Source organism: Heteronotia binoei, unplaced genomic scaffold, assembly GCF_032191835.1.
Source record: "Heteronotia binoei isolate CCM8104 ecotype False Entrance Well unplaced genomic scaffold, APGP_CSIRO_Hbin_v1 ptg000860l, whole genome shotgun sequence".
In the NCBI taxonomy this organism is placed as follows: domain Eukaryota; kingdom Metazoa; phylum Chordata; class Lepidosauria; order Squamata; family Gekkonidae; genus Heteronotia; species Heteronotia binoei.
The window spans coordinates 782,349-912,876 of record NW_026800113.1 but is presented as its reverse complement, the minus strand read 5'-3'; the positions used below and the strand labels follow the sequence as shown (position 1 = coordinate 912,876).

Genomic DNA, 130,528 nt, shown 5'->3' with positions numbered 1-130,528 from the left:
GTATGAGGTCATGTGATGCCCATTTCTTTGCCTTGCACAGTGGGATGGAATTGTCTGGCCTCACTGATGGACTTCCTGAAGGCGCCTGGGTTTTTTGGCCCCTGTGTGACACAGAGTGTTGGACTGGAGGGGCCACTGGCCTGATCCAACATGGCCTCTTTTATGTTTTTATGTCTGTGACAGTGATGCTGTGTATTCTTGGTGCTTGGGGGGCACAGTGGGAGGGTTTCTTGAGTTATGGCCCTGCTAGTGGACCTCTTGATGGCACTTCGGTTTTTTGGCCACTGTGTGACACAGAGTGGCCAAAAAACCGAAGTGTTGGACTGGATGGGCCATTGGCCTGATCCAACAGGGCTTCTCTTATGTTCATATGTCTGGGGCAAGAAATGCTCTGTCTTCTTGGTGCTTGGGAGGGATAACAGTGTGAGGACTTCTAGTGTCCTGGCCCCACTGGTGGACCTCCTGATGGCACCTGGTTTTTGGGCCACTGTGTGACACAGAGTGTTGGACAGGATGGGCCATTGGCCTGATCCAATATGGCTTCTCTTATGTTCTTATGTGACACAGAGTGTGGGCTGGAGGGGCCATTGGCCTGATCCAACATGGCTTCTCTTATGTTCTTATGTGACACAGAGTGTTGGACTGGAGGGGCCATTGTCCTGATCCAACAGGGCTACTCTTATGTTCTTATGTGACACAGAGTGTTGGACTGAAGGGGCCATTGGCCTGATCCAACAGGACTTCTCTTATGTTCTTAAGTGACACAGAGTGTTGGACTGGAGGGGCCACTGGCCTGATCCAACATGGCTTCTCTTATGTTCTTATGTGACACAGAGTGTTGGACTGGAGGGGCCATTGTCCTGATCCAACAGGGCTACTCTTATGTTCTTATGTGACACAGAGTGTTGGACTGAAGGGGCCATTGGCCTGATCCAACAGGACTTCTCTTATGTTCTTATGTGACACAGAGTGTTGGACTGAAGGGGCCATTGGCCTGATCCAACAGGGCTTCTCTTATGTTCTTATGTGACACAGAGTGTTGGACTGGAGGGGCCACTGGCCTGATCCAACAGGGTTACTCTTATGTTCTTATGTGACACAGAGTGTTGGACTGAAGGGGCCATTGGCCTGATCCAACAGGACTTCTCTTATGTTCTTATGTGACACAGAGTGTTGGACTGAAGGGGCCATTGGCCTGATCCAACAGGGCTTCTCTTATGTTCTTATGTGACACAGAGTGTTGGACTGGAGGGGCCACTGGCCTGATCCAACAGGGCTTCTCTTATGTTCTTATGTGACACAGAGTGTTGGACTGGAGGGGCCACTGGCCTGATCCAACAGGGCTTCTCTTATGTTCTTATGTGACACAGAGTGTTGGACTGGATGGGCCACTGGCCTGATCCAACATGGCTTCTCTTATGTTCTTATGTGACACAGAGTGTTGGACTGGAGGGGCCATTGGCCTGATCCAACAGGGCTTCTCTTATGTTCTTATGTGACACAGAGTGTTGGACTGAAGGGGCCATTGGCCTGATCCAACAGGGCTTCTCTTATGTTCTTATGTGACACAGAGTGTTGGACTGGAGGGGCCACTGGCCTGATCCAACAGGGCTACTCTTATGTTCTTATGTGACACAGAGTGTTGGACTGAAGGGGCCATTGGCCTGATCCAACAGGACTTCTCTTATGTTCTTATGTGACACAGAGTGTTGGACTGGAGGGGCCACTGGCCTGATCCAACAGGGCTTCTCTTATGTTCTTATGTGACACAGAGTGTTGGACTGGAGGGGCCACTGGCCTGATCCAACAGGGCTTCTCTTATGTTCTTATGTGACACAGAGTGTTGGACTGGAGGGGCCACTGGCCTGATCCATCAGGGCTTCTCTTATGTTCTTATGTGACACAGAGTGTTGGACTGGAGGGGCCACTGGCCTGTTCCAACAGGGCTTCTCTTATGTTCTTATGTGACACAGAGTGTTGGACTGGAGGGGCCACTGGCCTGATCCAACAGGGCTTCTCTTATGTGACACAGAGTGTTGGACTGGAGGGGCCACTGGCCTGATCCAACAGGGCTTCTCTTATGTTCTTATGTGACACAGAGTGTTGGACTGGAGGGGGCCACTGGCCTGATCCAACAGGCTTCTCTCATGTTCTTATGTGACACAGAGTGTTGGACTGGAGGGGCCACAGGCCTGATCCAACAGGGCTTCTCTTATGTTCTTATGTGACACAGAGTGTTGGACTGGAGGGGCCACTGGCCTGTTCCAACAGGGCTTCTCTTATGTTCTTATGTGACACAGAGTGTTGGACTGGAGGGGCCGTTGGCCTGATCCAACAGGGCTTCTCTTCTGTTCTTATGTGACACAGAGTGTTGGACTGGAGGGGCCACTGGCCTGATCCATCAGGGCTTCTCTTATGTTCTTCTGTGACACAGAGTGTTGGACTGGAGCGGCCATTGGCCAGATCCAACATGGCTTCTCTGATGTTCTTATGTGACACAGAGTGTTGGACTGGAGCGGCCATTGGCCAGATCCAACAGGGTTTCTCTTATGTTCTTATGTCTCTCTTGCTCTTCGTTGAAGGCGCTTCAGAAGATGAGACTATGTGAGCAGTGCAGTTTAACTGAACATATATATGAACATATGAAGCTGCCTTATGCTGAATCAGATCCTCCTTGGTCCATCAAAGTCAGTATTGCCTTCTCAGACTGGCAGCGGCTCTCCAGGGTCTCCAGCTGAGGTTTTCCACACCTATTTACCTGAACCCTTTTTAGTTGGAGATGCCGGGGACTGAACCTGGGACCTTCTGCTTGCCAAGCAGATGCTCTGCCACTGAGCACCGTCCCTCCCCAAACTGCTGAACAGCATGGGTAAATTAATCCTTTCTAGCCTACGTTCACCCCCTGGGCTACCTGCTTCAGAGATTGGCTGCTTTCTGGGAATGTCTTAGCTCTTTGGCTTTTTGCCCAGAAGCCTGCTTTCCAGCAAACTCTCCTCCTTTGCTTCCTCGATATGAGCAGCGGAATAAAGTCCATCAAGTGGTCGCCACGCTTGTTCCATTCACGGGTCAGAATAAAAGTGCACACACCGTGTTTATCTGTAGGAGGCAGGTGGTGACATATGCGTAGCATTCAAACAGACAAGCTATGCAAATTACTTGGTGTCTTCATGCTGTAAAGCCAGGGTGCCCAAACTAGTGGCTCTTTCACACGTATTGTGTGGCTCTCAAAGTTCCCACTGCCCTGGTGGCCAGCTTGGAGAAGGCGTTTCTCCCTTTAAATCACTTTTCCAAGCCAAGCCAGCCGGCAGCTTGGAGAATGATTTAAAGTTAAAATTGCTTTCTTTCCATTCCTCCCTCCCCCATCTATTTGCTTTCTTTCCAGCTTTCCAGTTTGGTGTAGTGGTTAAGTGTGCGGACTCTTATCTGGGAGAACCGGGTTTGATTCCCCACTCTTCCACTTGCACCTGCTGGAATGGCCTTGGGTCAGCCATAGCCCTGGCAGAGGTTGTCCTTGAAAGGGCAGCTGCTGTGAGAGCCCTCTCCAGCCCCACCCACCTCACAGGGTGTCTGTTGTGGGGGAGGAAGGGAAAGGAGATTGTGAGCTGCTCTGAGATTCTTTGGAGTGGAGGGTGGGATATAAATCCAGTATCTTCATCTACCTCACAGGGTGTCTGTTTTGGGGGAGGAAGGGAAAGGAGATTGTGAGCCGCTCTGAGACTCTTCGGAGTGGAGGGCGGGATATAAATCCAGTATCTTCATCTACCTCACAGGGTGTCTGTTGTGGGGGAGGAAGGGAAAGGAGATTGTGAGCCGCTCTGAGACTCTTCGGAGTGGAGGGCGGGATATAAATCCAGTATCTTCATCTACCTCACAGGGTGTCTGTTGTGGGGGGGGGGAAGGGAAAGGAGATTGTGAGCCGCTCTGAGACTCTTTGGAGTGGAGGGCGGGATATAAATCCAATATCTTCATCTACCTCACAGGGTGTCTGCTGAGGGGAGGAAGGTAAAGGAGATTGTGAGCCGCTCTGAGACTCTTTGGAGTGGAGGGCGGGATATAAATCCAATATCTTCATCTACCTCACAGAGTGTCTGTTGTGGGGGAGGAAGGGAAAGGAGATTGTGAGCCGCTCTGAGACTCTTTGGAGTGGAGGGCGGGATATAAATCCAATATCTTCATCTACCTCACAGGGTGTCTGTTGTGAGGGAGGAAGGGAAAGGAGATTGTGGGCCACTCTGAGACTCTTCGGAGTGGAGGGCGGGATATCAATCCAATATCTTCATCTACCTCACAGGGTGTCTGTTGTGGGGGAGGAAGGGAAAGGAGATTGTGAGCGCTCTGAGACTCTTCGGAGTGGAGGGCGGGATATAAATCCAATATCTTCATCTACCTCACAGGGTGTCTGTTGTGAGGGAGGAAGGGAAAGGAGATTGTGAGCCACTCTGAGACTCTTCGGAGTGCAGAGCGGGATATAGGTCCAATATCTTCATCTACCTCACAGGGTGTCTGTTGTAGGGGGGAAAGGAAAAGAGATTGTGAGCTGCTCTGAGACTCTTCGAAGTGGAGGGTGGGATATAAATCCAATATCATCATCATCTTCTTTCCTTCCTTTCCGTCTTGAGGCTATCAAACATCTGATGCTCCTGTCTTGCGATTCTCAAATATCATGTTTCTTCTGCGTGGCTCTTAAGATAAGCAAGTTTGGCCACCCCTTTTATAAAGAGCTGGGGAGGGGGCACAGTTCATGCAAGGTAGCGTCTCTCCTGTCTCTTATTTGCTTGAATAATCAGTTGCTTGAGATTTTACTGAATGGGATGGGCCCTCGCCTTTGCCAAGGGGACTGATTAGATGCTGAGATTGCGAAGCCGTGGGGTAAAAGTCGTATCTTTTCCAGGAATCTGAAACGCGAACAGCATGGATTTGACCCGATAAAGAATTTGACGTCTGTGCTGCAAAATTATGCGCACTGCAAGATATATCTAATCCTGCTATGTACAGTAAAGTTAAGAGTCCAGTGGCACCTTTAAGACCAACAAAGTTGTATTCAAGGTGTGAGCTTGTAGAAGTGTGCATGCACATGGAAGTCCCTACCTTGAATAAAGAAGAAGACTGAAGAAGGCTGCAGATTTATAACCCGCCCTTCTCTCTGAATCGGAGACTGAGAGCGGCTTACAATCTCCGATATCTTCTCCCCCCGCAACAGACACCCTGTGAGGTGGGTGGGGCTGAGAGGGCTCTCCCAGCAGCTGCCCTTTCAAGGACAACCTCTGCCAGAGCTATGGCTGACCCAAGGCCATTCCAGCAGCTGCAAGTGGAGGAGTGGGGAATCAAACCCGGTTCTCCCAGATAAAACTCCGTTGGTCTTAAAGGTGCCACTGGACTCAAAGTCAATTCTGCTGCTTCAGACCAACCGGCTGCCCGCCAGTGTTTCCTCTAAGCTATAGCATCTTGTGAGCAAAAATTCTACTTTGTGAGCTACCGGCAGGCCGTAAATTCAGCAGGAGCTCACAGGAGCACAGCTCCTGAACCTTTCTGACAGGCCCCCACTCCTCCCCACCTACCTGCCCTGTCCTTTGAATAGGAGGTGCAGCTGCATAACAATCCCTGGATTAGGAGAGCAGGCAGCCAGCCAATCACCAGGGGCTTTGCCACACCCCCAGCAGCCCTCATGAACCCCTGGAGAAGCCCACCCCACCCCATCTCCACTTACGTGCTTTTGGGTGGTGGGTGGCTTCCTGGCCATTTGACTGAGCAAGTGGGGGGGTGGCCAAAGAGAGCCCCAGGTGAGTGAGGCCTGCTTGGGCATGCTGGATCTCTAGCCACCCCAAGTAGAAGAAGAAGAAGAAGATAGTGGATTTATATCCCGCCCTCCACTCCGAAGAGTCTCAGAGCGGCTCACAATCTCTTTTACCTCCCCCCCCCCACAACAGACACACTGTGAGGTAGATGAAGATATTGGATTTATATCCCGCCCTCCACTCCAAAGAGTCTCAGAGCGGCTCACAATCTCCTTTCTCTTCCTCCCCCACAACAGACACCCTGTGAGGTAGATGAAGATATTGGATTTATATCCCGCCCTCCACTCCAAAGAGTCTCAGAACGGCTCACAATCTCCTTTCCCTTCCTCCCCCACAACAGACACCTTGTGAGGTAGATGAAGATATTGGATTTATATCCCGCCCTCCACTCCGAAGAGTCTCAGAGTGGCTCACAATCTCCTTTCCCTTCCTCCCCCACAACAGACACCCTGTGAGGTGGGTGGGGCTGGAAAGGGCTCTCACAGCAGCTGCCCTTTCAAGGACAACCTCTGCCAGAGCTCTGGCTGACCCAAGGCCATTCCAGCAGGTGCAAGTGGAGGAGTGGGGAATCCAACCCAGTTCTCCCAGATAAGAGAGCTCTGGCTGACCCAAGGCCATTCCAACAGCTGCAAGTGGAGGAGAGGGGAATCAAACCCGGTTCTCCCAGTTAAGAGAGCTCTGGCTGACCCAAGGCCATTCCAACAGCTGCAAGTGGAGGAGGGGGGAATCAAACCCGGTTCTCCCAGATAAGAGTCTGCACACTTAACCACTACACCAAACTGGCTCGGGGCTCTCCTTTCTTGTCTCAGGTTGCTTTTGGGTGGTTGGGGGGGGGCAGCAAATGCTAATGAGTTATGAGCTCCACCACCTATTTTTCTACAAAACGACCCCCCCCCCCCCCGGCTACTGGCATTAAAGTTGTGAGCTGCTGCATCAATTACTGGGCTCTGGGGTCCTCCTTCCTGAGCTAAGCCAAAAATGTGTGAGGTGGAGGCTAAAAATCTGTGAGCCGGCTCGCGCTCACTCAGCTGAGAGGAGACGCTGCTGCCCACCTGGATCTGCCTTCTACCGTATGTGCAGGGTTCTTTTTCTTTTCTTTTTAAAAGTATATATTCTTCCATTTTTATTCAAACAGAAAATATACTGTGACTTTAATGGAGCCGCAGGTCGCTGAATTCTGGGTGCGTCTTAGTCCATGGCAGTGCTGGATTAAACCCTGGGGAGGCCCCTAGGTGGTCAAAATCTTGGGGGGGGCCCTCACAAATGATCCCTAACCCTAAAAGCGTGGGGCGCATAGGCCAGTGCCTACTCCCCGTGGCCCCCACTGACACCTTTCCTGGCTTCCTCAAAGTGATTTTAGAAAGTGGGTGGGACTTTTGCCCAGTGAGGCTTTTGATTGGCTGTGGGGAGATTACATCGCCTGTGCAGATGTATTAAAATGTCGCTTTGGCAGCGGCTGCCACCGCCGCACAAAAAACCTTCACCGCGTGACTGATGGGACGCCGTGGCTGCCATTTTATGCTGGCTCCACCTCCCCCAGCAGCCATTTTGTGGCCTCGCCCATCGCACTGTGTCAGAGTTCCAAACATGCCCACGGGCTCAGAAAGCTTGGGGAGCCCTGACTTAGCTCTGTTGACAAATTGGGGAGCGCGGGGGGGGGGGGGTGAGGGAGAAGAGTGAGAGCTGAAACCGTGAATATGCATAATGAGCATAACGAGGCTTCATTGTTTCGTGCTCAGTCTAGCATGCCGCTCTCAAAATCATTATATAGGCATTAGCGGAAAGATTTTTTAACTGAAATAGCGCAGAAAGGGAACTTCCCTCCGGCCGCTGTTCCGTACGCCTTAGGAGCTTGCTAGCGAAAGTGGAGTGACACGATTAACATTGAGCTTGCTGTTTGGGCATTCCAGCTGGTCCACAATGTGCCAGGTAGACAGATCCCTAGCATTAGCTGCGGGGAAGAATCTTCAGGTATTGGAGCCTATCTCTTTGTTGTCTGTGCACAGGATATGTATTTATTTCATTTGCAGTCTGCCCTTCTCGATGAGACTAAAGGGAGATTACGCGGTGTAGGCTGAGACCTTTAATAAGCAATGTAATAGGATTTGCATCACAGCAACTGGTAATACTTGTGAGAACGTGGTCTCTCTGTTTGTGCTTTGCTCATCTTCCGGTGTTTGCTGCTTCTGTCTGTTGGGATGGTTTTCTCTACGGTAGCCCTGGAGTCATGAGGAGGTATTGACGTATTCCAGGTTTAGGGCCTTCACCTTTCTAAAGTATACTTCAGATGTTTTTGTCTTTTGCTAGATGTGTTCCTTACCGCCTCTTTCAGATCATCTTAGTGAGATTTCAGATTGTGTCTGGCTTCAGCTTCCAAAACTGTTGAAACGTAGAGCTTGAAGGGGATCCCAAGGGTAATCTAGTCTTCGTTGTTTAGTTACACAGTCGAGTCCGACTCTTTGCAACTCCGTGGACCAAGTCACACCAGGCCCTCTTGTCTTCCGCCATCCTCCGAAGTCTGCTCAAATTCGTGTTAGTTACATCAGTAACACTGCTCAGCCATCTCCTCTTTTGCCTTCTGTCTTTCCCAGCATCAGGATCTTCTCCAGGGAGTGCTCCCTTCCGATTGGGTGGCCAAAGTATTTGAGCTTCAGCTTCAGCATCTGATCTTCCAGGGAACAGGCTGGGTTGATTCCCCTGAGGACTGACTGATTGGATCTTCTTGCAGTCCAAAAGACTCTCAAGAGTCTTCTCCAGTGAGGGCTCCCTTCTCGTTTGGTGGCCAAAGTATTTGCGTTTCAGCTTCAGCATCTGACCTTCCAGGGAACAGTCTGGGTTGATTTCCCTTAGGACTGACTGATTGGATCTTCTTGCAGTCCAAGGGAATCTCAAGAGTCTTCTCCAGCACCACAGCTCGAAAGCATCTAGTCTTCTGCGCTTGGCCTTCCTTATGGTCCAACTCTCACAGCCATACATTACTAATGGGAATACCATCGCTTTGACTATAAGGACTTTTGTTGGCAGGGTGATGTCTCTACTTTTTATTATACTGCTCAGGTTCGCCATAGCTGTCCTCCCAAGGAGCAAACGTCTTTTAATTTCATGGCTACAGTCGCCATCTGCAGTGATCTTGGATCTCAGAAATGTGAAGTCTGTCACTACTTCCATGTCTTCCCCTTCTATTTGCCATGGTGTGATGGGGCTGGATGCCAAGATCTTCGTTTTTTTGATGTGGAGTTCCAAGCCTACTTTTGTGCTCTCCTCTTTCACGCTCAACAAGAGGTTCTTTAGGTCATCCTCACTTTCTGCCATTAGAGCAGTATCATCTGCATATCTGAGGTTGTTGATGTTTTTCCCGGCAATCTTAATTCCGGTTTGTGCTTCATCCAGGCCGGCATTCCACATGTGTACTTTGCATACAAATTAAATAAGCAGGGTGACAATATGCATCCTTATCGAACTCCTTTTCCTATTTTAAACCAATCAGTTGTTCCATATCCCGTTCTGACAGTTGCTTCTGGACCCTTACTTACACAGGTTTCTCAAGAGACACGTGAGGTGGTCTAACCCCCCTGTATAACTCAGGAAATTCACACACACACACATACGACCCCTGCTCTGTTCCAAGAGAAAGGCACCTGGGCGAATCTGACTTGAAGGAAAATTCCTTCCTGGCCCCAAAATGGTGATCAGCATTACCCTGAGCATGTAAGAAAAAGTCAGGAGAGCTGAGCATTTACACATCCTTTTCTCCCTTCCCTCTCGTGATCTATCTAAATTCATAGTGAGATTTCCCATTTTCTGAATAAGCAATTCTGCAGAGAAAGTAGACTTTCTCTGTAGTAGATTGCTGCTAATTCTGCAGAGAAAGTAGACTTCTTCAGTCTTTTCAAATGATCTGCCCTGTCTCTTTCAGGGAAATGTCACCTGGGCTTGCCTCCCTTCTCCCCAGGTGTTGTTTTAGGATGTCCTCTTCCCTTTTCGCTTGCTTTGCTCCTGCATTGTCTGGAACAGGGCAGACTATATTCTTTGAGGTTGCCTGGTCCTTTTTATTTATCCGTTTATACAATTTTTTGTCTACATCTCAGCCTAATGGCTCTGAGGCAACTTGCAAGTAAAAGTCTTCGATGAAGGTGTTTCCACTAAAAAGTTGTTTTAAAAATAGAGCATCCCCTGCAAATTTCACTACTTGCCGAAATGCTCCTTATCGTTTGAATGACAACTAAAGCAATCGGATGTAGAAACACAGAGCTGGAAGGGGCTTCAGGGGTCATCTAGTACAACCCTCCGCACAGTGTAGGACGGGGGTGTCAAATTCATTTGTTATGAGGGCCGGATCTGACATAAATGAGACCTTGTTGGGCCGGGCCATGTCAGGTTGGGCCGGGCCATGTGTGTACCTATTTAAGATTAGGTAGCAGAGATATAAACTTTATAAAGAACACAGGCAAAAATATATATTTTTAAAAACTTAAAACGTTAGCACTCATTGGTCTTAAAGATGCTTTCTTTGTATTTCTCCCATGAGATCCAGGGAACTGGGCAAAGGCAGCTCTGGCTCTTTCCTTTCTTCCCCAGGAGACTGGAGTGGGAAGGAGTCTCAGCCAATAGAAGGAAGAGAGGCCTGGCTCAGTAGTTCTGCTGTGCAATTGAGAGAGCCTGGCAAAGCAAGCTGTTTCTCCTCCCCTTCCTCCCCAAGGGAGGAGCCTCAGCCAATGGAGAAAATAGACGCTTTGCTCTGTAGCTCCCGTGCAGTGGAGCAAGCCTGGCAACGCAAGCTGTGATGCAGAAGGAAGAAAGGAGAGAGCGAGAAGGAAGCTGATGACAGCCAGTTGCCCGGGGACCTGATAGAAGCCCTCCAGAAGCCTGATTCGGCCCCTGAACTGCAAGTTTGACACCCCTGGTAGGAAATTCAAAACCACCTTTCCTTGTGACCCCTGCTCTAGTCCTGGAAGAAGGCAAAAAACCTCCAGGATCCCTGGGCCAGTCTGGCCTGGAGGAAGTGTTCCTGAACCTAAGTGGCAGTTGACACTGCCCTTGGCATGTTGGAAAGGGCCACGAGAGCCAAACCTGGCCTCACCCTTTCCTGCCCTCACTCTCACAATCTTCCTCTTCTAACCTTAGATGAGCACAATCAGGCAGCTGCAGGAAAGTCTTCCCATGGTTTTGGTGCTGGCGGAGAAAAGGCCCTAAGTTTGGTGTAGTAGTTAAGTTCTCTTATCTGGGAGAACTGGGTTTGATTCCCCACTCCTCCACTTGCAGCTGCTGGAATGGCCTTGGGTCAGCCAGAGCTCTCTTATCTGGGAGAACCGGGTTGGATTCCCCACTCCTCCCCTTGCAGCTGCTGGAATGGCCTTGGGTCAGCCAGAGCTCTCTTATCTGGGAGAACCGGATTTGATTCCCCACTCCTCCCCTTGCAGCTGCTGGAATGGCCTTGGGTCAGCCAGAGCTCTCTTATCTGGGAGAACCGGATTTGATTCCCCCCTCCTCCACTTGCAGCTGCTGGAATGGCCTTGGGTCAGCCAGAGCTCTCTTATCTGGGAGAACCAGGTTTGATTCCCCACTCCTCCACTTGCAGCTGCTGGAATGGCCTTGGGTCAGCCAGAGCTCTCTTATCTGGGAGAACCGGGTTTGATTCCCCACTCCTCCACTTGCAGCTGCTGGAATGGCCTTGGGTCAGCCAGAGCTCTCTTCTCTGGGAGAACCATGTTTAATTCCCCACTCCACTGGCAGCTGCTGGAATGGCCTTGGGTCAGCCAGAGCTCTCTTATCTGGGAGAATCTGGTTTGATCTTCTTCGTGGTCTCTATGCAGTCACACACATGGGTCTTGCCGCAGGCAACGGATCCATACCTCGGAGCTCCAATAGCTCGTTTATAACGTCTTTTGGCGCGCTTTCCTCCCGCCCTGGGGAGCAGGCAGCGACTGCGCATGCCTGGAGCGGGGGGAGAGCGCCCATTCCACTCAGTTTCTTTCCTACCGCCGCCCGGACAACACCCTCCTCGCTGCGTTCCTCCTTAGCTCGTTCGTACCTCATCCTTCGTCTTCTTTTCGCTAGTCTTTCTCTCTTCTCACCGTTTTCATATTCTCTTTCGTCCTGCAAAAGTTTAAAAAAAAAAAAAAAAACCCGCCTTCTGCGCTATCTTTCCCCTTTTCTCCCTTCCCTCCCCTCCCTTGTCCGGAGCGCATGGAAGGGAAAGTTACCTTCAAAAAGTGTACGCGCTGTGGGACCAAAATCCCTTCGTCAGACGGCCACAGCCACTGCCTTTTTTGTTTGGGCGAAGCTCATCGCGTCGACTCCTGCCCGCACTGTGCGAACTTTGGCAAGCAGGCCCGTAAAAACCGGGCAGCCAGGCTCCGGAGTTTCCTTATTGAATTGTCCCTGAGGGCTATGCCCGCGTCGGACTCGCCGCCTCCCCAACAACAAACGGGAGCTTCGGCCTCTACGGACGTGTCTCTCTCTAAGCAGAAGCACAAGTCCGAGAAAAAATCTTCGAAGCACGCCGAGCCCGGCCATAAGGCTTCGAAAAAATCGCGCCATCTCGAATCCTCGGACTCGGCGCCCAAAAAATCTCGCCCTTCCGGATCAGCTGATTCGGCTCCGAGGAAACTCCACCACTCGCACTCGGCACCTAAGAAGCCTCGGGCCCCAGTCTCAACGTCTATGGATCCCTCGGCTTCAACGCAGCCCGCACTTCCGCTTGAACTGTCGACTCCGTCAGACGTCATTACCGACATGCCACAGCTGACTCCTCACTCATCTACAGCAGTAGAGGTTATACCAGTCCACTCTCGTTCACCTTCAGTGCACAGCGTGGTTCCTACCGACTTCTTGCAGCCTGACCTGACTACTGACCTGACTACTGCTTCGACTCAGGCCCATCTTAAGCCTCCGCTTCGGATCGGATCCTTCCGGGACATCGGGATTTCTCCCCTGTATAAGGATTCGGCCACTCAGGCGTCCAATGAAGGCTGCCCTCGTTCACCTGTTCATCGAGTCCACTCCGGGTCCTCCCCTCTTAGAGGCCGTTCCAGATCGCCACGTCGGCGCCGAGACTCCGACTCTCCGGGGTATTACCAACACTACTATGCCCCTTCAAGGTACGACCGCCAGTTCTCTCGGTCTCCTTCTCCTAGACGCCGACCGTACCGCCATCCTTCTCGGTCCCCATCCGTGGAGGGTTCAGGTTATTCAATGTACTTTGCTATTCAGTACAGAGATTCTCCCAGACCCCGTGATCGACTCCGTGATTCCCACCGACGACTTCGGGATTCCCCACGACACCGGGATTCCCCGCGACCCCGCGATCTCGAGCGTTTTCCGGAATCACCTAGACTCCGTGATCGGTACTACCCATGGGCCCGTGATCAAGATCGGACCCGAGAACCTGATCGGACCCGAGAACCTGATTATTCTCGCTATTCCCCCCGACTCCGTGAGCGACTACGGGAATGTGTACAGCAATCTCGGGACCACTACCAGCTAGAAGGTGCTAGGCCGCGCACTCCGTCAGCCTCTACTTCGATTGCTCCCCCACTCTCTACCCAGACGGACCAACGCGATCAGGTTGTGAAGCCTAAGACCACCCCGTCGGACCCGGTCCCGCCTCCACCTTCCGGTGACGACTCCCGCTCCGACGCCGACTCCGTAGCTTCATCTGACTCCGACGACCATCCGGATTCGGTAGTCTCGGATTCGACGCCACAGCCCAGGCTCTCTCCATCTGATGCCTCCAAGGCCTACCTCCATCTCATTACTACTATGGCTGAAGCCTTAAACATTACCCTTCCTTCGGACTCGCCTAAGGTCTCGGACGTGGTCCACGACCTTGTACAAACGGACTTCCCACCTGGTTCATTACTTCCTATGTTGCCGGTGCACCTCGAGGGCCTCCGTGAAACCTGGGAGAAACCTGCTTCAATTCCACCTACCTCTAAGCGCTTGGACTCGCTTTATAGAGTCCATGCTCCCGAAGCTAAATTTCTGGCCTCCCATCCAGCACCCAACTCTATTATTGTGCACTCAGCCACCAAAGCCAAGCCCTCTAGACATCCGACACCTCCAGACAGAGAGGGCAGAAAACTGGACACTCTGGCCAGGAAAATGTTCAACCTTGCTTCAACAAATTCTAAGCTGAACAATTATCTAGCCTACTTTTCGGCTTACATCTTCAACTTGGCCAACCAATTCACACCTCTTATTCCTTCCCTTCCGGAACCCTCTCAACGGGTGGCCTCTGGACTGGTATCAGAGCTGTCTAGGGTGTCGAAGCAACAAATAAATACCATTCGCCACGCTGTCTCCTGCTCTTCAAGGGTTTTTGCGTCCTCTGTTGCTCTACGCCGTCATGCCTGGCTGAGGTCCACCAACTTACAACCGGACATTAAGCAAAAGATCGAGGACCTCCCCTTTGATGGCCTGGGTCTCTTCCACGCTTCCACCGATGAGGTCCTCACCTCCGTGGATGACGGGCGCAAACGTGCAAAACGTTTGGGAGTCTCTCAACCGTTTTCACAACAACCCAATCGTGCAAAACCCTGGAGACCATCATTCCAGAGGCGCCAACGGTCACCTAGGCGCAATGACTTCTGGAAAAGGAAGAGTGGACAGCAGAAGCCTCAGTTCCAACAAAGGCCTCGGTCACAGCAGCCCAAAAAGTCCTCCCTCCCTCCTAAGCAGTCTCTTTGACTTTCCTTACACCCTACCAGAGCTCCGCACCCGTCTCTCACCATTCCTTCCCACTTGGAACTCGATAACAACCGACTCCTGGGTGCTGACCATCGTGCGCCTAGGTTACGCAATCGAGTTCATTTCTCCACCTCACCACCACTACTTCATAGCTACTCCCCCGTCTTCTCTCCTACATCAGGAGATCCTGGACTTACTTCACAAGAACGCCATAGAGCCCGTCCCCCCCCTACACCGAGGGACAGGTTTCTATTCAAGATATTTCCTAGTTCCCAAGAGGGATGGAGGCAGGCGTCCCATTCTGGATCTGAGGAAGCTCAACAAACACATTCAATACAGGAAGTTCAGAATGATCTCCCTGCAGTCTATCTTGCCCCTCATCCCCAGGGGGTCCTGGATGGCTTCTCTAGATCTTCAGGACGCTTACTTCCATGTGACCATCCGACCTCAACATCGGAAGTATCTGCGGTTCGCCATGGGCCCGGACCACTACCAATATGTGTCCCTACCATTCGGCCTATCCACGGCGCCTCGCGTCTTTACCAAGTGCATGGCAGTGGTGGCAGCTGCGCTTCGCATCCGGAACATCCCAGTCTTCCCATACATCGACGACTGGCTTCTGGTGGCCCCAACACAACAACAGTTGGAGCACAACCTCAACGCAGCTCTCACTCTCCTGACTTCCCTGGGCCTTCGTGTGAATGCATCAAAATCACACCTCACACCTACCCAAGACCTCAAGTTTATAGGCGCCCTTCTATGCACCTCCATACATCGTGTCTTTCTCCCCGAGGATCGCGCATAGACTATTATCGACCTAGCCGGGTCAGTGCGACAACAACCCTGTCAGTCTGCGTTCACAATCCAGCGCCTGCTGGGCCTTATGGCCGCAACAACATCTGTCCTCCGCTTTGCCAGACTACGGATGCGACAACTGCAAATCTGGTTTGTGCGAGCCTACCACCCTCAGACACAGCCACAAAGCGTTTTGCTGACTGTTCCACGGAGAGCGCTTCTATCCCTCACGTGGTGGACTGTTCCCAACAATCTCCTCGAGGGCAAGCCGTTTTTACCGACTTCACCCACGGCCACAGTCACTACAGATGCCTCCAAGTGGGGTTGGGGAGCCCACCTAGAGGACAAAACTGTCAGAGGACTTTGGACACCCTCCGAGAGAGCCATGCATATAAACTGCTTAGAACTGATTGCGGTACACAGAGCCCTCCAATCCTTTCTCCCTCTGATAGGAGGTCGGCACGTTCAGATCTCCACGGACAATATGGCAACAGTTTACTACATAAACAAGCAAGGGGGCACCAGATCCCTCCGTCTCTGCCGTATAGCCGTGATGCTCTGGGAATGGTGTGTCAAGCACAACATATACATGACTGCCATTCATCTCCCGGGTGTGGAGAATACTCTGGCCGACTCCCTCAGCAGGTTCCGCATAGACGACCACGAATGGTCCATCAATCCGACCTACCTTCGGCGTATCTTCCGTTGCTTCGGAACACCCAAGGTGGACGTCTTTGCATCCAAGGACAATGCCAAATGCCCTCAATTTTACTCCAGGAGGAGCAACGACGCCTTCCTACACAACTGGACGGGTCCCCTTCACTATTTCTTCCCACCAACCCCCCTTCTGACACGGGTGCTGGTCAAAATAGCTCGGGATGGCACAGACTGCATCCTCATTGCGCCATGGTGGCCTCGGCAACCGTGGTTCACGAGGCTTCTTCAACTGTCCCGCCACACTTACCGCCGACTCCCTCCTGTGGGCGACCTTCTCTCTCAGGCCAGCGGCCAGATTCTGCACCACAACCCTCGAGTCCTGGCCCTGGTAGCCTGGAGAATACATCCTCCTATCTCTCCGCAGAGGTAGCCAATATTATCCTCAACGCGAGGAAGCCTTCCACGAGACTTTCCTATCAGCGAAAATGGAAGCGCTTCTGTTCTTTTGTGACATCTAATCATTTGCAGCCGGAAACGGCACCCATGAACCTGATCCTGGACTATCTGCTTTCCCTACGAAAATCAGGACTTTGTTATTCCTCCTTGAAAGTTCACCTTTCTGCAATTTCTGCTTTCCACAACCCGGTTGATGGCAAGACTGTGTTCTCCCATCCTTTATCTAAGTCCCTTCTTAAGGGCATGTTGCACCTCTACCCACCCGTTAAGCCCTTTGTTCCGACGTGGAGTTTATCGTTAGTCCTCTCCTGCCTGATGAGGGCCCCCTTTGAACCCATGGCCACCATAGACCTCAACCTTCTTTCCTGGAAGACAGCATTACTGGTAGCCCTTACCTCAGGTAAACGGGCAAGTGACTTATGCGCCTTCCGTTACGATCCTCCATACACCATTTTCCACAGGGACAAAGTGGTTCTGCGACCGGACCCTGCGTTCCTGCCTAAAGTTGTCTCCCAGTTCCACTTATCAACTTCAACTTCTCTACCAACGTTTTTCTCCAACCCATCCGACCAGGGACAACGAGCCCTGCATTCCTTGGACGTCAGGAGGGCTTTATCCTTCTACCTTGATCGTACACAACCTTTCCGTAAGGACCCTAACCTATGTGTGGCCTACGGGAACCCACACAAGGGTCTTAAAATTTCTACCCAAAGACTGTCTAAATGGGTAGTCAGTGCCATCAGGTTGTGCTACGAACTGGCTAAACAGCCTCTGCCCGAAGGCCTTAAGGCCCACTCTACTAGAGCGGTCTCGACCTCTTCGGCCTTTCTGCAAGGCGTCTCGCTGGAGGACATTTGTGCGGCTGCATCCTGGTCCTCCCCATCCACGTTCGTCTCTCATTATGCGCTAGACGTTCGTGCGAGACGTGACGCCTCCTTCGGCCAAGCGGTCCTCAGATCCATCTTCCACTGAAGTCAGGGTGAGTGCATCCGCTTCCATCTTGACGTTGCATTCCATGTTGTTTAATATGCTGTCATTGCATCTGTTTGCTTTATGTGACTAACTTTCTTCTTTACCAGCACCCTCCTCCAGGTCATCTAGCTGGCTAGTCACCCATGTGTGGGACTGCACAGAGACCACGAAGAAGATAAACAGGTTGCTTACCTGTAACTGATGATCTTCGAGTGGCCATCTGTGCAGTCACACACGCCCACCCAGCCTTCCCCGCTGCTGGCCTCCTGTAATTGTTGCTTAACCTTGGATAGTGTCAGTGCCAACGGGGCACCATGTTTGATTCCCCACTCCACTGGCAGCTGCTGGAATGGCCTTGGGTCAGCCAGAGCTCTCTTATCTGGGAGAATCTGGTTTGATTCCCCACTCCTCCACTTGCAGCTGCTAGAATGGCCTTGGGCCAAGCAGAGCTCTCTTCTCTGGGAGAACCAGGTTTGATTCCCCACTCCACTGGCAGCTGCTGGAATGGCCTTGGGTCAGCCAGAGCTCTCTTATCTGGGAGAACCGGGTTTGATTCCCCACTCCTCCACTTGCAGCTGCTGGATGGCCTTGGGTCAGCCAGAGCTCTCTTATCTCGGAGAGCCGGGTTTGACTCCCCACGCCTCCACTTGCACCTGCTGGAATGGCCTTGGGTCAGCCTTAGCTCTTGCAGAGTTGTCCTTGAAAGGGCAGCTTCTGGGAGAGCTCTCTCAGCCCCACCCACCTCATAGAGTGTTTGTCGTGGGGAAGAAAAGTAAAGGAGATTGTAAGCCGCTCTGAGAATTTTTGAGATTCAGAGTGGAGGGCGAGGTATAAATCCAGTATCCTCCTCCTCACCCCACCTCTGAATGTGCAGGTACCCGAAAAAAGGATTTCTAAGGAAGAGGATCCAGATTGTCTGGCACATTTGTTTCGGACTTCAACGATCACAGCCAGCCATTCAAATTGTGACCAAATTCAAATGGACAGCCCTTGTAGAGCTTGTGAAACGGAGACAATCTTGGCCATTATTGCCCATCGCCAGCTTTGCAGGGACGATGGCTCAGTGGTAGAGCATCTGCTTGGTAAGCAGAAGGTCCCAGGTTCAATCCCTGGAATCTCCAAGTAAAAAGGGTCCAGGCAAGTAAGCGTGAAGAACCTCAGCTTGAGACCCTGGAGAGCCATGAATGGGGCTGTGGCTCAGTGGTAGAGCATCTGCTTTGGTGAGCAGAAGCTCCCCGGTTCAATCCCCGGCATCTGCAACTAAAAAGGGTCCAGGCAAGTAGGAGCGAAAAACCTCAGCTTGAGACCCTGGAGAGCCGCTGCCAGTCTCAGTAGACAATACTGACTTAGATGGACCCAGGGGGTCTGATTCAGTAGAGGGCAGCTTCAGATGTTCATATATGCAGCTGCATTTGGCCCGAGCTGCTGAATCCAGACAGTTTTGAAAGACAGTCCAGTGTGCTGCACTCTTGCCTAGCTGTGATGAGGGCATGAATAGCTGAAGGCATATCATGATTAGAGGCTCGCGTTCCTGGGTTGAAATGCAAAAACGCTGTTGAGAAACTGCCCCGTCTAGTAGCCGTGTGTTAATTTGAAACCCGGAGTCACTTTCCCGACTCATCGGTTGCAGAGGGAAGGTTTCGAAGGGCAGGTTTTCACGGGGTGTGGGGTTTGTTTGCACAGAAGCTGTAATTAAAAACAGCCGCCACATCAACTGGAACTGATTTTCTCCTGACGCTTGCATGGGTGTACTGTACAAGGAGTCATTCACCCATTGCCCTTCCTGTCTTAGAAGAAGAAGACGATATTGGATTTATATCCTGCCTTCCACTCCGAAGAGTCTCAGAGCGGCTCACAATCCCTTTACCCCCCCCAACCCCCCCCCTCACATCTACCTGTGAGGTAGATGAAGATATTGGATTTATATCCTGCCCTCCACTCTGAAGAGTCTCAGCGGCTGACAATCTCCTTTACCGTTCTCCCTCACAACAGACGCCCTGTGAGGTGGGTGGGGCCGAGAGGGCTCTCACAGCAGCTGCCCTTTTAAGGACAGAGACTCAGAGTGGCTTACAATCTCCTATATCTCCCCCCACAACAGACACCCTGTGAGGTGGGTGGGACTGAGAGCTCTCCTAGAAGCTGCCCTTTCTAGGACAACTCCTGTGATAGCTATGGCTAGTCCAAGGCCATTCCATCAGCTGCAAGTGGAAGAGGAAGACTGCAGATTTATTCCCCACCCTATACTCTTATTCAGAGACTCAGAGCAGCTTACAATCTCCTGTATCTTCTCCTCCCCAACAGAAACCCTGTGAGGTGGCTGGGGCTGGAGAGGGCTCTCACAGCAGCTGCCCTTTCAAGGACAACCTCTGCCAGAGCTATGGCTGACCCAAGGCCATTCCAGCAGGTGCAAGTGGGGGAGTGGGGAATCAAACCCGGTTCTCCCAGATAAGAGTCTGTGCTCTTCACCACTACACCAAACTGGCTCTCACAGCAGCTGCCCTTTCAGGGACAACCTCTGCCTGAGCTGTGGCTGACCCAAGGCCATTCCAGCAGCTGCAAGCAGAGGAGTGGGGAATCAAACCCGGTTCTCCCAGGTAAGAGTCTGCACACTTAACCACTACACCAAACTGGCTCTCCTTAGAGCTTTGGCATGTCTAGTGTTAAATAATAAGAAAAATATTACCTGCATCCGAGTGCTCGATTTTAGAAGGAGACATCATATGCTCTTGGCAAGAGAGCTTTTGGTATGTGGATATTGCTGTCTGGTATCGCTGAAGCTTGCATACAGAAATGCAGGGGTTCTTTTCACTAACCAAAGCATACTGACCCTCCGGTAGTCCACAAACCTGGCATTGAGTACCGCGTAAGCAATCTGCCCAGATTGTAAAATGCCTGTTGAAGAGGGTGGATGTGTTTGGACCAAGTTTGCTTAACGTAAGAGCCACATAGACTAAATGTCAGATGTTTGAGAACTGCAAGACTAGGCTAGATGGGGTGGAAGAGAGGTGGGAAGAAAGCAACTTTAGAAGCATTATCCAAGCCACCGGCTGACTTGGCTGGGAGAAGCGATTTAAAAGATGCCTTCTCCAAGCCGGCTGATGGGATGGCGAGGGCTTCGAGAGCCACACAATATGCGTGGGCCGCTTCTGGTTCGGGCCATGTGATTGGATTCTTCAGGGCAAGCCTTGTAAGTGATTTCACCAGCAGCATGTCAGCAAGTGACCAGGGTGGATAAAAATCAATGATCTTTAAAATTTAAATCGGGTTTTTAAAATTTAAATCGGATTGTTTAAATGCTTTTTGAGGAAAATATCTTGAGAGGTTATTCCATCGTGAAATAAGGATTAGTTTTTAATTCTGACGCATAAGGCTGTATAGTCATGCAATGTTTAAATTTTTTACTAATAAATTCTATTAATCCATTCACAATGTCATGCTCTTCCAGAGGTTTCTGTAAGATTATTGGGCAGTTTCTCTGTCTACAAGATACTATCACAGAACACAGATGCTTGGCTTTGCAGTTCTCAAAACTGTAATTTGTGTCTGCAGATTTCACATGCCTCTTCCGCACAGCAAAAATGTTATAAAATGAACAGAGCTGAGAAGAAGACCATCTCATTGTTCTACAAACCTATGTACACAGAATCAACCCCTTGAGTTTCAGAAAGTTCAATGAATAGAAAAAGATTGCTTGGAGTGGAATAGATCTGCACAAGAAGAAACATTAGGGACGGACGGTGGCTCAGGGGCAGAGCATCTGCTTGGGAAGCAGAAGGTCCCAGGTTCAATCCCCGGCATCTCCAAAAAAGGGTCCAGGCAAATAGGCGTGAAAAACCTCAGCTGGAGACCCTGGAGAGCCGCTGCCAGTCTGAGAAGACAAGACTGACTTTGATGGACCGAGGGTCTGGTTCAGTATAAGGCAGCTTCATATGTTCATAAACTTAATTGCAAGGAGGGAGGGACAAGCAGTAAAAACGGAAGTGAAACTTTTTGAGCAGAATACTCCAGAAGACTTTGGCTCTTTTGTTGTGTATAACCCGAGGTTTATCGCATTATTCTTTCCCGGGAGGAGAAAACCTATAATGGCAGCAGGCCGTAAAAGAGACCCAGTTTGGAAACGTTTTAATGAAGTTCATCTAAATTGTGACTATTAAGGCTATACCAGCAAAAATGAGTCTTTATGTAGAAAACTATTATTTAAATCGTCGTACTGACTAGTGATTTAAATCGTTACTTAAATCCATTCGATTTAAATCAAATCCACCCTGCAAGTGACAGAAAGGGAAGTAGAGGCGAGGTGTGTGTGTGGGGTGGTGGTGTCTGGTAACAGTTGTGATGGTGCTTGGAAACCAGGTTAGTAGGCTGTGCTCCTCTCCAGAGGCCGCAGACCCACCTGGCGTCTTATTTGTGCTCTGGCAGCCGGCAACTGTGGGAGAGCTTTCACAAATGATACTTCCTGAAAGCGCTTAAAAGCAGTTGTGTCCACCACCCCCCTTCCCTGCAGCCAGGGGCGTGTTATATGGAACTTGGCAGGGCTTTATGGAAAACATAATGTAGGAAGATGTATATTTGCGGTTTGCAGAACAGTCCCCATGGCGCAGAGCGGTAAAGCTGCAGTACTGTGGTCTGAACTCTCTGCTCATGACCTGAGTTCGATCCCAGCAGAAGCTGGATTCAGGTTGCCGGCTCAGTTTGACTCAGCCTTCCATCCTTCCGAGGTCGGTTAAAGGAGTCCCCAGCTTGCTGGGGGGGGGGGGGGGGCGGGGAAGTGTAGATGACTGGGGAAGGCAACGGCAAACCACCCCGTAAAAAGCCTGCCGTGAAAACACTGTGAATGCAACGTCACCCCAGAGTTGGAAACGACTGGTGCTTGCACAGGGGACCTTTCCTTTCCCCTGGATTTTGGATATTTAATTGGTGCGGTGCGGTGGATGCATGCTTTCCTTAAAGCTGCCAGAATTAGAGTGCTAAAAAGGAAACTCTGAATTTGCATACAATCTTTATTTAAAATATTTGTTACCCATCTTTCTCTCTTGTGGAACTCAAGATAGCTTTTTTGGGGGGAGGGGGGAACTGTCAAATCATACCTGACTTATGGCAACAGAAGGACAGAGTTGGTTTCCATGGCCTGCCCCCACATCACAACCCTGGTATTAGGGGAGGGACGGTGGCTCAGTGGCAGAGCATCTGCTTGGTAAGCCGAAGGTCCCAGGTTCAATCCCCGGCATCTCCAGCTAAAAAGGGTCTAGGCAAGTAGGCATGAAGAACCTCAGCTTGAGACCCTGGAGAGCCGCTGCCAGTCTGAGTAGACAATGCTGACTTTGATGGACCCAGTGGGGGAGGGACGGTGGCTCAGTGGAAGAGCATCTGCTTGGTAAGCTGAAGGTCCCAGGATCAATCCTCGGCATCTCCAACTAAAAAGGGTCCAGGCAAGTAGGTATGAAAAATCTCAGCTTGAGACCCTGGAGAGCCACTGCCAGTCTGAGTAGACAATACTGACTTTGATGGACCCAGGGGGGTCTGATTCAGTAGAAGGCAGCTTCGTATGCAGGGGAGGGATGGTGGCTCAGTGGTTGAGCATCTGCTTGGTAAGCAGAAGGCCCCAGGTTCAATCCCCGGCATCTCCAACTCAAAAGGGTCCAGGCAAGTAGGCGTGAAAAAATCTCAGCTTGAGACCCTGGAGAGCCGCTGCCAGTGAGTAGACTCTGATGGACTGAGGGTCTGATTCAGTAGACGGCAGCTTTGTATGTAGGGGAGGGATGGTGGCTCAGTGGTTGAGCATCTGCTTGGTAAGCAAAGGTCCTGAGTTCAGTCTCTGGCATCTCCAACTAAAAAGGATCCAGGCAAGTAGGCGTGAAAAACCTCAGCTGGAGACCCTGGAGAGCCGCTGCCAGGCTGAGTAGACAAGACTGACTTTGATGGACCCAGGTGGACTGATTCAGTAGAAGGCAGCTTCAGATGTTCATGAATAAGGAACTGGGAATAAGGAACCAACTTCAGCCTCCTTTTAAGGGGAGGGACGGTGGCTCAGTGGTAGAGCATCTGCTTGGGAAACAGAAGGTCCCAGGTTCAATCCCCGGCAACTCCAACTAAAAAGGGTCCAGGCAAGTAGGCATGAAAAACCTCAGCTCGAGACCCTGGAGAAAGAGCCGCTGCCAGTCTGAGTAGACAAGACTGGCTTTGATGGACCCAGGTGGACTGATTCAGTAGAAGGCAGCTTCAGATGTTCATGAATAAGGAACTGGGAATAAGGAACCAACTTCAGCCTCCTTTTAAGGGGAGGGACGGTGGCTCAGTGGTAGAGCATCTGCTTGGGAAACAGAAGGTCCCAGGTTCAATCCCCGGCAACTCCAGCTAAGAACGGTCCAGGCAAGTAGGCATGAAAAACCTCAGCTCGAGACCCTGGAGAAAGAGCCGCTGCCAGTCTGAGTAGACAAGACTGGCTTTGATGGACCCAGGAGGGTCTGATTCAGAAGAAGGCAGCTTCATAGGTTCATATATTTCTTGGTGACCTCTCATCCAAATACTTACCCAGGCTGACTCTGGTTAGCTTCTGAGATCATGAACATATGAAGCTGCCTTATACTGAATCAGACCCTCCGTCCATCAAAGTCAGTATTGTCTTCTCAGACTGGCAGCGGCTCTCCAGGGTCTCAAGCTGAGGTTTTTCACACCTCTTTGCCTGGACCCTTTTTTTGGAGATGCCGGGGATTGAACCTGGGACCTTCTGCTTCCCAAGCAGATGCTCTACCACTGAGCCACAGCCCCATTCATGGCTCTCCAGGGTCTCCAGCTGAGGTTTTTCACGCCTACTTGCCTGGACCCTTTTTTGTTGGAGATGCCAGGGATTGAACCTGGAACTTTCTGCTTCCCAAGCAGATGCTCTACCACTGAGCCACAGCCCCATTCATGGCTCTCCAGGGTCTCAAGCTGAGGTTCTTCACGTCTACTTGCCTGGACCCTTTTTAGTTGGAGATGCCGGGGATTGAACCTGGAACCTTCTGCTTACCAAGCAGATGCTCTACCACTGAGCCACAGCCCCATTCATGGCTCTCCAGGGTCTCCAGCTGAGGTTTTCCACGCCTACTTGCCTGGACCCTTTTTGGTTGGAGATGCCAGGGATTGAACCTGCGACCTTCTGCTTCCCAAGCAGATGCTCTACCACTGAGCCACCGTCCCTCCCCAGATTTGATGAGACTGGGATAGCTTGGGCCATCCAAGTCAGGGGAAAAGACATACAGATGTGATTTGCCATTGCCCACTTCTGCACGAGGACCCTGGGCTTCCGTGGAGTTCTCCCATCCAAATACTAATCAGGGCCACCCTGTCGAGATTGGGCTAATGTGGGCCTCCTTAAAGGCTGAAGGCGGCTTGCAATACAAGTAAAACATTATAAAAACATAAACCAGTTCTTTAATTCTTCAACAGTGTTAGAATGCCCGAGGGAGATAAGATTTCCTTGCTGAAGCAAAGTGCCAGACGTGGAACTGATCTTTTTACCCATAATTTATTCTGACCAAAGTGACGTTAGGAGTGGTAGCTCCTGAAAGCCGTAAGAAATTCGTTTAAGGGGCCGCAAAGCTCCTTGTCAATAGGAACGGATTAAGGGAATGCCTGAAGCTACGACATAAAAGCACCCAGAGGGCACCCGACATTGCCATGCAGGGAATTCTGGCACGCCATCTTTGGAAACTTCTCATTTTTGAACCTTTAGCAAGGGCTCTCTGCGTACTTGCAAGCTGGATCTGCAGGTGGATACGTATATATGTAGACACACACACACATGGAGATTTTTCAACAGAGGCTAGAGGGCCATCTGACAGCAATGAAGATCCTGTGAATTTAGGGGGAGGCGTTTGTGAGTTTCCTGCATTGGGCAGGGGGTTGGACTAGATGACCCTGGAGGTGCCTTTCAACCCTGTGCTTCTACGATTCTATGATTAGAAAGAACTTCCTGACCATTAGAGCGATTCCTCAGTGGAACAGGCTTCCTTGGGAGGTCGTGGGCTCTCCTTCCTTGGAGGTTTTTCAACAGAGGCTAGATGACCATCTGACAGCAGTGAAGATCCTGTGAATTTAGGGGGAGGTGTTTGTGAGTTTCCTGCATTGTGCAGGGAGTTGGACTAGATGACCCTGGAGGTCCCTTCCAACTCTATGATATGACAGCCCTGTGGCACAATACTGCTTTCCGAGCTCTCTGCTCATGACCTGAGTTTGATCCTGGCGGAAGCCGGGTTCAGGTAGCCAGCTCCAGGTTGACTCAGCCTTCCATCCTTCCAAGGTCGGTAAAATGAGTCCCCAGCTTGCTGGGGGGAAAGTGGAGACGACTGGGGAAGGCCATGGCAAACCACCCCGTAAAAAGTCTGCCATGAAAATGTCGTGATGCGACGTCATCCCAGAGTCGGAAACAACTGGTGCTTTTTTTACCCTTTTAAACATATATACGGTCATAGTTCCTTTATAGCTTGAACCTGAAAGTTTTCACATGAACAAAAGAAGGCAGAGTACCTCCTGTTTAGAAAATATTCAGACTAACGTGCTTCGCTTTTCGATTGGTGATATACGTTACTTTGTGTTCAGTGCAAACCCCTGGCGTAGAACCTTATTTTGTGTTTCCCGAGCAAACCTGGAATGGTTTTTATGTTTAAGCACAAAACTAGCAATTGGACTTGAGTCTGGAGGTCTGCAAGGTAGACAGCGGAAGAGATGCAACACAGGTTGAAGACAGTCTCCTCTTCTGCTGGCAGGAAGGGGGTGAATGGAGGCATTCGATACCAGCTGCAGTTTTGAGACATTTGTCCTCAAGTACATTGTAGTGGTCCATTCTAGAGGCATAACCAGAGCGACTCGTGAACACGCATGAAACCGCCTTTGGGACCTTGGTCTATCAAGGTCAGTATTGCCTACTCAGCTGGCAGCGGCTCTCCAGGATCTCAGACAGAGGAGGTCTTTCACATCACTTCCTGCCAGACCTTTTAGCAGAAGATAGTGGGGGTTGAACCTGGGACCTTCTGCATGCCAAGCAGAGGCTCTGCCACTGAGCCACGGCTCCTCCCAAGTTGGAGGTAAGCAGTAGGGTGCCGCAGGGCTCAGTACTGGGTCCCGTGTTCTTTAACTTGTTCATAAATGATTTGGAGTTGGGAGTAAGCAGTGAAGTGGCCAAGTTTGCAGATGACACTAAATTGTTCAGGGTGGTGAGAACCAGAGAGGATTGTGAGGAACTCCAAAGGGATCTGTTGAGGCTGGGTGAGTGGGCGTCAACGTGGCAGATGCGGTTCAATGTGGCCAAGTGCAAAGTAATGCACATTGGGGCCAAGAATCCCGGCTACCAATACAAGTGGATGGGGTGTGAACTGGCAGAGACTGACCAAGAGAGAGATCTTGGGGTCGTGGTAGAGAACTCACTGAAAATGTCAAGACAGTGTGCGATTGCAATAAAAAAGGCCAATGCCATGCTGGGAATTATTAGGAAGGGAATTGAAAACAAATCAGCCAGTATCATAATGCTCCTGTATAAATCGATGGTGCGGCCTCATTTGGAATACTTTGTGCAATTCTGGTCACCACACCTCAAAAACGGATATTATAGCATTGGAAAAAGTGCAGAAAAAGGCAACTAGAATGATTAAAGGGTTGGAACACTTTCCCTATGAAGAATGGTTAAAACGTTCGGGGCTCTTTAGCTTGGAGAAACGTCGACTGCGAGGTGACATGAGAGAGGTTGACAAGATAATGCATGGGATGGAGAAAGTAGAGAAAGAAGTACTTTTCTCCCTTTCTCACAATACGAGAACATGTGGACATTCAATGAAATTGCTGAGCAGTCGGGTAAAAACGAATAAAAGGAAGTCCTTCACCCAAAGGGTGATTAACGTGTGAAATTCACTGCTGCAGGAGGTGGTGGCGGCTACAAGCATAGACATCTTCAAGAGGGGATTCGATCAACATATGGAACAGAGGTCCATCAGTGGCTATTAGCCACAGTGTATTGATGGAACTCTCTGTCTGGGGCAAGTGACCTGATACAACATGGCTTATGTTCTTTTGATTAATATGTGGAATTCACTTCCACAGGTGGTGGCGGCAGCTACAAGCATAGCCAGCTTCAAGAGGGGATTGGGTCAACATATGGAGCAGAGGTCCATCAGTGGCTATTAGCCATAGCGTATTTATGGAACTCTTTGTCTGGGGCAAGTGATGCTCTGTATTCTTGGTGCTTGGGGGGGGCACAGTTGGAGGGCTTCTAGTGTCCTGGCCCCACTGGTGGACCTTCTGATGGCCCCTAGTTTTTTTGGCCACTGTGTGACACAGAGTGTTGGACTGGAGGGGCCATTGGCCTGATCCAACAGGGCTTCTCTTCTGTTCTTATGTGACACAGAGTGTTGGACTGGAGGGGCCACTGGCCTGATCCAACAGGGCTTCTCTCATGTTCTTATGTGACACAGAGTGTTGGACTGGATGGGCCACTGGCCTGATCCAACAGGGCTTCTCTTATGTTCTTATGTGACACAGAGTGTTGGACTGGAGGGGCCACTGGCCTGATCCAACAGGGCTTCTCTTCTGTTCTTAAGTGACACAAAGTGTTGGACTGGAGGGGCCATTGGCCTGATCCAACAGGGCTTCTCTTCTGTTCTTATGTGACACAGAGTGTTGGACTGGATGGGCCGTTGGCTTCTCTTATGTTCTTATGTGACACAGAGTGTTGGACTGGAGGGGCCACTGGCCTGATCCAACAGGGCTTCTCTTATGTTCTTATGTGACACAGAGTGTTGGACTGGAGGGGCCACTGGCCTGATCCAACAGGGCTTCTCTTATGTTCTTATGTGACACAGAGTGTTGGACTGGAGGGGCCACTGGCCTGATCCAACAGGGCTTCTCTTATGTTCTTATGTGACACAGAGTGTTGGACTGGAGGGGCCACTGGCCTGATCCAACAGGACTTCTCTTATGTTCTTATGTGACACAGAGTGTTGGACTGGAGGGGCTACTGGCCTGATCCAACATGGCTTCACTTATTTTCTTAGGTGACACAGAGTGTTGGACTGGAAGGGCCATTGGCATGATCCAACAGGGCTTCTCTTATGTTCTTATGTGACACAGAGTGTTGGACTGGAGGGGCCATTGGCCTGATCCAACAGGGCTTCTCTGATGTTCTTATGTGACACAGAGTGTTGGACTGGAGGGGCCACTGGCCTGATCCAACAGGGCTTCTCTTATGTTCTTATGTGACACAGAGTGTTGGACTGGATGGGCCACTGGCCTGATCCAACAGGGCTTCTCTTATGTTCTTATGTGACACAGAGTGTTGGACTGGAGGGGCCATTGGCCTGATCCAACAGGGCTTCTCTTATTTTTTTATGCTTCAACCAGTCAAAATGAATTTGATTTTGCCTTTCAGAATTTGGTCTAGAATGGAGACAGCTGTTCCTGGGTGCTTGGTTAAGAGACTTTAGAACAGAGATCCTCAACCTTCGTAAGCTGGCAGGCACCTTTGGGGTTCCAATGCAAGGTGGTGGGCACACCCACAAAATGGCTGTCGCACAATGCTGCCGCCAGAGGTGGAGCGTTGAATCTCACATCTTAATCACTCTTTGTTTATAGCAGTATTTCTTTTTGTCTATCCTGAACCTACTGCCCGCCAGCTTCATTGGAGGCCCTCGAGTTCTAGTCCTTTGGGAGAGAGATAAAAAATTTTCTTGGTTAACGCTCTCCACTCCATGCATAATTTTATAAAACCTCTATCATGCCCCTCCCTTAGTCATCTCTCTTCTAACAGAAGAGTTCCAGACCCTTAGAACATAAGAGAAGCCATGTTGGATCAGGCCAATGGCCCTTCCAGTCCAACACTCTGTGTCACATAAGAACATAAGAGAAGCCATGTTGGATCAGGCCAATGGCCCTTCCAGTCCAACACTCTGTGTCACACATTGGCCAAAAAACCCAGGTGCCATCAGGAGATCCATCAGTGGGGCCAGGACACTAGAAGCCATCCCACTGTTGCCCCTCGCAAACACCAAGAATACAGAGCATCACTGCCTCAGACATAAGAACATAAGAGAAGCCATGTTGGATCAGGCCAGTGGCCCATCCAGTCCAACATTTTGTGTCACACATTGGCCAAAAAACCCAGGTGCCATCAGGAGATCCATCAGTGGGGCCAGGACAGTAGACGCCCTCCCATTGTTGCCCCTCGCAAACACCAAGAATACAGAGCATCACTGCCCCAGACAGAGAGTTCCAACAATACACTGTGGCTAATAGCCACTGATGGACCTCTGCTCCAGATGTTTATCCAATCCCCTCTTGAAGATTGCTATACTTATAACTGCCGCCACCTCCTGTGGCAGTGAGTTCCACATGTTAATCACCCTTTGGGTGAAGAAGGACTGCTTTTTATCCGTTTTAACCTTACTGCTCAGCAATTTCATTGAATGCCCGCGAGTTCTTGTATTGTGAGAAAGGGAGAAAAGGACTTCTTTCTCTACCTTCTCTATCCCATGCATTATCTTGTAAACTTCTATCATGTCACCCTTCAGCCTTTCCTCATAGGGAAGGTGCTCCAATCCAATGAAAATAATCTCTTAAAAACACATACACACAGCTGTTTCCCCTGATAATTGTGTGTTCCTTTGGTGTAAGCAACCTTTCCTTGATGCAGTTTTTGCTTTATGAGTATAGGATAAGTGGTCTTTCGTGTTTCCTAATTACTGCTTTCGCACAAACTAATCCTCAGCTCGTCACACTTCCTCATAATTTTACTAAAGCTATGCCAGTAGTGTTGTACTGCATAAATAAATCCTGAGTAACCCTGGGTGTCGTCACGACAATAAACGAACCTCCAGCCCCGCCCTGATTTCTTCCTTATAGCTCATAAATTCGTTATTACTTTAAAAGGTTTCATTGAATGGACCATTGGCACCAGTGCTGATAACAGCTGGTTAAGAATTGAATTTGTCTGCTGCCACTCAATTTTCTGAAGTTAACACACGCACAAGCTGTTTTTATGTCACGTAGCATATTCTGCTAAATAATTTTGTACAGCAATGAAGATTCTGTGAATTTAGGGGGAGGCGTTTGTGAGTTTCCTGCATTGTGCAGGGGGTTGGACTAGATGACCCTGGAGGTCCCTTCCCACTCTACGATTCTACTGAAGGATTATTGAGAAACGCTACCATAAAATCACTGCCAAAAATACCAGGTGCCCAGTGAAATTTCTAGGTGCCATAACAACCTGGCGCCTGGGTTTTGTTGAGCCCTGGCATAAATTTCCAGAGTGGCACAGGGCAAAGGAGCCTGGTTTTAACTAACTAGAAGTCTACCAGCAGGCTTCCTTTCCTGTGGGTGAATAGTTGATCACTTTGGATACTGGAGAATGTCAACATATGTTTGCTAGTAAGACTTCAGGCTGGATTCGAATACACATGATCTATGACAGTTCATGATCTGTGACAGCCTCTCTTAGCAGGTGCAGACCGGTTCTGCCCAGAGTACTTGTGCCTATACAGAGTGACTCAGCACTGCTTGCTGATTGGGGCTTGTATATCGCTATATGTGTACAACAGAGAATAGATCCAAGCAGGCAGCCGTGCTGTTGTGAAGCAGTAGAACAAAGCAGGAGCCCTGTAGTACCTTTAAGACCAACCAAGTTTTATTCAGGATGTCAGCTTTCGCGCGCATGTACGCTTCTTCAGACGAGGGGATAGGGTACAGTGGGCTGAAATACATGTAGTTGGTGATAGATCCAAATAGGCAGCCGTGTTGGTCTGAAGTAGTAGAACAAAATAGGAGTCAGTTGCACCTTTAAGACCGAGTTAGTTTTATTCAGAACGTCAGCTTTCGTGTGCCTGCACACCTCTTCAGACGAGGAATGAGGTACAGTAAGCAGAACCACATATAGCTGGTGGGGTTTGGAATGCAAAGTGGTACAAAGTTAAAATCCAATAGCAGAATAGTAAAATGAACAAATTCAGAAAACCTCTGATCTGGGTTGAATTAGCTTAGGAAGCCATAAAACGGTAACATGTCAGAATGTGAGAATGCTTGTTAATTATTCTATTGCCAATAAACCTGGGTCAAAAAGAAGGCATTTCTTTCCCAGATGTTTTTCCTGTCCAACTAATTTACCTTTTAACATGTAACATAAATATATACATCATTCTAGTTTGCCATCAGGAAAAAATACATTAAAATATAGTAGAAGATGGGTTCAATATATGTAATGGATAAACAGACAATATCCCTTGTTTGGGTATGTCCATACAAAAACATTATTCCGATATGCTAGCTTTAAAGAGAAATACATTGGAAGACTGGATATATCGCCCTACTTGGTGAAAGTGGGTTTATCGTATGTAATGAGATAGAAAACCAGTATCCCTGTTCAGTCCTGGGGAGGTGTTTGTTCCAAGTTTCATAATAGTTTGTAATTCAGCAATTTCTCCATTCTGTTCTTTAAGAGTGTAAACTGATGCAAAGTTAGGATCAAATGGTGAAATAGTCGGAAGACCCTTTGGTCTGGATAGCAATAAAAGGTAATAAAAGTTGCCTGTTAATTTCTGTTGCTGCAAGTCGAGGTAAAACAAAAGGACATGTATTTCCTAGCAATGTTCTTGTCCACCTAATTTACTTTTTAGCGTCATTCTATACATTATAAACATAATTGTGGTTTGCCATTAGAAAAAAAAGAATACATAGAATGAAAATGGGTTATGTATATGTCAGGGGTGGCCAAACTTGCTTAACGTAAGAGCCACATAGAATAAATGCCAGATGTCTGAGAGCCCCAAGACATGAATGTCAGATGTCTGAGAGCCGCAAGAAATGAACGTCAGATGTCTTAGAGCTGAAAGACATGAACATCAGATGTTTGAGAGCCGCAAGACAGGAAGGAAGAGAAGGAGGGAGGAAAGCAAATAGATGGGGTGGGAGAGATAGAAAGAAAGCAACTTTAACTGCATTCTCCAAGCTGCCGACTTGGCTGGGGCAAGTGATTTAAAGAGAGAAATGCCTTCTCCAAGCCAGCCACAGGGCAGTGGGGGCTTCAAGAGCCACATGATATGTGTGAAAGAGCCACAGTTTGGCCACCCCTGGTATATGTAATGAGATAAACAGCCAATATCCCTTACTTGAGTATGTCAGTACAAAAAATATTACTCTGATGCGCTATTCTAAAAGAGAAATACATTGGGATACTGCGGATGTATAGCTGTACTCAGGGAGAGTGGGTTTAGCATATGTAATGAGATTTTAAAAAAACCCGATATCCCTGTTCAGTCCAGGGGGAGGTGTTTTTTTTCCAAGTTTCATACTGGAGAATGTGGGCAGAAACTTTGTGCGCGGTGGGGTAAGCGTGCACGCATTGCGTCTTTGGTTGAGGTACGGGTGCTAACTTCTGTGCCACTTCTTGGCGTGTGACGTGCTTTATGACGTTGGCCCTGGTGCTTCCACGGCTCAGTTGGGCAGAGCAGATTCTTCCTGTTAATCTCCCCTCTGCGTTCTGCTGAGTCTTTAGGTGTGGCCTCGTTAAGGAGGCTGGGCCCCTTCTGGCCTGTAGCCAGGAATAATGAGAGCCAAAGTTCATGTTCTGGGCCTGCCGGCGACAGAGAGCAGCAAATTCAGTGCTGCTGTGCTCTCTGATGAAGAAGTGGGGGGAAGGCAGGTTGCAAACCAAACTGTCATGGCATTTTGCCCCCAAGGGGTTTGCATCGAGTCTCATTAGAACGCCTTCAGCGGAGCCCCTTCTTAAACAGTTTTGATGCACAACGGCGGGCAATGAGTACAGCGCAAACAGAATGTTGCTAGCATTGGGCTAAAGGTTTACAAGGTTATGCGTAGGATAGAGACGGTAGAGAAAGGAGTCCTTTTCTCCCTTTCTCACAATACGAGAACTCGTGGGCACTCCATGATGTGGCTGAGCAGCCGGGTTAGAAGGGATAAAAGGAAGTCCTTCTTCACCCAAAGGGCTCTCCGTTAAAGCAGTTAGAGCCCTTAAAAGGCATCCTGGATTGGGGGTGGTAGTTAGGGCTGGGGAATCATTCTTCAGTGTATAAACCCCCAATCCTAATATCCTCACTAGATGCCATTGGAGTCTTGATCTCCTCCCACCCTGGCCCCATCCTCCTATCTGTTTTTCTTTCCCTTCTCGTTGGATGTTCCCCTGTTAAAGGCATGTTGAAGGCAGTGTGCGATTGCAATAAAAAAGGCCAACGCCATGCTGGGAATTATTAGGAAGGGAATTAAAAACAAATCAGCCAGTATCATACTGCCCCTGTATAAATCGATGGTGCGGTCTCATTTGGAGTACTGTGTACAATTCCGGTCACCACACCTCAAAAAGGATATTATAGCATTGGAAAAAGTGCAGAAAAGGGCAACTAGAATGATTCAAGGGTTGGAACACTTTCCCTATGAAGAAAGGTTAAAACGCTTGGGGCTCTTTAGCTTGGAGAAATGTCGACTGCGGGGTGACATGATAGAGGTTTACAAGATTATGCATGGGGTGGAGAAAGTAGAGAAAGAAGTACTTTTCTCCCTTTCTCACAATACAAGAACTCGTGGGCATTCAATGAAATTGTTGAGCAGTCAGGTTAAAACGGATAAAAGGAAGTCCTTCTTCACCCAAAGGGTGATTAACATGTGGAATTCACTGCCACAGGAGGTGGCGGCTGCTACAAGCATAGCCAGCTTCAAGAGGGGATTGGATAAAAATATGGAGCCATTAGCCACAGTATATATATATATGTGTGTGTGTGTGTGTGTGTCTGTGTACACACACATATATTGGCCACTGTGTGACACAGAGTGTTGGACTGGATGGGCCATTGGCCTGATCCAACAGGACTTCTCTTATGTGACACAGAGTGTTGGACTGGAGCGGCCATTGGCCTGATCCAACAGGGCTTCTCTTATGTTCTTATGTGACACAGAGTGTTGGACTGGAGGGGCCACTGGCCTGATCCAACAGGGCTTCTCTTACGTTCTTAATGTTCATGTGGGATCTGTTATGCGTGTGTGTGTGCGTACACATTATAGTTTACAGTTTTATGTGTGCCCCATAGCCCCATACAATCCAACAGAATGTCAGCTATCTGTTGCTATTTTAGGGGTGGTATGGGAAGCTTAGAGTGTCAGGGTGCTGCAGATCTCTCTGGATCAGGACATCAGAGATCTCGCAGGAAGGAATTTCCCACAGTCATCCCCTCATGGTTATTTGTCACTCTATTTAGATAGCTAGCTATATGTCAGACTTTAGATGCTTCCATGACCTCCCCCGTGTTGAAAGAATGGCAGTTCTAGTCTGCTAAGATTCTCGCACAAAATTAGCCTTTTGGGAGCGAGTTTGGTGTAGTGAAGAGCCTCGTGGCGCAGAGTGTTAAAGCTGCAGTACTGCAGTCCTAAGCTCTGCTCATGACCTGAGTTCGATCCCCGGTGGAAGCTGGGTTATCAGGTAGCCGGCTCGAGGTTGACTCAGCCTTCCATCATTCCGAGATCGGTAAAATGGGTACCCAGCTTGCTGGGGGGAAAGTGTGGATGACTGGGAAAGGCAATGGCAAACCATCCCATAAAAAGTCTGCCATGAAAACATTGTGAAAGCAACGTCACCCCAGAGTCGGAAACGACTGGTGCTTGCACGGGGGGGACCTTTCCTTTCCTTTTCCTATGTGTAGTTAGTTAAGTGCGCGGACTCTTATCTGGGAGAACCGGGTTTGATTTCCCACTCCTCCACTTGCAGCTGCTGGGATGGCCTTGGGTCAGCTATAGCTCTGGTAGAGGTTGTCCTTGAAAAGGCAGCTCCTGTGAGAGCCCTCTCAGCCCCACCCACCTTACAGGGTGTCTGTTGTGGGGGAGGAAGATAAAGGAGATTGTGAGCCACTCTGAGATTTGGAGTGAAGGGCAGGATATAAATCCAATATCATCGTCATCTTTTTAAACACAGAAAAGGGAGTTCATCTGTCACAGGCAGCGTTCAGCATTCTGTGCCTGCTGGAAATTCAGTTGCTTTGTCCATTTGGGCTATATGTTTGAGAAGGATATTCTTTGCTTTAAAAAACACACACACACACACACACACACACACAGAGCCCAAAAGCAATCCTTTGTACTTAACCTGAGGAATGTCCAGCTAGTGATACCCTTACCTTGCCTCTGGGGGAAGACTTATTTCACCCCTGTACTGATAAAGTGGGACCTTTGAGCTCTCCATTAGATACAACCACGTGGGGCCTTGCAAAGATTTGTGGAAGGGGGGAGGAAGTAATCTCTCTCTGCCCACCTCTACATCCCTCCTCCTAAATTCTATGAACTCCCAGGAGCTTTTGTGGGCTAATCCCTTGCCCTGTCCTTTTTCTTTTATTGTATTCTTCAGTGGCTGTCAACATTCTGTGTGCAAATGTGGTGCTCTTTCTTTTTTAATTTGTAAATTAACCAGAGTCCTCCTTTTTTTTGTATATGGGGGGGAGGGGAATCTGCCCAAATCTCAAGGAATTCCAGCCTTTTTGTTGCTGCTTTTGTGTTTTTTGCTTTGTCCATCCATAGCCTGCCTTTGTCTCTGAGACTTAAGGTGGATTACAATTTAAAAATAATGCTCTTAAGAGCAAGATAATTCATAGAATCAACAATGCAGCAAAACTGGAGAACGATGCGCTAAAACGCCGTTGGTGCGGGCAATAAAACAGGATTACAGGATCTGAGAATAATGCAGCGAGACGATATATTGCACACAATAAGCGTTGTGATACAAACTGGACCGGAAAGCGTAATGATATAGTATGATGCATACTGTGAGCAATAAAAGCCGCCCTAAATTTCACAGACCTCAACCTCATTCCCTTTATTGAAAAAAAAAGTCCTCCTGAACCAGTCTCGTTTTAAATGTTTTGTGAAATGAGAGGAAAGAAAGAGCGTTCCTGTCCGTCTCAGGCAGAGCATCCCAAAACGCAGGGGCTTTGCACAGAGAAAGATAACAATGCGCAAGTCCGGGAGCACCTTTGAGACCCAAATTTTATTCAAGGTATGAGCTTTCGTGTGCAAGTACACTTCCTCAGATAGAAAGGTAAAGGCTGATGTCAGTCATGGGTTTAGGGGCTGTGGCTCAGGGGTAGAATGTCTCCTTAGCATTCAGAAGGTCCTTGGTTCAGTCACCAGCATCTCCAGTTAAAAGAAGAAGAAGATATTGGATTTATATCCAACATCTGCCTTTTGTTCAGCAGTGTTTTAAGGGACTGGGGTCGAAGAATATAAAACTGGGGTTTTTTTTTAGCAAAGACGCTGAGCCAGATCACTTACTTGAAGGACAAATGCCCAGAACCTTTCAGAAGCAAGGGCTGGGCAAGGTGATCTTTCTGTGAATGCCCATGTTGATAAAAAGATAGGAATAAAAACTCACTCCTGTGTGCTCAGTGCTCAATGTAGCCAAGATACCATGCATATGAACATATGAAGCTGCCTTATACTGAATCAGACCTTTGGTCCATCAAAGTCAATATTGTCTTCTCAGACCGGCAGCGGCTCTCCAGGGTCTCAAGCGAAGGTTTTTCACACCTCTTTGCCTGGGCCCTTTTTTGGAGATGCCAGGGATTGAACCTGGGACCTTCTGCTTCCCAAGCAGATGCTCTACCACTGAGCCACTGTTCCTCCCCAAACCTTTAATGGCATAACAGTTGCAAATAAAAATATACAGAATATAAATGTTTAAACACTGGAGATAAAATGAAACCGAGTTTACGGATGCATTCATACATGGTCAGATTTAACTTTAAGGATGTCAGCCGAAAATTTTGCCACCGCCTCGCTAACTTCCCCCTCGCTAACTTCCCCCCTTTTCATTAAATAATAACAGGGTGGCAGAATAGGCAAATCTGGGGAGAAAGAAAGCTTGCAAAATAAATCTTTACGGAGATTATGATTAAAGGAACAATCAAGCAATGTATGCCGAATTGAGTCGGGAATATTCACAGGAACAGAGTTCTGTCACCTAAAAGGACTCGATGATATCTCCCTTGTAAAACTTTGGAGGGCAACGTATTTAGTCTAGCCAACAGAAATGCCCTGCGATGACTTGGAATGGTTAAGTCTGATAGATAATGGGGCATTTTGCCGCAGAAAGCATAAAGACCTAAGGAAGCTGGGGAGCAAATCTAAGGGTCTGTTGGCCGTAGTTTCGTTTCCTCCAACTCCCACAGTCTCAATTTAATACATCTGAAGATATATGACTCATCAGAAGTAAAAAAAAATCATCAACCTCTAACCCCAACTAGTTAAGTTTGGCTGGGCAGGGTGATCTTTCTATGAATGCCCATGTTAATAAAAAGATAAGAATAAAAGCTCACTCCTGTGTGCTCAGTGTAGCCGAGATACAAAGCAACGTCACTCATTAGTAGTTACAGACACAGACGTGCTTTGCGTGGCACTTGGAATCTCCCCAGGAGGACAGAGCTCCTATATTTTTATCTCTCTTGCAGATTTTGTGTGTGGTCTTGAATGTGGACAATAAATCTGTTTTCTCTCAAGGTTTTTAACTTTTCCTTTTCTTTTAACCTTTGTAGGTCTGGGAGGTAACCCCATAAAGCGCAAAGATGTCTCTTCATGACACTCGAGCCGCGACCCTTCTTGCCTGGGTAAAGTATCTTGCCTTTACTCTTGGTAGCCATTTGAGCGCGAAGGCCTCCGGTTTCTCCCTCTCCTTAGCATGCTCTGTGTTTTAAGTCTTCTTTAGCAGGATTATTGATGAGCCCCGTGGCGCAGAGTGGTAAAGCTGCAGTATTGCAGTCCAAGCTCTCTGCTCACGACCTGAGTTTGATCCCGGCGGAAGATGGGTTCAGGTAGCGATATGTAACATCACCGGAAGCAATGAAACTCTCACATAAAACATGTATAAATGCGTTCTTTTAGTACAAACGAAAATAAAACAGAGCTTAGGAACGCTTAAATACTCAATACTTGAAATTTCCTCACACGGAGTCTCAGACAGTCTCGTAGAAACAAGCGTCTTCAAACTAGACATAGTAAAGATGTGGGTGGAGTCTTTTGAGTTTGTTAGTGTTCCACTCATGAAGGTACGGAGAGAATAAGGAACCGCTTTTGAAAGGAATCCTCACGGTTTCGCTTATCAGTACTTCTTCACCCTCTTTCTCCTGACATTACATGGAGCCACAGCTCAGTTCTTTACAACATGGATCAACACATGCTCTCATCTGCTGCTACTGGTTCAGGTAGCCGGCTCAAGGTTGACTCAGCGTTCCATCCTTCTGAGGTCGCTAAAATGAGTCCCCAGCTTGCTTGGGGGAAAGTATAGACGACTGGGGAAGGCAGTGGCAAACCACCCCATTAAAAAAGTCTACCATGAAAACATCGTGATGCGACGTCACCTAAGAGTTGGAAACAACTGGTGATTGCACAGGGGACTACCTTTACCTTTTGTAGTAGGATTATTTATGCCTCCTCCCTGGTCTTGGCCACCAAAAGCAGAGGGCAGTGTGGTCCCATAGATGCACTGGATAGCTGCCCCCAGCCTATCCCCAAAGGTCACAAGCAGAACCATCAAGGGTCCATCAAGTCCAGCCTCCTGTATCACACAATGGCCAACCAGTTCCTCTTGAGGGCCAGCAACAAGGCAGAGAGGCCGAGGCCTTTATAAGAGCATTAGAAGAGCCCTGCTGGGTCAGACCAGGGAGGGTCCATCTAGTCCAGCCTCCTGCCTCACACAGTGGGCAGCCAGTTCCTCTGGAGGGCCAACAACAGGGCAGAGAGGCCGAGGCCTTCCCCTGAGAAGAACCTCAGAAGAGCCCTGCTGGGTCAGACCAGGGAGGGTCCATCTAGTCCAGCCTCCTGCCTCACACAGTGGGCAGCCAGTTCCTCTGGAGGGCCAACAACAGGGCAGAGAGGCCGAGGCCTTCCCCTGAGGAGAACATCAGAAGAGCCCTGCTGGGTCAGACCAGGGAGGGTCCATCTAGTCCAGCCTCCTCTCTCACACAGTGGCCAACCAGTTCCTCTGGAGGGCCAGCAACAGGGCAGAGAGGCCGAGGCCTTCCCTTGAGAAGAGCATCAGAAGAACCCTGCTGGATCAGACCAGGGAGAGTCCATCTAGTCCAGCCTCCTGTCTCACACAATGGCCAGCCAGTTGCTCTGGAGGGCCAACCACAGGGCAGAGAGGCCGAGGCCTTCCCTTGAGAAGAGCATCAGAAGAGCCCTGCTGGATCAGACCAGGGAGAGTCCATCTAGTCCAGCCTCCTGTCTCACACAGTGGCCAACCAGTTCCTCTGGAGGGCCAACAGCAGGTCAGAGAGGCCGAGGCCTTCCCCTGATGTTGCCTGCTGGCTCTGGGATTCAGAGGATTTGTGCTTCTGAATGTGGAAGTTCCCCTCAGTCACCATGGCTAGTAGTCTTTGATATACTTGTCCTCCCTGAAGTTCCATTTTGGTATAATGGTTAAGTGAGTGGACTCTTATCTGGGAGAACCGTGTTTGATTCCCCACTCCTCCACTTGCAGCTGTTGGGATGGCGTTGGGTCAGCCATAGCTCTCACAGGAGTTGTCTTTGAAAGGGCAGCTTCTGTCAGAGCTCTCTCAGCCCCACCCACCTTACAGGGTGTCTGTTGTGGGGGAATCAGAATCATAAAGCTGGAAGGGTCCTCCAAGGTTCATCTAGTCCAACCCCCTGCACAGTGCAGGAAAGTCACAAACGCCTCCCCCTACATTCACAGGATCTTCATTGCTGTCCGATGGCCATCTAGCCTCTGTTTCAAAGCCTCCAAGGAAGGAGAGCCCACCACCTCCCAAAGAGGAAGCCTGTTCCGCTGAGGAACCGCTCTAACGGTCAGGTCAGGAAGAACGGGAAGGAGATAAAGGAGATTGTAAGCCACTCTGAGACTCTGATTCAGAGAGAAGGGCAGCGTATAAATCTGCGGTCTTCTTCTTCCTACTCTTCTCCAGACCCCTGGCAATGGGGAATGGTGGAGACATGGACCTAGCAAAGGCGTACGCACAGTGAGTGGATTGAGAACTGCCTTATTTCAGCCTTTCTCAGGAGGAGGAAATGCTGTTGAAAGTCTTGGCAGGAACCAGGTCGTTAAACAGGTTACTAATTAGGGCCGGGATGTCAGTCTGTGGTACAAACCTGCAGATGAATGCATGAAGCTGCCTTATACTGACTCAGAGCTGAAGGGTTTCTGTGCGACCTTGCTAGCTCTCAACCTGTCCTACCTCATAGGGTTGTTGTGAGGATAAAGGGAGGAGAGGGGGGAACAGTGTGAACTGCTTTGGGTGCTCGTGGGGGAGAAAGACAAGGTATAAAAATGAAATAAATGCATGTAGAAATGGATGTCTTCCCAGCCCTAAAACAACAAATGATTTCTCCTAAGGGCTTTACATAGAGATTGAGTAGCGTAAGGGGAATAGGACTGACCCTTGTGCAACCCCACAGGACGGATCCCACAGAGGCCACATCCGGTCTTTAACAGCAGCCTGTGCACAAGGGATTATTTAAACCACTCCAAAGCATGTCTCAATACCCACTTCTGTCTCCAGACTTGTCAGTGTGATGGCATGGTCTGCAGTATCAAAATCGCAACAAAAAGGCATTGCCTTTGGCTGCGTTCAGAGGGAGATCATCAACTAAAGCCACCCTTGCCGTCTCCATCCCTCAGCCCAGCTGGACACCAGAAAAAGTCTAGAGCAGATGAGGTCATCCAGGAAAATCTGGAGTTGGGCACCAGAAAACGTCTAGATGAGGTCATCCAGGAAAATCTGGAGTTGGAAACCAGAAAAGGTCCAGAGCAGATGAGGTCATCCAGGAAAATCTGGAGCTGGAAACCAGAAAAGGTCTAGAGCAGATGAGGTCATCCAGGAAAATCTGGAATTGGACACCAGAAAACATCTAGATGAGGTCATCCAGAAAATCTGGAATTGGTCACCAGAAAAAGTCTAGATGAGGTCATCCAGGAAAATCTGGAGTTGGACACCAGAAAAGGTCTAGAGCAGATGAGGTCATCCAGGAAAATCTGGTGTTAAGAACATAAGAGAAGTCATGTTGGATCAGGCCAACAGCCCATCCAGTCCAACACTCTGTATCACACAGTGGCCAGTAATTTATATATATACACACACACATATATATACACACTGTGACTAATAGCCACTTAATGACCTCTGCTCCATATTTTTATCTAACCCCCTCTTGAAGCTGGCTATGCCTGTAGCCGCCGCCACCTCCTGTGGCAGTGAATTCCACATGTTAATCACCCTTTGGGTGAAGAAGTTGAACACCAAAAAGGTCTAGAGCAGATGAGGTCATCCAGGAAAATCTGGAGTTTGGCAACAGCTGTGTCTGTCATCTTGCCCTAAAGTTACATATTAGAGGCAGTGTGATAATTGGCCCTCAGCATTCTTCTGCAGTCCTTTAAAAAAAAAAAATAGGCAGAGAAGTGCCTTTTTGAGTGATCAAGGAAAGGTGCCCTGAATCAGTGACTGACGTATGATGGACATCAAGGATCAATTCATGTGCTCTTTGTGTGATTTCAGCGGTCAAGTTGGGCACAACCTTTCTCTTCATCCATCCCAATAACTGGATCAAAATGATCCGTAACAGACCAGATAATGCACTAGATATTTCTTCTGTCTGAACTATATTAATGCCAGCATCCAAATTACAGGCTCAGACTTGGAGGGACCAAAATAGCTTAAACAAGGGAGTTGGTCACAGATCCAGGTGACCAGGTGGGTAGCCATGTTGGTGTGAAGCAAAAGAACAAAGCTGAAGTCCAGTAGCATCTTTTAAGACCAACCAGGTTTTATTCAGCATGTAAGCTTTAGTGTGCATGCTAACGTTGTGGCAGTTGAGAAGTCAGAATACTTTGCAGCCATCTCATAGGATTTGCAGAGAGCTCTGTCGCATCCTCTGGAAATAAGTTAATGCGGTGGACTTTCCTAAGTCCAGCCTCCTTCAGTCTCTTGCATTGGTAAGATATCATAGAATCATAGAGTTGGAAGGGACCTCCAGGGTCATCTAGTCCAATTTCCTGAACAGTGCTGGAAATTCACAAAAACCTCCCCCCTAAATTCACAGGATCTTCATTGCTGTCAGATGGCCCTCTAGCCTCTGTTTAAAACCTCCAAAGAAGAAGAAGCCTGAGGAGCTGCTCTGTCAGGAAGTTCTTCCTGATCTTGACCTGGAAACGTCTGATTTAATTTCAGCCCATTGGTTCTGGTCCTACCTTCCAGGGCCACAGAAAACAATTCCACACTATTGTCTCTATAGGACAGCCCTTCAAGTACTTGAAGATGGTGATCCTATCACCTCCCAGCCGTCTCCTCTCCAGGCTAAACATGCCCAGCTCCTTCAACCTTTCCTCATAGGACTTGAGCTCCAGACCCCTCACCATCTTTGTCGCCCTCCTCTGGACCCGTTCCAGCTTGTCTATGTCTGTATTGATTTCATCCCTCTCAGGAAAGGAGGACAATTTTGACCCTTTCCCTCTTGAAGATGTGATTATTAAAGTTCCACAAAAGTCTTTATTACGGAGCTCCGTTTTGGAGCATCTGCTGCTGCCGAGTGAATTCTTTTCTCGTGTGTGCAGGGCCTAAAAGGGATTCTGCATTTGTGCAGATATTTGCTGGGAATATTTTTGAGCTAAAGCTCCGAAATAGATGTGAGCAGCCCCTTCTCCATGAGGTAGCCACTGAGCAGGCCTCACAGAATGGGGCCCCACACTTCCTGCTCATTTTTTACGAGTACTGTGATCTGAACTCTCTGCTCACGACTTGAGTTCAATCCCCGGCAGAGCTGGGTTTTCAGGTAGCCGGCTCCAGGTTGATTCAGCCTTCCATCCTTCCGAGGTCGGTCAAATGAGTCCCCAGCTTGCGGGGGGGTGGAAGTGTAAAAGACTGGGGAAGGCAATGGCAAACCACCCCATAAAATGTCTGCCGTGAAAACATTCCCCAGAAAGGTCCGCAGGGGACCTTTCCTTTCCTTGTTCTCTTGGGTGGCATTTGCTTGGGGCCTCTAGAGGTGGACTTTGGAAGTGCATGTCCTGCCATCCTGCAGCTGAAAGGTTTTCAGTAATTGAAGACATTGGATTTATATTCCTCCCTCCACTCAAGAGTCTCAGAGCGGCTCACAATCTCCTTTATCTCTCTCCCCCACAACAGACACCCTGTGAGGTGGGTGGGGCTGAGAGAGCTCTCCCAGAAGCTGCCCTTTCAAGGACAACTCCTGCGACAGCTATGGCTGACCCGAGGCTATGCCAGCAGGTGTAAGTGGAGGAGTGGGGAATCAAACCTGGTTCTTCCAGATAAGAGAGCTCTGGCTGACCCAAGGCCATTCCAGCAGCTGCAAGTGGAGGAGTGAGGAATCAAACCTGGTTCTCCCAGATAAGAGTCCGCACACTTAACCACTACACCAAACTGGCTCTCTTCTTCTTTCTCTTCTGTTTTGAATCCCGGCTGATCAAATATCCCCATAAATGTCTGAAAACCTACTTCATCGGTTTGCCTCTGGATTTGAGGCCCCTGTGCTGTAGCAAGAGAGCAGAAGGCTATGACAGAGACATCCGCATTGCGAGAATATGACTGTCCTATCTTGGAAAAGAGACAGAAGATAACACATGAAGGGTTTTGGATATTGAAAGTGCGATAGGACATTATTGTTGTATAAGAACTAGAAGAAACGGAAGTATTTCCAGATTCCTAAAGAATTATAAAAATTAATACTTCAAAGTGCCTTTTTTTCTTTTTTTGAGCCGGCAACTGATTACGACTTGTTAAAAAACAGGAGTTAAAAACCAGACTTTTTTTAACAGGAAGCCACCAGAGGTACAAAGTGGACAATAAAATCTGGAGGTGCCTGAAGCATATGTTTAAGGGACACAGAGGCTGTTCTGACAGTCAAGAGGGGTTCCTCAGTGGAACAGGCTTCCTGGGGAGGTGGTGGGCTCTCCTTCCTTGGGGTTTTTCAATTGAGGCTGGATGGCCATCTGACAGCAATGAAGATCCTGTGAATTTAGGGGGGAGGTGTTTGTGAGTTTCCTGCATTGTGCAGGGGGCTGGACTAGACGACCCTGGAGGTCCCTTCCAACGCTAGGATTCTATGAACAGGCTTCCTGGGGAGGTGGTGGTCTCTCCTTCCCTGGGAGTTTTTAAACGGAGGCTGGATGGCCATGTGACAGCAATGAAGATCCTGTGAATTTAGGGGGAGGTATTTGTGAATTTCCTGCATTGTGCAGAGGGCTGATGACCCTGGAGGTCCCTTCCAACTCTAGGATTCTATGTCACATCCTGTAAATTACTTTACTCAGTCCTTTCCTAAAGAATAACGAGAATGTCCATTGTATCCTAATTTTTTTTTTTTTTGGCTGAATAAGTCTCAGCTTCAGATCCATAAAAAGAGCACAGGTAGAAACTTTAAGACCGTATCCCAGCACTTCGGCAAAACAGGGTGATCTAGCTCCTTATTCCATCCGTTTCCGAGACTCCGCATATCTTATTTATTAACTGACATCAAGTATTTAGAAACAATTAGCATGGGTTTTTCTTTTTGCATCAATTCAATTAGAGTTTCCAGGAGCAAAAGGGAACTCAGAGGCACCTAATGCGGCTATATTTAGATAGGAACAGATGTTGGCAATTGTGAATACTGCAATTCAGTAGAATTTGACAAGCCAAATCTAGACCTCAGCTGAGAAGAAAACAGTCTCTGCTTCGCTGGCGTCTTGTGGGAGTGGGGAAATGGGCATTGTTAAGGCAGAATAGATGGGGAATGGGGCACAATTTGGCCCAATGCAGCAGGGTTTTTGGCAGCGACTTCCATTGTTTACTAATAATTAGTTCCACCAGTAAAGGCTCATTAAAAATGTCCAGCCCCCAGATCCTGCTAATTCCAGAAGTAATGTATGTCAGGAGAGCCCAGTTTTCATGCTCTATGCTTAGAATGGCTGCCAAAGGTCAGAGTTCATGGTTTCCCCTCAAACTGAGCCGCCCAGAGGTTATAAAACAGCCACAGTGGGAAGATGTATAAATTTGTGAGCTTTGGCATTATGTGGACTGGTTTATCAGATTTATGCATAGGGCGGAGAGAACGGACAAAGGAAAATTTCCCTCCCTCTCCCAAAATATTAAACTCAAGGCCATCCAGTGAAACTAGAGAGCCAGTTTGGTGTAGTGGTTAAGTGTGTGGACTCTTATCTGGGAGAACCGGGTTTGAGAACCGGGATCTGTCCTGGGACCTGTTTTGTTCAACATCTTTATAAATGATTTGGATGAAGGAATAGGACAGGAAAGGAAAGGAAAGGTCCCCTGTGCAAGCACCAGTCATTTCCAACTCTAGGGTGACATTGCTTTCACAACGTTTTCACGGCAGACTTTTTACGGGGTGGTTTGCCATTGCCTTCCCCAGTCATCTCCACTTTCCCCCCCAGCAAGCTGGCGACTCATTTTACCGATCTTGGAAGGCTGAGTCAACCTTGAGCCGGCTACCTGAATACAGCTTCCACCGAAATCGAACTCAGGTTGTGAGCAGAGAGTTCAGACCGCAGTACTGCAGTTTTAGCACTCTGCACCACGGGGCTGCTGAAGGAATAGAGGGAATCCTTATTAAATTTGCAGATGATACTAAATCGGGAGGGGTTGAAAACACAGAAGAAGACAGAAACAGGATACAGGATGACCTTGACAGGCTGGAAAACTGGGTGAAAATCAATAAAATGAATGTTAACAGGGAGAAATGTAAAGTTCTGCATTTAGGTAGGAAAAATTCAATGCATGGCTTTAGGATGGGGGAGACTTGTTTAGCAGTAGTATGTGCGAAAAGGATCTAGGGGTCTTAGCGGAACATACGCTGAACATGAGTAAACAGTGTGATGCCGTGGCTAAAAGGCAAATGCAATTTTGGGCATATCAACAGAAGTATAGTGTCCAGATCACATGATGTGATGGTATCACTTTACTCTGCTATGGTAAGACCTCACCTGGAGTCTTGTGTTCAGTTTTGGGCACCACATTTTAAGAAGGATCTAGACAAGCTGGAACGGGTCCAGAGGAGGGCGACAAAGATGGTGAGGGGTCTGGAGACCAAGTCCTACGAAGAAAGGTTGAAGGAGCTGTTTAGCCTGGAGAGGAGGCGGCTGAGAGGTGATAGGATCACCATCTTCAAGTACTTGAAGGGCTGTCCTAGAGAGGATGGTGTGGAATTGTTTTCTGTGGCCCACGGAAGGTAGGACCATAACCAATGGGTTGGAATTAAATCAAAAGAGTTTCCGGCTCAACATTAGGAAGAACTTCCTAACCGTTAGAGCGATTCCTCAGTGGAGCAGTCTTCCTCGGGAGGTGATGGGCTCTCTTTCCTTGGAGGTTTTTAAGCAGAGGTTAGATGGCCATCTGACAGCAATGAAGATCCTGTGAATTTAGGGGAAGGTGTTTGTGAGTTTCCTGCATTGTGCAGCGGGTCGGACTAGATGACCCTAGAGGTCCCTTCCAACTCTATGATTCCCCACTCCTCCACTTGCAGCTGCTAGAATGGCCTGGGGTCAGCCATAGCTCTTGTGGAGAAACGCCATTTTAGTCAGTGGTGGTGCTTCATTGACAGGGATCAGTAAATTCCTCAGCAGGCTTTGTAGCCTCCCTCCAAACCCCCCCTCCCTTCCAGAGCCAAACCAACAACGCTAGGGGGAAAGTCTCCCAGAGAGGCAGGAAGTTCTTGTGTTCTTGGCATGTGCTAGGAGGAGGAGTTTTTCAGTTCTCGGCTGCAGCTCGAAGGAAGAGGTTGCCAGTGGGAGAGCTCCTGCCTGTGCATGCGGCCTATTCAAAAGAGAATGAGGCCTCCAGGCAGTAAGACAAAGTAAGTCATCAAAAAGGGCAGGGCATGTTTAGATCAGGGCCAGCAGGATGCGTTTATAATCAACTTTTCTTTGTTATACTGGTTGCTGTACGGGTGCTGTGCTGTGCTAATTTTGTAAATGCAACTGTTTTTGTTTTGTTTTTCTTTTCCTATCTTTTTCTCTTGTAAATAAATAGTTTTTCTGTTTTAAATGCTGGCAGTCAATCTCTGTACCACATAGATCCCCAAACCGCTTTAGACCACGCTGTTTTTGAGAAGGGGGCCCCGGGGAAGGGGGAAGGCATGCAGTTGGATAAGGTGCCAATCCTCCAGGGGTGCCCCAAAGAAGCGCTGAGGTCTCTGTGAAACCAAAGTGCAGGTGCAGGGTGGCAGAGGACCTTGAGGCCTGGCCTCATAGCTGGAGAGGGGGATTGGGAGTCCTGTTCCTCTCAATCTGAACCCCGGGACTGAGCAGGTGGTGGCAGGTGGTGGCAGGAGGAGAAATAGCTCCCTCCAGGAGTTGGCGACTCAATAGGGAGCTGACGGGACCGGGTCTGAAGGCAGAATCGGGCCGGTTCCGCAACAGCTCTCATAGGAGTTGTCCTTGAAAGGACAGCTTCTCTCAGAGCTCTCTCAGCACCACCTACCTCACAGGGTGTGGGGGAGAAAGATAAAGGAGATTGTAAACCGCTCTGAGATTCGGAGTGGAGGGCAGGATATAAATCCAATACCTTCTTCTGATGGGCCTTAGGTTCAGTACAGGAAAAAGGAAATACTGCTTTACACAGTGAATGATTAAATGTGAGTTCGCTGCCAGAGGAAGTCATGATAGTCACAGGAATAAACAGCTTTAAAAGGAGGTTAAGTAGGTTCATGGAGGTTAAGTCTGTCAGTGCCTACTAGCCACGGTGACAGAGGGGAACCTCTACATCCAGAGGCAGTCAATTTCTGAATCCCAGAGGCAGGAGGCAGCATCAGGCATCGACCCCTATGCCCTGTTGTGGGCCCTCCAAGGAAGTGATTGGCTACTGTGTGAGACAGGAGGCTGGACTAGATGGACCCTCCCTGGTCTGATCCAGCAGGGCTCTTCTGAGGTTCTTCTCAGGGGAAGGCCTCGGCCTCTCTGCCCTGTTGTTGGCACTCCAGAGGAACTGGTTGGCCACTGTGTGAGACAGGAGGCTGGACTAGATGGACCCTCCCTGGTCTGATCCAGCAGGGCTTTTCTGAGGTTCTTCTCAGGGGAAGGCCTCGGCCTCTCTGCCCTGTTGTTGGCCCTCCAGAGGAACTGGTTGGCCACTGTGTGAGACAGGAGGCTGGACTAGATGGACCCTCCCTGATCTGACCCAGCAGGGCTCTTCTGAGGTTCTTCTCAGGGGAAGGCCTCAGCCTCTCTGCCCTGTTGTTGGCCCTCCAGAGGAACTGGTTGGCCACTGTGTGAGACAGGAGGCTGGACTAGATGGACCCTCCCTGGTCTGATCCAGCAGGACTCTTCTGAGGTTCTTCTCAGGGGAAGGCCTCGGCCTCTCTGCCCTGTTGTTGGCCCTCCAGAGGAACTGGCTGGCCACTGTGTGAGACGGGAGGCTGGACTAGATGGACCCTCCCTGGTCTGACCCAGCAGGGCTCTTCTGAGGTTCTTCTCAGGGGAAGGCCTCGGCTTCTCTGACCTGTTGTTGGCCCTCCAGAGGAACTGGGTGGCCCCTGTGTGAGACAGGAGGCTGGACTAGATGGACCCTCCCTGGTCTGACCCAGCAGGGCTCTTCTGAGGTTCTTTTCAGGGGAAGGCCTCAAGTCTTTCTGCCCTGTTGTGGGCCCTCCAGAGGAACTGGCTGGTCACTGTGTGAGACAGGAGGCTGGACTAGATGGACCCTCACTGGTCTGATCCAGCAGGGCTGTTCTGAGGTTCTTCCCAGGGGAAGGCCTCAGCCTCTCTGCCCTGTTGTTGGCCCTCCAGAGGAACTGGCTGGCCATGTGTGAGACAGGAGGCTGGACTAGATGGACCCTCCCTGGTCTGACCCAGCAGGGCTTTTCTGATGTTCTTCCCAGGGGATGGCCTCAGCCTCTGCCCTGTTGTTGGCCCTCCAGAGGAACTGGTTGGCCACTGTGTGAGACAGAAGGCTGGACTAGATGGACCCTCCCTGGTCTGACCCAGCAGGGCTCTTCTGTTGCAGCTGGATCAGAAGGCTGTTGGAGGACATATTCTGCATGGGGGGCCCTGTGTCCAGAGTGGTCAGGTGTTCTGTGCCTTGCCAGAGAGACTGCTTGGGGCATTCCCACGTCCTGCTTCTCAGCACATGCTCTTGTGCACGGGGGACCCATATTTTGGCAGAACCAGTTCCTGGGCAGTCAGTTTTGAGCAAGTAAAAAAATCTGCCCTGGACTTTGGCCATCAGAGTGAAGCCAGGAGGTCCTTGGGCCGCTGCATAGGCTGGGAGGCCCTACATATGCATGCTTTAAAAGCGTGCTCATCCACTGGCCTGGCTCTTTGCCCGCTCATTCCACTTGCAGCGAGAAAGCCTGGTGCTTGCTCTGCGCCGCTGCCCACGCCAGGGGCTTTCATGACCAAAGGCACATAGTGCGTAATGAAGCCCACTTGCTGGATGCATTTATCAGAGTCTACAGATCAAGACTTTGCTTCTACTGTGGCAGAAACTGCAAGAATGGGCTCCAGGGAATCTCTGGGTGGAATTTTCTGATTTGAGCTCAAAGCTGATGAACATCTGAAGCTGCCTTATACTGAATCAGACCCTCGGTCCATCAAAGTCAGTATTGTCTACTCAGACTGGCAGTGGCTCTCCAGGGTCTCCAGCTGAGGTTCTTCACGCCTGCTTGCCTGGACCCTTTTTAGTTGGAGATGCCAGGGATTGAACCTGGGACCTTCTGCTTACCAAGCAGATGCTCTACCAATGAGCCTCCGTCCCTCCCCTAATCTGGGGAAGAGGCACATTGGGAGGGCTTCTAGTGTCCTGGCCCTGCTGGTGGACCTCCTGATGGCCCCTGGGTTTTTGGCCACTGTGCGACGCAGAGTGTTGGACTGGATGGGCCATTGGCCTGATCCAACAGAGCTTCCCTTATGTTCTTATGTCTGGGGCAGTGCTGCTCTGTATTTTTGGTGTTTGGGGAAGGGGGCACAGTGGGGGGCTTCTAGCGTTCTGGCCCCACTGGTGGACCTCCTGATGGCACCTGGGGTTTTTTGGCCACTGTGTGACACCGGACTGGATGGGCCTATGGTTTGATCCAACATGGCTTGTCTTATGTTCTTATGTCTGGGGCAGGGATGCTCTGTATTCTTGGTGCTTGGGAGGGGCAACAGTGGGAGGGCTTTTAGTGTCCTGGCTTCACTGGTGGACCTCCTGTTTTTTGGCTACTGTGTGACACAGAGTGTTGGACTGGAGGGGCCATTGGCCTGATCCAACAAGGCTCTGACCATGGAAGCCCTGACCATGGAAATCCTGCAGAACTCTTCTGCTGCCTTATACTGAATCAGACCCTCAGTCCATCAAAGTCAGTCTTGTCTACTCAGACTGGCAGCGGCTCTCCAGGGTCTCCAGCTGAGGTTTTTCACACCTTTTTGCTTGGACCCTTTTTTGGAGATGCCAGGGATTGAACCTGGGACCTTCTGCTTACCAAGCAGATGCTCTACCACTGAGCCACCGTCCCTCCCGAATTACACACATTGAGTCAGTACTATCAATGCATGGGTCATTCAGTGAACCATGAGGAAGGATTTGGGTTGTATGACCAACTAGAAGTCTAAAAAAATAATTGAAGCAAAGCATCGGTATTACGACGATACACTAAATGATGCACAATTACACTAGGATCCTTGTTTCAGTAAACTGAACGTAATAATGTAGACCACAGTTCCTAATGATTTGTCCCAGTAACTTTGTGTATCATTTGGTACAAGTGCTACCCTATTTGCCTGCATGGAAAAGCCCTCTTGAATTATTCAGTTTTGCATCGTTTCCAGAAACCTCCTCAATCAGGCTGTTCCTCGAGGTGGGGGCCACCACAGAGAAGGCACATGGATTGGTGGTTGTTGATTCTGCTCAGGGTGGCGGTTGCAGAAGGCCCCGTCCCTCTTGAGGAGGTGGAATGTGGGAATTCTTGAGCATGAACATAAGAACATAAGAGAAGCCATGTTGGATCAGGCCAATGGCCCATCCAGTCCAACACGGTGTCACACAGTGGCCAAAAAAACCCAGGTGCCATTAGGAGGTCCACCAGCAGAGACGGAACTCCAGAAGTCCTCTCACTGTTGCTCCCCCCCCCCCCAAGCACCAAGAATACGGAGCATCACTGCCCCAGACATAAGAACATAAGAGAAGCCATGCTGGATCAATGCTTGTTTATTTTCATTAATTCTGAGCCTATTTTCTGTGCTTCTGTTCTCAAGGCAGGTTTTGGGTAGGAATGCCCCCCCCCTTCCAATGTATTTGTAAAGTGACACCTAAGTCATCTGCACCTTTTCTTTTGAAGTTTGTGGGTATATATACAGAGGTAACTTTTGCAAGTGTGAATTTGGAAGATTTATCATGCATTTATAGCTTTGAGTTCTTGCCAGCTCTTACAAGCGTCTAGCACTGCTTTTTAAATGAGAGTGGCCCCGTGGTGCAGGGTGGTAGACCAGCAGTACTGCATTGCTGTGGTCTGAACTCTCGGCTCACGACCTGAGTTTGATTCCGGCAGAAGCTGGGTTCAGGTAGCTGGCTCAGGTTGACTCAGCCTTCCATCCTTCTGAGGTTGGTAAAATGAATACCCAGCTTGCTGGGGAGAAAGTGTAAAAGACTGGGGAAGGAACTGGCAAACCACCCTGTCAAAAGTCTGCCATGAAAACGTGAAAGCAACGTCACTCCAGAGTCGGAAACGACTGGTGCTTGCACAGGGGACCTTTCCTTTTCTATCTACACTGAAGGAGCCCTGTGGTGCAGAGTGGTAAAGCTGCAGTACTGCAGTCGGAGCCCTCTGCTCACGACCTGAGTTCAATCCCAGCGGAAACTGGGTTCAGGTAGCTGGCTCCAGGTTGACTCAGCCTTCCATCCTTCCGAGGTTGGTAAAATGAATACCCAGCTTGCTGGAGGGAAAGTGTAAAAGACTGGGGAAGGCAATGGCAGTTTGGTGTAGTGGTTAAGTGCTTGGACTCTTATCTGGGAGAACCGGGTTTGATTCCCCACTCCTCCACTTGCACCTGCTAGCATGGCTTTGGGTCAGCCATAGCTCTGGTAGAGGTTGTCCTTGAAAAGGGCAGCTGCTGTGAGAGCCCTCTCCAGCCCCACCCACCTCACAGGGTGTCTGTTGTGGGGGAGGAAGGTAAAGGAGATTGTGAGCCGCTCTGAGACTCTTCGGAGTGGAGGGCAGGATAAAAATCCAATATCATCTTCTTCCTCTTCAAACCACTCCGTCAAAAGTCTGCTGTGAAAACGCTGTGAAAGCAACGTCACACCGGAGTCGGAAACGACTGGTGCTTGAACAGGGAACCTTTCCTTTTCCTTTAAATGACTTCAAGGCTGTTTTTTATTTGCTGCTCTGTGTGTACGTTTTCAGCTTTGTAGCGCGGTTTGAATGTTACAAGGAGTCTGGAAATTATTTCCGTGATGAGGCAGCCAGCGAAATGTTTTACGCAAACAATAGTTACGTAAATGAACCACAGCGTCTTGACACGTTGGATCCGGTGAGCTGTTGGCTGTTGAGGCACAATGAAGTTTGTTTCTTTACAGCAGGCAGTTTCCTTTTCCAACAAAACGCTGGGTTCCGTAACAAGAAGAAACGGTGGTGGAAATCAGCTTTTGTGTTGGCTGCGTTCAGATGTTAATGCAGTTGCAGTGAAGAACAAACTTGCACAAATGGAGATTGTTGCTGCTCTCATGTGTGTGCCTCACTAACCCTGGTGACCTGTGATGTACGTATGCAGGCCTGTGTATTAACCAGAGTTAGTGTGATTGCTGGGAACCGGGATTGTAAACAGGGAGGCTTGGAGCCTTCGCTGTTAGGGAGTGGGGAGCTTAGTCCCTTAACCTGTACACCTGCAAGTTTTTCTGCCTCATAGGTAGCTGGAGTTAAACTTGACTCGAAGGAAGGAATGCAAATGCAAACGCAGAGTCAAGTTTATCCGTGTAAAAGGCAAATGCAGTTTTGGGCTGTATCAACAGAAGTGTAATGTCCAGATCACGTGATGTGATGGTATCGCTTTACTCTGCTCTTGTAAGACCTCACTTGGAGTCTTGTGTTCAGTTTTGGGCACCACATTTTAAGAAGGATCTAGACAAGCTGGAACGGCTCCAGAGGAGGGCAGTGAAGATGGTGGGGGGGGGGGTCTGGAGACCATGTCCTATGAGGAAAGGTTGAAGGAGCTGGGGATGTTTAGCCTGGAGAGGAGGCTGCTGAGAGGTGATAGGATCACCAACTTCAAGGACTTGAAGGGCTGTCCTCTAGAGGATGAGGGGTCTGGAGACCAAGTCCTATGAGGAAAGGTTGAAGGAGCTGGGGATGTTTAGCCTGGAGAGGAGGCGGCTGAGAGGTGATAGGATCACCATCTTCAAGAACTTGAAGGGCTGTCCTCTAGAGGATGAGGGGTCTGGAGACCAAGTCCTATGAGGAATGGTTGAAGGAGCTGGGGATGTTTAGCCTGGAGAGGAGGCTGCTGAGAGGTGATAGGATCACCAACTTCAAGGACTTGAAGGGCTGTCCTCTAGAGGATGAGGGGTCTGGAGACCAAGTCCTATGAGGAAAGGTTGAAGGAGCTGGGGATGTTTAGCCTGGAGAGGAGGCGGCTGAGAGGTGATAGGATCACCATCTTCAAGGACTTGAAGGGCTGTCCTCTAGAGGATGAGGGGTCTGGAGACCAAGTCCTATGAGGAATGGTTGAAGGAGCGGGGGATGTTTCGCCTGGAGAGGAGGCTGCTGAGAGGTGATAGGATCACCAACTTCAAGGACTTGAAGGGCTGTCCTCTAGAGGATGAGGGGTCTGGAGACCAAGTCCTATGAGGAAAGGTTGAAGGAGCTGGGGATGTTTAGCCTGGAGAGGAGGCGGCTGAGAGGTGATAGGATCACCAACTTCAAGGACTTGAAGGGCTGTCCTGGAGAGGATGGGGTGGTATTGTTTTCTGTGACCTTGGAAGGTGGGGCCAGAACCAATGGGTTGAAATGAAATCAAAAGAGTTTCCGGTTCAACATTAGGAAGAACTTCCTGACCGTTCGAGCTATTCCTCAGTGGAACAGGCTTCCTCCATGGGAGGTGGTGGGCTCTCCTTCCTTGGAGGTTTTTAGGCAGAGGCTAGATGGCCATCTGACAGCAATGAGGATCCTGTGAATTTAGGAAGAGGTGTTTGTGAGTTTCCTGCATTGTGCAGGGGGTTGGACAAGATGACTCTGGAGGTCCCTTCCAACTCTAGGAGTCTATTTCCTTAACTGTGGTTACATTTTTTTAACATATTAACTTCATTTATGTCCTGTCTTTTCCCCCAATGGGGATCCAAAGCAGCTTATATTGTTTTCTCACGACCGCCCTGTGAGGCAGGTTAGGCTGAGAGTGCATGACTGACCCAAGTTCACCCAGCAAGTTTCCAGGGTGGAGTAGGGATTCGAACCTGGGTCTCCCAGATCCGAATCCCACACTCTTAACCATTCCACCATGCTGGCTTTCAGTGCTAATCCAGGCGAAATTGCTTCTGGATAGGGTTTTCTCTTGCTGTTTTCATTTGTGAAAACCACAGGGAAAGTGTAACTTAATTATTTTTTTATTTTATTTCTATCCCACCCTCCCCGCCAAAGGCAGGCTCAGGGCGGCTCACAGGTTAGGGTCAAACTGTGACCAAACAAGTAAAACAACAATAAAACGTAAAGCATAAAAACAATTATTAGGGTTTGTAGAATCTTTCGGGCTCAAGTGCCGTGTTCTACTGGAGAAAGTTTTCCTTCCAGACGTTTCGTTCTCAGCTGTGGAGAACATCCTCAGTGGCGTTGCAGCCGGAACAGGCGCTCAGACCTTCTTGGCTGCTGTGCACTGAGTGGGGGCCAGGGCAACAGCCTAGAAATAGCAGCTCTCCAGCAGCCCTGGCCCCACTCAATGCACAGCAGCCAAGAAGGTCAGAGCGCCTGCTCCGGCTGCAACGCCACTGAGGATGTTCTCCGCAGCTGAGAACGAAACCTCTGGAAGGAAAACTTTCTCCAGTAGAACACGGCACTTGAGCCCGAAAGATTCTACAAACCCTAATGATGTTACCAGCCGCGAAAACCTGAAATCTTTGATAAAAACTGTGGAGAAACGCCATCTGAGAGTGTTGGTGCTTCATCCAAAAAGGCAGGGATCAGTAAATCCATTCTTTGTAGCCTTCCCCTCACTCCCCCCCTCCCTTCCAGAGCCAAACCAACAACGCTAGGGGGAAAGTCTCCTAGAGAGGCAAGAAGTGCTGTGGTTGCTTGCATGTGTTAGGCAGGAAGAGAAGCAGATTTGAACTGGGGCTCGAGCGAGCATGTGGTGAGCCATGGAGGCTCCTGCCTGTGGGGGAGGCCTGCTCAGGAAAATGAGGCCTCCAGGCAGGCAGACTAAGTAAGTACTTCACAAGACAGGGCAAGTTTAGATCAGGGCCAGCCGGATGCGTTTATAATCAACTTTATTTTGTTATGCTGTTTGCTGTGCTGTGCTGGGCTGTGCTGTGCTAATTTTGTAGATGCAACTGTTTTTGTTTTGTTTTTCTTTCCCTATCCTTTTCCCTTTTAAATAAATATGTTTTTTTCTGTTTAAATGCTGGCAGTCAATCTCTGTACCACCTAGATCCCCAGACCGCTTTAGACCACGCTGTTTTTGAGAAGGGGGCCCCGGGGAAGGAGGAAGGCATGCAGTTGGATAAGGTGCCAATCCTCCAGGGGTGCCCCAAAGAAGCGCTGAGGTCTCTGTGAAACCCAAGTGCAGGGTGGCAGAGGACCTGGAGGCCTAGCCTCATAGCCAGAGAGGGGGATTGGGAGTCCTGTTCCTCTCAATCTGAACCCCGGGACTGAGCAGGTGGTGGCAGCGCGCCCAAGGGGCAGGAGGAGACATAGCTCCCTCCAGGAGTTGGCGACCCCAATAGGGAGCAGACGGGACCGGGTCTGAAGGCACAATCGGGCCGGTTCCGCCACACTTGGCGGCAGCGGTGGGATAAGAACAAACAGAGAACTTGATTGGCCAGGCATTTTTGCTTTTTTGATGCGTGCAAGCACCCAGAGGAAGCAACAGCGGTTTTGTTTTATTTTCGGGTCAACTGGAGTAGGGAAAGTTTAGCTAGTTAGGATGGAGCGTGCTAAGATGCTGGAAATCCTGAAGATGACAAAGCCACAGCTCCAGGAAGAGTGTGCAAGGCACAAGCTGGAGTGTGACAACATGACTGTAGTAGATATGAAAGACCTCCTTTTGGAGTATCATCAGCATGCAGGGGCCCTTGCAAAAGTGTTTCCCACCCAGTCAGAAGAACTCTTGCGGCTACGGTTGGAACTGGCAAGAATCCGTACCAAGGCGTACCAAGAGCGCAGACAGGAGGAACGAGAGAGAGAGGAACGACAAGCAGAGAGGGATGCAGTCCGCAGACAGGAGGAACGAGAGAGGGAGGAAAGACAAAGAGAGAGAGAGCTGAGACGAGCTGAGATCCGCAGACAGGAAGAAAGAGAGAAAGCTGAAATCTACAGACGGGAGCAGGAAGAGCAACGTCGCCATGAGCTTGAGGTGCTACGTCTGGAAGCTGAACTAAGCAAAGAGATCCAAGTCACCCCTAAGGACTTTGCAGTGTACCAAGAGGGAGAAGACCCCTCCATATACCTCTCCAACTTTGAGAGGGCAGCCAAACAGTGGGGGATTGCAGAGGAGGACTATATGTCTTACCTCTGTAGCAACCTGACTGGAGAGCTTTCAGCCATCTATCACAGCATGCCTATGGAAGATGGGGGGATAACTTTTGCGGCCTATAAAGCCACTGTATTTAAAAGGTTTAAACTGGGGCCAGACCACTCCCGAAAGCAGTTCAGGGGTTTGGCTCCACAAGAAGGTAAATCCTATTCTGAATGTGGGGTAATGAAGGAACAAACAGTTCTAGTGTTCTTGGGCCGGGATTTGGTGGTTGGCCAGTACTCTATCAAGGCTGTACCCCGCAGCCAAACCCTCAGAGGAAAGTGGGTTGAGGAAGGCAACTTTAAGGAAGCCACCTCACCACCAACCAGGGAGGGGGAAATAACCCAGGTTACTGAGGACGAAGAGAGGGCAGTCACCAAGGAGGGGGAGGACCAGCCTGTCTCAAGGCCTGGAGGAGGGTGTTCTCAAGGGGAAGAGGGGTGTAGCTTTCCCCAAGTGCAGCAAGAAGCTGTGGATGTTCCTAGCGAGGAAAGGAACCTGTCTAGCATAAAGGATGTGCAGGCTGAAGAGACCAAGGTGGAGAGTGGAGATTTCACAGGAGGTTCTGAGAGCAGCAAGGCTAATGGGGGCTCAGAGGAGCACATAGCTGAAGGCTTGGGGGGACGGGAGCGGTTCCAGAAGGGGGTCCGGAGCGGCCTTAGGTTGGAACCGGTTCACCAAGTAGCTGTGGATCAGGAAGTGGGATCGTCCGAGACACTCTCAAAACAGGTCGTCTTGAAGCAGGGCAGACAGGAATCCTGGGAAGCTGTGGAACCTTCCAGGCAGGAAGGGGGTCAGTTGGGTAGTGCTGAAAAACCAACCGAGGGGACTGAGAACCCAAGCCAAACCCTCAGGGGAAGGTGGGGGGAGGAAAGCAACGTTAGGGAAGCCACCTCACCACCAACCAGGGAGGGGGAGGACCAGTCTGTCTCAAACCCTGCAGGAGGGTGTGCCCAATGGGAAGAGGGGTGCCAATTTCCGCAAGGGCAGCAGGATGCTGTGGAGTCTTCCAGGAAGGAAGGAGCTCAGTTGGCTGACACTGAAAAACCAACTGAGGGGGCGGAGAACCCAGATCAAACTTTGGCTGAGTGTTCTGGAAACAGTGGGACTAGGGGTGGCTTGAAGGAACAGATGATAGGAAGTCTGGGGGAGCCAGAAATGTTCCTGTCTGAGGTTCAAAGTGACCCTAGGCTGGATCCACTGTGTGAGTTGGCAAGGGACCAGAAAGTGGAGTTCTCAGAAGTTGAGACAGGGGATAGGGTGATGGTTTCTCTGCCACTTCATACTGGTGAACGGAAAGTGGAATGGGTGGGACCCCATGTGATTGTGGATGACCTAGACGAGGCTACTTATGTGGTGGCTATGGAGAAAATGGGAAAGGCAGTTAAAGTGGTGCAGGTGAATGTACCACAGCCAGTCTCTGCGAGGTCCATGGTGTTGCATAGAGGTAGGAAGGAAGGAGACAAAAGGAAGCTGGGACAGCAATTGTTTGGAGCCCCAGAGGTGGTTTTCTGGGAGGACAGAGTGGACAGAGGGAACATTCCACCAATGAGGGATAAAGAAGCAACTGTGTGGGAACTGGGCAGTTTCCAACCTCACATGTGGGGCCAGGAATTTCCTCCTTTGATGGACCACTCACCCCAGCAACAGCAGCAACGAAGGGAGAGCCCCAAACTCCAGAGGTGGTCCTGGGAGATGGAGGAGTACATCTTAAAGACTGGACATTCCTTCTGCATGCAGCAATGCAACGTTTTGTCCAGAAGGGACATGGGCACCGAGGGTGCTGGACTTTGTGTATTATTGGAGAAATACCTGAATGTTTGTGTAATATTTTGGTTAAGGGGTTTCTCCTTGTTTGTTTGGATTCTGCTACGGGGTCACCTCTGTAGGAGGCAACCCCTCCGGCTCAGAATTTAAGGAGGGGGACGTGTGGAGAAACGCCATCTGAGAGTGTTGGTGCTTCATCCAAAAAGGCAGGGATCAGTAAATCCATTCAGCAGGCTTTGTAGCCTTCCCCTCACTCCCCCCCTCCCTTCCAGAGCCAAACCAACAACGCTAGGGGGAAAGTCTCCTAGAGAGGCAGGAAGTGCTGTGGTTGCTTGCATGTGTTAGGCAGGAAGAGAAGCAGATTTGAACTGGGGCTCGAGCGAGCATGTGGTGAGCCATGGAGGCTCCTGCCTGTGGGGGAGGCCTGCTCAGGAAAATGAGGCCTCCAGGCAGGCAGACTAAGTAAGTACTTCACAAGACAGGGCAAGTTTAGATCAGGGCCAGCCGGATGCGTTTATAATCAACTTTATTTTGTTATGCTGTTTGCTGTGCTGGGCTGTGCTGTGCTGGGCTGTGCTGTGCTAATTTTGTAGATGCAACTGTTTTTGTTTTGTTTTTCTTTCCCTATCCTTTTCCCTTTTAAATAAATATGTTTTTTTCTGTTTAAATGCTGGCAGTCAATCTCTGTACCACCTAGATCCCCAGACCGCTTTAGACCACGCTGTTTTTGAGAAGGGGGCCCCGGGGAAGGAGGAAGGCATGCAGTTGGATAAGGTGCCAATCCTCCAGGGGTGCCCCAAAGAAGCGCTGAGGTCTCTGTGAAACCCAAGTGCAGGGTGGCAGAGGACCTGGAGGCCTAGCCTCATAGCCAGAGAGGGGGATTGGGAGTCCTGTTCCTCCCAATCTGAACCCCGGGACTGAGCAGGTGGTGGCAGCGAGCCCAAGGGGCAGGAGGAGAAATAGCTCCCTCCAGGAGTTGGCGACTCCATAGGGAGCTGACGGGACTGGGTCTGAAGGCAGAATCGGGCCGGTTCCGCCACAAAAACAATTGCTAAAACATCCAAAGCAGTAGGTGCTAGTACAATAGAGCAAGGAAAGGAAAGGCCCCCTGTGCAATTTATTTATTATTTATTATTATTATTATTTATTACATTAAATTTATATCTCGCCCTCTCCGCAAGCAGACTCAGGGCGGCTAACAACATTCATTTTCACAAGTTAAAAACCAATAAAACATAAAAAACATGGGGAGGGACGGTGGCTCAGTGGTAGAGCATCTGCTTGGGAAGCAGAAGGTCCCAGGTTCAATCCCCGGCATCTCCAGAAAAGGGTCCAGGCAAATAAGTGAAAAACCTCAGCGTGAGACCCTGGAGAGCCGCTGCCAGTCTGAGAAGACCAGACTGACTTTGATGGACCGAGGGTCTGATTCAGTATAAGGCAGCTTCATGTGTTCATAATTACAATTTTAATTTTTTTTTTAAAAAAACCCACCATTCTATGGTTCTGTATTGCTACACCAGTCGTTTCCGACTCTGGGGTGACGTTGCTTTCACAAGGTTTTCACGGCAGACTTTTGACAGGGTGGTTTGCCATCGCCTTCCCCAGTCCTCGACACCAGGGGTGGCCAACGGTAGCTCCCCAGATTTTTTTTGCCTACAACTCCCGTCAGCCCCAGCCAGCATGGCCAATGGCTGGGGCTGATGGGAACTGTAGGCAGATAAAATATTTGGTAAGCTACCGTTGGCCACAACTGACCTACACTTTCCCCCCAGCAAGCTGGGTACTCATATTACGGACCTTGGAAGGATGGAATGCTGAGTCAACCTCAAGCCGGCTACCTGAAAACCCAGCTTCCACCGGGGATTGAACTCGGGTCATGAGCAGAGCTTAGGACTGCAGTACTGCAGCTTTAACACTCTGCAACACGGGGCTCTGTCAGAGAGAAGGGCGGGGTATAAATTTATGGTCTTCTTCATCTTCTTCATCCCAGTCAAGTGTGCATCAGGCAAGTGGAAAAGTGTAGAATTCACTTTTGTGTAGTGGTTTGGTGTAGTGGTTAAGTGTGCAGGCTCTTATCTGGGAGAACCGGGTGTGATTCCCCACTCCTCCACTTGCACCTGCTGGAATGGCCTTGGGTCAGCCAGAGCTCTCTTATCTGGGAGAACCGGGTTTGATTCCCCACTCCTCCACTTGCACCTGCTGGAATGGCCTTGGATCATTCAGAGCTCTCTTATCTGGGAGAACCGGGTTTGATTCCCCACTCCTCCACTTGCACCTGCTGGAATGGCCTTGGGTCAGCCATAGCTCTCTTATCTGGGAGAACCGTGTGTGATTCCCCACTCCTCCACTTGCAGCTGCTAGAATGGTCTTGGGTCAGCCATAGCTCTCTTATCTGGGAGAACCGGGTGTGATTCCCCACTCCTCCACTTGCAGCTGCTGGAATGGCCTTGGGTCAGCCTGAGCTCTCTTATCTGGGAGAACCAGGTTTGATTCCCCACTCCTCCACGTGCACCTGCTGGAATGGCCTTGGGTCAGCCAGAGCTCTCTTCTCTGGGAGAACCGGGTTTGATTCCCCACTCCTCCACCTGCAGCTGCTGGAATGGCCTTGGGTCAGCCAGAGCTCTCTTATCTGGGAGAACTGGGTTTGATTCCCCACTCCTCCACTTGCACCTGCTGGAATGGACTTGGGTCAGCCAGAGCTCTCTTCTCTGGGAGAACCGGGTTTGATTCCCCACTCTTCCACCTGCAGCTGCTGGAATGGCCTTGGGTCAGCCAGAGCTCTCTTATCTGGGAGAACTGGGTTTGATTCCCCACTCCTCCCCTTGCACCTGCTGGAATGGCTTTGGGTCAGCCAGAGCTCTCTTATCTGGGAGAACCGGGTTGGATTCCCCACTCCTCCACTTGCAGCTGCTGAAATGGCCTTGGGTCAGCCAGAGCTCTCTTCTCTGGGAGAACCGGGTTTGATTCCCCACTCCTCCACTCGCAGCTGCTGGAATGGCCTTGGGTCAGCCAGAGCTCTCTTATCTGGGAGAACCGGGTTTGATTCCCCACTTCTCCACTAGCACCTGCTAGCATGGCCTTGGGTCAGCCATAGCTCTGGCAGAGGTTGTCCTTGAAAGGGCAGCTACTGTGAGAGCCCTCTCCAGCCCCACCCACCTCACAGGGTGTCTGTTGTGGGGGAGGAAGGGAAAGGAGATTGTGAGCCGCTCTGAGACTCTTCAGAGTGGAGGGCGGGATATAAATCCAATATCTTCATTTACCTCACAGGGTGTCTGTTGTGGGGGAGGAAGGGAAAGGAGATTGTGAGCCGCTCTGAGACTCTTCGGAGTGGATGGCGGGATATAAATCCAATATCTTCATCTACCTCACAGGGTGTCTGTTGTGGGGGAGGAAGGTAAAGGAGATTGTGAGCCGCTCTGAGACTCTTCGGAGTTTATTTATTTATATATTTATTTATTTTATGACTTATATCCCGCCCTTCCCAACAAGTGGCTCAGGGCGGCTCACAACACAAAAATCTGACATAAATACATTTTAAGCATAAAACATTTAAATTTTAAACATTAAACCATTTAAAACATTTAGAACATTGGGGACAGCAGACATCTAATGTAACTACGCTCAGTTTCTTGTATCAGCTAGTCATAGGCCAGCCGGAAGAGGGTTGTCTTACAGGCCCTGCGGAACTGGGCGAGGTCCCACAGGGCCCTCACTTCTTCCGGCAGCTGGTTCCACCAGGAGGGGGCCGTAATAGAAAAGGCCCGGTCCCTTGTAGATTTTAAGCGGGCTTCCTTTGGCCCGGGGATAACCAGGATGTTTTGAGTTCCTGATCTCAGTACTCTCTGGGGAACATGTGGGGAGAGACGGTCCTTCAGGTAGGCAGGTCCTAGGCCATATTTGTTGAGGGCGGGATATAAATCCAATATCTTCATCTACCTCACAGGGTGTCTGTTGTGGGGGGGAGAAAGGGAAAGGAGATTGTGAGCCGCTCTGAGACTCTTCGGAGTGGAGGGCGGGATATAAATCCAATATCTTCATCTACCTCACAGGGTGTCTGTTGTGGGGGAGGAAGGGAAAGGAGATTGTGAGCCGCTCTGAGACTCTTCGGAGTGGAGGGCGGGATATAAATCCAATATCTTCATCTACCTCACAGGGTGTCTATTGTGGGGGAGGAAGGGAAAGGAGATTGTGAGCCGCTCTGAGACTCTTCGGAGTGGAGGGCGGGATGTAAATCCAATTTCTTCTTCATCATCCCATCTCAAAGCCCCAATCTAACCCTCGATTCCATCCCCCACCATGACCGTGAGCAAACTCTGGTTTGGAGAGTCGATGCAGTGTGCTGCGTTGCCTGACCTGCCCGGTGTTGGGCCCTGTTCCTGGACTCACGCGTCTCTGTGTCTTGGCTCTTCTCCTCCTGCAGGTGAACAGCTTGAAGCTGGACGATGCCCTGAATTCCCTCTCTCAGCTCCAGGACTGTCAAGTTTTCGTCAAGATCATCAATAAAATGTAAGAGGCTCAGAACTACTTCCCTTCCCCATAATGTGTTCAGCAGGGCATCTTCTGTGCAGAGGCTTGGTTTTTGTTTAGGTCAGGGGTGGGGAACCTCCGTCACTTGGGGTGGCCCTCGGGGATTGTTGGGCCGAACCGAGCCACGTGGCAGCCTCCCTGGGGCCTGGCTGGCCAGAGAGGATCGTGGGGCCCAGCCGCGCTGTGCAGCAGCCTCCCCAGGGCCAGGAAGGGATCACAGGGCCCAGAAGTACTGTGTGGCAGCCTCCCTGGGGCCTGGCTGGCTGGCTGGCCAGAATTGCTGCAGGGCCTGGAAAAGTTACTGCCACAGTTCAGTTTGCACTTGATTATCCCAGAAGGTGTGGCCTAATATGCTAATATTAGGGGATGTGGTCTAATATGCTACTGAGTTCCTGCTGGGCCTTTTCTACAAAAAAGCTCTGGACCTATGCATTTGCCTAGGGCAGCGGGCCGGGTATGTGTGTGCCAGATTAGGCTCTCTCCACATGACTTCAAATAGAAAAAACAATTATTTGCATTAATTTTGTTGGCCTGAATCGTTCTCCGTGGGCGGGGCACTGTTTTTTAAGTTGATGATTTTTTATGGCCCACGAATGATGTTATAAACATCTATGTGGCCCTTGGCAGAAAAAAGGTTCCCCTGATTTAGGTGACGAGAAACTTTGAATGTCTCAGCCTGCCACAATGATAAAACTAAGTAAGTGTGTGTGTGTGATGGTTCACCATAATTCCTCTCTCTGGATGGGGAGGATGGAGGAATTGGGCAGTGAAGTCTTGGCTCTTCTCCGCAACCAACGTTCCCTCGAAGCTGCAGAGTTTTGTGAGCAAAAATTCTACTTTGTGAGCTGCTGGCATCACAAAGTTGTAAGCTCCTGCATCTGTTAGCGTGCTCTGGGGTCGTCCTTCCTGAGCGAAGACAAACATGTGTGAGCTGGAGGCTAAAAATCTGTGAGCTAGCTCACGCTCACTCAGCTGAGGGGGAACGCTGCCCCCAAGATCCCGTGACCCTGCCAATGAGCATCGTTCATACCGGGAGCTATGTTGATGGAGGAGTTGGGTAATTTAATTCAATCTAATTTGAGTTTTGATTTATACCCCGCCCTGTCCCACAAGCGGGCTCTAGGGCGCCTTACAACATTAACACCATACAACAACATTCAATCAATCATATCCAAACGAAACAATATCATAATTACAGAGTTTTCAGATTGGATCAGGAGACTATGGTCCACATCATTAACAAAAGGTCATCAAAACCACATACAGGCTAGAGGCATTCCACATAACTTGAGCACCTATGCAGAGCCGGATCTAGGGGGGGGGCGGGGGGTGCATGCCCTGGGCGCCAACTCAGGGGGCCCCCAAATTGGGTATTTATTTATTTATATTTCGATTTGTATCCTGCCCTTCCCACCCGAGTGGCTCAGGGCGGCTTACAGCATATAAAATCTAACATAGGTTTGGCTTTAAAACATCAATTAGCAGCAGTTTAAAACAGTAAGTTAATAAAACATAAAAAACCAGCGGTCTATCAGAATGCACACTACCACCATCCAAAATTCCCAGTGTCGGTTAGTTGTAAGCCAGCTGGAAGAGGACTGTCTTGCAGGCCCTGCGGAACTGCCCAAGGTCCGCAGGGCCCTCACCTCTTCCGGCAGCTGGTTCCACCAGGGAGGGGCCATTACAGAGAAGGCCCGATCCCTGGTAGATTTCAAGCGGGCCTCCTTTGGCCCGGGGATTACAAGCAGGTTTTGAGAACCCGATCTCAGTACTCTCTGGGGAACATGTGGGGAGAGGTCCTAGGCCATATAGGGTAGGCAGGTCCTAGGCCATATAGGGCTTTAAAGGTAATGACCAGCACCTTGTACCGGACTCGGTATATTATTGGCAGCCAGTGCAGAGCCCAGAGCCCCGGCCGAATATGCTCCCATCTTGGGAGCTCTAATAACAGCCGGGCAGCGGCATTCTGCACTAACTGCAACTTCCGGGTTCGGCACAAGGGCAGCCCCATGTAGAGGGCGTTACAGTAGTCCAACCTCGAGGTGACCGTGGCATGAATCACCGTTGCTAGATCGCCGTGCTCCAGGAAAGGAGCCAACTGCCTCGCCCGCCTAAGATGAAAAAATGCAGACTTGGCAGTGGCTGCTATCTGAGCCTCCATTGTCAGTGAAGGCTCCAATAGTACCCCCAAACTCTTGACCCTGTGCGCCGCTGTCAACGGCGCCCCGTCAAAGACTGGCAGGGGGATTTCCCTTCCCAGGCCATGACGACCCAAGCAAAGGACCTCTGTCTTCGCCGGATTCAGCTTCAGTCCACTCAGCCTAAGCCACCTAGCCACCCGCCTGTAACACCCGGTCCAAGTTTTCTGGGGCGCAGGCAGGCGGCCGTCCATAGTAGATAGAGCTGGGTGTCGTCGGCATCCTGATGACAGCCCAACCCATACCTTCGGGCAATCTGGGCAAGGGGGCGCATATAGATGTTAAACAACATCGGGGAAAGCACCGCCCCTTGAGGCACTCCGCAATCAAGCGTGTGTCTCCGGGACAGTTCGTCCCCAATCGCCACCCTTTGTCCCCGACCATCAAGGAAAGAGGAAAGCCATTGTAAGGCCAGCCCCTGATGCCCGCGTCGGCAAGGTGGCAAGCCAGCAACCGATGGTCGACCGTATCGAACGCTGCCGATAGGTCTAACAACATCAGCACCGCCGAGCCGCCTTGATCCAGATGCCATGGAGTCCATTGTGTTCTATGGGACCATAAGATAGAATGGCCCACAAGGGGGCGTCATTTTTTAATTCCCCCCCCCCAAAAAAAAACAACACAACACACACACACGTAGATCTGGTCTGCCCCTCTGTAGTAGGATGCTGGGGGAAGAGATGGCTTCAGGGGACGCCCGCTGGATCAATCCGAAGCCTGCAGAAGAGCTCCATCTTACAGGCCCTGCAAAACTTGGATAAGTCCTGCAGGGCCCGGATCTCCAGCGGGAGCTCATTCCACCAGTTAGGGGCCTGCACCGAAAAGGCCCCAGCCCTCGTCGAAGCCAACCAGCTGTTCCATCTGTAGTGGGGAGTGGGTGGGGTGGGTATCCTCATTTTCTTCACTTGTAAGTTCCTAATTCTTGAGGGGGAGGGGCTTCTGTTCTGAATGTGTTTTGCTTTCTCTAGCACTCAATTCACCATCGCACCAGCTTACGACCGGCACACATCCCCGCAGATTTTAAGTGCGGGCTTTATGCCAAACATCAACTCGCGTAATAGCGAGCCAGTTTGGTGTAGCCGTTAAAGGCGTGGAAGAACCGGGTTTGATTCCCCGCTCCTCCGCATGCGCCTGCCGGAGCGACCTCGGATCAGCCACGTTTCTTGCAGAGCTGTTCTCTCAAGAGCAGTTTCAGGGCTCTCTCAGCTCCACCTGCCTCACAGGGCGTCTGTTGCAGGAGGGGAAGGGAAAGGAGATTGGAAGCCCCTATGAGTGAATGGCTGGGTATAAACCCAATCTCGTCCACCTCCGAATCAACTGCTAGAGAGAGCAAAGCACGTGAGGAAGAGACACTACTCCCCCCCCCCCGCCCCCCGTGGCAATCCTGCACAAACTTAGATGCGTCCTCTCATTTGCTATCCACCTCGATAACACTCCTCCTTCCGACTTGCCTCCAGTCCATAGCCTCCCTTTGGTCAATGGAAGGCCAGTGGAAGTCTCTGTGTGTGCTCACGTGACCCTTTTGTTCTCTTCCAGCCATGGCACAGAAGAGGGACGGGCTGTTCTGCAGCAGAGTCTGCCAGAGAGGGTGGCCTACGTCAGCAGCTCCTCGAGAGTAAGCACTCCTTCCTCAAAACTTTGGGACCTGCTAAGATAGGCTTGCGAGGCTGAGCCGTCGGGAAATCCGTGGCCCACTTCCTTGCTTGAGCTCCCGTCTCCCCACTATGAACGTAAGACCACAAGAGAAGCCATGTTGGATCAGGCCAAGGCCCCTCCAGTCCAACACTGTGTCACACAGGGGTCAAAACCCAGTGGCCATCGGGAGGTCCATCAGTGAGCCAGACACTAGAAGCCCTCACCCTGTTGCCCCCCCCCCCCAAGCACCAAGAATACAGAGCATCACTGCCCCAGACATGAGAACATAAGAGAAGCCATGTTGGATCAGGCCAGTGGCCTATCCAGTCCAACACTCTGTGTCACACAGTGGCCAAAAAACCCAGGTGCCATCAGGAGGTCCATCAGTGGGTCCAGGACACTAGAAGCCCTCCCACTGTGGCCCCCCAAGCACCAATGGCTCAGCCATAGCTCTGGCAGGGCTGAAAGGGCAGCTGCTGTGAGAGCCCTCTCCAGCCCCACCCCACCTCACAGGGTGTCTGTTGTGGGGGAGGAAGGTAGAGGAGATTGTGAGCCGCTCTGAGACTCTTCGGAGTGGAGGGCAGGATATAAATCCAATATCTTCTTCTTCTTCCAAGAAGACAGAGAATCACTGCCCCAGACATAAGAACATAAGAGAAGCCATGTTGGATCAGGCCAGTGGCCCATCCAGTCAACACACTGTGTCACATAAGAACGTAAGAGAAGCCCTGTTGGATCAGGCCAGTGGCCCATCCAGTCCAACACTCTGTGTCACACAGTGCCAAAAAAACCCAGGGCCATCAGGAGGTCCATCAGTGGATCTAGGACACTAGAAGCCCTCCCACTGTGGCCCCCCAAGCACCAAGAATACGGAGCATCACTGCCCCAGACATAAGAGCATAAGAGAAGCCCTGTTGGATCAGGCCAGTGGCCCATCCAGTCCAACACTCTGTGTCACACAGTGGCCAAAAAACCCAGGGCCATCAGGAGGTCCATCAGTGGGTCTAGGACACTAGAAGCCCTCCCACTGTGGCCCCCCAAGCACCAAGAATACAGAGCATCACTGCCGCAGACATAAGAGCATAAGAGAAGCCCTGTTGGATCAGGCCAATGGCCCATCCAGTCCAACACAATGTGTCAAATGGGCAATAAAACCCCAGGTGCCATCAGGAGGCCCATCAATGGACCAGGAAATTTGAAGCTCTCCCACTGTGCCTCCCCCCAAGCACCAAGAATATAAGAACATAAGAGAGGCCATGTTGGATCAGGCCAGTGGCCCATCGGTACAACACTCTGTGTTTGTGTATGGAGGAACTGGAAAGCGATAGCCGTTAATTCTGTTCCACCTCAGCACTCCTGCGCCTGAAAGACAAGAGTGGGGAGGAGGAGACGCGCACCTCTGCACCGTTGCCCAGAATGCATTGCTGACAGGGAGCGCTTTTTCCCCTCCCCCAGATTTAAAGCTACAGGTTCCTCAGTCCGGTAGGAGGAGAGAGGATGTGAGCTGATGTAGAGCCCTCTGCATAGCAGTGCTGTGGAGACTGGCTTTCTCCATAGCTGGCAGAAAGGGGAGCGTGCCGGTTTCTTGACTGTACTTGCTAGAGTTTACGCTCTCTGGGCAGGGGAGGGGGGGATGCAGAAGTCCCTTGGAGGGGATTCTCCCTTCCCCGTAGACTGGGACAGGAGCTCTTTTCAGGTCTATATGTGGATGTGATCCAAAGGCAGTCCCGCATCTCGTGCAAAGAAAAAAATCTGCTTGATGAGGTTGCCAGCTGGTTTCATCCGAGAAGCAGCCTGCAGTCCCTTTGTCACGACATTCGTTCCGTTTCTAATCATGGGATATCTCATTGCTGCTTCTCGTGAGATGCAGAGAGCCAGTTTGGTGTAGTGGTTAAGTGAGCGGACTCTGAGAGAACCGGGTTTGATTCCCCACTCCTCCACTTGCACCTGCTGGAATGGCCTTGGGTCAGCCAGAGCTCTGGCAGAGGTTGTCCTTGAAAGGCCAGCTTCTGGGAAAGCTCTCTCAGCCCCACCTGCCTCATAGAGTGTCTGCTGTGGGGGGAGAAGATATAGGAGATTGTAAGTGGCTCTTAGTCTCTGATTCAGAGAGAAGAGTGGGGTATAAATCTGCAGTTTTCTTCCACTTGCAGCTGCTGGAATGGCCTTGGGTCAGCCATAGCTCTGGCAGAGGTTGTCCTTGAAAGGGCAGCTTCTGTCAGAGCTCTCTCAGCCCTACCTCCCTCACATGGTGTCTGTTGTGGGGGTGGGAGAAGATAAAGGAGATTGTAAGCCGCTCTGAGTCTCTGATTCAGAGAGAAGGACAGTGTATAAATCTGCGGTCTTCTTCTTCTCCACTCGCAGCTGCTGGAGTGGCCTTGGGTCAGCCATAGCCCTCATAGAGGTTGTCCTTGAAAGGGCAGCTTCTGGGAGAGCTCTCTCTGTTGTTGGGGAGGAAAGGAAAGGAGTTTGCGAGCTGCTCTGAGACTCTGAGTGAAGGGCGGAATATAAATCCAATGTTGTCATCTTCTTCTTTTCCCCCAGAGTGCTGCAAGCACAAATCCACCACTCACAGCGTGGTCTCGGAGGAGAAGCTTTTAGCGGGAGAAGAGCTGGAACTGGCGAAGGTATCAGCGTAGCCCGGTATACCGAGGAGGAGGCTTGCTCGGGCGCACAAAGCCCTTGGGGGTTGGGGAGAGAGGGAAAAGGTTGACGGGGCCATGAGAATAGCTCATTTTCTTGAACACCTGCACTGTGGAGAGAAAGCAGAGACAAAAGAGGAGCAGGCCGTCCTAGAACTTTGCAGCCACTGCTGGCTTTTGCAGAGGTGCCTTGTACACCTGCAGGTGCCCGCATGTGGAGTCGTGTGCCTTATTTTGGCATCGCTGCGCCTCGCTAAGCCCACGGCCCCACGGATGCATTCTGACCCAGCCGATCTCCCTTCATTTCTACTTGGCCTACCATTGTGACTCGATCTTTGTGTGCCTCTCTCCAGGTGGTCATGCTGCTGCTTTATCAGGCTTCCATGAGTGACAAGATCCCTCGGGAATGGAGCACGGTTGAGTACGACATTCAGGTAACACACTCTTTTGCCTCCGACTTCCAGTGTCGTTCTGTGTAGGACTTGAGAGAGCCAGTTTGGCGTGGTAGTTAAGTGTGCGGACTCTTATCTGGGAGAACCGGGTTTGATTCCCCACTCCTCCACTTGCAGCTGCTGGAATGGCCTTGGGTCAGGCATAGCTCTCGCAGAGTTCTTGAAAGGACAGCTTCTGTCAGAGCTCTCTCAGCCCCACCTACCTCACAGGGTGCTTAACTGTGCGGACTCTTATCTGGGAGAACCGGGTTTGATTCCCCACTCCTCCACTTGCAGCTGCTGGAATGGCCTTGGGTCAGCCAGAGCTCTCACAGGCGTTGTCCTTGAAAGGGCAGCTTCTGTCAGAGTTCTCTCAGCCCCATCCCCCTCACAGGGTGTCTTTTGTGGGGGAAGAAGATAAAGGAGATCGTGAGCCACTCTGAGGTTCAGAGTGGAGGGCGGGATATAAATCTATGATCTTCTTCTTCATTTCTCCACCCTCTCCCCTTATGTGTAATGCTCTGGCTAAGGTATTCCTCTCTCTAAGGAGAGCCGGTGTGGTGTAGTGGTTAGGATCATTGGATTCTAATCTGGAGAGCCGGGTTTGATTGCCCACTCCTCCTCCGCATGCAGCCAGCTGGGTAACCTTGGGTCCGTCACAGTTCTCTCTGAGCCCTCACCGCCCTACATGCCTCACAGGGTGTGTTTTGTGGGGAGAGGAAGGGAAAGAAGATTGTAAGCCTCTCTGAGACTCCCAGTGAAGGGCGGGGTATAAATCCAATTTTTATTCTGTGCCTCTGTCAAACTATGCCACTGTCGAAAGCCAATTGGGGGAGCTGGGTGTCTGAACATATGAAGCTGCCTTCTACTGAATCAGACCCTCTTTGGTCCATCAAAGTCAGTCTTGTCTTCTCAGACTGGCAGCCGCTCTCCAGGGTCTCCATCTGAGGTTTTTCACACCTATTTGCCTGGACCCTTTTTTGGAGATACCAGGGATTGAACCTGGGACCTTCTGCTTCACAAGCAGATGCTCTGCCACTGAGCCACAGCCCCATTCATGGCTCTCCAGGGTCTCCAGCTGAGGTTTTCACACCTATTTGCCTGGACCTTTTTTTGGAGATGTCGGGGATTGAACCTGGGACCTTCTGCTTCCACTGAGCCACAGCCCCTCCCCTGTGTCTGTGTAGAGCAAGGGCCCCTGCTGAGACCTTTCCTGGTGCCTGCCAAGTAAGTGGGTGGGGCCGGGGTTACTTTTCCTCAGTAAGACTTCTGATTGGCCAGTGGAGGTTTTTTTCCATAGAATCATAGAGTTGGAAGAAGATGATGATGATATTGGATTTATATCCTGCCCTATACTCTGAGTCTCAGAGGGGTCACAGTCTCCTTTACCTCCCCACCCTCACAACAGACATCCTGTGAGGTGGGTGGGGCTGAGAGAGCTCTGACAGAAATTGCCCTTTCAAGGATAACGCCTGCGACAGCTATGGCTGACAAAAGGCCATTCCTGCAGGTGCCAGTGTAGGAGTGGGGAATCAAACCCTGTTCTCCCAGATAAGAGTCCGTGACTTCACTACTACACCAAATTGGCCTCCAGGGTCATCCCAAGCCACCCCTGCTCCAGAGGAAAGGGCGAAAGACACCCTAACCCCACCCAATGACAACAACATTGGATTTATATTCCGCTCTCCACTCAGAGCTTATCACAATCTCCTTTATCTTCCTCCCCCCTTTATCTTCCTCCCCCACAACAGACACCCTGTGAGGTAGGTGGGCCTGAGAGAGCTCTCCCAGAAGCTGCCCTTTCAAGGACAACCTCTGCCAGGGCTCTGGCTGACCCAAGGCCATTCCAGCAGCTGCAAGTGGAGGAGTGGGGAATCAAACCCGGTTCTCCCAGATAAGAGAGCTCTGGCTGACCCAAGGTCATTCCAGCTGGTGCAAGTGAAGGAGTGGGGAATCAAACTCGGTTCTCGCAGATAAGAGAGCTCTGGCTGACCCAAGGCCGTTCCAGCAGGTGCAAGTGGAAGAGTGGGGAATCAAACCCGGTTCTCCCAGATAAGAGAGCTCTGGCTGACCCAAGGCCTTTCCAGCAGGTGAAAGTGGAGGAGTGGGGAATCAAACCCTGTTCTTCAGATAAGAGAGCTCTGGCAGACCCATGGCCATTCCAGCAGGTGCGAGTGAAGGAGTGGGGAATCAAACCCTGTTCACCCAGATAAGAGAGCTCTGCCTGACCCAAGGCCATTCCAGCAGCTGCAAGTGGAGGAGTGGGGGAATCAAACCCGGTTCTCCCAGATAAGAGAGCTCTGGCTGACCCAAGGCCATCCCAGCAGCTGCAAGTGGAGGAGTGGGGAATCAAACCCGGTTCTCCCAGATAAGAGAGCTCTGGCTGACCCAAGGCCATTCCAGCAGGTGCAAGTGGAGGAGTGGGGAATCAAACCCGGTTCTCCCAGATAAGAGAGCTGTAGCTGACCCAAGGCCATTCCAGCAGCTGCAAGTGGAGGAGTGGGGAATCAAACCCAGTTCTCCAGATAAGAGAGCTCTGGCTGACCCAAGGCCATTCCAGCACGCTGCAAGTGGAGGAGTGGGGAATCCAACCCGGTTCTCCCAGATAAGAGAGCTATGGCTGGCCCAAGGCCCTTCCAGCAGCTGCAGGTGGAGGAGTGGGGAATCAAACCCGATTCTCCCAGATAAGAGAGCTCTGGCTGACCCAAGGCCATTCCAGCAGCTGCAAGTGGAGGAGTGGGGAATCCAACCCGGTTCTCCCAGATAAGAGAGCTCTGGCTGACCCAAGGCCATTCCAGCAGCTGCAAGTGGAGGAGTGGGGAATCCAACCCGGTTTCTCCCAGATAAGAGAGCTATGGCTGGCCCAAGGCCCTTCCAGCAGCTGCAAGTGGAGGAGTGGGGAATCTAAACCCGATTCTCCCAGATAAGAGAGCTCTGGCTGACCCAAGGCCATTCCAGCAGCTGCAAGTGGAGGAGTGGGGGAATCCAACCCGGTTCTCCCAGATAAGAGAGCTCTGGCTGACCCAAGGCCATTCCAGCAGCTGCAAGTGGAGGAGTGGGGGAATCAAACCCGGTTCTGCCAGATAAGAGAGCTCTGGCTGACCCCAAGGCCATTCCAGCAGCTGCAAGTGGAGAAGTGGGGAATCAAACCCGGTTCTCCAGATAAGAGAGCTCTGGCTGACCCAAGGCCATTCCAGCAGCTGCAAGTGGAGGAGTGGGGAATCCAACCCGGTTCTCCCAGATAAGAGAGCTATGGCTGGCCCAAGGCCCTTCCAGCAGCTGCAAGTGGAGGAGGGGGGAATCCAACCCGGTTCTCCCAAATAAGAGAGCTCTGGCTGACCCAAGGCCATTCCAGCAGCTGCAAGTGGAGGAGGGGGGGAATCAAACCCGGTTCTCCCAGATAAGAGAGCTCTGGCTGACCCAAGGGCCATTCCAGCAGGCTGCAAGTGGAGGAGTGGGGAATCCAACCTGGTTCTCCCAGATAAGAGAGCTATGGCTGGCCCAAGGCCATTCCAGCAGCTGCAAGTGGAGGAGTGGGGAGTCAAATCCTGTGAGGTGGGTGGGGACTGAGAGGGCTCCCACAGCAGCTGCCCTTTCAAGGACAACCTCTGCCAGACCTATGGCTGACCCGAGGCCATTCCAGCAGGTGCAAGTGAAGGAGTGGGGAATCAAACCTGGTTCTCCCGGATAAGAGTCTGGGCACTTCACCACTGCACCAAGCTGGCTCTAACCGCTCCACCAAACCCAATCCAAGGTGGACTTTCTCCTGACGCCCCTCCTGCCTTGAAAGCTGCTGAAAGGGGCAGAAACTCCAACCCACAGCAAGGATCACAGCACATGTCCCTTCCCTTCCGTTGCTGATACAGCCCTGGGGCCCAGGCCAAGCTCCCCTGCGGATGGCCGAAACAACAACAGTGGGGCTGCCTGGGAGGGAGGGAAGCAAAGATGCTGGCAGCCACACTCTGACATAAATACTTAAGAATCCTAGAGTTGGAAGGGAGCTCCAGGGTCATCTAGTCCAACCCCCTGCACAATGCAGGAAACCCACAAACCCCTCCCCCTAAATTCACAGGATCTTCATTGCTGTCAGAATGGAGAAAGTAGAGAAAGAAGTACTTTTCTCCCTTTCTCACAATACAAGAACTCGTGGGCATTCGATGAAATTGCTGAGCAGACAGGTTAAGACGGATAAAAGGAAGTACTTCTTCACCCAAAAGGGTGATTAACATGTGGAATTCACTGCCACAGGAGGTGGTGGCGCCACAAGTATAGCCACCTTCAAGAGGGGTTTAGATAAAAATATGGAGCACAGGTCCATCAGTGGCTATTAGCCACAGTGTATGGAGCACAGGTCCATCAGTGGCTATTAGCCACAGTGTATGGAGCACAGGTCCATCAGTGGCTATTAGCCACAGTGTATGTGTGTATATAACATTTTTTGCCACTGTGCTGACACAGAGTGTTGGACTTGATGGGCCGTTGGCCTGATCCAACATGGCTTCTCTTATGTTCTTATGTTCTTATGTTCATCCAGCCTCTGTTGAAGAACCTCCAAGGAAGGAGAATCACAGAGTTGGAAGGGACCTCCAGGGTCATCCAGACCAACCCCCTTCACAATGCAGGAAACCCACAAACACCTCCCCCTAAATTCACAGGATCTGTGAATCATAGAATCATAGAGTTTGAAGGGACCTCTAGGGTCATCTAGTCCAACCACCTGCACAGTGCAGGAAATTCACAGACCATGGGATCCCCACTGCATGCCCAGGAGATGGCAAAAACCCTCCAGGATCCTTGGCCAAACTGGCCTGGAGTGAAATTGCTTCCCGACCCCACAGCGGTGATTGGCATTTCCCTGGGTGTGTAAGAAAGGACTTTATAGTGTGTGTGTGTGTGTGTGTGCGTTTGCACATGTTAGCCTGCCTGCCTGGAAGACATGGGAACTTCTAGCAACACTTCCTGGAGCACTGAGGATGTTCAGAGAAATGACTTGATACATCCTGCTTCCGCCTCCAGTCCTGGTATTTCAAAGAGGTCTCCTATCCAAGTACTTGCCAGGAGAGGAGGCAGCTGAGAGGTGATACAATCACCATCTTCAAGTACTTGAGGGGCTGTCATATAGAGGATGCTGTGAAATTGTTTTCTGTGGCCCTAGAAGGTAGGACCAGAACCAATGAGAGCCAGTTTGGTGTACCGGTTAAGTGTGCAGACTCCTATCTGGGAGAACCGGGTTTGATTCCCCACTCCTCCACTTGCAGCTGCTGGAATGGCCTTGGGTCAGCCATAATTCTGGCAGAGTCCTTCTTCACCCAAAGGGTGATTAACATGTGGAATTCACTGCCACAGGAGGTGGTGGCGGCTACAAGCATAGCCAGCTTCAAGAGGGGATTGGATAAAAATATGGAGCAGAGATCCATCAGTGGCTATTAGCCACAGTTTGTGTGTATAAATTATTGGCCACTGTGTGATACACAGTGTTCGACTGGATGGGCCATTGGCCTGATCCAACATGGCTTCTCTTATGTTCTTATGTAGGGGTTGTCCTTGAAAGGGCAGGTGCTGGGACAGCCCTCTCAGCCCCACCCACCTCACAGGGTGTCTGTTGTGGGAGAGGACGATAAAGGAGATTGTGAGCCGCTCTGAGACTCTGAGTGGGGAGCGGAATATAAATCCAATGTCGTCTTCTTCATTGGGTTGAAATTAAATCAGAAGAGTTTCTGGCTTAACATGAGGAAGAACTTCCTTACCGTTATAGCGATTCCTCAGTGGAACAGGCTTCCTCAGGAGGTGCTGGGCTCTCCTTCCTTGGAGGTTTTTAAGCAGAGGCTAGATGACCATCTGACAGCGAAGAAGATCCTGTGGATTTAGGGGGAGGTGTTTGTGTGTTTCCTGCCTTGTGCAGGGGTTGGACTAGATGACCCTGGAGGTCCCTTCCAACTCTAGGATTCTATGATTCTCCTTTGGAGGCTTTTCAACAGAGGCTAGATGGCCATCTGACAGCGATGAAGATCCTGTGAATTTAGGGGGAGGTGTTTGTGTGTTTCCTGCCTTGTGCAGGGGTTGGACTAGATGACCCTGGAGATCCCTTCCAGCTCTATGATTCTTTGATTCTGATAGAGCAGTTCCTCAGTGGAACGGGCTTCCTCGAGAGGTGATGGGCTCTCCTTCCTTGGAGGTTTTTAAACAGAGGCTAGATGGCCATTTAACAGCAATGAAGATCCTGTGAATTTTGGGGGAGGTGTTTGTGAGTTTAGAGCGGTTCCTCAGTGGAACAGGCTTCCTCCTTGGGAGGTGGTGGGCTCTCCTTCCTTGGAGGTTCTTCAACAGAGGCTAGATGGCCGTCTGACAGCAATGAGGATCCTGTGAATTTAGGGGGAGGTATTTGTGAGTTTCCTGCATTGTGCAGGGGGTGGACTAGATGACCCTGGAGGTACCTTCCGACTCTATTATTCTAAGATCTGCCCTGCTTAGCTTCCAAGATCTGATGAGATCGGGCTTGCCCGGGCCATTCAGGTTAGGGTGATCACTAGAGATTGGATTGATGATGCAGATTTTTAAAAAAACATTACTTTGGCAGCTATTTTGTGTTAACTATTTTGTGCCTGCACTCGCCACACTGTGTCAGAATCCCCGAGGGGACTGCTGGCCCCAAAAAGGTTGGTGCCGAGACTGGGAGTCTAGGCGGGATTCCTTCTCGTGATCTGCCCCTCGGTCGACAGCCCCAGGCGCTCACGCCGTGCCCTCCCTCTCCCCCCTCCCTCCCTCAGGCAGAGATGGCCCAGTTCCTGAACTTTATGCTCTGTAACGAAGATTGCCTCGGCGAGAACCTGGAGAGCTTCCTTCAAAAGAAAAGTAAGTGCCGGGTGAGCGTGCCTGTCTGCAGTGCAGGTGGCAGCAGCAGCATGCACCTAGTTTGTCCTTGCAGCCGCCTTTCTGCGGGTTTGTGGGCCCACCGAGGGTCATCGTGACCGGCAGCCCTCCAGATGGCTCTGCCACCCCGCAGGCAGATGTCCGGGCCACAGAAGGGTGGAGGAGATTGGCTGAGCTTCGCGTGAGCGGCAGGGAGGGACGTGCAGTAGAGAATCAGCGGTACGGGGTGAGGGGCGTCAGCCACGGCTTTAGGACTCCTCAAATTCACTCGGCCTCCCTGCGGTCTGCTTTCTTCCAGCGCCTCAATCAGCGAGCTTCTCTGCCTCCAGCACCAGCTCAGAGGAGACGACCCCGCAGAAGCAGGAGGTCCACTTCTTGAAGCTGCAGAAGATCGCCTCGTCCTCCAGCCTCAATCAGTAAGTGAACGTGAGAGCATAAGAGAAGCCATGTTGGGTCAGGCCAGTGGCCCCTCCAGTCCAACACTCTGTGTCACATAAGAACATAAGAAAAGCCCTGTTGGATCAGGCCAATGGCCCATCCAGTCCAACAATCTGTGTCACATAAGAGAAGCCCTGTTGGATCAGGCCAATGGCCCCTCCAGTCCAACACTCTGTGTCACATAAGAGAAGCCCTGTTGGATCAGGCCAATGGCCCCTCCAGTCCAACACTCTGTGTCACATAAGAACATAAGAGAAGCCCTGTTGGATCAGGCCAAGGGCCCCTCCAGTCCAACACTCTGTGTCACAGAAGAACATAAGAGAAGCCCTGCTGGATCAGGCCAGTGGCCCATCCAGTCCAGCACTCTGTGTCACATAAGAACATAAGAGAAGCCATGTTGGGTCAGGCCAGTGGCCCCTCCAGTCCAACACTCTGTGTCACATAAGAACATAAGAGAAGCCATGTTGGGTCAGGCCAGTGGCCCCTCCAGTCCAACACTCTGTGTCACAGAAGAACATAAGAGAAGCCCTGTTGGATCAGGCTAATGGCCCTCCAATCCAACACTCTGTGTCACATAAGAACATAAGAGAAGCCATGTTGGATCAGGCTAATGGCCCCTCCAGTCCAACACTCTGTGTCACAGAAGAACATAAGAGAAGCCCTGTTGGATCAGGCTAATGGCCCCTCCAGTCCAACACTCTGTGTCACATAAGAACAGAAGAGAAGCCCTGTTGGATCAGGCCAGTGGCCCCTCCAGTCCCACACTCTGTGTCACATAAGAACATAAGAGAAGCCATGTTGGATCAGGCCAGTGGCCCCTCCAGTCCAACACTCTGTGTCACATAAGAACATAAGAGAAGCCCTGTTGGATCAGGCCAGTGGCCCCTCCAGTCCAACACTCTGTGTCACAGAAGAACATAAGAGAAGCCCTGATGGATCAGGCCACTGGCCCCTCCAGTCCAACACTCTGTGTCACATAAGAACATAAGAGAAGCCCTGTTGGATCAGGCCAGTGGCCCCTCCAGTCCAACACTCTGTGTCACATAATAACATAAGAGAAGCCCTGTTGGATCAGGCCAGTGGCCCCTCCAGTCCAACACTCTGTGTCACATAAGAACATAAGAGAAGCCCTGTTGGATCAGGCCAGTGGCCCCTCCAGTCCAACACTCTGTGTCACAGAAGAACATAAGAGAAGCCCTGATGGATCAGGCCACTGGCCCCTCCAGTCCAACACTCTGTGTCACATAAGAACATAAGAGAAGCCCTGTTGGATCAGGCCAGTGGCCCCTCCATTCCAACACTCTGTGTCACATAAGAACATAAGAGAAGCCCTGTTGGATCAGGCCAATGGCCCATCCAGTCCAACACTCTGTGTCACAGAAGAACATAAGAGAAGCCATATTGGATCAGGCCAATGGCCATCGAGTCCAACACTCTGTGTCACAGAAGAACATAAGAGAAGCCATCTTGGATCAGGCAATGGCCCCTCCAGTCCAACACTCTGTGTCACAGAAGAACATAAGAGAAGCCCTGTTGGATCAGGCCACTGGCCCCTCCAGTCCAACACTCTGTGTCACATAAGCACATAAGAGAAGCCCTGTTTGTTCAGGCCAATGGCCCATCCAGTCCAACACTCTGTGTCACATAAGAACATAAGAGAAGCCCTGTTGGATCAGGCCAGTGGCCCATCCAGTCCAACACTCTGTGTCACATAAGAACATAAGAGAAGCCATGTTGGATCAGACCAATGGCCGCTCCAGTCCAACACTCTGTGTCACATAAGAGAAGCCCTGTTGGATCAGGCCAGTGGTCCCTCCAGTCCCACACTTTGTGTCACATAAGAACATAAGAGAATCCCTGTTGGATCAGGTCAGTGGCCCATCCAGTCCAACACTCTGTGTCACATAAGAACATAAGAGAAGCCCTGTTAGATCAGGCCGGTGGCCCATCCAGTCCAACACTCTGTGTCGCATAAGAACATAAGAGAAGCCATGTTGGATCAGGCCAGTGGCCCCTCCAGTCCAACACTCTGTGTCACATTAGAACATAAGAGAAGCCCTGTTGAATCAGGCCGGTGGCCCATCCAGTCCATCACTCTGTGTCACATAAGAACATAAGAGAAGCCCTGTTGAATCAGGCCAGTGGCCCATCCAGTCCAACACTCTGTGTCACATTAGAACATAAGAGAAGCCCTGTTGAATCAGGCCAGTGGCCCATCCAGTCCAACACTCTGTGTCACATTAGAACATAAGAGAAGCCCTGTTGAATCAGGCCGGTGGCCCATCCAGTCCATCACTCTGTGTCACATAAGAACATAAGAGAAGCCCTGTTGGATCAGGCCAGTGGCCCCTCCAGGCCAACACTCTGTGTCACATAAGAACATAAGACAAGCCATGTTGGATCAGGCCCATGGCTCCTCCAGTCCAGCACTCTGTGTCACACAGGGGCCAAAAAACCCAGTTGCCATCAGGAGGTCAATCAGTGGGGCCAGGACACCAGAAGCCCTCCCACTGTGCCCCCCCCACAAAGCACCAAGAATACAGGGCATCACTTCTTCAATCAGAGAGTTCCAACAATACGCTGTGGCTCATAGCCACTGATGGACCTCTCCTCCATATTGTTATCCAATCCCCTCTTGAAACTGGCTATACTTGTGGCCGCCACTACCTCCCGTGGCAGTGAATTCCACGTGTTAATCTCCCTTTGGGTGAAGAAGTACCTCCTTTTATCCGTTTTAACCTGACTGCTCAGCATCTTCATTGAATGCCCACGCGTTCTCGTATTGTGAGAAAGGGAGAAAAGTACTTCTTCCCTTACCTTCTCTAACAAAGATTGAGAATTTTAGAATCGTAGAAAATGTAGACGTTAGCAGGTACGGGACTTTAAGAGGTTTATTAATTGAGAAATAGTTCCGTTTGCTTTATTACGGTCCATGACCAAATACATAGCACAATGCAGGCCAACTATCATTCCTCACTTTATAAGACATATAATATTATATTTCTTCAAGAGACCTGGACAGCTGGGGAGCTTTTACTGAGAAATATATGTCTAACTCCTGAAACTGGAAAGTGTTTAAGTGTATTCTAATTGAGGATGACCTCCGCAGCTGAGAACGAAACGTCTGGAAGGAAAACTTTCTCCAGTAGAACACGGCACTTGAGCCCGAAAGATTCTACAAACCCTAATGTATTCTAATTGTATACGCATTTATGAGAGTTTTTGTCAGCTTGTGTTCTATTGAAGCAAACTCTGCTGTTTGAAATGTTTATTTACTGCTAACTAACAAATGTAAATCTTTGCTTTACTAACCCTAATGCCATTGTAGAATGTGAGGGGGGTGGGAAGGAAAGAGAGATTGAAAGTGCCAAAGGCCAGTGAGGTCTTTGAAGTGCAAAATGCACCAACGGGAGGAAGACACAGCTTGCATATGTGGGCGATAAGGAGCGTGTGAAATGAGTGCTTGCAAAAGACAGACTGTAGTTTTATTACGAGAAGTGATTTAAACCCCCAACTCTTTGATGTGTGTCCATAAATGCCAATGCCTTTGCCTTATTCGTTACCAGTTTCAAAGAACCTGTGTAGAGAGCAGCATTGTTGTAATCAATAAATGAAAACTTAGTTTTTAACAAAGACAAGTCTGATCATTTTGAAACTTCAATGAACCCTTCGCTGACAGTTTTAACTGAAAGCTTAACGGGAATTCGCTATCTAACTGTTTTGCTTTCTATACAGAGAGCTTAGGCCCGCTGTTCTGAGAGAAAACGGCATGCCAAAGGTCTTAACTTGTGCCTTCCTGACATTACTTGCAGGTTTCTCCCTGGCTCCGTGACCTCTCCCATGGGGGACATCATGCAGACCCCCCAGTTTCAGATGAGGAGACTGAAGAAGCAGCTGGAGGCAGAGAGGGAGAACCGGGATGATCTCGAGCGGGAGCTGGCCGAGAATCGCAAGCTCGTCGATGAGAAAGGTGAGTCGGCCTCTGTCCGCGGGGCGTTCGTGGCGTGCCCTCCGTGTCATTGGGTTACTGACCATTCCAAGGAGATGGTCATGCCTGTGTCCGAGGAGTGCTGGATCACACGGTCAGAATGGCATGCTGGGAAGACGACAACAGGGGTGGCCCAACTGCAGAAGGCGTCCAGGCAGTCCTTTTCCACATCATCTAAACCAAGGGTGTCGGACTCATTTGTTATGAGGGCCAGATCTGACATAAATGAGACCTTGGTCAGGCCAGAATGGGCCATGTCGGACCAGGCCATGTGTGAACATATGAACACATGAAGCTGCCTTCTACTGACTCAGACCCTCGTTCCATCAAAGTCAGTCTTGTCTACTCAGACTGGCAGCGGCTCTCCAGGGTCTCAAGCTGAGGTTTTTCACACCTACTTGCCTGGACTCTTTTTATTTGGAAATGCCGGGTATTGAACCTGCGACCTTCTACTTATGAAGCAGATGCTCTACCACTGAGCCACTGTCCTTCCCCTAATAGCAGAACATCTGAAGCTGCCTTCTACTGAATCAGACCCTCCTGGGTCCATCAAAGTCAGTCTTGTCTACTCAGACTGGCAGCGGCTCTCCAGGGTCTCATGCTGAGATTTTTCATGCCTCCTTGCCTGGACCCTTTTTAGTTGGAGATGCTGGGGATTGAACCCGGGACCTTCTGCTTACCAAGCAGATGCTCTACCACTGAGCCACAGCCCCATTCATGGCTCTCCAGGGTCTCCAGCTGAGGTTTTTCATGCCTATTTGCCTGGACTCTTTATAGTTGGAGATGCTGGGGATTGAACCGGGGACCTTCTGCTTACCAAGCAGATGCTCTACTGCTGAGCCACCATCTCTCCCAATTTAAGATCAGGTAGCAAAGGTATAAACTCTTTAAAGGACACAAACACAGCTAAATATTTTTTTTAAAAAAAACTTAAAATAAAGCATGCTGTGAGGTAGATGAAGATATTGGATTTCTATCCCGCCCTCCACTCCAAAGAGTCTCAGAGCGGGTCACAATCTCCTTTACCTCAGAGTGGCCTATATCGGATATAAATCCAATATCTTCATCTACCTCACAGGGTGTCTATTGTGGGGGAGGAAGGGAAAGGAGATTGTGAGCCCCTCTGAGACTCTTCGGAGTGAAGGGCAGGATATAAATCCAATATCTTCATCTACCTCACAGGGTGTCTGTTGTGGGGGAGAAGGGAAAGGAGATTGTGAGCCGCTCTGAGACTCTTCGGAGTGGAGGGCGGGATATAAATCCAGTATCTTCATCTACCTCACAGGGTGTCTGTTGTGGGGGGAAAGGAGATTGTGAGCTGCTCTGAGACTCTGCGTAGTGGAGGGCGGGATAGAAATCCAATATCATCTTCTTCTTCTACTCCAGTGCTTCTTAACTGTGACCAGAGCTAGTGTTTTTTGAAAAGGCAGCAAATGCCTGGGGTATGACTCTGGAGGCTTCTCTGTCTGCTGGATTGGAAACCCATCTGTTCCCCGCATTTCTCCCCTCTCTGTGCCCCTGGCCGGAGTGTTCCGCTGCCTGCTACAAGGAGAGCCCCACCTTGTGTCTTGGTGGCGGCAGCCCCGCTCGCTGACAAGAGAAGCCGTGAGACGGTGCTTCTTCCGCTGCTAACTGGCGTGTCTCTCCATGACTCTCTTGCTCCAGATACGCAGATCCTAGTGATGAAGCAACGGATCGAACGCCTGACTCGTCTCCAAGAGAGGCAAGCGGCAGATCAGGTGGAGCCCAAAGAGATGGAGGAGCTCCGAGAAAAGAATGAGAGGTATTTTGTCAGAGCTGCCTGCAGTTACGTCGCTGGCCTCTCGGCATGCGCATTCCCACACTTGTCTGCCTGTTCCCATTCATCGTGTTTTCTTAAGAGAAGCCCTGATGGGTCAGGCCAATGGCCCCTCCAGTCCAGCACTCTGGGTCACACGGTGGCCTGGACTGTCCGTCAGTGGGGCAAGGACACCAGAAGCCCTCCCACTCTTCCCCCCAAGCACTAAGAGAGAACATCCCTGCCCCAGACATAGAGTGATGCTCTGTATTCTTGGTTCTTGGAGGGGGGGGGCAACAGTGAGAGGACTTCTAGTGTTCTGGTTTTTGGCCACTGTGTGACACAGAGTGTTGGACTGGATAGGCCACTGGCCTGATCCAACAGGGCTTCTCTTCTGTTCTTCTGTGACGCAGATTGTTGGACTGGATGGGCCACTAGCCTGATATAACTCGGCTTCTCTTGTGTTTTTATGGATAAATATATGGAGCGATAAGTGGCTCTTAGCTACAAGTTATAGATAGAACACTCTGTCTGGAACAGTGAGGTCTTTGTGGTGCTTGGGGGGCAAGAGTGGGAGGGCTTCTGGAGTTCTGGCCCCACTGGTGGGCCTCCTGATGGCCCCAGGGTTTTGGGACATACAGAATGCTGAACTGGAGGGACCATTGGCCTGATCCAACAGGACTTCTCTTATGTTCTTAATGCTGTTATTAGCACATGTAAACCTTAAAGTACTCTACATTGGGAGCTGTCTGTTTTCTTTACACCAGCTACTAATCTGAGCTCTGCATAGAAATGTCACCATCTGCTTTCACAGTTTAAAAACATCCCTTGTGTTTGCATTTTCCACTGGCCGTGGTTTCACTTCATGCGGCTAATGGAAGCAGGCGGTAGCCTCAAGATGCCCCAATATTTTGTTTCTGCCACGGCTACCTCCCCTGAGGTTTGCTCATGAACATCTGAAGCTGCCTCCTACTGAGGCAAAGTCAGTATTGTCTTCACAGACTGGCAGTGGCTCTCCAGGGACTCCAGCTGAGGTTTTTCACCCCTACTTGCCTGGGCCATTTTTAGTTGGAGATGCCGGGGATTGAACCTGGGACCTTCTGCTTCCCAAGCAGATGCTCTACCACTGAGCCACAGCCCCATTCATGGCTCTCCAGGGTCTCCAGCTGAGGTTTTTCATGGTTACTAGCCTGGGCCATTTTTAGTTGGAGATGCCAGGGATTGAACCTGGGAACTTCTGCTTACCAAGCAGATGCTCTACCACTGAGCCACAGCCCTATTCATGGCTCTCCAGAGTCTCCAGCTGAGGTTTTTCATGGTTACTTGCCTGGGCCATTTTTAGTTGGGAGATGCCGGGGATTGAACCTGGGACCTTCTGCTTACCAAGCAGATGCTCTACCACTGAGCCACAGCCCTATTCATGGCTCTCCAGGGTCTCCAGCTGAGGTTTTTCATGGTTACTTGCCTGGGCCATTTTTAGTTGGAGATGCCGGGGATTGAACCTGAGACCTTCTGCTTACCAAGCAGATGCTCTGCCACTGAGCCACCGTCCCTCCCCATCGCTCCTGTTTCAAGCAGTGCCTTTCTGTCTCCCTCAGTCTTCTCATGCGTCTGCATGAGACCCTGAAGCAGTGTCAAGACCTGAAAACCGAAAAAGGCCAAATGGACCGGAAAATAAACCAGCTCTTGGAGGAGAACGGCGATCTCTCTTTCAAGGTAGTGGAATGCTCCAGTTTTCTGCGGCAGTGCAGCAGCCTCCAAGTTCGAGGAGGGGGGTAGCAATTCCAACGGGTCGGGCTGGGAAAAGGAAAAGCTTTCTGCATTCCGGGCTAGAACAGAAGCATGACTTCTTGGGTGGGAATTCCAGTAGCCTTCGATGGTGTTGTCATTTCAGTGAAATTCCATTGCGCAGCAGGGTGGGCATTTATTTCAGGGGTTCTTTCGGGGTTTAGAAACAGACACCGCGAGTTGGGAGGAGTCTGGAGCAGCGTGACTTCTTGCCTTGAAGGTGCAAATCTGTTGTGAGCCAGAGAGTCAGCATCTGTTGTCTGCTGTCATCTCTGCTGAACGTAGACTAACCCAAGACGGTCACCGTGTTAGTCTGTGGCGGAAGAAAAAGAGCAAGAGTCCGGGAACACCTTAAAGATCAGGTATGGCCAAACTGGCTTAATGTAGAAGATATTGGATTTATATCCCGCCCTCCAGTCTGAAGAGTCTCAGAGTGGCTCACAGTATTCTTTCCCTTCCCCCCCCCCACAACAGACACCCTGTAAGGTAGATGAAGATATTGGATATATATCCCGCCCTCCACTCTGAAGAGTCTCAGAGCGACTCACAATCTCCTTTCCCTTCCCCCCCACAACAGACACCCTGTGAGGTAGATGAAAATATTGGATTTATATCCCGCCCTCCAGTCCGAAGAGCATTCCAGCAGCTGCAAGTGGAGGAGTGGGGAATCAAACCCGGTTCTCCCAGATAAGAGAGCTCTGGCTGACCCAAGGCCATTCCAGCAGGTGCAAGTGGAGGAGTGGGGAATCAAACCCGGTTCTCCCAGATAAGAGTCCGCACACTTAACCACTATACCAAACTGACTCTCCAATGTGGCTCTTAATGTAAGATCCACATAGAATAAACATCAGATGTTTGTTAGGGAGGGAAGGAAGGAAGAATTGGATTTATATTGGATTTATATCTTCCTAGTCCCACAACCTGCATACCTTCGGATGGGACGTAGGAGGGAAGAGGTGCGGGGTTTCCCATATCCCTGGCCACTTATTGATCTCTCAGTCCCTGCCACTTTTAAGATGCTCCAAGTCTCTTGCTCTTTTCTACTGCTGTAGACTAACCCAGTTAGTTTGGAGGGTTTGTTTCCGTTCTTGACCAGGCCGCCACTCCTTCTGTGTTGTGGATGAAGTGATGTTGGGGGGGGGGGGGGGGGGCGGTGAGGTGTCAATATTAACATGCAAGTCTCCAAAGCTGTTCCTCACTCTCCCCCCCGCTTCTCTTTTGAGCCAGCTTCGGGAGTTGGCCAGCAACCTTATGGGACTGCAGGAAGCCATGAACGAGCTGTCCACGGAACACAACACAGCCCTGCGGGAGTGGGAGGAGTGCAGGGCCCGCCTGGAGAGCGACCTCCGCCAAGCCCTCAGCGAGAAGGTTAGCATCAGTGTTCCCTTTACACTGAGTTGGTGTGAGCTGGCTCCGTTTTTTAGCTTCCGGCTCACCTGTTTTTCTTGAAGAAGACATTGGATTTATATCCCGCCCTATTCTCTGAATCTCAGCGCAGTCACGATCTCCTTTACCTTCCCCCACCCCACAACAGACACCCTGTGTGGTGGGTGGGGCTGAGAGAGCTCTTACAGCAGCTGGCCTTTCAAGGACAACTCCTATGAAAGCTATGGCTGACCCCAGGCCATTCCAGCAGCTGCAAGCGGAGGAGTGGGGAATCAAACCTGGTTCTCCCAGATAAGAGAGCTCTGGCTGACCCAAGGCCCTTCCAGCAGCTGCAAGTGGAGGAGTGGGGAATCCAACCCGGTTCTCCCAGATAAGAGAGCTCTGGCTGACCCAAAGCCATTCCAGCAGCTGCAAGTGGAGGAATGGGGAATCATATCCGGTTCTCCCAGATAAGAGAGCTCTGGCTGACCCAAGGCCATTCCAGCAGCTGCAAGTGAGGAGTGGGGAATCAAACCCGGTTCTCCCAGATAAAAGAGCTCTGGCTGACCCAAGGCCATTCCAGCAGCTGCAAGCGGAGGAGTGGGGAATCAAACCTGGTTCTCCCAGATAAGAGTCCATGCATTTATCCACTACACCAAACTGGCTCTCAGAGTCACTGGAAAAGGCAATAATAATAATAATAATAATAATAAAAATTTTTATTTATATCCTGCCCTCCCCGCCGAAGCAGGCTCAGGGTGGCTAATAATAATGGAGAATGTTGGAAGAGGAAATTGGATTTATATCCCACCCTATCCTCTGAATCTCAGAGTGGCTTACAATCTCTTATATCTTCTCCCCCCACAACAGACACCCTGTGAGGTGGGTGGGGCTGAGAGGGCTCTCACAGCAGCTGTCCTTTCAAGGACAACCTCTGCCAGAGCTATGGCTGACCCAAGGCCATTCCAGCAGCTGCAAGCGGAGGAGTGGGGAATCCAACCTGGTTCTCCCAGAGAAGAGAGCTCTGGCTGACCCAAAGGCATTCCAGCAGCTGCAGGCGGAGGAGGGGGGAATCAAACCCGGTTCTCCCAGATAGGAGTCTGCGCACTTAACCACTACACCACAGTGGTTCTCGCTCAGGAAGGATGACCCCAGAGCAAACTAATTCATGTGTGAAATAGGATGTTGGACTGGATGGACCCTCTGTGGTCTGATCCAGCAGGGCTCTTCTGATGTTCTTATGAATGCTGTGGCCTCTGTGACCTGGTTGGCTACCATTTGAGGCAGGATGCTGGACATGATGGACCACTGGTCTGATTCAGCAGCGCTGCTAACGAAGTTCTTGGGCTTTCTACCCAGTTGTTGGACCTCCAGAGGAACTGGCTGGACACCGGATGCTAGATTAGATGTACCCCTGGTCTGATTCAGCAGGGCTCTTTTAATGAGAGCTGTAGCACCGGAGTCAGAGTTTCCAAGATCTCTGCTTCTGGCTAACATGATTATTGAGAAGTGTTTGCTTTCCCAGAGGACACAGAGGAAGCTGAGGCCTGTGTGTTCCATTGCTGCTTCCCCTGGCCGAAAGACTGGGTGAATACGGGTTCTGCCCTTTGCATTTAGGGGAATGGGCGTTCCTTCTGCTTCTCTGAAGGACTTGTGTTCTCTTCCCCAGAAATGCTTGGAAGAGAGACTGGAAATTCTGCAGGGGAAGATCTCCTTGCTGGAGGATCAGCTGACAAAGCTGAAGGAGTGCAGCTCTTCTCCGGAGACTGGAGAGGTCATGGGGAACGTCTTGCAGGTAAGAAGGATGGTGTGTGGGTCCTGCCAGTTTAACTCAGGGGTCTCCCAACCTTTTTGAGCCCACAGGCACTGTTGGAATTCTGACACTGGGGTCATAGGGACGATCACAAAATTGCTGCCACAGGAGACAGCAATTTTGGAAAATATTTTAGTGACGTTTTTTATTGTAGCTGTTTCAGAATACGTTGTCAAAGGCTTTCACAGCCAGAGTTCATTAGTTGTAGATTTTCTGGGCTGTGTGGCTGTGGTCTTGGCATTGTGAGACGCGATGTGACCAGCATCCTCAGAGGTATAACCCAGAAAACTGGAGTTACATCTGGGCCAAAGTGAGAAGAAGATGGTAGGCAGGTAATTTATATCTACTCAGGAAGGTGGGGTGGGGCTGAGTCATTATCTTGTAGGAGCTTTCCAGGCTGTTACATGATAGTGGAAGAGCTTTCCTGAGTCAAACAGGACACAGTATCTTATTCAAAGACACTGTAATGCTGGACAGTACATCCAATTACCATGTTAGATTACACAGGGAAACCATTAAAATCTATAAAGGTAAGCGCAATTTCACCAGGAAAGAAGAGAGTTTAAAAATGAATAGGGCATGGTTTCCAGTCCTGAAAAACACAAAATGCTCTGTGTCAGTGGTTCCCATGTGCAGGGTCGCGACCTGGCACCAGGCCACACAAGCCTCAATGCCAGGTCACCAGGGGTGGCCCGACTGCCCCCTCCCCTCTTGTGCTCCAGCCTCTGCCCCCCTTCACTATTTATCTTTGGTGCCGTGCTCCAGCTCCTGCCCCCCACACCACCGCCGCTGACTGTAGCACTCTGAGCATCCTCCAGGCGGAGAATGTTCAGAGAGCACTACAGAGACTGTGCGCTGGCCAGAAGCAACAGAGGGGGGCGGGGAAAGCTCCTGGCCGGTGCACAGTCTCTGTATCACTCCCTGAGCGTCCTCTGCTCATTCTACAGGAAAAACACCAGGCCACAGAGAAATGTTCTTATTGTAACTGTTTCAAAAATATGTTGTTGAAGGCTTTCACGGCCAGAGTTCATTAGTTGTAGATTTTCTGTGGTGTATGGGCGTGGCATTGTGAGACCTCATGTTTCGCCAGCAACTGTGACTGGTATCCTCAGAGGTGTAACCCAGAAAACTGGAGTTACCTTTGGGTCAAAGTTTTTTTTTTTCCATTTTTTATTTTATTGTGTCTCAAATATTACATTACATAGAATACATTTCCAATTCTCTTGTGACACCATTTTTACCCCTATTTATATCCCTCCCCCCCACCAAGTGACCATACTAAAGTTACAATTAAATTTTTAACCATGAGCACACTTTTCCCAATTTTTCAAATATAGCTTTGTTGGCTTCCCCCTTAAATACCCATGAGAAGTATATATCCCATTTCTCTTTTATCTCTTCAATTTTTCTATCCCATATCTTATCTTGTTTTAAACATTCTAATATGTCTGATTGTATATATTCATACAAATAATTGTTCCATCTTTCCAGGGTCCATTTTGAGCTCTCCTTCCAACCATATGCTATCACTGCATGTGCTGCTAATATCATTGCTTTGAAAATGCTCTGGTTTTGTTTCTCAATTTTATTGTTTTCCAGTACCCCCATAAATAACAACTCCCCATCTATATCAATATTAAACTTGCATACCCCCACTATTTTTCCCCGAATTTTCCCCCAAAACTCTATAACCTTGGGGCACTCCCACCATAAGTGGGAGTACCACCCTTCTTTTGCATTGCAGTGCCAACAATTTGGTTTCATCCCTTTAATCATATATGCCAATTGAGCCGGCGTCCTATACCATTTCAAGATTATCTTCCTTTCCAGTTCTCTATATTTCTCTATCTTAATTTTCTTCAAATTCATCATTAACTTATTCACCTCCCCATCAGTTATTTGTTTTTCTTTATTCCATTTGTTCTTTAAGGTTCTATACATGAACTCCTTATCTTTTACCAATTCAAGGTAAATAATCCCTGACAGTCCTTTCTTCCTTTCATCCACATATAGTACCTTTTCTATAAAATTGTCATCTCTTTTAATAGCATCTTTATACTTTTCTTGTCGGATTGTTTGATATAATCCCATTAGATTTAACCAATATTGTTTCCCTATCTTACAGTTCAACTCCTGAAGTGGTAATAAGGCCCCTTGGCTATTGTACAAATCCTTGACTCTTATTATGTCTTCCCTTTGCAGCTCTTCATAGAATTTTGGGTTCATCTCTTTTTCCCAGATATCCTTAAGTGGGGTCCATTTCGAGGTTAAAGGCATTAAGATCTTTTTCCACCTCTTCCACACCATTAAAGCTATTTTTCTTGGACCTTCGGTTTGTATCATTACCTTTTTTATCTCTCTCGTGTAAATTCCACTACTACCTGCTCCCTTATTGACTGCAGATTCAAGTCTTACCCATTTATCCCCTTTCCTCCATTCTAGCTCCATCAATGCTTTCAACTGAACTGCATCATAATAAGCTTGTAAATATGGAACTCCCCATCCTAGTTCATCTTGGGGCATATATATCAACTTTTTTTGTATTCTTGCTTTTTTCCGACCAAAGACCCAATTTTTAATATGTTCATCCCATTTCCTTATCGTTTCCTGATCTAATCTTATAGGAAGTACTTGAAATAAATATAGCAGCTTTGGGAGTATAAACATTTTTATTGCTCTAATTTTCCCTAGGATACTCAGATTTTTGTTCTTCCATTCCTTCAATTTCTTTAAAATCTTTAACCACACCTTATTATAATTCATTTTTTGTAGCCTCTCTATATTTTTATTAAGATAAACTCCTAAATATTTAATTTTGCTAACTCCTGATTTCATCCCCGTTAAGGCTAATATTGCCTTCTTGGTTTCCCCACCTACATTAATAAACATTATTTCTGATTTCTTAATGTTTAAATGGGTCAATGTTTAAATGGGTCAAAGTGAGAAGAAGATGGTAGGCAGGTGCTTTATATCTACTCAGGAAGGTGGGGTAGGGCTGAATCATCTTGTGGGAGCTTCCTGGGCTGTGACGTGCTATTGGAGGAGCTTCCCTGACTCAAACAGGGAATCTTATTTCAAGACACTCTAATGCTGGACAACACATCCAATTACCATGTTAGATTACACAGACTGAAATCCATAAACATAAACACAATTTCAACAGGAAAGTAGAGAATTTAAAAATGAATAGGGCATGGTTTCCAGTCCTGGACACCAGGTCATAGGCACAATCACAAAAATGCTGCCACTGGAGACAGAGTCCCACTTGTTTTGGAAAATGTTTTAATTGTGTTTTTATTGTAACTGTATTGAACTGTGGCGCAGAGTGTTAAAGCTGCAGTACTGCAGTCCTAAGCTCTGCTCACGACCTAAATTCAATCCCCTCAGCCGGCTCCTTTCCAGGCTAAACATCCCGAGCTCCTTCAACCTTTCCTCATAGGACTTGGTCTCCAGACCCCTCACCATCTAGTCCAACCCCCTGCACAATGCAGGAAACTCACAAATCCCTCCCTCTAAATTCACAGGATCTTCATTGCTGTCAGATGGCCATCCAGCTTCTGTTTTAAAATCTCCTCCTGAGGAGGAAGCCTGTTCCACTGAGGAACCACTCTAACAGTCAGGAAGTTGCTCCTAATGTAGACATGGAAACTCTTTAGATTTAATTTCAACTCATTGGTTCTGGTCCTACCTTCTGGGCCCACGGAAAAGAATTCCACACCATCCTCTGTAGGACAGCCCTTCAAGGACTTGAAGATGGCGATCCTATCACCTCTCAGCCGCCTCCTCTCCAGGCTAAACATGCCCAGCTCCTTCAGCCTTTCCTCATAGGACTTGGTCTCCAGACCAAAACAATTCCACACCCTCCTCTCTAGGACAGCCCTTCAAGGACTTGAAGATGGTGATCCTATCACCTCTCAGCCGCCTCCTCTCCAGGCTAAACATGCCCAGCTCCTTCAACCTTTCCTCATAGGACTTGGTCTCCAGACCAAAACAATTTCACACCATCGTCTATAGGACAGCCCTTCAAGGAATTTGAAGATGGTGATCCTATCACCTCTCAGCTACCTCCTCTCCAGGCTAAACATGCCCAGCTCCTTCAACCTTTCCTCATAGGACTTGGTCTCCAGACCAAAACAATTCCACACCCTCCTCTATAGGACAGCCCTTCAAGAAGATGGTGATCCTATCACCTCTCAGCCGCCTCCTCTCCAGGCTAAACATGCCCAGCTCCTTCAACCTTTCCTCATAGGACTTGGTCACCAGACCAAAACAATTCCACCCCATCCTCTCTAGGACAGCCCTTCAAGTCCTTGAAGATGGTGATCCTATCACCTCTCAGCCACCTCCTCTCCGGGCTAAACATGCCCAGCTCCTTCAACCTTTCCTCATAGGACTTGGTCTCCAGACCCCTCATCCTCTAGAGGACAGCCCTTCAAGTCCTTGAAGATGGTGATCCTATCACCTCTCAGCCACCTCCTCTCCGGGCTAAACATGCCCAGCTCCTTCAACCTTTCCTCATAGGACTTGGTCTCCAGACCAAAACAATTCCACCCCATCCTCTCTAGGACAGCCCTTCAAGTCCTTGAAGATGGTGATCCTATCACCTCTCAGCCACCTCCTCTCCGGGCTAAACATGCCCAGCTCCTTCAACCTTTCCTCATAGGACTTGGTCTCCAGACCCCTCATCCTCTAGAGGACAGCCCTTCAAGTCCTTGAAGATGGTGATCCTATCACCTCTCAGCCACCTCCTCTCCGGGCTAAACATGCCAAGCTCCTTCAACCTTTCCTCATAGGACTTGGTCTCCAGACCCCTCATCCTCTAGAGGACAGCCCTTCAAGTCCTTGAAGATGGTGATCCTATCACCTCTCAGCCACCTCCTCTCCGGGCTAAACATGCCCAGCTCCTTCAACCTTTCCTCATAGGACTTGTTGCCCTCTTCTGGACATGTTCCAGATTGTCTAGTTTCTTCCGAAATTGTGACCAAAACTGAACACAATACTGTAGGTGAGGTCTAACCAGAGCAGAGTCAAGCAATGCCATCCCTTCAAGTGATCTGGACACTAGACGTTCCCCGCTCCAGTGGGAGGGGAGATGCCCACCCTGCCCGCTGACAGGCATAAGTGGCCGAAATCGACCTGCCGCACCCTGTGTACCCATGCACTCTTGAGTGATTGACATGGCCCAGGTCAAAAGACCGTGCAGAATAATAATAATAAATTTTTATTTATACCCCGCCCTCCCCGCCTAGGCAGGCTCAGGGCAGCTTACAGGACACGGTATAAACCATGTTATAACAATAAAAACAAGATAATACAATTACAACACCATTCATAAATTAAATATTATTAAATAAATAATCTAAAACCAGTATAACTTAATAGTGCCACAATCTCAGTATGTACAAGGTGGCTTGATGTCACTACCAGGTTCTGTTAAGAACATAAGAACAGAAGAGAAGCCCTGTTGGATCAGGCCAGTGGCCCCTCCAGTCCAACACTATGCGTCACATAAGAACATAAGAGAAGCCCTGTTGGATCAGGCCAATGGCCTCTCCAGTCCAACACTCTGTGTCACATAAGAACATAAGAGAAGCCATGTTGGATCAGGCCAGTGGCCCCTCCAGTCCAACACTCTGTGTCACATAAGAACATAAGAGAAGCCCTGTTGGATCAGGCCAGTGGCCCCTCCAGTCCAACACTCTGTGTCACACAGTGGTCAAAAAATTTATATATATAAATATACACACACACTGTGGCTAATAGCCACTGATGGACCTCTGCTCCATATTTTTATCTAAACCCCTCTTGAAGGTGGCCATGCTTGTGGCCGCCACCACCTCCCGTGGCAGTGAATTCCACATGTTAATCACCCTTTGGGTGAAGAAGGACTTCCTTTTATTTGTTTTAACCTGTCTGCTCAGCAATTTCATTGAATGCCCACGAGTTCTTGTATTGTGAGAAAGGGAGAAAGCTAGTTGGAAGAGGGCGGTTTTGCAAGCGCTACGGAACTGATTGAGATCCTGCAGGGCCCGTACCTCCTCTGGTAGCTGGTTCCACCATCGGGGTGCCTGTATCGAGAAGGCCTGCTCTCTAATTGTTTTTAATTTGGCCTCCTTTGGCCCAGGGATTTCCAGAAGATTTTGTGAACTAGATCGCAGCGCTCTCTGGGGAACGTGTGGGGAGAGACGGTCCCTAAGGTAGGCAGGTCCTCGGCCATATAGGGCTTTAAAGGTAACAACCAGCACCTTGTCACGAACTCGGTACACAGAAGACAAAAGTAGCTGTGAAGGCTGGCTTTGGGGCCGTAATGGAGGGAAGAAAAAGCAGCACTAACGCAAGTCCCTTCTGCTCTCTTTGTCCCAGCAGCTCGAGGACCTGAAGCAAGAGGTGGCCAGCCTCCACAGCCAGCAGGCCGAGCTCCAGGCGACCGTGGCCCGCGTCGAAGAGGAGAAACGCCTGCTGGAAGCCACCCTCCAGTCCGACCGGGGCAGCTTCGAAGAGGAGAAGCTCCAGCTGACAGGGCTCCTGGGCAGCCTGCAGGATTCCGTCTCCGAGCTCTCCCAAGCCAAGGAGAAGCTGGAGCAGGACTCCCGGGCGCAGGAAGAGCGCCTGACCGCCCAGGTGAACACCCTGACCACCGAGATCACCAAGCTGGCCGGCTTCCTTCACCAGAAGGACCAGGAGCTGCTGGCCTGGCACCAGCAAGCGGAAGCGGAGAAAAGCCAGAACAGCAGATTAGTGGAAGATTTGCAGCAGAAGGAGCAGGCGTCCCGGGCGGCCGTCCAAGAGCTGAGCCTCCAGGTGGACCAGCTGAACGGCTCCCTGAAGCAAAGCCAGGAAGCCCTGGCCCGGGTAGAAGCGACAGGGCAGGAAGAGGGCCGCAGGGCCGGCCAGGAGCTGGAGCTGGCGCGGAGGCAGCTGGAGGAGGCGGGGGCAGAGCGCTCCACTCTAGCCAGTCGTCTGCAGGCCCTGGAGGGAGCCCGGGACGCCTGCGCCGCAGAGGCCCAAAGGGAGAAAGCGGAGCTCGTCCAGAAGGTCCAGGAGCTGGAGGCCAGGATCGCGGCCCTCGCGGCCCAGTGCCAGCAAAGCGAGGCCCAAGCCGGGGCCGTGCCGGCTCTGAAAGGGCAGCTGCGGGAAGCCCAGCAGAAGCTGGCCGAGAGGGAGAAGCTGGCCAAGGAGAACGCCCGCCTGCAGGAGCGTCTTCTGGTCCTGGAGGAGTCGGTGCGCAACACGGAGGGCATCTTGGAGGACGAGAAGAGGAGGGGGGCGGAGTCCTTGGAAGGCAACCTCCGCAGGATCGCCGAGCTGGAGGAGCAGCTCCAGGAGCTGGGCAGGCACCGCGACCAGGCCCAGCGGGAAATGAGCGAGGAAAAGGCTCGCCGGCAGGCCCTGGAGGGACAGGTGCAGCGGCTGGGGGAGCTCTCCTTGGGAGACGGAGGCCAGCAGGGCAAGCTGGAGGAGAGGATCCGGGCCCTGCACCAAGGCCGGGAGGAGGCCCGCCAGCAGCTGCAAGCCGAGCGGGAGAAAGCCACCACGGTGGAAGCCCAGCTGAAGCGTCTGAAAAGCGCACACCAGGAAATGCAAGCCACGCTGCAGGCCAAAGCCTCTCGCGCTCTGGCTCAGGCCCAGGAGAAGGAGGGCACGGCGGAGAAGCTCCGGGCCGAGGTTGCCTCCTTGCAGGAGAAGATGGCCGCGGCTCGTCAGGAGGCAGGCCAGAGCGTGGCGAGGGCGAAGGAGGAGGAGCGCAAGGCCACGCTGGCCCTGGAGGCCCTCACCAAAGAGCTGGCTGCCGAGAGAGACGGCAGAGCCGAGCTGGAGGCTCGGGTGCGGCAGCTCGGGGAGCAGAGCCGCAAAGACCTGGCCGCGTCGGACGCCGGTCTCTCCAGAGTCAATTCTGCCCTGAAGGAAAAGGAGCGGGAGGTGGAGCAGCTGGCCAGCCAGGTGAAGTCCCTGAAGGTGAAGCTGGAAGAGGCCGCGGCGCAGCAGAAACAGGAGCTGGCGGGGCGCGACGAGGAAGCCCGGCGGCTGACGGGGGAGCAGGAGCGAGCCCGCGCGGAGCTGGCCGCCGAGAAGGCCAGCCGGGCCGCCCTGGAGGTGCAGCTGCAGAACGTCACCAACGAGCTGCGGGTGGAGGTCTCGGGGCTCCAGGACGAGGTGGGCCGGGCGCGGGCCGCGGCGGAGGAGAAGGAGCGGGAGCTGGACGAGCTGCGGGTGAAGAACGTCTCCCGCGATGAGGAGCTGAGGGATCTGCAGAAGACGGTGCAGAAGCTGAAGGGGGAGCTGGCCTCGGTGGAGGCGCTGAAGGAGCGGGCGGCCAAGATGGAGGGGGAGCTGCAGGGCTTCCTGGAGGTGGCCCGGAGCCGGGAGGCCGAGTTGGACAGCATCAGGGCCACCCTGAGTGCCAAGAACCTGCAGCTCCAGAGCTTGGAGGAGGAGAAGCGGCGCCAGGGGCAAGAGGCCGCCTCCAGCCGGGAGCTCTGTGAGAAGAAGCAGAGGGAGTGCGAAGCGCTGCGCGGCCGCCTGGAGAAGCTGGAGCGGCAGTGCGAGGAGCAGCGCGGGGCCGCGGCCAAGCTGGAGAAAGCGGCGGTGGCCTCCGAGCAGCGACAGGCGGCCGAGACGGAGACTTTGCAGCGGGAAGCGGCGCAGCACAAGGAAAGGGTTGGTGAGCTGGAGAAGCTCCTGGTGGCCGCCCGGTCCGCGCACGCCGGCGCAGCCGAGAAGCTGAAGAGGGAGCTGCTGGAGAAAGGGAAGGAGCTGGCCCAGAGCCGCGAGGCCATGGCGGGGGCTGAGAAGGAGCTGTCCGCCCTGCGGGCCTTGGCGCAGGAGAAGGGCAAGTCGGAGGAGAGCTGGAAGGAGCAGACGTCCCGCTGCCTCCAGGACGCCGAGCGGAAGAACAGCCTGATCGGCAGCCTGGAGAAGGAGCTAAACCTCAGCCGCCGGCAGCTGCTGGAGAAGGAGGCAGAGAGCAAGGAGCTGCGGCGAGTGGCCGTGGCCGAGTCGGAGAAGAGCAAAAAGCTGGAGGAGCGGCTGCGGCTGCTCCAGTCTGAGATGGCCACGGCCGCCTCCCGGGCGGCTGAGCGGTGCTCCACCATGAAGGCCGAGGCCCAGGACTACCAGAAGCAGGCGGAGGCGCTGCAGGGCTCCTCGGAGGCCCAGAAGAAGGAGCTGAACGCCCTAGCCAAGCGCGAGGAGGAGCTCCGCAAAGAGCTCCGGGCCTCGCAGGAGAAGGCCTTCCAGAAGGAACAGATCCTGCTGGCCCTGCAGCAGGAGCTGAGCAGCGCCCAGGCCCTGGCGGGAGAGCTGATGCCCGTCAAGCGCCTCTACCAACAGCTGCAGGCCGAGCAGGCGGCTCAGAAGAGCCAGCAGGAGGAGGAGCGGGAGCGGCTGCTCAAGGAGGCCGGGGCCCTGCAGGAGGAGCTGGCCCGCGCCAAGCGGGAGCTGGCGGAACTGCCCGCCCTGAAGGAGAGGCTCCCCGAGCAGGAGCATCGCCTGCAGCAGCTGCAGACAGAGAACGCCGGCTACGCGGAGAGCCTGGCCGCCCTGCAGCGGGCCCACGCCCAGCTGACCGAAGCAAACCGGGCCCTCGGGGAGCAGGCCACCCACGGGCAACAGCGCCTGGAAGCAGAACTGGCGCAGGCCAAGCAGAAGCACGCCCAGGAGCTGGAGGGCGCCCGGCGGGAGGCGGAGAAGCTGGTGGCCGCTGGCAAGGAAGAGGCCAAGGAGGCCCAGAAGAAGCTGGAGGGGGCGACGGCCAAGTACGAGGAGGCCCGGCAGAAGCTGCTGGTGCAGGTAAGCCCTTTCCCCGGCCCCGCGTGCTCAGCCTAGTCTGCCTCGCAGGGTCGTTGTGAGGCTAAAACAGAGGAGGGGGGGGAAAGGTTTGCCAGGGCCCTGAGCTGCTTGGGGGAAGGAGGAGAGGGAAAGCGGACCAGTCTGAAGAATCCTAGAATCACAGAGTTAGAAGGGGCCTCCAGGGTCATCTAGTCCAACCCCCTGCACACTGCAGGAAACTCACAAACGCCTCCCCCTCAATTCACAGGATCTTCATTGCTGTCAGGTGGCCCTATAGCCGATGTTGAAAAACCTCCAAAGGAGAATCCTAGAATCACAGTTAGAAGGGGCCTCCAGGGTCATCTAGTCCAACCCCCTCTGCACAATGCAGGAAACTCACAAATACCTCCCCCTAAATTCACACGATGCTCATTGCTGTCAGATGGCCATCTAGCCTCTGTTGAAAAACCTCCAAGGAAGGAGAATCCTAGAGTTAGAAGGGGCCTCCAGGGTCATCTAGTCCAACCCTCTCTGCACAATGCAAGAAGCTCACAGATACCTCCCCCTAAATTCACAGGATCCGCATTGCTGTCAGATGGCCATCTAGCCTCTGTTGAAAAACCTCCAAGGAAGGAGAGCCCACCATCTCCTGAGTTGGAAGGGACCTCCAGGGTCATCTAACCAACCCCCTGCACAATGCAGGAAACTCACAAACCCCTCCTCCTAAATTCACAGGATCCGCATTGCTGTCAGGTGGCTCTCTAGCCTCTGTTTAAAAACCTCCATGGAAGGAGAATCCTAGAATCATAGAGTTGGAAGGGACCTCCAGATCATCTAGTCCAACCCCCTGCACAAAGCAGGAAGCTCACAAACCCCTCCCCCTAAATTCACAGGATCCGCATTGCTGTCCGATGGCCGTCTAGCCTCTGTTGAAAAACTCCCCAGGAAGGAGAGTCCCCCCCCACCTCCTGAATAGGTGCTGCTAAGGTTTTCCCCAGCCTGGTTCTTCCCTTCCACATGAACGTGGCAGTGATGGGTGGAGGGCGAAAGAGGCCACTCGGACGATTGCTTCAGGACGTCTCTCTGCAGGCCTGATCCGGCTGTATGTTGAGGGACAGGCTGTCGTGGTGGGCCTCCTCTCTTGTGCCCCCTCCCTCCCACCCCAGAGGGCCCTTGGGACCCAAGAGGACAGGGCTGGGTAGCTAGAGGTCAGGAAAGACAGATGGTGTTTCCCAGAGCGCTGGTGAGGGGCTGTCTTGAGATTCTGAGTGGCTATCCCCTTTCCCCCGAGTGGAATTATCATAGCTCCCTTTTCATGGCAACCTGCCCTCACCCTACCCCCTTGAACCAGCATCCCCTCTAAGCTGAGTCTGTGTGAGCTAGCTCACAGTTTTTTAGCCTCTAGCTTACACGTATTTTTTTTTTCTTAGCTCAGGAAGGGTGGCCCCAGAGCAAGCAAGTCTGTGCAGTAGCCAAGTCGCTCGCTCACAGCTGTAATGCCAGCAGCTCACGAAGTAGAATTTTCGGTCATAAGACTCCACAGCTTAGACGGAGCATTGCCTAGAACCCTCTTGCTGCAGCGTCTTGTGGAACTGGAGAGCCTGTTAGAGGGAGGGAAGTTCCTCAGATATAGACCCTCAGCCTGGTGTAGCTAACAGTCGAACGTATATATGAAGCTTCCTTTTACTGAATCAGACCCCCCCCTGGGTCCATCAAAGTCATTCTTGTCTACTCAAGATGGGCAGAGGCTCTCCAGGGTCTCCAGCTGAGGTTTTTCACACCTACTTACCTGGACCCTTTTTAGTTGGAGATGCCGGGGATAGAACCTGGGACCTTCTACTTCCCAAGCAGATGCTCTACCACTGAGCCACAGCCCCATTCATGGCTCTCCAGGGTCTCAAGCTGAGGTTTTTCACACCTACTTGCCTGGACCCTTTTTAGTTGGAGATGCCGGGGATTGAACCTGGGTCCTTCTGCTTACCAAGCAGATGCTCTACCACTGAGCCACCATCCCTCCCTAGAACATATGAAGCTGCCTATGCTGAATCAGACCCCTGGTCCATCAAAGTCAGTATTGTCTACTCAGACTGGCAGCATCTCTCCAGGGTCTCCAGCTGAGGTTCTTCACGCCTACTTGCCTGGACCCTTTTTAGTGGGAGATGCCGGGGACTGAACCTGAGACCTTCTGCTTACCAAGCAGATGCTCTACCACAGAGTCACCGTCCCTCCGTAGAACGTATGAATCTGCCTTCTACTGAATCAGACCCCCTGGGTCTATCAAAGTCAGTCTTGTCTACTCAGACTGGCAGTGGCTCTCCAGGGTCTCAAGCTGAGGTTCTTCATGCCTACTTGCCTGGGCCCTTTTTAGTTGGAGATGCCGGGGACTGAACCTGGGACCTTCTGCTTCCCAAGCAGATGCTCTACCACTGAGCCACAGCCCCATTCATGGCTCTCCAGGGTCTCAAGCTGAGGTTTTTCACGCCTATTTGCCTGGACCCTTTTTACTTGGAGATGCCGGGGATTGAACCTGGGACCTTCTGCTTACCAAGCAGATGCTCAGCCACTGAGCCACAGCCCCATTCATGGCTCTCCAGGGTCTCCAGCTGAGGTTCTTCATGTCTACTTGCCTGGACCCTTTTTAGTGGGAGATGCTGGGGATTGAACCTGGGACCTTCTGCTTACCAAGCAGATGCTCTACCACTGAGCCACCGTCCAACCCCCTGGCCTCAAACTGCCTGCTTAGACAGGCAGCGGCTCTTCCCCCTTCACCTCCTGCCCGTTCCCTTTAGCCGGAGAGGCCAGGGGCTGACCCAGGGCCCCCGAGGTGCAGTCGCTCTTCCGCCTCCCCTGCGAGCCTTCCATCCAGGTCTTTGGTGTGTTTACCTCTGCCTTCCTTGGTCTCCCCTTCCCCCGTCTTGCAGGTGGAGCAGCTGCAGCTGGGCCAGAAAGAGACGGCTAAGCAGGTAACGCATGCCAGGTGTCAGCTGCTTAAACGGTGACCGTGCATGGCCTTAGCTGTTGCTGCTGCTGCGGCTGCTGCTTCCCCTCCACCGCAGCCGCCGTCGCGGAACTGTGTTGCATTGGGGGGCTCGTGGAGGACACAGCCGGGAGCGCGCTTGGTTTGCTCCAAATCGCAAGGCCGACGCAAACAGCGGGGTTCGCTTGCGTGTGGCAAAAACGGGGGGGCTCCGCTCTCACTAAGCGGCTGTCGCCTGCCTTAAAACGCTACGCCTTTTACCAAAGGTCTCCACGTTCAGGTCAGCGTCACTTTTGTTCTCTAAACTATCGTTATCGTTGGGTAGTGGCAAAATCCAGCCAGCGTAGCTCTCTGCCCAGAAGAGAAGAAGTTTTAACATTCAGGACAGACAGACGGCAAGCAGTGCGGTGAACAGAGAGGCGGGGGTGGGGTGGGGGCCTTGCAAGAGAAACAGTTCCTGAACGCAGGCCACGGCCGGCGTCCTGCATAGCCCGTTCTTTCCTCCCCCAGTCCTGGGCCTGCCATCCACCCTCCCAACAACTGGCAGAAAGGGACTGGGAAACCTTGGAAGGTCTCGCTCTCTAGGAACTGGTTGCTAACCCTGTAGACCAGGGGTGACCAAACTTGCTTTAATGTAAGAGCCACATAGAATAAACGTCAGATGTGTGAGAGCCGCAAGGCACGAACGTCAGATGTGTGAGAGCCGCAAGGCACGAACGTCAGATGTGTGAGAGCCGCAAGGCACGAACGTCAGGTGTCTGAGAGCCGCAAGGCACGAACGTCAGGTGTCTGAGAGCCGCAAGGCACGAACGTCAGGTGTGTGAGAGCCGCAAGGCACGAACGTCAGGTGTCTGAGAGCCGCAAGGCACGAACGTCAGGTGTGTGAGAGCCGCAAGGCACGAACGTCAGGTGTGTGAGAGCCGCAAGGCGCGAATGTCAGATGTCTGAGAGCGGCAAGACAGGAAGGAAGGAAGGCAAATAGATGGGGAGGGGGAAAGAAAGCCACTTTAACTTTAAGTGCATTTTCCAAGCTGGCTGATGGGGGCTTTGAGAGCCGCACAATAAATGTGTGAAAGAGCCGCACAGTTTGGCCATCCCTGTTGTCGAAAAGGCTTCTCTGCCCTCTCTCAGGCTATTCCCATTACAGATTTCTCAGGCCTTTCCCATTCCATGGAACTCCTGTCTGGAAAAAGAGAAGCATAAAGACTGAAAGCCTGTGCAGTTTCCTTGCAGTGACTCCCTTTTTAAATAGATTTGCGTGTGTGTTTTTGAGCTGGAGGAGGATGCAGCGCCCCCCCGGGGGAAACACAGCGGCGTATTTGGGCAGTGAGGAGTTTGGCAACATAAACGCCCCCCCCCCTTTATGTTTGGGGAGGTGGGGTTGCTTGAATTGCTCTGTGACTTCCCTTTAGGGTGAAAGCTTGCTTTGTGGGAGATATCTGTTTGGGAATCGGGAAGCAGAACGCCAGCCACCGAGGCACCCCGTTTATGTAGATCCTGCCTGGTGTTCCGCACTCACCTTCGTGGCAAACGGAAGCCCCTCTGCATGTCGTTTCCGTTGCCCCCTTTGCTGTCTTGTGAAGCACAGCTGCAAAACATCGAGAACGCCGATGGGAAGCTGCCAAATCTCACAGCATAGAAGGGGATGTGGCGAGAGAAGGAGACGGCCCCGTGCCCTGTGCTAATACCGCTTCTCTAAAAACACAATTTCTTGTGCTGCCCTGGGTGTTTGCGGACAGAACCCCGGCGGGGGGGGGGCGAGATTTTTAAATAAAGGAGGATTCTTGCAGGGCTGCCACGAATCCGGCGAGGACGAGCCAGCCCAAATCCAGGAACTGCGCATAGCTTCTGCCTGCTGTATTGGCTCTTTTGCGCCTTGCAGGATGTGAGACTAGAAGGCTGAGCAGAACCAGCTTCCCAAAGACCACCTTCGCTGCCACGCCTGGGAAATTTAACTATTCAGAACAGCTGGCTTGTAAGGTCACAATTTCTGGGGAAATGTTGTAGGGTGGGGAAAGAGACGCCCAAAGTTAACCCTGAGCCGCGGTGTAGAACGGTTGGTCGATGCCGTTCCCAGCATCCCTTCAATAACAACCCTCGCGTAGATCCTGTCGTTGCCCGTGTGCAGGCAGCCGTTGCAAAGAACCCATTTTGATAAGAGGCCGGCAATTCTGGACAAAGTGGAGGGAGCCACGATACAAGAGCAGGGAATGGCTGCAGTCGCTCATAGAGCCCAGCAGGGATTCTCTTGTCCTTGCCTAAGCATCGTGGGAAACTGGACACCTTCCCGGTCCTGTCTAACCTGGCGTAAATTAAACATGCAGAGGGGCAGTATAGAATCATAGAGTTGCAAGGGACCCTCAAGGGTCATCTAGTCCAACCCCGGTGCAGGAAACTCACAAATCCCTCCCCCTAAGTTCACAGGATCTGCATTGCTGTCAGATGGCCATCGAGCCTCTGTTTAGAAACCTCCAAGGAAGGAGAGCCCACCCCCCCACCCCGAGGAATCATAGAGTTGGAAGGGACCCTCCAGGGTCATCTGGTCCAACCCCCTGCACAGTGCAGGAAACTCACAAATCTTTCCCCCTAAATTCACAGGATCTGCATTGCTGTCAGATGGCCATCGAGCCTCTGTTTAATAACCTCCAAGGAAGGAGAGCTCACCACCTCCCGAGGAATCATGGAATCATAGAGTTGGAAGGGACCCTCCAGGGTCATCTGGTCCAACCCCCTGCACAGTGCAGGAAACTCACAAATACCTACCCCTAAGATCACAGGATCTGCATTGCTGTCAGATGGCCATCTAGCCTCTGTTTAAAAACCTCCAAGGAAGGAGAGCTCACCACCTCCCGAGGAATCATGGAATCATAGAGTTGGAAGGGACCCTCCAGGGTCATCTGGTCCAACCCCCTGCACAGTGCAGGAAACTCACAAACCCCTCCCCCTAAATTCACAGGATCTGCATTGCTGTCAGATGGTCATCTAGCCTCTGTTTAAAAATCTCCAAGGAAGGAGAGCCCACTCCCTCCTGAGGAATCTCCAAGGAAGGAGAGCCCACTCCCTCCTGAGTTGGAAGGAACCCTCCAGGGTCATCTAATGCAGGAAGCTCACAAACACCTCCCCCTAAATTCACAGGCTCTTCATGGCTATCAGAGGGCCATCTAGCCTCTGTTTAGAAACCTCCAAGGAAGGAGAGCCCACCACCTCCCAAGGAGGAAGCCTGTTCCACTGAGGAACCGCTCTAACGGTCAGGAAGTTCTTCCTAATGTTGAGCCAGAAACTCTCCTTGAATTGAATTTCAACCCATTGGTTCTGGTCCTACCTTCTGGGGCCACAGAAGATGCTGTGTTTGATCCACCTCTGTTGTTTCCAACATGGGCCTCTCTCCACAGTAAGTACCCTTTCTGGCCTACATGCTTGAGAGACCCCAAGTTTGGCCAAGTCGTGCCTGGGGTGTAAACAGCTACCACTGAGTTACAGTCCTTCCCCCAGCAATTCGTGGATGTTGGAGAGCTTGGTCTCCTGCGGGGTGCCCCCTTGCAGGGAAGAGGACCGCTCCCTAGGTTCAGCTTGAGCATCCCGTTTCCATGGGAGCTCCATCCGTGCATCCGTTTCCACGGCAACTCCCCGGTGAAGTAGGCTGAAGAACTGTAAGAGTTTGGGACAGAGGAGGACCAGCCCTCTATCTGCCTGAGTCAGCCGGCTGCAAAAGCTTTCCCCTGCCCTCTTAGCAGTACGTGTTCCCCCCAAGCCTAAACCCTCGACCTGAGCTGTTTACCTGTTCAGTACCGGCAAGAGCTCACCAGCGTCAATCCGGACGATGAAATCACCATCCCTTTCGATGATCTTGTCATCGATGATCACGGAATGGCAACCGCTTTGCAACAGAGGGGGAAACCTTTTTGGGGGGGGGGGAGGTTTGAGGGAGAATTCGCTGGCCCCTGCCCTGAACGGCTGCCTCATTCTTTGTCTGCCGTCTGCATGCCACCCCTCGCAGCTGCCTTGCGTAGAGGACACTGCCCGGAGGATGCTAACTGCTTTGCCCTTCTCTGCTTCCGCAAGCTACTAAAACCCGCCTTGTGGCTGATCTGCAGCATGTGCCTTGCCTTTGATGTTTGAGGGGTGGTGGGGGAGACGCTGCTTCTTTAAAATGGTTTTTTGCCACCTGAGGGGGTGCGAGGTGGGCGCTGGTGGCGGTGTAGGGCTGTTTCTGCTGCTTGGAGGGAACCGGTGGCGACCCTGCGGTGGGAACAGTGCTAAAGAACACATTTAATTAATTTAATTTAATGTTTTTATTTATACCCTGCTGTTATCTCACAAGTGGGCTCAGGGCGACTTACATATGGAGACCATATTAGCCTGGCTTCCCCTCACAGGGGAGGTGTGAGATTACAGTTTTGGGGGGAGGGCGGGCTGGCCTCCATGTTTTGCTGCAAGCAGTCTCTTATCTGTTCTATGTCCTGGGAAGTACAGAATTCAGAATCTCAATTTTTTAGTCCTTGTGGTTGTAGCCACATGAAAACAGTATCCCGCCCCCTCGTGGAATCTCCGAAGGCAGACTTTGCTACTGAGGTGGGCCCTTCGTGCTGTCTGTAGCATCTGCCTCCCTGCTGCTTGCGTTGCTCTCACCTGGATGGCCCAGGCTGGCCCGATCTCATTAGATCTTAGAAGCTAAGCAGAGTCAGTATTCAGCTAGTATTTGGATGGGAGTCAGTATTTGGCTAGTATTTGGATGGGAGTATTTGGCTAATATTTGGATGGGAGTCAGTATTCGGCTAGTATTTGGATGGGAATCAGTATTTGGCTAATATTTGGATGGGCGTCAGTATTTGGCTAATATTTGGATGGGAGTCAGTATTCGGCTAGTATTTGGACGGGAGTCAGTATTTTGGCTAGTATTTGGATGGGAGACAGGCCACTAAGAAAGTCTAGGGCTGCTATGCGGAGGCAGGCAGTGTTTCTCTCTTGCCTTGAAAGCCCTCTAGGGTTGCTGTAAGTTCGCAGTCACTTAATCTCCCCTCCCCTCCCCCGTTGCCATAATTCTGCAGATATATGCAATTGAGAGCCAGTTTGGTGTAGTGGTTAAGTGTGTGGGGCTCTTATCTGGGAGAACCGAGTGTGATTCCCCACTCCTCCGCTTGCACCTCCTGGAATGGCCTTGGGTCACCCATAGCTCTCACAGAGCTGTCCTTGAAAGGGCAGCTTCTGAGAGAGCTCTCTCAGCCCTGCCCACCTCACAGGGCGTCTGTTGTGGGGAAGAAGATAAAGGAGATTGTAAGCCGCTCTGAGATTCAGAGTGAAGGGCGGGGTGTAAATCCAATATCTTTTTCTTCTTTAATTTTACATGGTGCAGAATAACTGCATTTTATTTATGTATTTATTTTGCACCAAACATGCATGACCTTGAAAGTACAGAAACGGGGGCCATCTAAGTGACAAACACCCCCTTCTCCCAGCAAGAAAGAGACTTGGGTTCAAGTCTCAGTGATATGAAAGGGGGGGCGGGTTTTCCTGTGACCATACAGGGGTAGCCATACCATGGACTCTGCATCCTGCAGTTTGTTAAAGGAGGGCCCCTTCTTTGGTTTGCTGCAACACCTTTCCCAGAGATGGCTACAGCAGTTCCACAGGAATATGCAGCAGCACAGATCTTTGGATGTTTCCGTGTGACCCCGCCCCACCCCACCCCACCGCTGCCACCTGGTTTCTCTGAGCTCCACAGTGTGGCTTGGCCAGCGTTTGTGGGCTGGGCAGCCATTGGAGCTGTCGGAACAGCGGGAAGGGGAGCGGCTGGGATAACTGCTCTTCTTCCCCCCCCCCCTTTCCTTTCCAGGCAGATGAACTGAAACAGAAGCTGACTCAACAGGAAAAAGCCAGCCGAGCCCAACAGCAGAAGGCCAAGGTGAGTGCCTGGGATGGGGTGTATGTGGGGGGTGGGGGTGGGGACCCGGAATTCGAACCCAGAATTCTGCCTGCTAAACCTCAGATGTATTGTATGTGGTTACTGTTCAGTGAGGCAGGAAATGCACTGCGTGGGAGTTGAGGGCAGAGAATAAAAGGTGCCTAGCAATCCTTGGCATGAGGATTTTGGGTCATAGAATCCTAGAGTTGGAAGAGACCTCCAGGGTCATCTAGTCCAACCCCCTGCACAATGCAGGAAACTCACAAACACCTCTCCCTAAATCCACAGGATCTTCATTGCTGTCAGATGGGCATTGAGCCTCTGTTGAAAAACCTCCAAGGAAGGAAAATCATAGAATCATAGAATTGGAAGGGACCTCTAGGGTCATCTAGTCCACCCACCTGCACAATGCAGGAAACTCACAAACACCTCCCCCCTAAATTTACAGGATCTTCATTGCTGTCAGATGGCCATCTAGCCTCTGTTTAAAACCTCCAAAGGAGAATCATAGAATCCTAGAGTTGGAAGGGACCTGCAGGGTCATCTAGTCCAACCCCCTGCACAATGCAGGAAACTCACAAACACCTCCCCCCTAAATTTACAGGATCTTCATTGCTGTCAGATGGCCATCTAGCCTCTGTTTAAAACCTCCAAAGGAGAATCATAGAATCCTAGAGTTGGAAGGGACCTGCAGGGTCATCTAGTCCAACCCCCTGCAAAATGCAGGAAACTCACAAACACCTCCCCCTAAATCCACAGGATCTTCATTGCTGTCAGATGGCCATTGAGCCTCTGTTGAAAAACCTCCAAGGAAGCAGTGCCCACCACCTCCCAAGGAAGTAGCCTGTTCCACTGAGGAACCGCTGTAACGGTCAGGAAGTTCTTCCTAATGTTGAGCCGGAAACCCTTCTGATTTAATTTCAACCCCTTGGTTCTGGTCCTACCTTCTGGGGCCACAGAAAGCAATTCCACCCCATCCTCTATAGGACAGCCCTTCAAGGACTTGAAGATGGTGATCCTATCACCTCTCAGCCGCCTCCTCTCCAGGCTAAACATGCCCAGCTCCTTCAACCTTTCCTCATAGGACTTGGTCTCCAGACCCCTCACCAGCTTCGTCGCCCTTCTCTGGACCCATTCCAGCTTGTCTCTGATGAAAGGATGCTGCTGGTGGGGTCTGCTGTAACTGGGAGGAGTAGAGTGCCTGGGTTGATGGCCCTGACGATGTGCTCCTTGAGAGCAGCCTGCAGGGTCTGTATGTCCTGTTGCCCCCGACAGAGCCAAAATCATAGAAATGCTGCAGGGCACCCCCCCCCCCCCATACTTTCAGCATTTGTGGCTGTCTAATCGTAAGCTGGCCATGCCCCATTGGAATGTCATTTGATTTATTCCTCTGGGAGGTGATCGTAGAATCCTAGAGTTGGAAGGGACCCCTTGGGTCATCTAGTCCAACCCCTGCACAATGCAGGAAACTCACAAACGCCTCCCCCTAAATTTGATTACTAAGAGCCAGCATGGGTTACTCATGAACATGTCATGTCAGACTGATGAGGAAAGGCTGAAGGAGCTGGGGATGTTTAGCCTGGAGAGGAGGCGGCTGAGAGGTGATAGGATCACCATCTTCAAGTCCTTGAAGGGCTGTCCTATAGAGGATGGGGTGGAATTGCTTTGGTCTGGAGACCAAGTCCTACAAGGAAAGGTTGAGGGAGCTGGGCAGGTTTAGCCTGGAGAGGAGACGACTGAGGTGATAGGATCACCATCTTCAAGTACTTGAAGGGCTGTCCTCTAGAGGATGTTGCCCCAGAAAGTTGGACCAGAACCAACGGGTTGAAATTAAAACAAAAGAGTTTCGGCTAAACCTCAGGAAGAACTTCCCGACAGAGCGGTTCCTCGGTGGAGGTTTTTGAACAGAGGCTAGATGAACATCTGACAGCGATGATTCTGAACTTGTCTCTTCTTGAGAAAGTGACTACCTTGCTGGATCAGGGGAATGCTGTGGATATACTGTATCTTGATTTCAGTAAGGCTTTTGATAATACTGTCTTTGTTGACAAGTTGGTAAAATGTGGTTTGGATCCTGTTACTGTTAGGTGGATCTGCAACTGGTTGACAGATTGCACCCAAAGAGTGCTTGTGAATGGTTCCTCATCCTCTTGGAGAGGAATGACAAGTGGAGTGCCTCAAGGAGCTGACTCGGGGCCTGTTTTGTTCAACATCTTTATCAACAACATGGACGAAGGAATAGAGGGAATGCTTCTTAAATTTGCAGATGATACTAAGTCGGGAGGCTTAGCAAATACAATGGAAGACAGAGTCAGGAATACAGGCTGATCTTGACAGGCTGGAAAACTGGGCCAAGGCAAATAAAATGAATTTTAACAGGGAGCTGGGTGCGTTTAGTCTGGAGAGGAGATGGTTGAGAGGTGGTATGAGCACCATTTTCGAGCACTTGATGGGTTTTCGTATATGTGAATTTCCTGCTTTGCGCAGGGGGTAGGACTAAATGATCCTGGTGGTCCCTTCCAATTCTGAGAATTTTGGGGTAGTATTCTGTGGCTTCTCCCTTTTCCCTGGGAAAACACATAGGAACATAAGAGAAGCCATGTTGGATCAGGCCAATGGCCCATCCAGTCCAACACTCTGTGTCACGCAGGGGCCACAAAAAAAAAACCCCAAGTGCCATCAGGAGGTCCACAAGTGGGTCTAGAAGTCCTTCCACTTTGCCCCCCCCTTTCCCAAGCACCAAGAATACAGAGCATCACTGCCCCAGACAGAGTTCCGACAGTACGCTGTGGCTAATAGCCACTGATGCACCTCTGCTCCATATTTTTCTCCAATCCCCTCTTGAAGCTGGCTATGCTTGTGGCCGCCACCACCTCCTGTGGCAGTGAATTCCACATGTTAATCACCCTTTGGGCAAAGAAGGACTTCCTTTTATCCGTTTTAACCTGACTGCTCAGCAATTTCATTGAATGCCCAAGAGTTCTTGTACTGTGAGAAAGGGAGAAAAGTCCTTCTTTCTCTACTTTCTCCATCCCATGCATTATCTTGTCAACTTCTCTCATGTCACCCCGCAGTCGACGTTTCTCCCAAGCTGAAGAGCCCCAAGCGTTTTAACCTTTCTTCGCAGGGAAAGTGTTCCAGCCCTTGAATCATTCCAGTTGCCCTTTTCTGGACATTGCCGGGGAAGCAGCAGAAACGAGTCAGCTTTCCCAACAGCCCCAGTGTACATAGAGGGTTGCAGGGCTTTTGTATTTGGGTCGTTGTCCAGGCAGTCCTGCGGTTTGAAATCTGAGCAGAGTTCCGAGTAGCGTTTCAGTTTTTGTGGAACTTCTAGAACTTTCCTCTCTCAAAACTCGATAGGTGCGCGAACAGGAGCTGCAGAAGGAACTCGAACAGCAGAAGGAGAAGGCGGTGGACCTCCAGGAACAGCTGGCCCAAAAGGAACAAACTGCTGAGCACTACAAGACCCAGGTACGAAAGCCAAATCTGCCTCGTGGGGCAGGGGAAGAGGATAAGCATTCTAACTTGGGGTGGCCAAACTGGCTCGAGAGCCACATGTGGCCTTTTCATGCATATTGCGTGGCTCTCCAAGAACTCACTGCCTCATTGGCTGACTTGGAGAAGGCATTTATTGATGGCTTGGAAAATGCTTTTAAAGTTAAAGTTGCTTTCTTTCTACCTCTCTCTCCCTTCTTCAACCCCTCGTCTATTCTCTCTCCTTCCTTCCTTCCAGCTCTCAAGAGAGCCAGTTTGGTGTAGCGGTTAAGTGTGCGGACTCTTATCTGGGAGAACCGGGCTTGATTCCCCGCTCCTCCACTTGCAGCTGCTGGAATGGCCTTGAGTCAGCCAGAGCTCTCTTATCTGGGAGAACCGGGTTTGATTCCCCGCTCCTCCACTTGCAGCTGCTGGAATGGCCTTGGGTCAGCCAGAGCTCTCTTATCTGGGAGAACCGGGTTTGATTCCCCACTCCTCCACTTGCAGCTGCTGGAATGGCCTTGGGTCAGCTAGAGCTCTCTTATCTGGGAGAACCGAGTTTGATTCCCCACTCCTCCACTTGCACCTGCTGGAAGGGCCTTGGGTCAGCTAGAGCTCTCTTATCTGGGAGAACCGGGTTTGATTCCCCACTCCTCCACTTGCAGCTGCTGGAATGGCCTTGGGTCAGCCAGAGCTCTCTTATCTGGGAGAACCGAGTTTGATTCCCCACTCCTCCACTTGCAGCTGCTGGAAGTGCCTTGGGTCACCTAGAGCTCTCTTATCTGGGAGAACCGGGTTTGATTTCCCACTCCTTCACTTGCAGCTGCTGGAATGGCCTTGGGTCAGCCAGAGCTCTCTTATCTGGGAGAACTGGGTTTGATTCCCCACTCCTCCACTTGCACCTGCTGGAATGGCCTTGGGTCAGCCAGAGCTCTCTTCTCTGGGAGAACCAGGTTTGATTCCCCCCTCCTCCACTTGCAGCTGCTGGAATGGCCTTCGTTCAGCCAGAGCTCTCTTATCTGGGAGAACCAGGTTTGATTCCCCACTCCTCCACTTGCAGCTGCTGGAATGGCCTTGGATCTGCCATAGCTCTGGCAGAGGTTGTCCTTGAAAGGGCAGCTGCTGTGGGAGCCCTCTCAGCCCCATCCACCTCACAGGGTGTCTGTTGTGGGGGGAGAAGATAAAGGAGATTGTGAGCCGCTCTGAGACTCTTTGGAGTGGAGGGCGGAATAGAAATCCAATAACTACTTCTTCAATCATCTGATGTTTATTCTGTGTGGCTCTTATGTTAAGCAAGTTTGGCCACCCCTGTTGCCAAACTTGCTTAAGGGAAAGTACACTCATGCTGTACTTTCCCTTGACACGCCTTCCCTCTATTAACCAACCTGTACACTCCGGTCATCTCCGGAGACCCTGCTTCTGTTACCCCTGCCATCTGAAGAAGAAGAAGAAACATTGCAGATTTATACCCCGCCCTTCTCTCTGAATTAGAGTGGCTTCAATCGCCTGTATCTTCTCCCCCCACAACAGACACCCTGTGAGGTGGGTGGGGCTGAAAGGGCTCTCACAGCAGCTGCCCTTTCAAGGACAACTCTTGCGAGAGCTATGGCTGACCCCATTCCAGCAGCTGCAAATGAAGGAGTGGGGAATCAAACCCAGTTCTCCCAGATGAATCCGCACACTTAACTACTACACCAAACTGGCTCTCCTACACCAAACTGGCAAGCAGAAGCAACCAATATCGTGACAAAAGATTTGATGTTTCTTATCAGTGAATCAGCCCAAAAAATCCAATTAACAAAAATTCTGGGAATAAAACTCTTTCTGAGATTTAGACAGAGCCTTCTCTGTCATGGCTTCAGCCCTGTGGAACTCCTTTCCTAAAGAGATTTGTCTCTTCCCCCTCTGTTGGCAGCTTTCACCAGTGGATTCTGATTGGGCAGAAAGGCGGCATAAAAACGTTTTAAATAAAAATGCACCCTGGGTCGGGGGTGTCAAACATGTGGCCCAGGGGATGAATCAGGCCCCCGAGCAACTGGCTGTCTTCTGCTTCCTTCTCCCTCTCTCTTGCTTCCTTCTGCATCACAGCTTCCTTTGCCAGGTTTGCTCAATCGCACAAGAGCTACAGAGCAAAGCCTCTTATTTCCTCCATTGGCTGAGGCTCCTCCCTTGGGGAGGAAGTGGAGGAGGGAGCGCTTGCTTTGCCGGGCTCTGTCAATCGCACAGCAGAGCTACTGAGCCAAGGCTCTCTTTCTTCCGCTGGCTGAGGCTCCTTCTCCCGTGAGGAGGGAGCAAAAGAGCCAGAGCTTCCTTTGTCCAGTTCCCTGGATTTCATGGGAGAAATACAAAGAAAGCACCTTTAAGACCAACGAGTACTAATGTTTTAAACATGTTTTAAATTTTTAAAAATAAAAAAAAAATTAATTGTGTTTGTCTGTGTCCGTTATAAATGGATTTTCTCAATAAATTTAAAAGAGGGAAATATACAAGAATGTAAAAAAGACTTGGCAGCTTTTATATGAGTGGTTAGAAATAACATATCATTAAAAACCAGGTACGAGTTGTTTAGATATGTACATATCTGGTTAAAGAACTGGGTTTGATTCCCCACTCCTCCACTTGCACCTGCTGGAATGGCCTTGGGTCAGCCAGAGCTCTCTTATCTGGGAGAACCGGGTTTGATTCCCCATTCCTCCAACTGCAGCTGCTAGCATGGCCCTGGGTCAGCCATAGTTATCACAGAGCTTGTCCTTGAAAGGGCAGCTTCTGGAGAGCTCTCTCAGCCCACCCACCTCACAGGGTGTTTGTTGTAGAGGAGGGAGATAAAGGAGATTGTGAGCCGCTCTGAGACTCTTGAGTGGAGGGCGGGACTTAAATCCAATGTCTTAAAGAACTGTAATTTAATAAAATGGAATTGATAAAGATGGAAAATATCAAGGAATGACGTATATAAGTAGAAGAAAGACTAGAATGTAAACTACCGAAGACATAAAGTTACTGAATGGTAGGACATATGGAAGTAATGGGTTGGAAACATAGAAAAGATGGATTGTAAGAAAGTGGGATCATGGAATAAGAAAAAAGACGGAATGGAACGGCATGTAAATTGTTCGGTTCTCTCTTGCTCCGCTTATGCTGTTAGTTTTTTCCCCCTTGTTTGTTATTACCCTTTGTGTGTTCAATTATTCAATAAAGTAGGGAGAAAATTTATATATATAGAGAGAGAGAGAGTTTTTTTCTCTGCTCCCTAATCTTAAATAGGTACACACATGGCGTGGCCCAAAATGGCATGACATGGTCCAATCCAACAAGGCCTCATTTATGTCTGATCCGGCCCTCCTAACAAATGAGTTTGACACCCCTGCCCTGGGTCTTCCATCCCCTGTGGCTAGTGGCGGGGTCCCAGGGCTGATCTGCCTGCCTTTCCTCCTCCCCTTCCAGATGGAGAAGGCCAAAACCCACTATGATGCCAAGAAGCAGCAGAACCAGGAGCTCCTAGAGAAGCTGAAAGGACTGGAGCAGCTCGAGAAGGAGAACGCCGAGCTGAAGGTGGAGTCAGAGCGCCTGACTCAGGAGCTTCAGCGCACCGTCCTGCGGGCCAAGGAGTCGGAACTCAGCTGCAAGAACCTCACCAGCCGGATCCGCAGCTTAGAGGCGCAGGTATGACTGGAAGCCATGCTTAGATATATTGCATGTCTCCTCCTTCCAGGCTGCATTCACCTCTGAACAGTTTCTGGAACAGAGGAGGGCAGTGTGGCGTAATGGTTAAGCACGCAGACTCTTTATCTGCGGGAACCGGGTTTGATTCCCCGCTCCTCCACTGGCAGCTGCTGGAATGGCCACAAGTTCTCTCAGGGCTGTTTCCTCTCAAGAGCAATTTCTGTCAGAGCTCTCTCAGCCCCACTTACCCCACAGTGTGTGTGTTGTGAGGAGGGGAAGGGAAAGGAGATTGTAAGCCACTCTGAGATTCCTTCACAGGGTGAAGAGTGGGGTATAAATCCAATCTCTTCTTTCCGCAGTAAGAAAAGAAAGAGCCGAGTGAAAGATGCACAGGCTGTGGAGAGTTAGGTCTCTTGGCCTCTTTTCTGTATGCAGTAGTGAATCCAAAAGCTCAAGTCTTCTGTCGTTGGGTCTTCCAATAGTGTATGTTTATGTGTTTATAACAAGTAAAAAACGTTGCATCGGGGAGCTTTGCCTTGGGCCCCAAGCTTCTTTTGCTTTCTCCGTACCTAGCAGTTTGTCTGTCGGCCCTCTCATCCTGACACTTGACCAACTGAAACACAGGTTTCTGGCTCAACATTAGGAAGAACTTCCTGACCGTTAGATCGGTTCCTCAGTGGAACAGGCTTCCTCCTCGGAAGGTGGTGGGCTCTCCTTCCTTGGAGGTTTTCAAACAGAGGCTGGATGGCCATCTGACAGCAATGAAGATCCTGTGAATTTAGGGGGAGGGGTTTGTGGGTTTCCTGCATTGTGCAGGGGGTTGGACTAGATGACCCTGGGGGGTCCCTTCCAACTCTAGGATTCCAAATCTACGCAGGCCTGCCCGACAGACCACCTTTGCCCCCTGCTCTCTTTCCATCTGCTTCCTGGCTTTGCAGAGCAGCTGGAACAGGGAGGGTAGAGAGGTTTCCTCAGCTCAGTTCTACCAACAGCTGCCCACTTGGCGGCACAAACACACAGGGCTAGTCTGGTCGGCAGTGAGCTGAGAAACCTCACTGGAGAGGAGGCGGCTGAGAGGTGATATGATCACCATCTTCAAGTACTTGAAGGGCTGTCCTATAGAGGATGGGGTGGAATTGTTTTCTGTGGCCCCAGAAGGTAGGACCAGAACCAGTGGGTTGAAACCAAAAGAGTTTCTGGCTCAACATTAAAAAGAATTAGAGCAGTTCCCCAGTGGAACAGGTGGGCTCTCCTTCCTTGGAGGTTTTTAAGCAGAGGCTAGATGGCCAGCTGACAGCAATGAAGATCCTGTGGAATTTAGGGGATGGGTGGGTTGTGAGTTCCCTGCATTGTGCAGGGGGATGGGCTAGATGACCCTGGAGGTCCCTTCCAACGCTATGAATTCCTGACGGTTAGAGCAGTTCCTCAGTGGAACAGGCTTCCTTCTTGGGGAGGTGGTGGGCTCTCCTTCCTTGGAGGTTTTTCAACAGAGGCTGGATGGCCATCTGACAGTGATGAAGATCCTGTGAATCTAGGGGGAGGTGTTTGTGAGTTTCCTGCATTGTGCAGGGGGTTGGACTAGATGACCCTAGAGGTCCCTTCCAACTCTATTATTCTATTCCTTCCTTCCTTGGGCTCTCCTTCCTTGGAGGTTTTTCAACAGAGGTTAGATGGCCATTTATTTGGCAGCAATGAAGATCCTTTGAATCTAGGGGGAGGTGTTTGTGAGTTTCCTGCATTGTGCAGGGGGTTGGACTAGATGACCCTAGAGGTCCCTTCCAACTCTATTATTCTATTCCTTCCTTCCTTGGGCTCTCCTTCCTTGGAGGTTTTTCAACAGAGGTTAGATGGCCATTTATTTGGCAGCAATGAAGATCCTGTGAATCTAGGGGGAGGTGTTTGTGAGCTTCCTGCATTGTGCAGCGGGCTGGACTAGATGACCCTGGAGGTCCCTTCCAACTCTATTATTCTATTCCTTCCTTCCTTGGGCTCTCCTTCCTTGGAGGTTTTTCAACAGAGGTTAGATGGCCATTTATTTGGCAGCAGTGAAGATCCTGTGAATCTAGGGGGAGGTGTTTGTGAGTTTCCTGCATTGTGCAGCGGGCTGGACTAGATGACCCTGGAGGTCCCTTCCCGCTCTCTGATTCTAGGTGGAGTTTGCTGACCGCCAGCTGCGGGAGAAAGGCAAGCTCCAGGTGGCCACGGACACAGTGAAGCACCGCGAGGCCTTCCGGCAGAAGGCGGCAGACATCAGCACCGACAGCCTGGACTTGAGTAGCAGTGAGGAAACCCCATCCCTCAACTCCACCAGGTAGAGTGCAGAGCCTCTGCTTGCCCTCCTGAGGGGTGGGGGGGGGGCAATTTGGGATGCCAGCTGCCTCCAGGTGGGGCCTGTGGAATCTCCTGGAATTCCAGCTCATCTCCAGACTACGGAGATCAGTTCCCCTGGAGAAAAGGGCTGCTTTGGAAGGTGGACTCTGTGGCCTTGGACTCCCCTGAGGGTCCTCCTCGTGCTCCATCCTCTAATCTCCAGGAGTTTCCCAACCCGGGCCTGGCAACCCCAGGCAACATGCTGGGCAGCAGCAGGGCGGATCAGCTGCCTCCAACGTCACCCGGAAGGGATGTCATCATGGCAACGCCGCTCGTGGACGCTCTAGGCATTTCCAGGGAAACTCTAGGAGTTTCCGGGACGCTCTAGCCATTTGGGAGGGGAAGACTCTGTGGTGCCTATTTGTACCATACCGTTTTCCCTCCCAAATGGCTAGAGCATCCGGGGAAAGCCATAGAGTTTTCCTGGAAATGCCCAGATCGGCTGCTGCGCGCTGTTGCTGGCCCGATGAGGTCACTTCCGGGTGACTTCATCGTGCTGACGATGTCGGAGGAGGTTCCCCCAGGTGGCCCAATGTGGGCCGGCCGGTTGGGAGCCTCCCGGGCAGAGGAATACCCACCCGGACTGCCCTACTGCCTCCAGTGGCTTTCCCTGCCCTGTTTCCTGGAAGGTTGCTCATCTGAGATGAACAGAAGTGCCTGGCTGGAGTGACCTTGGGTCAGCCACAAGTTCTCGCAGAGCTCTTCCTCTCAAGAGCAGTTTCTGTCCGAGCTCTCTCAGCTCCACCTACCTCCCAGGATGTCTGTTGTGGGGAGGGGAAGGGAAAGGAGATTGTGAGCCGCCCTGAGACTCCTTCAGGCAGTGAAGGTCAGGGAATAAATCTAATCCAATCTCTTCTTCTTCTCTTCTTGGTACAAGACCTCAGCTTGGACCTGGGAGCGGGGTATTCTGGGCCCAGGCATTGAAGCCAGGAAGACTCTGAGCCTGCGCAGTGATAGTTGCCCCCCCCCCCCCGCCAGCACTTTGATTGCCGTTGGTATTGTCCGCTCTGTCTTTTTACATCACCTCCTGCCTGGTCCTTTTTAACTGGAGATGCTGCTGGGGCTGCATTGGCGCCTCTTAGCTGCAGTATATTGATGGAACTCTCTGTCTGAGGCAGTGATGCTCTGTATTCTGGGTGCTTGGGGGGTGGGACCCCAGTGGGAGGGCTTCTAGTGTCCTGGCCCCACTGATGGACCTCCTGATGGCACCAGGGTTTTTTCGGCCAATGTATGACAGAGTGTTGGACTGGATGGGCAATTGGCCTGATCCAACATGGCTTCTCTTATGTTCTTATGTCTGGGGCAGTGATGCTCTGTATTCTTGGTGCTTGGGGGGGGCACAGTGGGAGGCCTTTTAGTGTCCTGGCCCCACTGATGGACCTCCTGATGGCACCAGGATTTTTTTGGCCACTGTGTGACGCAGAGTGTTGGACTGGATGGGCCATTGGCCTGATCCAACAGGGCTTCTTTTATGTTCTTATGTGACACAGTGTGTTGGACTGGATGGGCCACTGGCTTGATCCAATAGGGCTTCTCTTATGTTCTTATGTGACACAGAGTGTTGGACTGGAGGGGCCACTGGCCTGATCCAACAGGGCTTCTCTTATGTGACACAGAGTGTTGGACTGGATGGGCCACTGGCCTGATCCAATATGGCTTCTCTTATGTTTTTATGTCTGGGACAGTGATGCTCTGTATTCTTGATGCTGGGGGGGGGGGGGGTGGGCAGCAGTGGGAGGGAGTCTAGTCTCCTGGCCCCGTTAGTGGAGCTCTTAATGGCACCTGGGTTTTTTGGCCACTGTGTGACACAGAGTGTTGGACTGGAGGGGCCACTGGCCTGATCCAACATGGCTTCTCTTATGTTTTTATGTCTGGGGCAGTGAGGCTCTGTATTCTTGGTTCTTGGGGGGGGGGCATAGTTGGAGGGCTTCTAGTGTCCTGGCCCCACTGGTGGACCTCCTGATGGCACCTGGGTTTTTTGGCCACTGTGTGACACAGAGCATTGGACTGGAGGGAACATTGGCCTGATCCAACAGGGCTTCCCTTATGTTCTTATGTGACACAGAATGTTGGACTGGAGGGACCACTGGCCTGATTCAACAGGGCTTCTCTTATGTTCTTCTGTGACACAGAGTGTTGGACTGGAGGGGCCCCTGGCCTGATCCAACAGGGCTTCTCTTATGTTCTTATGTGACACAGAGTGTTGGACTGGAGGGGCCACTGGCCTGATCCAACAGGGCTTCTCTTATGTTCTTCTGTGACACAGAGTGTTGGACTGGAGGGGCCACTGGCCTGATTCAACAGGGCTTCTCTTATGTTCTTCTGTGACACAGAGTGTTGGACTGGAGGGGCCACTGGCCTGATCCAATAGGGCTTCCCTTATGTTCTTATGTGACACAGAGCGTTGGAGTGGATGAGCCATTGGCCTGATCCAACAGGGCTTCTCTTATGTTCTGATGTGACACAGTGTGTTGGACTGGAGGGGCCACTGGCCTTATCCAACAGGGCTTCTCATACGTTCTCGGTGCTTGGGGGGGGGCAGCTAGTCCTGGTTGTAAAAAGACCCTGGAGAGCTGCTGCCAGTCAGAGTGGTCAAAACCAACTGCGATCGAATGCCTGATTCAGTAGAAGGCTGCTTCCTGCGCGTGTCCTGGGCCCAGCGGTTGCGGCCGCTTCACTCCCCACGTCTCTCTTCCGCACAGGAAGACCCGCCGTTCCCTCTCGGAATCCGGGCCGGCAGAGCCCTCCAGAGGGTTGCAGCAGCTGCCGCGCAAAGTGGAGTCCTTGGAGAGCCTGTACTTCACCCCCATCCCCACCCGGTCGCGGTCCAAGCTCGGGTCCAGCGTCAGCCCCACAGGTGACCTTTCCTTCGAGTCGGGACGGAAGACTCTCTCTGCTCGCCGGCGCACCACACAGGTGATCAACATCACTATGATCAAGGTAACACGGGCGGATGGGAGCAGAGGGGTTAGCCGGAGCACGTCCCAGAGCGCTTTTGGGGGGTGGCGCTTCCATACAAATGCAGCTTCCGGCGCTTGCTTTTGGCATCCCGAGAGCCAAGCACCACCCTAGTCAGTTTGGTACATTGGTTAAGTGTGCGGACTCTCATCTGGGAGAACCGGGTTGGATTCCCCACTCCTCCACTTGCAGCTGCTGGAATGGCCTTGGGCCAGCCACAGCATTTGTAGGAGTTGTCCTGGAAAGGGCAGCTTCTGTCGGAGCTCTCTCAGCCCCACCCACCTCACAGAGTGTCTGTTGTGGCAGAGAAAGGTAAAAAGAGAATGGTAAAAGGACTCTTATCTGGAAGAACCAGGCTTGATTCCCCACTCCTCCACTTGCAGCTGCTGGAATGGCCTGGGGTCAGCCAGAGCTCTCTTATCTGGAAGAACCAGGCTTGATTCCCCACTCCTCCACTTGCAGCTGCTGGAATGCCCTTGGGTCAGCCACAGCACTCGTAGGAGTTGTCCTTGAAAGGGCAGCTTCTGTCGGAGCGCTCTCAGCCCCACCCACCTCACAGGGTGTCTGTTGTGGCAGAGATAGGTAAAAAGAGAAAGGTTAAAGGACTCTTATCTGGGAGAACCGGGTTGGATTCCCCACTCCTCCCCTTGCAGCTGCTGGAATGGCCTTGGATTAGTCATAGGTCTCGCAGAGCTGCCCTTGAAAGGGCAGCTTTTGTCAGAGCTCTCTCAGCCCCACCTACCTCACAGGATGTCTGTTGTGGGGGAGGAAGATAAAGAAGATTGTAGGCTGCTCTGAGTCTCTGATTCAGAGAGAAGGGAGGGGTATGAATCCAATATCTTCTTCATCTCTCTTCATGAATCATGCAGAGCTGTGCATAGATCTGAGAAGGGGCCTATTTGCACAAGCACCGCATTTGCATGCAGGGGGAAGTGGTTTCCTGCTGGGGTGGGGTTTGGGGGCAGGGGAAAGAACATCCACAGCGTTGCTTGCTGGGAGCTCCAAGCGAGGCCTTTCTTCCACCTGCTTCTTCACAGAAACACTCTGAGCTGGGGACACCTGACAGCACCAACGCCTCCTTCTTCAGCTTGCAGTCCTCTGGGTCGCAGGCCAGCGCCCCCAGCCAGGAGTCCGTCAAGACCCGCCTGCGTTCGGCAGCCACCTCCTCCACCCGCTCGCTGGCCAGCCTGCCTTCCCAAGAATCCCTCGCCAGGCTCAGCGCCTCCTCCCCGGACGACGCATCGGCCCACGCGGCGCTCATGAGCTTGCCCGGCTACCGACCAACCACCCGCAGTTCCATGAGGCGCTCCGGGGTCAGAGGTGAGTGTCGCTCTTTGTGTCGGGGCCGAGAATAGGCTTCCCATCACAAGAACATGACCAGTTTGTGGAAGGTGGCTCCGTCAGCAGCTACTAGATGTGGGGACTGAAGGGAGCCTCCATGTTTGCAGGCAGTCAACCTCTGAATCCCAGAGCCAGGAGGCAACATCAGGGGGAGGGCTTGGCTTCTCTTCCCTGTGATTGGCCCTCCAGAGGAACTGGCTGGCCCCTGTGTGAGGCAGGAGGCTGGACTGGATGGACCCTCCCTGGTCTGATCCAGCAGGGCTCTTCTGAGGTTCTTCTCAGGGGAAGGCCTCGGCCTCTCTGTTGTTGGCCCTCCAGAGGAACTAGCTGGCCACTGTGTGAGGCAGGAGGCTGGACTAGAGGGACCCTCCCTGGTCTGATCCAGCAGGGCTCTTCTGAGGTTCTTCTCAGGGGAAGGCCTCGGCCTCTCTGCCCTGTTGTTGGCCCTCCAGAGGAACTAGCTGGCCACTGTGTGAGACAGGAGGCTGGACTAGATGGACCCTCCCTGGTCTGACCCAGCAGGGCTCTTCTGAGGTTCTTCTCAGGGGAAGGCCTCAGCCTCTCTGCCCTGTTGTTGGCCCTCCAGAGGAACTGGCTGGCCACTGTGTGAGTCAGGAGGCTGGACTAGATGGACCCTCCCTGGTCTGACCCAGCAGGGCTCTTCTGAGGTTCTTCTCAGGGGAAGGCCTTGGCCTCTCTGCCCTGTTGTTGGCCCTCCAGAGGAACTGGTTGGCCACTGTGTGAGGCAGGAGGCTGGACTAGATGGACCCGCCCTGTTCTGATCCAGCAGGCTCCTTCTGAGGTTCTTCAGGGGAAGGCCTCGGCCTCTCTGCCCTGTTGTTGGGCCTCCAGAGGAACTGGCTGGCCCCTGTGTGAGACAGGAGGCTGGACTAGATGGACCCTCCCTGGTCTGATCCAGCAGGGCTCTTCTGAGGTTCTTCTCAGGGGAAGGCCTCAGACTCTCTGCCCTGTTGTTGGACCTCTGGAGGAACTGGCTGGCCCCTGTGTGAGACAGGAGGCTGGACTAGAGGGACCCTCCCTGGTCTGACCCAGCAGGGCTCTTCTGATGCTCTTACCTGTGTGGCCATGGCTGTCTGGAGTGAGAGAAAGCCATTCAGATGAGCGTGTTCTGCTCAGGGAGTTCTGAGGCAGGCTTGACAGCAGCTCCCCTCGATGCCGCAGCAGCTGGCTGCTTCTGGGTCCAGCTGTGAGCCTTCCATTTGTGGAGGGTGGGAGGTATCTGGTCAATGGCCCCACGGAGCCTCCAGGGCGATCGCTCCGCGTCTCAGGGCCGGTCTCTCTTCGGAGAGTTCTCGGCCCCCCAGAGCTCCCCCTTGGCTTCTCCCGCTCCCAGGTCGCAGCAGCCTGCAGCTGGGGTCGTGCCAGGACGAGCCAGACCACCTGGAGGAGTGGAGCCGGATCGCCGAGCTGCAGCAGCGCAACCGGGTGTGCCCACCTCACCTCAAGACCTGCTACCCGTTGGAGTCCAGAGTAAGTCGGCGCAGATCGCGAGCAGCCAGGCAAGCTGTGGCTTTGGTCCAGCACAGGGCTTTGGATAGCGAGGCGGGGTTTATTTTTGCACCCCTCGGTAGCTGAAACAATCTGCAGTTATCAGAAGGCTAATACACAGGGGTCGTTTTGTAGGAAAATAGGTCATGGAGCTCATCCTGGGATTGTTATGCAGCCGCACCTACTGTTCAGTGGACAAGGAGGTGGAACTCGCAGAAGGAGGGGGTGGAACTCTCAGAGAGGTTCAGGAGCTGCGCTCCTGTGAGCTTCCACTGAATGTATTCGGCCTGCTAATAAGCCTCGGATTCAGCGGGAGCTCACAGGAGCACAGCTCCTGAACCTCTCTGAGAGTTCCACCTCCTTGTCCATTGAAGAGTAGGTGCAGCTGCATAGCAATCCCTGGATGAGCTCCACCACCTATTTTTCTACGAAACGACGCCTGAGTTTCAAGACCTAATAGATAAGCTTTATTAGACTCTAAGTTTCTTCTCTGATAACAGTTATATAGTTAGAATTCAGTTCTGTAGTCAAGCATAGCTCCATAGTTAAGCACAATTCTACAGTCAAGCATTCCATGAAAAGTCTAAGTCCCTATTAGACTAACACCCCGTTAGTCTACATTTTCTCATTTAAAGTCTAAAGTCCCAAGACCCATTTGTTTGGCACAACCACCATAGAGACTCTTCTCTTGGAGAACCAGGTTTGATTCCCCCCTCCTCCACTTGCAGCTGCTGGAATGGCCTTGGGTCAGCCAGAGCTCTCTTATCTGGGAGAACCGGGTTTGATTTCCCCACTCCTCCACTTGCACCTGCTGGAATGGCCTTGGGTCAGCCATAGCTCTCTTATCTGGGAGAACCGGGTTTGATTCCCCACTCCTCCACTTGCAGCTGCTGGAATGGCCTTGGGTCAGCCAGAGCTCTCTTCTCTGGGAGAACCGGGTTGGATTCCCCACTCCTCCACTTGCACCTGCTGGAATGGCCTTGGGTCAGCCAGAGCTCTCTTCTCTGGGAGTACCGGGTTTGATCCCCCACTCCTCCACTTGCACCTGCTGGAATGGCCTTGGGTCAGCCATAGCTCTCTTATCTGGGAGAACTGGGTTTGATTCCCCACTCCTCCGCTTGCAGCTGCTGGAATACCCTTGGGTCAGCCAGAGCTCTCTTCTCTGGGAGAACTGGGTTTGATTCCCCACTCCTCCACTTGCAGCTGCTGGAATGCCCTTGGGTTAGCCAGAGCTCTCTTCTCTGGGAGAACTGGATTTGATTCCCCACTCCTCCACTTGCAGCTGCTGGAATGGCCTTGGATCAGCCAGAGCTCTCTTATCTGGGAGAACTGGGTTTGATTCCCCACTCCTCCGCTTGCAGCTGCTGGAATGCCCTTGGGTCAGCCAGAGCTCTCTTATCTGGGAGAACTGGGTTTGATTCCCCACTCCTCCGCTTGCAGCTGCTGGAATGGCCTTGGATCAGCCAGAGCTCTCTTATCTGGGAGAACTGGGTTTGATTCCCCACTCCTCCGCTTGCAGCTGCTGGAATGCCCTTGGGTCAGCCAGAGCTCTCTTATCTGGGAAAACCGGGTTCGATTCCCCACTCCTCCACTTGCAGCTGCTGGAATGGCCTTGGATCAGCCAGAGCTCTCTTATCTGGGAGAACTGGGTTTGATTCCCCACTCCTCCACTTGCAGCTGCTGGAATGGCCTTGGGTCAGCCAGAGCTCTCTTCTCTGGGAGAATTGGGTTTGATTCCCCACTCCTCCTCTTGCAGCTGCTGGAATGGCCTTGGGTCAGCCAGAGCTCTCTTCTCTGGGAGAACTGGGTTTGATTCCCCACTCCTCCACTTGCACCTGCTAGCATGGCTTTGGGTCAGCCATAGCTCTCATAGGAGTTGTTCTTGAACGGGTCAGTTTGGTGTAGTGGTTAAGTGCACGGACTCTTATCTGGGAGAACCGGGTTTGATTCCCCACTCCTCCACTTGCTGCTGCTGCAATGGCCCTGGGTCAGCCATGGCTCTGGCAGAGTTGTCCTTGAAAGGGCAGCTGCTGTGAGAGCCCTCTCACTCCCACCTACCTCACAGGGTGTCCGTTGTGGGGGGAGAAGATATAGGAGATTGTAAGCCACTCTGAGACTCTGAAATTCGGAATGGAGGGCGGGATATAAATCCAATATCATCATAATCTGGGGAGAGAGACCGGAAAGTGTCTTGCATCCAACGGCCAGCCAGCCAAGGCTTGGAGATTTCTGCTGAGGGGGATTCTGGAGTTGGTATCTCTTTACTGGGCTGGATGACAGGATTGAAGTCACTTCCCAAAGATCTGCATGCGAAATGCATCATTTGTGTGAGAGTGAAACACGGGGCACCATCTGCAGCAGAGCTTTCTGAGTACGCACGCCAAGGTCATTTGACCTTGGACAGTGGCTCCGTGGTAGAGCATCTGCTTGGGAAGCAGAAGGTCCCAGGTTCAATCCCCGGCATCTCCAACTAAAAGGGTCCAGGCAAGTAGGCGTGAAAAACCTCAGCTGGAGACCCTGAAGAGCCATGAATGGGGCTGTGGCTCAGTGGTAGAGCATCTGCTTGGTAAGCAGAAGGTTCCAGGTTCAATCCCCGGCATCTCCAAAAAAGGGTCCAGGCAAGTAGGCGTGAAAAACCTCAGCTGGAGACCCTGAAGAGCCATGAATGGGGCTGTGGCTCAGTGGTAGAGCATCTGCTCGGTAAGCAGAAGGTCCCAGGTTCAGTCCCCGGCAGCTCCAAGAAAAAGGGGTCCAGGCAAGTTGGCGTTGAAAATCTCAGCTGGAGACCCTGGAGAAAGAGCCGCTGCCAGTCTGGGAAGACAAGACTGACTTTGATGGACCAAAGGTCTGATTCAGTATAAGGCAGCTTCATATGTTCAAACTAGCAGCTGCATAAGACCAGGAATCAAACCCCAGAAGGAGGGGGGCTTGTGTGCGAATCCTGTGACTTGATTTCCCCGCGCCCTTCCTTTGGCAGCCATCCGTGTCCCTGACCACCATCACAGACGAGGAGATGAAGACCGGAGACCCCAAAGAGACGCTCCGGCGTGCTAGCATGCTCCCCTCACAGATCGCGGAGGGCCCCACCACCCGGCGCAGCACGCTGAGCTCTGCCTGGCTGGCTGCAGGCGTGGCCACTCGGCAGCAGAGGAAACGCCCCTCGACGGAGTCCCAGCAGGGCCTCGGCAGCCCAGAGGTGAGCAGCCCAGCAGTGCGGGGAGGACGTTGGAGGGCTCCAGAGAGCCTTAGGAGTGTGGGGAGAAGGGGAAAAGGTGCCCTGCCTCAGGCAGGGCTGGTCGCTTGTGGCGGGCCTTTTCCTTGGGACGGATTCTAGCAAGTGGGAAGGGCTGATGCAGGCAAGCTGAGGGGGGGAGTGGTGAACATAATTTTTTTACTCTGAAGAGTCGTTAAGAACACAAGAATATAAGAGAAGCCATGTTGGATCAGGCCAAAGGCCCATCCAGTCCAACACTCTGAATCACATAAGAACATAAGAGAAGCCATGTTGGATCAGGCCAGTGGCCCCTCCAGTCCAACACTCTGTGTCACTTATGTGACACAGAGTGTTGAAGTGGAGGGGCTATTGGCATGATCCAACAGGGCTTCTCTTATGTGACACAGAGTGTTGGACTGGAGGGGCCACTGGCCTGATCCAACAGGGCTTCTCTTATGTTCTTATGTGACACAGAGTGTTGGACTGGAGGGGCCACTGGCCTGATCCAACAGGGCTTCTCTTATGTTCTTATGTGACACAGAGTGTTGGACTGGAGGGGCCATTGGCCTGATGCAACAGGGCTTCTCTTATGTTCTTATGTGACACAGAGTGTTGGACTGGAGGGGCCATTGGCCTGATCCAACAGGGCTTCTCTTATGTTCTTATGTGACACAGAGTGTTGGACTGGAGGGGCCACTGGCCTGATGCAACAGGACTTCTCTTATGTTCTTATGTGACACAGAGTGTTGGACTGGAGGGGCCACTGGCCTGATCCAACAGGGCTTCTCTTATGTTCTTATGTGACACAGAGTGTTGGACTGGAGGGGCCACTGGCCTGATCCAACAGGGCTTCTCTGTTCTTATGTGACACAGAGTGTTGGACTGGAGGGGCCACTGGCCTGATGCAACAGGGCTTCTCTTATGTTCTTATGTGACACAGAGTGTTGGACTGGAGGGGCCATTGGCCTGATCCAACAGAACTTCTCTTATGTTCTTATGTGACACAGAGTGTTGGACTGGAGGGGCCACTGGCCTGATGCAACAGGGCTTCTCTTATGTTCTTATGTGACACAGAGTGTTGGACTGGAGGGGCCACTGGCCTGATCCAACAGGGCTTCTCTTATGTTCTTATGTGACACAGAGTGTTGGACTGGAGGGGCCACTGGCCTGATGCAACAGGGCTTCTCTTATGTTCTTATGTGACACAGAGTGTTGGACTGGAGGGGCCACCGGCCTGATCCAACAGGGCTTCTCTTATGTTCTTATGTGACACAGAGTGTTGGACTGGAGGGGCCATTGGCCTGATGCAACAGGGCTTCTCTTATGTTCTTATGTGACACAGAGTGTTGGACTGGAGGGGCCATTGGCCTGATCCAACAGGGCTTCTCTTATGTTCTTATGTGACACAGAGTGTTGGACTGGAGGGGCCACTGGCCTGATCCAACAGGGCTTCTCTTATGTTCTTATGTGACACAGAGTGTTGGACTGGAGGGGCCACTGGCCTGATCCAACAGGGCTTCTCTTATGTTCTTATGTGACACAGAGTGTTGGACTGGAGGGGCCATTGGCCTGATGCAACAGGGCTTCTCTTATGTTCTTAGGAGAAACAGAGTGTTGGACTGGAGGGGCCACTGGCCTGATCCAACAGGGCTTCTCTTATGTTCTTAGGAGAAACAGAGTGTTGGACTGGAGGGGCCACTGGCCTGATCCAACAGGGCTTCTCTTATGTGACACAGAGTGTTGAACTGGATGGGCCACTGGCCTGATCCAACATGGCTTCTCTTATGTTCTTATGTGACACAGAGTGTTGGACTGGAGGGGCCACTGGCCTGATCCAACATGGCTTCTCTTATGTTCTTATGTGACACAGAGTGTTGGACTGGAGGGGCCACTGGCCTGATCCAACATGGCTTCTCGTATGTTCTTAGGAGAAACAGAGTGTTGGACTGGAGGGGCCACTGGCCTGATCCAACAGGGCTTCTCTTATGTTCTTATGTGACACAGAGTGTTGGACTGGGGGGCCACTGGCCTGATCCAACAGGGCTTCTCTTATGTGACACAGAGTGTTGAACTGGATGGGCCACTGGCCTGATCCAACACGGCTTCTCTTATGTTCTTATGTGACACAGAGTGTTGGACTGGAGGGGCCACTGGCCTGATCCAGCAGGGCTTCTCTTATGTTCTTATGTGACACAGAGTGCTGGACTGAAGGGGCCACTGGCCTGATCCAACGTGGCTTCTCTTATGTTCTTATGTGACACAGAGTGTTGGACTGGATGGGCCATTGGCCTGATCCAACATGGCTTCTCTTATGTTCTTCTGTGACACAGAGTGTTGGACTGGAGGGGCCACTGGCCTGATCCAACAGGGCTTCTCTTCTATTCTTATGTGACACAGAGTGTTGGACTGGAAGGGCCATTGGCCTGATCCAACAGGGCTTCTCTTATGTTCTTATGTGACACAGAGTGTTGGACTGAAGGGGCCACTGGCCTGATCCAACAGGGCTTCTCTTATGTTCTTATGTGACACAGAGTGTTGCACTGGAGGGGCCACTGGCCTGATGCAACGTGGCTTCTCTTATGTTCTTATGTGACACAGAGTGTTGGACTGGAGGGGCCACTGGCCTGATCCAACAGGGCTTCTCTTCTGTTCCTATGAGCTTGAGGTCTTCACCTCTGAAAGCTGGGGGGAGGCAGGGAGTGCAGAGAGATGAGGGGGCTTTCTTTTGGCGAAGGGCTCTCTGGAACATCCTGGGGGGATCTTTGCGAGCTGTCCAGCATCCCTCCCTCTTCTGCCTCTCGGGTTTTCCTTCCTTCCTGCCCTCCTCACCTGTCCAGTAGGACTGGGGGTGGGCAGGGAGGTGAGTTCCTTTGCGTTCCCATGAGTTGCCCCACTTTACCCAGACGGTGCAGCTTTGGCCAGGGGTGAACTCTCTTGTCTCCCACTGCAGTCCAAGAAGCCAGCCAGCTGCTTCCCGCGGCCCCAGACCCCCAAGCGGCGGAATGAGGAACTCAAGCGCAGCTCCCTCCCGGGGAACAAGAAGACAGCAGCCCCAGGCCCCAACAAACAGGTGAGAGCCGTGTGGATGGGAGCAGGTGGGGGCGGGGAGGGCAGGGTGAATAGGGAGATCAGGGGAAAGAGGCTTGGTGTGAAGAAGAAGACGACTGCAGACTTACACCCCGCCCTTCTCCCTGAATCAGAGACTCAGAGGGGCTTCCAATCTTCTGTATCTTCCTCTCCCGCAACAGACGCCCTGTGAGGTGGGTGGGGCTGAGAGAGCTCTCACAGAAGTTGCCTTTCCAAGGACTACTCTGCGAGAGCTCTGGCTGACCCAAGGCCATTCCAGCAGCTGCAAGTGGAGGAGTGGGGAATCAAACCCGGTTCTCCCGGATAAGAGAGTTCTGGCTGACCCCAGACCATTCCAGCAGCTGCCGGTGGAGGAGTGGGGAATCAAACCCGGTTCTCCCGGATAAGAGAGCTCTGGCTGACCCCAGGCCATTCCAGCAGCTGCAAGTGGAGGAGTGGGGAATCAAACCCAGTTCTCCCAGATAAGAGAGCTCTGGCTGACCCAAGGCCATTCCAGCAGCTGCCAGTGGAGGAGTGGGGAATCAAGCCCGGTTCTCCCAGATAAGAGAGCTCTGGCTGACCCAAGGCCATTTCAGCAGCTGCAAGGGGAGGAGTGGGGAATCAAACCCATTTCTCCCAGATAAGAGAGCTATGGCTGACCCCAGGCCATTCCAGCAGCTGCAAGGGGAGGAGGGGGGAATCAAGCCCGGTTCTCCCAGATAAGAGTCCTCACACTTACCCACTACACCAAACTGGGAGGGGGGAAGGGAGGACAACGCCCTGATGATCCGGAACAACCGCGCTCCTCTCTCGCCCGCAGACGGAGAAGCGCCAGTCCCTGGCATTCAGCATTCTCAACACACCGAAGAAACTGGGCAACAGCCTCCTGCGCCGTGGGGCCAACCGGAAAGTGACTCCGAAGAATTCCCCTCGGGGCAGCATCCGGAGGTCTCCCCGGACAAGCGCTTCACCCAAGGGCAAGGTAAGAGGCGTGGGAGGGGCAAGGGGGGAGCCCGTTGTGGCAGAAGTGGCCTTAACGTGGCAATTTTTCGAGGGCTGCAAAAGCAGGGGAAGTGCTTGAATTCATGCTCTGTAGGCAGTGGAGAGATGGCTGGAGGAAGAGAGAGAGATTCAAGAGGAGGCAGATAGGATCCTAGCACGGGGGGTGGGGCGGGGAGAGAGCTGGGGCCCTTCCTGTGCAAGTGACCCGTCCCCCCCCCCCCCCCCCGCGCTGAGCTGGGGCAGGGACAGGTGGGGTGAGCTGTGTGACTCTCTGGGGTGCTTCTCGAGCATTCCTCACAAGACCTGACACAAGAAAAGCAGCCGTATCCTATTTGTCGGTTTGGTGTCATGGTGAAGTGCGGGGACTCTTATCTGCAAGAACCGGATTTGATTCCCCACGCCTCCACTTGCAGCTGCAAGAATGGCCTTGGCTCAGCCAGAGCTCTGGCAGAGGTTGTCCTTGAAAGGGCAGCTTCTGTCAGAGCTCTCCCAGCCCCACCCACCTCACAGGGTTTGAGTCCCCACTCCTCCACTTTGCAGCTGCTGGAATGCCTTGGATCAGCCATGGCTCTCGTAGGAGTTGTCCTTGAAAGGACAGCTTCTTCAGAGCTCTCTCAGCCCCACCCACCTCACAGGGCTTGAGTCCCCACTCCTCCACTTTGCAGCTTCTGGAATGGCCTTGGGTCAGCCATGGCTCTCATAGGAGTTGTCCTTGAAAGGGCAGCTTGTGTCAGAGCTCTCTCAGCTCCACCCACCTCACAGGGTTTGATTCCCCTCCACTTTGCAGCTGCTGGAATGGGCTTGGGTCAGCCATGGCTCTCGCAGGAGTTGTCCTTGAAAGGGCAGCTTCTGTCAGCTCTCTCAGCCCCACCCACCTCCCAGGGTATCTGTTGTGGGGGGGAAGGTAATGGAGATCGTGAGCCGCTGTGAGATTCGGAGTGGAGAGCGGGATATAAATCCAATGTCTCCTTCTTCTTTGCCTTCGACAGGCCTCTAGTGCTGCTGCAGCAGCAGGCAAGCATGACCC

General features: G+C 51.3%; 1 protein-coding gene and 1 non-coding gene across 2 annotated transcripts; one reads left to right on the top strand and one right to left on the bottom strand.

The window, feature by feature from the left end:
- The first annotated feature begins 37,895 nt into the window (after window positions 1–37,895).
- NUMA1 (nuclear mitotic apparatus protein 1) lies at window positions 37,896–129,580 on the top strand. The gene is made up of 24 exons (XM_060263769.1): window positions 37,896–37,978; window positions 63,212–63,297; window positions 67,053–67,131; window positions 69,695–69,775; window positions 70,144–70,224; window positions 76,989–77,073; window positions 77,390–77,507; window positions 81,342–81,499; window positions 83,183–83,300; window positions 84,893–85,010; window positions 86,310–86,450; window positions 88,117–88,242; window positions 94,627–98,049; window positions 100,950–100,991; window positions 106,839–106,907; window positions 110,268–110,378; window positions 113,823–114,041; window positions 116,192–116,352; window positions 119,114–119,351; window positions 120,407–120,695; window positions 122,038–122,201; window positions 125,197–125,415; window positions 128,384–128,503; window positions 129,320–129,580. The coding sequence occupies exons 1-24, from the start codon at window positions 37,937–37,939 to the stop codon at window positions 129,578–129,580; spliced, it is 6,549 nt and encodes a 2,182-aa protein (XP_060119752.1). The 5' UTR covers window positions 37,896–37,936.
- On the bottom strand, window positions 71,203–71,274 carry TRNAH-GUG (transfer RNA histidin (anticodon GUG)). Its single transcript has one exon. It is a non-coding gene; the product is annotated as a tRNA-His (tRNA).
- Window positions 129,581–130,528: the final 948 nt, after the last annotated feature.

Bases quoted from the DNA above. Each gene is read 5' to 3' on its own strand.
- NUMA1 (XM_060263769.1), top strand. From the start codon at position 37,937: ATGTCTCTTCATGACACTCGAGCCGCGACCCTTCTTGCCTGG. The intron at 116,353-119,113 runs GTAGAGTGCAGA...TCTTCCGCACAG, and splicing joins CCATCCCTCAACTCCACCAG to GAAGACCCGCCGTTCCCTCT. The intron at 120,696-122,037 runs GTCGCTCTTTGT...GGCCCCCCAGAG, and splicing joins CTCCGGGGTCAGAGGTGAGT to CTCCCCCTTGGCTTCTCCCG.